Below are 144179 nucleotides of genomic sequence, written 5' to 3' on the forward strand. Positions count from 1 at the left end.
CAAAGCAGTACAAACGTGACTTCCCAAATCTACCTATATCTGCATAGGAGCATGTATCTAACTGTTATACTCGCTGGGCTGCTGTAAATATATTTATTTATTTATTTCAATAGCCTGAGAGCCCAGGGACTTTACAGACAGGTTCGACATACAATATCGGTTCAGTAAAAAAATTAAACAAACAAGGCATCTTGGTTACAAAGGTTAGTCCGGTGTAATCTTAGCAAAAGTAAGTAGTTAGTGATTTTAAAAGTAAAACAATTGATCGAAAAGTTAATAATGATGCGCGAAGGTGGTTCCATTCCGGTAACGTTCTAGAGATTAAAGAGTCGATGTAAGCTGAAGTTTCACACTGAGGTATGCCAACTCTAAGATTGCGATCGATGCGGGGAGAAATGAAAGAGGGGCTAATGAATAGTTTGTTTTTCAGAGAAGCGTTAGACTGATCAATTTTATGAAATAGGCATAAACGAGATAATTAACGGCGTGAGTATAGAAGAGGCAGAGACAGGATGGTTTTCATAGATGAAACACTTGAGGTGCGATTGTAGTTACAGGCTATGAAACGTGCGGCGCGATTTGCAGTGCTTTAATGTTTGCTACAAGCGTTGTGTGGCCGGTATCCCAAATTGCTTCGTCATATTCCAGCTTTGAACTAATCAATCTCGTACAGAAGAAGTTTTACTGACATCGGGGTTAAAGAAAAGTTTACCTTTATATATCTAAGCATCGAATTAGCCTACTGATTATATGATCCGAAGTAATTTTCCATGATAGGTTAATAATAATAATATACTTTATTTTCTGGTAGTGTCCAAAAACGGCCACGAAGCACGAAGACCTACTTATTGGTACACAATAAACAAAGTAATTCTCACATTAAAGATGCATCTGTCTGTTGAGGCACAGGTTGAGGCACAGGTTAATCAATACTTGCCACAAAATTAACAAACGCAATACGCACATATATCAAGACGCTTCAGATGACACAAAGAGCTAAAATCAAAAGAAAACACAATGCTAGAAACGTAAACAAAATTTCATTCTCTATAAATCCTTCACCATTTCTAAAAACGTATCTGCGTAGATGTCAAGATCAGGAAAAAAAAGCTCGTTATAAAGATGCTGGATCCTAGAAATTGGCGAGGCCTGGTATGGTGTATCTGGGAAAAATTGCAAAAGAAATCTACGAGTACGAAAAGGTACATGAAAGTTCACAGATGATAAGAGCGAAATACTATCAATTCTACCTCAGATGACTTTATGCAAAAACGACAAATCACGAATAGTACGCCGTTTACTTAGCTCTCGTTAATTAAGATATTTAAGTAGTGATTCGTAACTATAATAACAACGGCGATTAAAGTATCTATCGTACGCAATTTGAACCAGACGCTCCTGAACTCTATCAATTTCGTTGCACTGATTCACAGAAAAGGAGTTCCACACTACGGAACTGAATTCAAGTCTTGGTCGAACCAAGGAACGAAACAAATGAACCAAACATATGTAACTCGAAAACTCCCGCGTCATACGTAAAATCAGCCCCAGTACACGTAAGGAAATACCCATCATTGAAGTGGCGTGTTCTTTGAATGAAAGACGGCTATCAACGATAACGCCAAGGTCACGCCTGGTGGTCACACGCTGAATCATTGCCGCATTCGGTAGCGTATATTGAAAAACAATCGGGTCGCGCTTTCTGGACAAAGAAATAACTTTTGTTTTTTTGTATGTTAAGGAACAATAGATTAGATGAGCACCACCCTGACACACGGTCAATATCCTGTTTTAGTAATGAACAATCGTCTAAGCTACGCACCGAGAAATAAAGCTTGATGTCGTCTGCGAACAGTAGAATCTTAGCACTCTTGACAGCGGAAAAAATATCTTGGGTTGCCAAAGGCATGGTAGTGCTTTTTTGGACGAGGACAAAAGAAAGAACGACAAGACAGACACGGCGCTCGTGTCTGTCTTGTCGTTATTTCTTTTGTCCTCGTCCAAAAAAGCGCTACCATGACTTTGGCAACCCAAGACCAGTACCAACTAGCCCAACATACAGCTTTGACAAGAAACAATATCATTTATAAAAATTAAGAAAAGGAGAGGGCCCAAGTTTGAGCCCTGTGGAACGCCTGACGTTGAGATTAAATGATCCGATAAAATATTTGAAATCCGAACCGCGTTTGTACGCGAAGGAAGGTAAGATTCAAACCAAGCAAGATACAAAGGACATAAACCATACAACCGCAGTTTCGACAAGAGCAAAACATGATTCACCGTATCGAATGCCTTCAGCATATCAAAGTACAGAGTATCAACTTGTCCCTCGCCAAAAACGACTGGAGACGAGTAATTGAAGAATGTGCATAGGTTAGTCTCAACTGATCTCCCCTGAAGGAATCCATGCTGCGGAGGATTGATTTTTTGGCGGAAATAAAAAGAAAGTCGCCTTTGCAAAACAATTTCAAAAAACCTTCGAAAACCCACACAGTAGAGACACAGGCCTGTAGTTGTTCACGAGGCAAGCATCTCCCGCCTTGAATATTAGAACTATATAGCATCTTTCCATTGCTTAGGGAAAATACCAGGCTGAAACGATAAAGTTAATATTTGCCGTAAATTAGGAGTCAGAATGTCCCCGCAACCCTTGATAATAAAACAAGGGACTGAGTCAGCACCCAAGGACCGTTTAGGTATTGGGTGCTGACTTAAGGCCCCCAATCGCTCGCAAAACTTCGTCATCAGTTATAACGCAGAAAGGAAGGCTATTATGAGTGTCGATAGTCGAATCACCATGTTGTTCCGAAGATGAATGCAAGGAAAAACATGAACTAAAGTGACCTGCACAAATATCTGCAACCTTCTGACCAGCGACGAGACCAGAAGCCCAGTCTACACCTGGAATATTAAAATCACACAATATATGCACTCCAAACTTACTAAAGTAAATTTTTGCCTGGATTTCCTTAAAATGGTTAATAAAAGGGGTATGCTCGTACAGTGGGGGGAAATAATAATTTCCAATAAGCAAATTAAAACCATCCTTTGTATGCAGCTCCACCCAAGCGCATTCACCATATAGCTCCAGGTCGTACCTTCTGTGTGAGTTTATGCAACCGGCAATCGCAGCTAGCACTCCGCCTCCATAGTTCTGTCCGGTTTTCACGTAGTTTGTGTCACCCCGATGCACATTGTAGGTTGCCGGAAAGTATTCAGTATTGACCGGGCTATCATTTAGCCACGTCTCAGTTAAACATATAAATCAGGTGCACTGTGCAAAACAATAACCATGAATTCATCAGACTTCGTACGGAGTCCGTGCGTGTTCTGGTAATAGATGTTAATCATGTTAAGGATGTGAGTGACGCAAACCCCAAGTGATGCAAACACCAAGATAGTTGAATAAGGTTACAGATGTGAGCTAAGTTTTACAAATTGAGTATGGTGATATTGACGTGTTACGACGAGACATCTTTATAGTTTTACATCTGTTAGTACTCAGTCATTTGCCATAAGTTGCACCATACGGCGCATAAGTCTGCCTGAAGAAGTGCGGCATCGAATTCGGTCGAAATTTCACGATCAATTCCAAAGTCATCTGCGAATAAGCTAATATGGGATGATACACACATTCTTAAGCTAATAATATAAATAAGAAACAGAAGGGGTCCCAAAATGAACCCCTGGGGAACACCGGAAATTTCAGGACTGATGCAAGAAATTTCTTCAGTTATAGAAACAAACTCTGATCGATTACCTATAAAACATTTAATCCAGGACAAAAGCTTTAGAATCGCTAATTAGTTTATTAAACCTAAAAGACAATAGTTTTTGAAATACTTTGTCAAAGTCTTTGCCAAATTCGAGAAAGGTGCAATCAACCTGAGATCCGCTGTCAAGGATGGATCATTGGAATATCTCTCTCTTTTTATATATATATCGTTTCAGAATACAATAAAATTATATATTCTAGAATAAATTGTAGAACATATCGTTTTATTAGGCTTTTCTTAGTAGTGAGCAAAATGTCCCGACTGCATAACTTGCTTTGCTTTTTCTCATTTAATAAATCTGGTAGAAGAGGCTTTATGACCAGAGTTAGATGGGAACTTTAAGGTTACTACTCATGTCTAATCTGATTATGTTTTATTACTATTTATCTCACTAGTTTTCGTAGAGGACCACTTAACGCTTCTGAAAGCATACAATGGTGTGCTAGACATTATATCTGTAAATATTATTAGCCATGTTTAACGCTCATTAGCTTAACCCAGTAAAGGTTCACTAGACGAATACACGTTTATTAAAACAGGTTAAAACAAAACACTGCGAAAACATTAAGAGTACTTACGTGTAGGAATGCAAACGTTTTATAGTCCCACCGGTGAAATGTTTCGAGTAATGTTTCTACACGTATTAAAGTTGTTTCTGGCGGTATTGTATTCGGTGTGCTTGTTAGCGTATTTGTTAACCTGCTTCCTCGGCTGTGGCGTATTTGCGTGGGCGGCCACGTTTGCCTGCGGTAGCCGTCGTAGACGCCTGCCGATGTCATGACGTAGATTCTGCCGATGTCGTGACGTAGATGTAGACCAGTTCGCCTCACCGTCCATCGCACGAAGCACACAACGAGCACAAATGAAGTGCGAAGCTGAACTGACGCGCCGGAGGTAGTGCACCGCGTCTTCCTTTTTGCACACGGCGCTCCGAGTTTACATCACGCTCCCCCAACTGCGCAGGCGCGGCCCCCTCGCCAGCTTCACGGCTTCCGTGACGAAGCATCTGCGTTGTTGTGCTTTACTTTGTGTTTTATTTCTGAGGCGCGTCCGCTTTTACCTTGAGCGGCGCGTTCTTGAGGGCGTATTCTTATGGCCATCTTTCGGGCACAACGCCGACGCCGCCTTCTCCCGCAATGGAACAAATAAGGGGTTCTTTTTAATAATTGGATTGCCACTTTAAGACACCTACACTGCAGAGAACGATGCTTCTCGAGATGGTGACCATTACGAAAAGGCATTGGATTTTGGTTTGCAGTACGTAAAATCATTGGCAAATCAAAATGTTCTCATTAGTTTTAATAATTTTTCTTAACAATCAAGAGAAAACTCATTGTTCATTTTAAATACAAATCAATTTACCTCTGCGTACTTTCTTATTTTATTTGAAACATAATACTTGGTTCGACTGTAGATGTTTAAAACCATTTCGTAATCCCCATAAAACTCGCGTACCAAATATTGCACAAATTTATTACGGCGATAAATCGTTCAATTTGCTCTCTCCTGAAAGCAACCGAACTCGAAATGATTATGTAAACTGATAACAATCTAATTAATTAATCGCTCAAGCTTCCATCTTAACTAGCGGCAATTCACAGAGGCAATTGTAAAATACTCTGATTATAAACATAAGTGAATTCATTTCAAATTCTCAAAAACTTTATTTCCTCGCATTACTTGAGCAGCTCGCCGCCCCGTTGAATGAGGTCCTGTCCCATCTGGTCAATATCTTTGGAAATGGCAAACAAAAATTGATGGTATGACTCGGTGTCCTCCAGTGAGTAGCTACCAAGATGTTTTCTTATCAGGTCGCGGAGGAGCTCTTCAGCCTTTCTGGCAAGGAACTCTCGCGCTTTTGCCTTTAGAGCTGGTACGGCCCTTTTAGCGGAAATCTTGGCGCTCTCCTTAATTTTTTTCCACATCTTTCTGAAAAAGTACTCCTCTGCCTGGAAACAAAAACGTTCAAAGGGACGTTTAGTTTTCCACCAATTGGCCTTGCACACTAAGAAATCTGGAGAAATCTGCTTTCCCGCAAAGCACTTAAGAGAACTCGTGGCTGCAATCTACGGAGGGCAATCGACGAACAACGAGGCTAAAAATATACAGGGTGTCTAATTTTAATTCGAACAAACTTAAAAAAGTGGTGAAATGTAGACTCGGGTGTTCCGTATTCGTTGTGTATTTATGAGGCTCAGCGGAGATTAGATGAGAGTACAATCGTCTTGCTAATTTGGATAATTAAATCAAATTTGTTCATTACCTTTTTAATTATTGCTTTTACGACTGATGTTTAAATTGCTCTATTGAAGGCAATTAATATTAAAAGTGAAGCTAATTAAAAAAAAAGATTCGAAAAGGTATTATTTTTCTTCAAATATTAATCGGTTAATTTTCCCGGTATTTTGGCCCAATTTAAAAATTGCCCACAAAAAGAGGTTATCAAGCTCTTTCCACAATTTTGCCTGGAAGTGTGACGTAGTCGTTTTTGATCACTCCGTCGTTTGTGTTGTCGGCGCACTCGCAAAAACACGCTGACGGGATGGTGACAACATGGTTGAAACAACGACGTAGCTCTTCCAAGTGTCATAGTGGGCAGGCCTTGCGACGCTCTATTTGAGAGCAATTCTTAGATTGGGCGAAAAAACTCGATTGATCGATTAATATCTAAAAACCATAACCATTCCGCCAATGGTTCATTTTGTCTAGTCTTTAAGAGTAATTGCCGTCAATATTGCAATTCTAAATGACCCGTAAAAGGAACAGCTCGAAAATTGTTTAAAAATGTAATTAATTAATTAATTACCATGACAATTATCCCGACATTTAATGTTCGCCGAACCCGATAAATATAAGGTGAAGACAAAACTCGTCTATCACTTCCTCTTTTTAAACAATCTGCTCAAATTCAGGTCAAACAATGTATTTAGACCTAAAAACGCAGACAACTCATGACGTGTCACCATGTCTTGTGTCACAGCGCAAGCTGTTCGTTCATCTCTAAAACATTTGCAGCTTTACAACTCGGCTTGTTTCTTCCGTAAATTGCAGCCAATGGTTCACCTAGGTGCTTTGTGGGAACGCAGACACTCCAAATTGCATGGACTACGAAGATACTGATAAACCAAACAGTTCAAGAGGTCAACTTTTTTTTATTTATGAACCCCCTCTTTTGTTTTACCCTAATTTTTACCAAAATATATTTAAAAATATAGTAAGCGAAAAATGTACATTTTAATACGTTGTGAAATTACTAAGGAGGCTTGGCCACAGCGTCTAGTCGGTTGGGTATTTATTTTACGACTCACTTAATCTTTTTTTTTAGCGTCTACCATGTCTTTCTCTATAACAGGAACTCATGCGAAAGCAGTGCAGCGGTAACAATGTCAATGAATAGACTATCGTTCTCGGTTGTTCTAGAGGTTACCAGCATCAGTTGTATGCGCAAATAATTAACTACTTCGAGTGCCCTACGTACGTTTTTTTTTATTTCATTTCATTTGTTTATCCCTCAGTGTCCTAGGGCATTACAGAGAAGAGTGAGTTAATTGCAAAACCTCGACAAATCAAACGTGAAAAAAGTAAAAATTTACAACTAACAAACCCTACGGAATATCCTTTCAGAGAATAACAATTTCTGTTTTAAATCGGCAGTGTCGGTTATGGAAACAGTAGCGATAAAATTATCTGAGCAACCCTTTAGCGATTCAATGAGGTGAATGAACCTAAATTGTAAATATTGACTGGGCAGAGATGCTCTCATCATTGGTTTAAAAAACAAATATCACAACAAATAAAGATGAAAAATACGTTATTTCGTTAGTCACAGAAAATTTAGAAACGCAGGGCGTGACATGTCCCAGGCATTCTTTATAGCTCCATGACAAATGAGATTGCGAACTTAGCAAATAAGAAAACCAAACTAAAAATCAAGAATAATTTGGCGTCCAAATGATAAACCGCGCACTGCATTATTAGGTCGTCAGAGACAATGAGAGACACGTTAAGTATCTCGGTGTCTGCATAAAATTCGAAAGAAAATTTCTGGAACTTGACACAACAAAAAAACAAAGGCGAAAATTCGTTACAGTAGGGGAAATTATAAGTCTTCGGTGAAGAATTTTGTCACTTTCTGTCAACGGTAATAAATGAATTACGTAAAAAAACGTGCTTATTTCATCCAGGTTCTCTTCCCAGGAAGTGCAAAGAATGGAATCGTAGTCATACCTCATCTCCCGGAAACTCCTCTGCACTGGACTCATTCTTCAAGTTCTTTGCACATTCTCGCAGAATCTGGCCAACTTGGATGGCTTCCTCGCCTAGCTTCTTTGTATCTTTATGAACAAGTTCGTCTAAAAGGTCCGCGTTCTCAGACGATGCACTAAAACAAGCTGAAATAAATCAGATGTTTCATAATGAATGCCCACGTCAACTTCTTATACAAAAGCTGAAATGCAAGACATTTTTTTAAAGAAACTATTTTGGACTGCTTTTTGGGGAAGAAATTGTTTTCTTACCAACGTAGCCACGCATGGACTTTGCCAATTATTAGCATATAAAGCACAAAATATACTTAAATTACTCTTATAATGAAGCTTCATGCTCTGCTTAAGCCGTTATTCAGACAGACGATCGAAAATTTTTTGAATATTGACACGCTGCACATAAGCGGATAGGAGCTTAAAATATAAACATCGAAAACTCTTTCTGTGCAGAACAACTTACGAGTAAAACACCTTACGTCATCAAATTCTTGCAAGATAATACGTTGTGAAATATTCAGAACCATGTCTCGATATAATTTTAAATATACGATGGAAACTAGAAGAGACCCCATATCTATGTCGCAAGCCGTGAAAAACCCACAAACCTGGTTAAGTCAGGAACCGGTCGTCTGTGGGGGAGTACTTGTACGAGACGCAGGGTGAATCATCGCAGTTAAATGTCTGCTGGTTAACTTCGATAATTCGATTTCGTTGACGGGGAACTTTGCTAGTATTAAGAAGCCATACATTTGCACTAAACGTCAGTTATCGCTTTGTGCGTTGGGCTAGCAGTGCGTGCTGATCAGTTAGCTTAAAAGCCCAAACGTCATTTAATATTTGGTTTAGTCTGGGCTCACTAAGCATAATGTTGTGTTTGTTTGTACTTACGTCAACGGCATTTCTCTATGATTGATTACCTATTATTTTATGTTGTGCCATCCAAGTGAATGTAAAAGTTACAAGGCGTATCTACCACGAATGAGTAGCTTTTCATTATACTACGACCCTGGCAACCTCCCCTCCCCCTCCTCCTCTTCCTGGACATGAAACTGCGGCGGTTCTAACCTGGCTTTAACACCCTATTCAGCAGACTTTGCGTTGTGCAAGATTGTATTGCTATCCAATGCATAATAACTACGCGAAGGTTGTGATTAGGTGATATAAAACTCTAGTGCTTTGCTTTACAGACGTATCTGGACGTCTGTTTTCATCTATATGCTTCGGTCGTCAGAGCCACAATGACCGGCCCTTTTGCTCAAGAGTGCGCCGCTAAATATTTTTTCTTATTATTTATAAATACGTTTCTAGGACTTGTGCGCAGCTAAACCAGCAGTAAGTCAAAATTATTCAACTAAAGTTGAACTAAAGGCGCGCGTCTCATTCATACAGGAGCAGGGTGCGTTTGGACATTATAATAGGGCCCAATTAACGTTAACAGAATAGTGCCGCCTGGAAATATCTTGTCAGCGAAGTGCTCGACTCTTGCGCCGCTTGCTGGGGTTGAATCCTTACCAGCGCTTGTCCTTTTTACATTTATTTTGTTTGCATGACTGGAATGTTCCAGATGGCTCGAGGATCGTGTTCTTTGTTCGAGCTCGGAAATTTCTAAATGCCCACGTGCTTACAAAAGGGGCTTCGCACGGCTGCTTGAGTCAGACGTCCTTCCGTCGCCGTCAAAGTGTGTACAATCGTTGTTACTTTATGTTTCTCGGCACAAATTCGCCGCATTACACGTGCATTTAGCTTTTAATAAACAAGTTCGGTAGCCCACGCTTACTTTACGACGGAATGTCTAACGAGGTGCTCGTGACTGTTCTCTGATAATTGTTCACTTTCTCTGAAACAGTTATTTTGGTCGGAGGCTCATGTCGTGAGGGGGGGGGGGATATCCCGTAGAACAGGCTTACGGAAAATTAGATAGGACTTTTTACGTAGTAGTAAACCTTGGAAGCACAATAATTTCCTGTTCTTTTTACATCGATGCTGCTGATGGCTGGGGTTCCGTGGATTTTTCGTGCACGTCAATAGAAATCGCAGCGCCCTTTCTTTGTCGTCGTTCCAAGCGCTTGCTTGCCTTGTTCCTTCCGCTCTCCCGGGTTGGGGGTCCCGTCGAGCTGTCTATGGCTATGTTCAATAGATCTTTCAGATTATCGAAGCAGGAACCAACCCTGCCTGTGTAACGAGACTATAGAGAGGCGCTACGAATGGAGACTTGTTAGAGAGGGTTTCCCGTGAGTGAGTATGAGTGGACGGTGTTTCAATCCAGAGGCATCCACACTAGAAACTTCGGTTGATGTTAATCGCCATATATTATCGCGCCTAAAACAATGCTGAAATTGATCGCAAGCTATCAGATTATCTAAGCAGGAGCCAACACCGCCTGTGTTCACGAGAGCAGAGAGGTGCTAGAGATGAAGACTTCCCAGAGAGGGCTTTCCGTGAGCGTGAGTGAACTGTGTTTCACTCCAGACGCATCTAAGCTAAAAACTTCGTTTGATGTTAGTCGCCATGTGGTATTGCTCCTAAAACCATGCTGAAATCGATCGGGAGCCATATTTTTCGTGTACGTCAACAAAAACTCGCACCGCCCTCTCTTTGTCGCCGTTTTAAGCGCGTGCGTGCCTAGTTCCTTTCGCTCTCCCACGGTTGCAGTCCCGTCGCTCGTGTCTAGTTTCCTCCGTCTCCTCGGGGGAAACACCAGCAACACAAGTTGCCGTTCTCCATTTTCAGTTTCAGTTCTCTCGTCGTAATGGGAAGGCCGCGTGTAGTCCGGACTCCCGAAGAGCAACGCGCTTACGAAGAGCAATGGCGGGAACGGCAACGAAAATGTCAGCGGCGGGGGAGGGTGGCAAACACCACCGTCTATGTCATGTGTTAAACAGCTTCGCTTATCATCCAACTTCACGGAGTGGAATGGCCTGTAATTTTTTTTTTCGATATGATTTTACTTTATTTGCTTCATTAATGAGCTGCCGATTGGGAACTCCAACGTATGTTTCCCACCGCATGGGCGTCGACAGCTAGAAAGACGCCTGATTCACAGCTTTACAACAATTGAGCGTCCGCGAGCGTTACTAAATATACTTACTGGCAACGGCAATAAAACCAGCGCAGATGATGATCCCAGTGACCCGATGCATTCTGCCTGCAACGACACGGCGCAATATTTTCTGTTATATATCTGATAGCATTCAAAATGTGTCACAGGGATCAAAAGGGTTCGCATAAGTCAGTGGTTGAAATAAAAATAAAAACGCGGTGTGCATGATCTTAATTAAGGACTAAGAAGATGGGGCGATAGGTCAATTTCGAGGTAAGTAGCTACGCTGACATAATGCTTACAACGTGCTGCATAATAGCGTTTTTTTTAAGCACGTCATAATATTTTTAGAGTGCTTAATGTGGTTTTGACAAAATAAATAAATTAATGTATAATATATTCATTGACACTACCAAATTGCAATATTTCCCAGTTTCAGATTCGGGTATGGCATAGATAATAAGACACGAATGGATCTCACAAAATGAGTTGGCATTCGATCTTTTTATTCAGAAGATTGTTAAAGTAAGTTACCAATATATTTATTTGGGGGGGGGGGAAGGGGGGGACAGAAATATTTAGGCTTATGATAGAGAGCAGTATACCCTTTTAGAACGATGCTCTTCATAAATGTCGATAATGTTATACCCACCCTACCCTCTGTTTCTTACATTCACTTGTCCCATACAACCCCTTTTTGTCAAAAAAAAAATTAGCTTTCGTATTAACTTTTAAATATTTTGTTTTATTGTTAGTTGGATAATGTATTCCTAATTTTCTGCAGCAAGAAAGAAACAGTGAACGTGCTGGCGATATGGTGATAGTTAATTGTGATGTTTAAAACCCGAGACTGAGGCGAGGCAGAACATAGGAAACTTTGAAGTCGAAAAACAAGTCACAGGAGAAGACTCCTCAAACGCAGCTGAATTATTTATTTTCTCCTCGTTCCCTATACACCCTCGATAGACACCAACAACTACTCTCCCCGACATTAATGTTCACAGTGCACCGATTGAGCTCTTAGATACATATGACTCAGCCACCGAATATTTTGATTTTATCGAAAATTACTATGGTTATTTTTAAGAGTCCAATTGGTGCATTGGGAACAAAGTGCGTGTCCGGGAGAGGAGTTGTTAATGTCGATCGACGGTTTATAATGAGCGATAGAAAATAAACTATTTACCGTATTTACTCAAGTAATAGCCGCACTATTTATGAACAAGGCCCTTGCGTCTAGTTTCCCGCATAGCACATATACAGCCAATCATCGCATTCTGCATAAATGACATAGCGAATAACTAGATGAAGAATACGAGTCTCCATGCAAATGCAATCTTCATAGATGGTATCTTCGCGCGAAGACGTTATCTCTGTCCTGTAGACAGCTGAAATCATGCTGTCGATCGCGGTGATTGGCAATCCGCGTGCTCCACGGAAAAGCGAACCCTCAGGTTTTCTTCATAAATAATGCGGTTATTACTCAAGTAAATACGGAAGCTTCGTTTGGAGGCGTCTTCCTCCTTGGCCTTTTCTTCAACTTCAAAATTTCCTATATTTTTGGTCACCGCAGTTTCGGGTTTTAAACATCATGATTAACCGAAAAACTGGAAAACAGGAGAAATCATTAAATAAATTTTTATATTTTAAACTAGAAACATAAATGCGGTATACCTTCATATTGAGAGGATCTAACATAACTCAGGCAAGACCTTTTTAATATATTAAGATAAATAAAGATAAAATGTGGTATTCAATTACATTTAAAATAATAAAACGAAATGCAGAACGCCAAACACCAGCCTGAGCCTCATGAATCTTGCAGCGTCAGATAGCGTTGGCGTAAATATTTTCTGATGAACTTAGAAAGAAGGTACTATTGTACACAGCTTTATTATCTCCTCGCAAGTAATTTCATGTTATAAAAAAAAAATTTAAACCTAATTTCAGGCATTTTAGTCCGACTGATAACAAAACTAACTATAATAATGTTTATTTTTTCCATCAAGCACAAGTACATGATGGAAGGGGACGGAGGAAAAAAGCTGCATTTGTGCAGCTTGACGAGTCCTGAGCCCCCTCCCCAATTGGCAACAGCGGCAGGTCACAAAAGATATGCATCACTTTGTAAACAAAACGAAAAAAAACACACACACACACAAAAAAAAACGCAGGTTAGTAAATCAATGTACAACATTTCAATGTAACTGATAAATTAGCACTGCTAAACAAACGGTTTATGTGCAAATTTAAGGGTGCAAGATATTAAAGACAATCAAGATTCAAGATATATAGCACGAGTATGTAATACTACACTCATCCACTAAATTCATTCGAAACGAATATAAATGTAACATATAAATGAGGACATTCAGTGGAATATTCACTTTCTATGCAATTCACTCTACAAGAAAGAAAAATCCTCTGATATATTTTACTGTTGATGTTAAAGGATCAATATGATGAGTATTAAGGTAATTAAGTAGGGTCGGAAGAACGTTGGATAGCATTTCCTCACCATAGGTTGTTCTGCAACTGGGGACTTTCCAGTTGTCTAGGCTACGAGTGGGATATGTTGTCAATTTCAGCGATAAGGACGCTAGTTCACTAAGATTGATAGCATTATTTTTGATTTCAGACCTATAACTTAGACATAACCGATATTTATAGATATTGTAAATATGCATTAAATTTAACTTAGTGAACAGAGGTTTACAGGGGTAATCGTATGAAACATTACATATTATTCGCAGCATCTTTTTTTGTAGCATAAGTATCTTGTTCAAATTTGCCATTGTAGTATTTCCCCAGACGAGGTGACATAAGGGGTATACCTGTGTATACCCCTTATAAACGATAACTGTTCATGAGCACAGATAATAAACACATACATGAATGATTATATCAATTAATTTATATTTTTAAAGGCTTAGAAACTTTTTCTGTTCTTTCTCTTGGTTAGAAAATTAGTAGATGTAATATTCACATTCCTGCAAAACATCAGTGCGAGAGCAACCTCAAAATTGCTGTTAGCAGCAGGAATTATATTTTTTCATACATTACTAGTCTATAGAGCTCGTAAGACGTTCTAAATTAACTCACTTTCTTCACAAGACTGTCCCGGACATTCATTATGTTCAGAATGAAAAAAAAAAAGTCTTATAGTCAAAAAGTACGTACAAATGTCGAACCCAATAGAAAACTAGAATGAAACATCTTACCTTTCTTGCAGCGGTGGTAACTCTCAATTGATTTGTAATAAATCGGCCAGCATAGATTGGTGATTTTATGCATTGCGCGATTGAAAAAAACAAAGAAAACAGAACTTATAGGTTCATCTTATCCGTTGCGTTCACAGCACTTGCCGCTTCAATATATCAATAGATATTCGTTCGTGGAACATATGTGTGATACTTCAGAAAAGCAGCATCAGGAGAAGATAGCTCATCAGACGTTCACAATGCAATCGGATAACTGTGATTCAAAAGCAGTTTTTAATCACGTGGCTTGCACATGCATGATATGGGAGTCCGTCTGGCTGTACCTTTAACGTTACAGCGTAGAGTAAAAGCTTCTTTCTTAGGATTACTGTAAAAGTGGTGTCCAAAAAATACTTAAGAGCTAGATATTGTGAAAATAATTTGTGACACATCGTGCGCTCACACCAGACTTGTACCCGACGCTTGAAAAATTTATCAGATTACAATTACAAATTGTCGAGCTTCAAACGTAATAGATTATCGCTACAAATAACTTTCGCCGAAAAGTAAGGAATTATTTCACTCGTTACGTTATAAATTACTTTCACGTTACATTTCCCGAACAATTATCAAGAAAACAAAAGAAAATATTTTGATGTTTTCAAAAAGGTTCTGCAACCACTACATTCCATTTCTCATACACCTGCACCATGGTAGTCCTTGTAAAATTAAAATATTGTTTTTAAGAGAATGAATGTAGGTGCACTCCGTTCACGTGTGAGATGAAAAGGCAGCGAAAGCTGCAACCACACCCGCCCTCCCACTAGCTTGTGGCAACCGGAAATATTTCCTAGAATTCTGCAGAGAAAGCTAGCGGCGCACACGCTCAGTGGCAGCGTCTACCGCAGCTAGGAGTTGAAGAAGACAACAACTACTCGGCGTTGTCTTCTTGGCGTTTTGTGTTTCCCATATTTTTATAATTGCACGTTGTTCTACTTCTTCTAAGGAGCGGTTATACACAAAAAAAAACTATCTTCTTTTAAGTTTTTCTCTTCTTTACTGCGTTATCTATTTTGTTGAACATATGCTATCCTTATTCTGCTGACTAGTCTGCATGTATTTTTTTAGTTTCTGTATTATATTCATACCTTTTACTAGTTTCAAGTAATTAAAGTAATCCCTTACCAATAATTTGTAACGAAAGTACATTACAAATCGCTGCCGCAAAAAAAGTAACGTTACCCTTACAAAATTACTTGAAAAAGTAACGCATTACTTCCCAATCTGGATTTCACTGACAAATTGTTGTTTTTTTTTATTTTTCTAGCCGTAGCTACTGTCTTAATTAAAACACTTAAGAAAAAAAACTTAAATTAATCCACGCATGCATAAAACAAAAATACCTAGAAAATAGTTCCACGCCCTTCTAAATGTCGTCGCAGATGTTTTCTATAAAACAAACCTTTGGGTAGTTTTTAATAATCTAGGATGCAAACATTGAACTGTTTTCGAAAGACGCGTCGCTTTAGCCTGGCTGCTGCAATTTATGTAAAAGGTGTTGCTTAATTTTTACTTTGTCATTGTTTCTTTAGAAAGTAGCTTTGTGTATTTAACAGAACCAGTCTCGTAAACAGTTGCTCAGCTGTTAATTTCTTCCCCTCCCCCCGTGCCCCATAAAAAATAGAAGCTGCAGTTCTCAGTAGGTTTTTTTTTTTTTCCTGTGTGTGTTTGCGTGGTTTCCACTTGTTACATTATTTGACAATTTGTTCAAGAGTTCAAAGAATGGGTCATAAGCTTCACGTTCCGGCCTTCGTATCGACCAAAGCTTCTCCAAAACCAAAAGGTATTAAAAAACGTGGGCTGTTGTTGAAGCTCAAATTTTCAGCAATAGTGCATCTTTATAAAAACGGTTAAAAAGACACAGAAATGAAAACATTTTTTGAAGAGCCTGAATCGGACACATTTTTGTTTTTTAATCTTTCCACGAAAAACAAATGACTTCAATAATTACGTTGTTAGACGCAATTTAGGTGCCGGTAGCCCTGTTGTTACAGGGCTACCGGCCCGACCTTTTCTTTCCTCTCATACCGTTGGTGAGGTGATTGGCGTGTGAAATGTTGCAATAGTGTGCTTAAATGCAGCCTGTCTCATTGTTTTATTCGTGTCTCGGTCCGTGTTTTTTCGACGCGTAGTACCCTCTGCTGTGAAATGGTGGTTGTAAAATTGTATCTTCGTGACGTAATAGTTTTTAATTAAATATAGTTTTATGTTTGAGAGACAAATGTTCGTGATAGTGCCAATATTGTTTTCAAAAATAACCCGAGATTTTATTTCCGCTTCAGTTTGAAACGATACCAAACATGGCTGGCGGCGTCTGCGGAGTGATCAACGGGAACAGGTCGTCAAGCTCGTCTATCTATGAGTGCCAGTCGTTCTGCCTTCACCGGGGTGTTTAGAGGAAGATCTTCTCAACCGACCTAGTTCGCAGCAAACAACTGTCGCAAGTACGCGCCCTCCGAACCGGCGCTGTGCGGTTGCTTCGGTTCGTAGTGGGACTGCCCTGAGCTTAGCGTCCCACTTCAACTATGTTGGTCGATCTTAATTGATTTGTTCCTTTGCGCGTGTTGATACTGAATAAAGGTATTGGTATCCTTAAACGCGGCCCCGCTGCTCTGTAGATTCTGTGACCATTGTGACTGCAACCATGGTTTTAGTACTGAGAAGATACCTATACTCTGAGCCACAATTGGGTCGTGCAGTACAGGCGAAGGAAACGCCAGGCGAAGGGAGAAAACGCAAGCACTAGGAAGGCTGGGGAGGTGGAGAGAAAACTTCTCCCCTCTCTAATGTACCTACACTTCGTTTCAATTTAGCTGCGAGCGAAGCCAAAGCTAGAAGCGCGAGACCAGCGCGTTTGTGTGTTTCTCTCAAGCTTGCGCGCTCGAGCAAAGCCTGAACGCACGGACCTTCCGTGCTCGCGCTTCCAGCTTTGCCTTCGTTAGCACATAAGGTGAAACGAAGTATAGTGCTCTCCTTTCCTTCCCTCGACCTCATAGGCCCATAGCTCTCAAGTTTTAAGCAGCGCTCCAGGGGAGCAAGATAGAATATTTGGTTCGCGTTTTGAACATGCGTCAATAAGTTTCCCCACAACAGTTTTTAATACTCCGTTTCATTCTAAGTGTCAGCGTAGCAGACGCTACAACAGCGAGCAGCGAGCTTTCAGCGTCCCTGCCAAGCACGCGCGCTCGTGCAGTGCGAGCATTGTTCAAGAGGACGTGCTTTTGCGAGCAGCTTCGGCTTCGCTATCGCGTTAAGTGAAACATCCGCGCTCGCGGAAGCTATGAAAGAAAGCAAAGATGAAAGGAATGTTTAATGGGACGCTGCGGCCGCCAGCTGCATAATTATTTTTTTGGACGTTTTGTTACTGCGCGTCTACAGATGCTGATATGCGCTTGTATTCGAACGTGGCTCGTGCAAAATCGAACGTTACTGCGCCACACGGACGGTGCAGCCAGCATAACATGGTCGCGTCTTGCGTAAGTCTTCTGGACGCGCTCGCGCCCCCTGCCCCAGAGCGACAAGTCTATGCCCTCCTCTTCTGTCCTGCCTTCCTAGCTCTCGCCCTTTCTCTCTTCGCTTGTCGTTGTCTTCGCCTGCACTGCACACAACTAGTGACACGGAGTACACGGAGGTAATCATTTGCGACCGATTTGGCTGGGGGCAATCGGGCGTTCGGTTTGCAGAAAGTACATCTAACCTACCGATGCGAATATTTTTAGTTCGCGTTTTAATTGTGCGTCATGAGGTTTACCCACCTTGCTCGCGCATGCCATGCAAAAAAATAACATGAACAAAGAAGCTGAGATAACTATATATTGCTTTTGTTGATTATTTTTGTTCCTCTCGGTCGCTTTTACCCTACATCGTCGACAGACGCTGAGAAAAACTTGTATTGGACCGGGGCTCGTGCATGATGGAGCGCTAGAACGCAGCTTTCATGGTAGCGTCATGCAAGCATTACAGAAGCTTTTAGACGGAGGAGTAGTAGCAGACGAACGAAGGCGAGAACGGACATCGACGCGCAGCTTTCATGTCCGCGTCTGGGCATTGCAGACGACGATAGACGGTGTAAAATAGCTGACGGTGGAGGAGGCATCAGTGCGTCTTCTCGCACGACTAGCAGCCGGTGTCAAACTTCAAGACTAGACGCATCAGATGTCGGGACGATGGAGACAACAGGTTTCCCAGCATGTTCAGCCAAGCAGCCAAGCCAATCCAGTAGTAATGGGCGGGGCCACTGATCCGCGGGTGGCGCTAAGAAAGGGCCATGTCCTCCAACTAAATTGCATCTGAAATCATTTTCTTTTTGAAAAAATATAAAAAGGTACGTCTCCTCAATTGTGTCCTTTCAATTTTTTTTTTCATCTCTGTGTTTGTTTTTTTTGTTTTTTTTTAAGAGAGCGGTTTCAAACAGGTGGCCCGCGGGCATCATGCAGCCATCGACTCGCTGGGACGCGGCCCGCAGGCAATCGGCTACGAGTCCCGGTTCCCATGTCTAGAGCGTTAGAAATGGCATGCGCCATCGTGATCTCATCTCGCCGATTCATTTCGCTTGAAAAGTAGCTCTTCTCTTTTAACGTATTCACATAGTTTATACTTATCTGTGTTCAGTTGCCCTGTTTCTGTTTTATTTTTTGCTTCCCAGCTCTTTCTTATGTACAACAATTCCGCTACTGCTGCAAGCGCGAGCTATTCGTTAAACGTTGCATCTCGGCTGTACGAACTCTGTATCAGCAGCAGTAGCTGCCAAAGATCAAGCTACGAGCTCGGGATTCTAGCCTTCATAAACACATCACCATAAATACACAAGTATTTGTGCAGAGTGTTGAAATAAAATCATCAGGGGAAAACAAGAACTGTCAAATTAACTGATTTTTTTTTAGATACATGTTCAGCTTTGTTAATTCCTGAGTGAATTCAGCTACGCGAGAACTACAGAGTACTTGTTCTCTTGTTCCATTAAAAAAGCCAGGACGTTGTCGGGCGTTGTCACTTTAATTCTTTTTATCACATGAGGTCAGTCCCCAAAGAAATCATATAAAAAAAAGTCAAATCTAAAAATATCAGTGGCAAAATGGTGAGCTCACAAAGTGCGTAAAGCACGAGATCTCGTCTCCTTAAGGTCTTCTGACCCCCTCCCCCCCCCCCCCTCGCCCACCACCCGGTGTTGCGTTGGCCCTCGACTTTTCCGGTGTGTGCTGTGTGGCCCCCACACTTAAATGAGTTTAAGACCACTACTTTAAGACATTTTGAAACCTACGCAATTCTTTGCACTGATTTAGAAATGTAAGTTTTTATTCACGTTATTACGACTCACAACATTCACTATTCAGCTATACATGTGAGGAAAGCGGGCGATATACACGCTTTACCAGTTTTCTTTTTCGTTTTTCTGAAGTATTTGCTTACTTCTTGCACTGACTGAAATTGATTTTTTTAAGTAAAAAAGAAAACAGAATACACAAAGTAAAACGTATATATGGGTGATCATTTTTGTTTAAATAAAGACGGGAAGCTAGACTAACGTTTTTAGAGCAGGGGATTTATACGGCAATAGGGACATAGTGTAAAAAGCTAATCGTAACGATCAGTCGGCTAATTAACTAACTATGCGGACTAACGTTTAAATTATTGAAAATAAACTTTTGGTTCTAATTAGAAACTTGCTGAGTGTCATTGAAAACCACTAAAGCAGAACATATTAGAGAGACTTGAAGTTCGTCGGAAGCACGGGGGAGCGCTAAAGTCACCACTCTTGCGGTAGGAACAAGGCGACCGGTGTGATAAGGCGCCTGTGGGTTTTTCCTGTCTCTTATAATAGCCCCAGTTTTGTCCCAGTGGTTACTTTATCGCACTGCCGCCCCTCCCACGTGCTCAGTCTTTTTTGTGGTACCTGATTTAGTGGTTTTCGATGACGCTCAGCAACTTCTGAATTGAAACCATATGTCTATTTACACTAAGTAAAAAGTTAATTAACCCATGTTGGTTCATTTGTGGACTAATCATGACAGTTGTCCACTTATATTTTGTCCTCCTGGCCGTATAACTCGCGTGCACAAACAGCATTGGTGGTGCGGTCACGCGTTTTTTTAAACATATAGTGAGTTTTAGTAAACCGTGTTTCTCGCTCCGTTAAGCCCCTCCGCTACCCGGAACTCTACAGCCAAGGCCATCGGCGCGCAGGCGCAGTGGCGATTCCGCGCTCCGCTCTCCAGAGCGGCTGCACGAAAACGATCTACTAAAACTCCCTATTATGTTAGGCTAAAAAGTATCACGCTGTATATATACAGTTAATTTTCTCATAGTAAGGAAAGGCAGTGAATGCGCAGGAAGTCTGGTGGTAGTTAGTTGTATTGTGAAAAACCCGGCACTTTGGGAAGGGACAAAAAGTACTTACGAGTTGAAGAGCCACGGGAGGGTGACGTGTCAAAAGTTGCAGACATTGCCTCCTGTCATTTTCTTCCATTCGAAAGTTTCTTTATTCTAATCGGTTTCGATTTGTTATAATTGTAACACTAACAGTGAAGGTGTGTCCCTTCGGATAGCTTTTCAGGATTATTGTCTTTATTCGTTTTGGTGCCTTAGTCAACATACCAATTTTCATAGAAAATAAATCTTTTTTTTTTTTTTTCTATCCGAATCAGAAGATGACGACAATTCAACTTTTAGGATTTGTAACAGGTAAAAAGCGCAACAGGACAACGGACAAATAGAAAGACACAGTCTTCCTTTCTGTCCGTTCTGTTGCGCTTTTTAATCATTATGAATCACCAACTCGCCCAAGACTCCATCATCGTTTAGGATTAGACGTTCGTGTTATAATAACGTTTAACTTTTTTTTTTAATTTCATAGACGCAACGCTAATATCATAATATTTTTTATTGTATTTATGCCTCAAATGATGGGCGTCAATCCTCTTCAAGTTCCAGGTTCTTATTCATATCCTTCCTGCAAAGAAGCAATAATTCAGTGTAAATCATGCCTCATTTTGTAGTAAACATAGTACCCTATATATACTAACACTGTCAAACATCGAAGAAGTTCACATAAGCACCTATCATTATGGCGAATGGGGCTATACAAAAAACTCAAAGCCGATAATTTTAAAAAATGAAGCGACTCAAGAACTGTTTTAAATATTTATTTTCGTACACAACCATTCTTAAAATGGTTTTCACAACTCAGCCAAATCTGGTCTAAAACGAAGAAGTAATACTCCTAACAAACCTAATAGAGGGAAATGAAGGTGAAACTCAAGCCTTTGAGGACTAATGATCACGGCCCTGCCATTAAACAAAAAATTTAGAGACCTCTACTTCTTCATGAAAATTTAATTTCTGCTGTTTGGAAGGCCAATTGTATGCTAAGAACCTGCGCTTTTAATCACCTGCAAACTTTACTTGAGTATCCAACAGCTAACCTTATTTATCCCCTCTGCGGTTTGGTTTATGATTGCAGTGTATGCTCTCAGTTGGCTCTCAGCACAAAAATGTGCGCTATTTAAATGCTCCAATGTTTGCAAATCACAAGAAGAGCTGCCGTGAACCGAGTTAATATAACCTAAAAAACTGCAATGCGCCCCTTGCAAAGGAACTGATTATTACCTGGCCCAAATGGAGAGAACCTTTGAGAAAATAAACTAAAACATTCACTCCTTATGCACCGCGTACAAACCGAAAATGTACCTTGGAGATGTTGGCAAGAATATGACACTAACAATGACATCTCAAACGCTTAATTTGAATAGCTTTTTTTTTCTTTTTCTTTCAAGGCTGGGGTTTTCGTTTTGCCCCCCCAAATTGCGCCGAAAATTTGAATTACCTCCCTCCTATGCTCGGCTTCCTTCATGCCAATTCTTTTGGCAGGGACCTCGTTCTCTTGGGAATCATCACCATTGTACTCGTCCACTTCTGTGTCTTTTTTTCGGTAGTCGTCGTCCAAAACCTGTTCCTCAAAGTCGTGCTTCGGTAACCCAAAGACTGGTGGTGGGATGATTGGAATCGCTGTTGTTAGAAACAAAATTAACGATTAATGTGTATGTTACTAAACATTAAATAGCTAAGTAATTTAGCTGTCTGAGCAAGAATCTTTCGAAAGGTCCACGTTACTTACGGGAGTTGTATTTGTCATCATCGTTTCTAGATATAAAAATATCGCAGTGTATTATTGAAGCAAATAAACAAAACAAAAACGGATTTATGACAGTAAGCCGATACTTACATAGAGCGGCAACCTGCAGAGCAAAAGAAAATAATATATATAATTTCGCAATATATGCATGCAACGTAATTATTTTGGAGTTTTTTTAAGACTCGTTTAACATCTAAAAAAATGCACTTAAACTACTCACAGACCACACCGACGCAGAAGATAAAACACGCAGCAATGATAACGGGTTTCATTTTGTCTGCAAAGAAAGAAAAAGAAGAAACACTCACAAATCTTAAATACATTTTCTACGTTTCTAATACTTGATCCTAGACAGTTGTTATGGCACAATTTGACGTCCCACCAACAAAATCTGGCATCGTTCTAATCAATTGTCACTGTTCACAAATTGCTTCTATATTTGGCATCACAAATAGTGTATAGAGTCGATCACTGTAAAACTAACAATTCCTAGTATGCAGGTGTCTTTTGGCATTTGGTTGAGAACTTGGAACATTCTGCAATCTTGTTTGCATAAGTCGTTAAATTTTAGTGCTAGTCAAAAAATAGGTTAGCCAACTTTGCATTTTTTCCGACGCTTGCTCTTACAATTTTTTTTTTATCAAAAGGGAGGCCTTTCAAGATTATTCAACAATACTAGCAACTGCTACACACGGCGATAATAGTAGCGCTACATTACTTTTATCGTTCTTGAAACTTTAAAAATGTTTCTCAGACTTGCAGAGGCGGAATGTTTTTATTGTGTTATTTATTTAAGGATTACCTATTTATGACGGATTTGCCACGTTACATCAATGAGTTTCAAGCGAACTAAAAAGTGAGTAGTAGCTCCAGCATTGTTTTTCTTGACAAAGCGATACTACACTCTAAGAAACCCCTGCGCGTTCGCTTACCCGCAAAACACTCGGACAGCCAATCTCTGCGATCTACGAAATCAGGTCAGCGAATTATAAAGTGGAACTTTTGTTTAGACCTCAAAATAAACTCTGCGCTGTGGCATTGTGCAATGCAAGCATGACGCGTTGCATTGCGTATTAGCACAGCGCAGACTTCAATTTTAGGTCCTAAACGAATGTTTCGCCTCATCATTCGCTGAGCTGATTTCCTAAATCGCAGAGACTAGCTCTTTGCGTGCTTTGCGGATAAGTAGATGCGCAGGCATTTCTTAGAGTGTTCCGTTATCAAGCATAACCACGTAAACATGCATAATTAAATCATTTTCCACGCACTTCACGCTCTTGTAATATTTTGCTATTTGAACATAATAAACATGTTCCACTCTTTTTTTAACTTTTGGGAACAACTCGATTACTCGCATGAGTATTGGTTAAAAAAAACTAGCTTTTAGCACTTTTATTTAGAAAGCATGCATTCTAAATAAAGTTGACAAGTCAACAAATACAACATTGACAATCATAACACAAGGTAACATGACAAATATTATATACTATTGTCACTCACGGCTGAAGAGGCTTAGATTGTGGCGGGTCCTGAGCAGCATATTATCGCTCCTCGGCCAATCAGATTACAGCCTTAGCCGACAATTACTCCGAAGAGTCAATCAGGAACCAGAAAAGGGGAACACAATAGGCTAAGCCCTGCGATCCTTAAGTTCTCAGTGGCTATGAGCAACAAAAGAAGTAACGGGACTTGCATAATTTATTTTCATAAACAAACTCGCTACTTTTGAAATCAAATGAACAGACCTGATTCCAAACGTTGATTTGGAAGTCCTCTCGTTGACAATCAATAAAACTCTGCTTCGGTCGAAGCTTATACGAAGCTATCCTTTTATATACCTGTTTTGTCAATCGCAGGGTTTATCCTCAGATAAGATTCAGCAGACCTTTAGGCGCAGACCAAATACCGCCAGGTCAAACTACTATTATCTTTGCGTGATTTTTTCCGGTCAGACCTCAAATGACTGCCAAAGTCATTGATACGTATGTCGAAGATATGTTTTCCGATTATAAGGAAAGGTCAGTAATTCTAGAAATTGCCATGCATCTGGTGATTTGTCATCATTCATATCGAATATATTTAACTGCGCCATATTGTTTGCCTGATTTGCGAACGGCAACAAATAATTGACAAGCAGTGTATACTATGAGTCTATAAACTCATTATATAGAGGCCGAACAAGCATGTGGTACTTGGCGCACGATCGTCTTGCCCGCCATGAAAACATAATTTTCGTGGTGTTACACAAGCACCAATGTCTCCTCTATACCTTTTTTTCAATTGTGTGGTTTTTATCAGAGAACGAAGTTAAATGCGAGAATAAGTTATAATGAACCAAAAAACAATTGTAAACTTAATATTATGTAACGTTTTATATTTTTATTATTACGGAGAAACATAATATAAATACAATGTTTCAGATCGTTTTAATGTTTTCTGTTTTCTCGCAAAAAAACAATTTCTAACAGAAATTATGAGACCATTTTTATTATTGGAAACCAGTACCTCTACATGGGACATGGCACGTTGTGGTCAGGAGGTCTAATTACAAGACTCGCGTTTGTCTTCAACGAAAAAATATAATTCTAAGGCTGTGTACTACGTTTGTTCTATAAAATATCGGCTCCTGCCTATCAAGCGTTGCATCGGTAGCAAATAATGCACATTTATATGGCCGTGATTCTAAACAATTGCTTCTAAGCATGTTTCCGGTGCAGTCAATCTTCTCAGGCGTATAATAAGAAAGGTGACGAAAAAATGAAAGCCGTTTACAACTCCCTGTAACGCCGGATTAGAGCGCAGCTCTTGAGGAGGAGGATGCAAGGGTACTGAGGGATATGTCACGTGACCTCGGCGGGGGAGGGGTCACGTGACATCAGGGGGTCACGTGACCTAAGGGGGGTTACGTGACCTCAGGGGGGTCACGTGACCTCAGCGGAGGGTCACGCGACCTCAGGGGGGCAACCCTCATGACCCTCGTGAGGGTGACCCTCGTGACCATCGTGAGGGTAACCCTCGTGAAGGTAACTCTCATAACCCTAGTAACCCTTGTGACAGTAACCCTCGTGACCCTCGTGAGGGTAACTCTCATAACCCTCGTGACCCTCGTGAGGGTAACCCTCGTAACCCTCATGAGAGTAGCCCTCGTTACCCTCGTGTGGGTTACGAGGGTTACTCTCACGTGAGGGTAACTCTCATAGCCCTAGTAACCCTTGGGAGGGTAACCCTCGTGACCCTCGTGAGGGTAACTCATAACCCTCGTGACCCTCGTGAGGGTAACTCTCATAACCCTCGTGACCCTCGTGAGGGTAACCCTCGTGACCCTCGTGAGGGTAACCCTCGTGACCCTCGTGAGGGTAACCCTCGTAATTCTCGTGATAATAACCCTCGTAACCCTCGTGAGGGTTACGAGGGTTACGAGGGTTGCTACCCTCACGAGGATCACGAGGGTTACCCTCGTAACCCTCGCGAGAGTAACCCTTATAACCCTCGCGAGAGTAACCCTCGTAACCCTCGTGAGAGTAACTCTCGTAACCCTCGTAACCCTCACGAGGGTTACGAGGGTTACGCGCAATTACGCCGACGGCGACGCCGACGCCGCTCAAGCCGGAAACAGGCGCCTAAGAGCTGCGCTCTAAAAGGATTAATACTTTTAGAATTGTTCAACAAAAAGTAGGAGTTAAGTTGGGCAATTTTATTACGACCAATGAGGAAATTAAGTAATCTTTGCTCGCGTGGTACGTTCCTGGACATTCACCTCGGTCCGATACAGATATTGCAGTCAGACATTTTCAAGCACATCGAGATACTCATGTGCGACTGTTTCCCGATAGCCATTATTCCTCCCCAAAAAGCATATTGATAAAGTACTGATTCACGAGGGTGGACTGCACTCTACTTTTATATTTTATATCATGCATTCACAGAAGATAAGATTTGTTAGTAGCTGATGTTGAACTCCCGAGACCGGAAAAACCCGTATAGCACCGAAGGACAATTGAAAATTGGCTTCAGGACTTCCCCTGGGGCTAGACCGCGCGAAGGACAAGTAATCCCTTTCCTCTGTATTATAAAAAGAGGCAGCGGGGTCAGTCTCAAAGCAAACCTCCAGTGCATCTGTAAGTGGTAAGTTTTCCTAGGACATCATATTTGTACGAGGCAATTTTTATATGCGTTTTTTAATGATTTTTTTTCTAAAATATGTGTATGTGAAGTTCAGTAACCAATTAACTTCGCTTAAAGGGGCCCACCAACAATTTTTGACCGGTTTGAAGTTCGCGCTGAAACGGAGCTCCATGAAAGCAGGAACACCGAGGAAAAAAAATATTACAGAAATTTGCAATATTTGGCGAGTTATTAGCAAATTAAATATTGCAGAAAACAAACTTTAAATAAGCAAAACATTGCGCTTCATGACCTCAAATGAAACAGTTTAGTGATTGGAGCAAAGCGGTTGGCCAATTGGACGCGAGTTTGGTTGATAGCCCGTCGGCCCTGGTCGGCTCGTCGGCCATTAGGCCTAGCTGCAACCATCGTAGCTCTGGGATCGGGTTGCCATCATCGATGAATTTACCAGGCTTATTATCGGATTTTGAGTGCGGATCTGGGCGTCGCGCCGTACGAGGACACTCCACGCAAGCGCCGCGACGCGTGGGCCTCTGTCCGCTTCGACAGCCGCGGGCCTCTGTCCGCGGGCCTCTGTCCGCTTCGACAGCCGTGGAAGACTCGTCTCCCGCAACTCCGCCACCGGAGCCACCTCGGCGAGTAGGAGGTACAAACTGATGAGCGTTCCCGTCGGGCACGATATAAGCTTGGTCCCGTCGCCGCACTTCACTCGAACAGTGAAAAGTCTGTCACAGCACTAAACGAAAATAAGGGTTTCCCTGGCTCTTCTTACTGCTTTTAGTTGACCGGGACCGAGGGCGCACAAGTGAAAATACGATGCGCGTTGTCTGCTCGGATCACTTGTCGTCTGCTCGCGATGGTGCGTCGCGGACGCCGCTGGGAGGCGGGCATGAGCGACAAGGCGTTGTTTTCGCCCTTTTTGAACTTTACTTTGCAACTTTATAAGCTCCATAAAAATGACTTGTTAGAGAAATAATGACGGTTAACGTGTGATATACTTTATTTCGCTTCAAAATTCGTGGGACGGCTCTCGCCAGTCACGAAACCCAGAGAATGTGACGTATAGTGAAAGGGAGCGCCGTTATGCGCGCGCATTCGGCACCTCGCGGCGCCACCGTCGGAGGAGGTGTTTCCGAGTTGTCAAATTAAAATATGACGCGCTAATATTTTCAAACTCTTTCATTGTCCACTGGGTTTCCGGGACCACTAGCCTGTAAAAACCGCAAAAAAAAGTCGAAGCTCAAATACTGTTGGAGGGCCCCTTTAAGCGACTGACGTTGTTTAATTATTAATTTGTTATATTTATGTTAGGAAAGGCAATTTCGTAATTTAAAATATTTATTTCTTATATGATTTAAAATATTGCATGACGGAACGCATATAAGCAAGGTTTAAAATATTATAATTCAAGATCTTAAGCCTAATATTTTAGGAGGTATAAAGTGCGTGCGGGCATTGAAGTTTAATTATACGACTTTATTATTTACAACTAAGGAAAAAGTATTTTCATAAATACAAAACGTTAAAATAGTAAAGCTTGAATTCATTGATTAAATTTATTTCAAAATATTTAAAAACACCTTCTAGAGAGGGAGGCATAAAACTCTTGGATTTGGATACCTTGAGAAACCTGATCATCATGTAAAAATTCAAGAACTCTATTGAAGCTTTCCCTCAAATTTACGTTTACCCTCAACGGGGCATTGAAGGTCATTGTAAGGCTACAAAGAAGGTACTTTTTCAGCATAAATTATTTCTGCAGTTTTTTAAGCGGCGGCTTCTTATACGATGTTGCAATATTTTGATCTTTTTCTTTAGAAAACCATGAAGCGAGTGCTTATTGTCATCCTGATCGTGGGCGCCGCGGCATGCTCAGGTAAGTCAGAGCCATTCGCAAAACATAAGTTTATGTATTTTCTTATCTTTACTAGTTTATATTTATTTAGAAAATACACGACAGCTCTAAGCTACACTCTAAAAAAGCCCGTGCGTCTACTTTCCCGCACAACGCTCGGAGAGCCAATCACCACAATTTACGGAGGCAGCTCAGCGAATGCCGATGGGGAAACATGTTTAGACCAAAAAACGCAGTCCGAGTTGTGACATCAAGCAATGCAGGCGTTACGTTTAGCATTGCTTAATGTCACAACTCAGACTGCGTTTTTGGTCTAAACATATGCTTCCGCAACGTCATTCGCTGAGCTGCCTCCCTAAGCTGCGGTGATTGGCTGTACAAGTATTATGCGTGAAAGTAGACGCTAGGGCTTTTTTTCGAGTGTACAATAAAAATGCAACCTCAAATCGCTAATCGTCTACTGCATCAGAATACGTACGCTAAATTCTACCATCTAAATTCTCCTGAGATCAGTCTTGTTTTATTTTATGTGCGATATATTCACCGAGATTATTAAATGTGGTACAGCGGTAAAATTAGTCGTTTGAGAAAGTGGACCTTTTAGATTTAAAGTTCAGTTTATATCACCGTGACATCCTGTTGCAGCCACTTAAAATCCTGATGAACTTCATTTAGGAACGGCTACGCCAATAGTTTCTGGTCTGATATCTTCGATGCGGCCTGAAATAAACAAAAAATCTGCTTTAACTATCTCTTCCGGTTTACAGGATATAATCAAATGGGTCACTTTCCCTCATTCTCAAAAAGTTATTTCTTACAAACTGCTAGATTATCTTGGTATTAAAAAATCAGTTATGCTTAAATAAAACGTTTTCTCAAGTATTAAACAGGGAGGAAGCAACCCTGCCAGCAAACTGTACAGAAGTCTCTTTAAGGTGTGAGAGATGAGAATTTTAAAGCAGCACACTAATTGAGTGCAGTGTTTATCCACTAGAAGGTATTATTAGGAGAGGGCCAATGCATGCCGTACTTATATAGATTGTTAAATTTACAGCACTCTCCAAGGACAAAAATGGCGACCAGAAGTCAGACATCAATGGTAACAAGCAATTCATGAAAACTGACGAAGACGCCCAGATCTTAGGAGAGACCCTGATCAACGTTGCTGAAGCCATCAAAGAGGAGGCTCGCCACCCGACCTTGCGCGATGATCAGGCGAGGACCAGCTATACATCTTCCATTATATATAAAAAGAAATATATATATATATGTAAAATGTGGCGCAGGATGACGAAAAGTATATACGGCAGAAAACGCACTTGAGACGGTTATTGGGCTTTTAAAACATATTATTCATAAAGTTTGTTGACGTTTCGGCCTGAGACAAACCTTTTTCGAGTCTGGTTTTATTTGACGAAATATTGACAAACCTTGGTTACATCACGTGGCCCATGACGTGAAGGGATTATGGTAATTCTAAATAACCTGGCTCCTTCAAGAGCCCCACGATCGACTCGACACCGTTATCGCCACAAAAACCGATTATTTGGGGCCTAGCCCGAAGGATAAGCCCCCAGCGTATGCCTGTGCAGAAAAAGAAAAGAAAAAAAAACTGTCCAACATTAAAAAATCTGACTGAACGAAAATGGAGAGGCAGGCACAAAACTGCAGGCGCCAATTGCGCGAAAAAAATCGAAGCAAAAAAAAATAACAGCATTTGGGAAAACACGTTATCATCTGCCTTTTCTGTTACAAATATTATTAGAACGACCTCTATATAAAATAAATCGTGGATGGCTTATAGCCTGTGGAATGTGTACACTCAAGCTAATACAGAAGAATCGTGTATGTTCACCGCGTGAATGGAAGACATAATGCAGGGATGTTTATTGATCCCGGCTTTGAACTTGTGAATAAGGTACGATTCTTTTTGTTCGTGATCTCGGTTGATTTTGAACCGAGACTCTAAATATATAACTTGGAGCTTATCGAATGAATGTTTCGGATCGCTAACATGTTTTGAAACGGGGACTGTGGGGTTTGATTTTGCATGAAATCTGTGATTATTAAACCGCAAATGGAAAGGTGTCTCTGTCTGGCCCACGTACTGCGTGCCGCAAGTGCTGCACTGTAAAAGGTATACAACGTTACTGGTGTCGCAATTCAAGTTTTTATGAATTTTGTAGGTGAAGTTGCAGTTTGTACTTTTTATGGAGTTTCTCGGTGTTACGTGTGGGCAGACCCCACATCCCGACTTTCCGCATGGCCGACTCCCAGTGCTCTCAGTGGCAGTTATCTTGGACCAAACTAAGGAATCCTTAATGTTGCGCGAGCGTCTATACACCACACGGGAGACGGTGGTAGTAACTTTTGCGAGGCGTTCATTTTGTTGTAAAATATTGAAATGTTTCCTTCATATGCACGCTTAAAAAAAAGCTAGCAGTATTTACTAGGTAAGAGCTAGTAACCGCGTGTCACATATGTTACTAGATATCTATTAACCTCAGGTAGTAACGGAGAAGCTAGTAGCGGTTACTAGGTCAAGAAGCTGGTAACTAGCTGTTACTAGCCTCAAAGTAGAACCCCTCTACATTATTACCTCTAGCTAGTAACTCGGCTACCTCTCCACAAAAGGCCGGAAAAGAAACTAGTCACGTGATTTTCGGGGGAAAAAAAGATGTGTGGTTATGCCACTTACCACCAGTTGGCACGCGCAACAAAAATTAAAACTGGAGATGAGTAATCCAGGTGGCGCTAGTCATCGTCTAATTAAACGTACACAAAAAAGAAGCCGGTTATAGTTTATTTCAAGTCTTCCTAATATGCAAGTAGATGCATATCTTGCACAGCCACATTTTCAGCACTCAATTGACAGAATGCATTCAACACAGATCACACAGATATGACGAACAGAGGTGACATGCTTACTCTAATCGCTAACTTCCGTGACTGCCCATGAATATTTTATACTGACCATTTGAGTGCGCACACTTGTCGTCGTGTATTAGCACGTCAGTGAGTAATGTTGCAAATATAGTGCTCTTTTCGCATCAATATCCTTCCTCAAGAAAGTTTTTAAATGATTCAAGGCTTATATCTCTTAGTAGACAACAAAGTTAAACACGAAAATTGTATGCGACAGTCGATAAAACAACTTCTCACACCGGTCCTCAGCATCCATATCTTCGCTTCTCCGCATAGCAGCCGGCGAGCGAAAGACAAGCGACGGCGTCCCGCTGCGGAGTCACTATGTCAGTTGCGCGGAGAAGCAAACTGCATGAGAGTGACGGGAAAACGCGACCAAGGCGATGAGCAACGTTTCCTAGAAATAAAAAAAAAAAAAAACGAGCGACGCGACGGGCGACAGTGAGAAATCTCCGTAAAATGTTGTCAAGCGTCTATTATGAAAAAAAACATGTTTTAAAAAAATACAAGAATAAAATTTAAAAAATAAAACAGAATGGGCCTATCTTGTCTTCGGAAACGTTTTTAGCACGTGCTGTGTGGCTATACTCATCCCACTTAAAACGAAAATTTAAATAAAACGCTCACCACAGAATGCAAACGAGAGGAAAAGTAAGTAAGCCGCGTGCCCATCGCATCAACAGCGGCTGTTGCGCTCGCTGCAGCGCTGGCTTCCACGACGTGCTGGAACTCTGGAATGGAAGCTGCAATTGTTATAAAGTCAGCTCCAACCCCTTAAAGGGGTAGTGAAACAAAATTTTAGCGCCGATCTTGTTGCATAAATATGGGCTAGGGACAGGCACCACCTCGGAAATATAAATATTGCGCTGTAAAACACAGGAGAACTAATTTTAAACATAATTAAACGATTTCAAATTCTCATCTGGTGGATGGGGGGAAGTTCTCGTGACATCACTTGTGCCAAAATAGCAGCGCCGTTCTGCGGCAATACGGCGTGCCGGCAGAATTCGCCTAGGCCTGAACGCGTTCGCAAAGCCTTGGCGGAGAAAGCCAAAGCGTAGTTGGCCACAGTGATCTCGTTCTCGTTGCGGCTCTTTGCACGACACGGCCCGAGCATGCTTCTGGCACGGCCGGTATTAGTTGCTGCGAGTCGCGAGCTGCGAGCTGACGTTAAAAAGGATATGTTTGAACTACGAGGGTGTCAGCAAGAGCCACGCAAATGCCAAATACCTGTTCACACTCGGAGCGGACACGCGCGTTTGATCGAAGTGCTGGATTCGCTCTGTTAGACCGCGTTTCGGTAAGCGCTTCTGGACCGATCTTTTACGATTGCAACTCGATACTGACATGACACTCGGCAAAGAAAGGTTAGACCGACATCGCGTAGCTCCCACTAACTGCTATAGCTCGACACTGACGTAGCGTCGAGTCAGAATAAAAATGGCATACTAATAACAGAGTGTACATACCGAGTTGCCAAGGTAATCCGTATGGCGTTTATTTGAGCTCTATATCGCACAAAACAAGGAGATAGAATCAATGAGAGCCCCTTTTCGACGACAGCGTTCGTCACCGCTGTCTCGGAAAACAAGGAGATCGAGATGACAAGGGGAAAATATTGACCTCTGAAATTTAGTTCAGGGATCAAACTACTCATCCGGTAAGGGTCCAAAAAGGCCGCGCGGGCATATTCCATTCAGCAGACCAGCCGGTCATGGACAGACGGTCTTGGCCAAGGACCGCCGGAGCAACGGTGCGCCGAGTCGATGTTGCTGCTAGGCCTACTATATTCTGCCGAGCTCGCTCGGTCGGCAGAATCGTGACTGTTGTAGCTCTTCTCGTGTGTTTGTGGATCCTGCGTTCTTGATCGTCGTGGTCTGTTTTAAGTACTCCTTCCTTTTTTCTTGCTGGTTGAAGTCGGGACGCACGAGAAGAGCACGAAGAAAAATAAATGTCCGTTGGTGGCCGATACCAAGTAACTGAGCGACGCTGTCGGCCTTGTTGATTTGATCGTAAAAAGTGCGTAAGACAGCTTCGGAGCTGTCGTAGGATTCTGTCGTAACCTGCGCAAAGGTTACGACAATTTCGTTTCGAGAGCACGGGTTTTCTCTCAAATTTGTCGTACGCACTTTTTTCGTCGTGAATTCGCTTTGAGAATCCGGCCTCAGAGCTGGTTTTGTCAGTGCTGCCGTGGTTGCCGACTTGCCGCGGTCCCGTGGTGCAGCGTGCGTGCAGCCCTTGCACATCTCAAACGGCCACGTTGTCACAGGTCGTAAATCGTCGACGCGCCACCAAGTGGCAACGCTCGTAACCACAACATTCACGCCGTAGCATTTCCCGACCGACACAAGTGACGTCACGAATGCGCCCAATATCCCAAGACGCATCGCGCTCTCCGATGGCCGATTTTTGAGCGCGCGCCCAATCGGGCCCATCAGGGTGAAAAATATAGCCATCCGTTCAAAATACAAACGCGCGATTATGATTTATGAATATCATTGATCATATTGAACCTATTTCTGACCATAATAGGTGTATTTCAAGTTTCGCTTCAGTATCCCTTTAAACATGCCCCCCCCCCCCCCCCCCCCCCCCCATAAAATATTTGACGCTACGATTGCGTGTGGATACCTCCCCCTGCGATCCGAAACAGTTAGTGCGTCGCTAACGCTTGCCATCGGGTATGAAGCAGACGCCGCCATCTTGTCCGCGCGCTTGGGGTAGTAAATAGCTAGTAAAAAGGTAGTAACAGTGAGAAAAAGGAAGTAACTCCTCCATTTGCTAACTTTTTGCTGCCTGTCGCGCGTTTGAGGTAGTAAATCGTTAGTGAAAGCTAGTAACAGTCACAAAGAGGTAGTAACTGCTGCTGTTACTAGCTTTACTTTTTAACAGTGTGGCGGTGACATTCAGAGACTTATTGCTGAAGGTCAGCACGAGGCTGGCCTGTCGGCTTGTTTCCGCCTGGGGACCGCTGTCACCCAATAAGAGGTCGCGATCGAGGGCGCGCGCCTTACTAATTGCTTCCTTTATGATTTTTTTCTGGGTACGTTTTTTTTTTTTAAACCTTGCGTAGTTGATTAGCGTTGGAGTCAAAATCATCGTTATTAGAACATACATTTTTAAACCTGTGGGCGTGGCTGTACGGAATACTGGTTCGGCAAGGTCGAGGATGACAACCGTCAAAGTGCAAATATTTCTGGCTGTCCGTGGTCTTTCGATGCAGTTGAGTGACGAGAGTTGTGCCCTGAATTATTACTTTAACTTCTAAGAAATTAATGTCAGTTTTCGAGTAACTGTGTGAAGCGAAAAGAAAGGGTGCGCGGAGTTTAAATCTGCGATAAACTTGAGAAGCTCGTTTTCTGCGTGTGATCAGATGAAAAGTACGTCATCAATATACTGTCTGTAGAACATCGGTTGGAGCAGGCGCGATGCAAGAAAAGTTGATTCTAGGTCACCCATAAATACATTTGCAAAGTTCGGGGCAAAGTACCGCAATGGGCATTAAAATAGCCCCGAACTTTGCAAATATATTTATGGGTGGCCTAGAATCAACCTTTCTCGCATCCTGCCCGCTCCAACCGATGTTCTACAGAAGGGATATTGATGACGTGTTTTTTGTCTGGTTACAAGCAGAAAATGAGCCCCTCAAGTTTGTCGCAGATTTTTACTTCGCGCACCCTTTTATTCGCTTCACACACAGTTCCACGAAAATTGACGTTAATTTCTTAGACGTTAGAGTAATAATTAAGGACACAACTCTGGTCACTCAACTGTATAGAAAGCCCACGGACAGCCAGAAATATTTGCACTTTGACAGTTGTCATCCTCCACGTTGCCGAACCAGTATTCCGTACAGCCAGGCTCACAGCTTTAAACGTGTATGTTCTAATAACATGATTTTGACTCCGACGCTAATCAACTCCGTGAGGTTTAAAAAAAAAAAACGAAGTACCCAGAAAAAATCATAAATGACGCAAATAGTAAGGCGCGCGCCCTCGATCGCGACCTCATATTAGGTGACAGCGTTCCCCAGGCGGAAACAAGCCGACAGGCCAGCCTCGTGCTGACTCTTCAGCTATAAGTCTCAGGTCACCGCCATTGTAAGGAAACATTTTAATATTTTACAACAAAGTGAACGCCTCGCAAGAATTATTACCACCGTCTCCCGTGTGGTGTATAGACGCCCGCGCAACATTAAAGATTCCTTAGTTAGGTCCAAGATAACTGCCACCGAGAGCACTGGGAGTCGGCCATGCGGACAGTCGGGATGTGGGGTCTGCCCACACGTAACACCCGAGAAACTCCATAGAAAGTACAAACTCCAGCTTCATCTACAAAATTTATTTCAACTTGAATTGCGACACCAATAATGTTGTATACCTTTTACAGTGTAGCACTTGCGGCGCGCAGTACGTGGGCCAGACAGAGACACCTTTCCGATTGCGGTTTAACTATCACAGATCGCATGCAAAATCAAACCCCACATTCCCAGTTTCAAAACATGTTAAAGACCCAAAACACTCATTCGATAAGCTCCAGGTTACATATTTAGAGTCTGGTTTCAAAAGCAATCGAGATCGCGAACAAACAGAATCGTGCCTTATTCACGAAAGCCGTGATCAATAAATATCCCTGCATTAAGTCTTCCATTCACGCGGTGAACATATACGATCTTCCTGTATTAGCGTGAGCGTATACATTCCACAGGGTATAGGCCATCCACGATTCATTTTTTATAGAGGTCGGTCTAATAATATTTCTTTTTAACGGAAAAGACCGCTGATGACGTCCTGTCCCAAATGCTGATATTTTTTTTTTTTACCTTGATTTTTTTCGCACAATTGGCGCTTGTATTTTTGTGGTTTCCTCTCCGTTTTCGTTCAGTGAGATTTTCTAGTTTTGTACAGTTTCTTTTCTTTTTTTTTCTTTCTGGACAGGTTTACGCTGGGGCTTATCCTTCGGGCTAGGCCCCAAATAATCGGCTTTTGTGGCGATAACTGTGTCGAGTGAGCGCACATAAGGCTCCCTACATGGGGCTCTTCAAGGAGCCAGGTGTTTAGAATGAGCATAATCCGTTGACGTCATGGGCCACGTGATACAACCAAGGTGTGTCAATATTTCGTCAAATGCAACCAGTCTCGAAAAAGGTCTGTCTCAGGCCGAAACGTCGACGAACTTTACGAATAATATATCTTAAAAACTCCAACAATCGTCTAAAGTGCGTTTTCTGCCCGTATATATGTATATATATATATATATATATATATATAAATAAATTCAAAAGAGTCAGTCAAAACCTGTAGAGGTGTTTCCCTTGCACTGCCTTTTTACGTTATTTCAACTAATTTTTCCTGAAGTAGCTTCGAAGCCATTATTCAGGCTAATCTTCAAGGTCTTGAACTAAAACAATCAAGTAGTTCAGTACTCTAAATTTTGCTCAGATAATTTTGACTTTAAAAAAGCTTCTTACCCCCTTGATAATTTAACCTTTAGTATATATCCTTTACAAGTGTCGGGAGCATATACTGTTTTGTCTGTCAGAAACGTTTACAATACATTTCACGTAAAATTGTACTCAAGCAAACAAAATTGCGTCTGAACAGATTTAACTTATTTTCTATAATGTGCAACTAATGCAAATAATTAAAGAAAACCTTAAAACAACCTTTCACAAATAATTCGATTGATTGAGGCACAGTTGTAGCCCGGCCTGTGTAAATATCAAACAAATATATTTTCGTGCATTTCAGTTCTCCGAATGATTAAACTGCTGGATATAATGGGGCACCACAATACATATAAATATTGCTATAACTGTGCTATGCTGACGTGCATTTTTTATCTTCTTTCAAACAGTCTGTCGAGTACTTCTTCAAGAAACTTTTTCGCAAGAAGATTGTTAGGCAGATCGGCAAGGCCGGCGCGGAAATCGGCAAGAAATTTTTGGGGCAGAAAGCCCAAGAAGCCATCCAGCAGAAGATGAGGGAGCGTGGATACTACACTCTAGATGAGGGCGGAAACCACAGCAACTACCTTTTTGCAATCTCGGAAGAAGTCGAAAGGCTCGGCAAAGACTTAATCGCCAAACGTCCCGATCTCTACGATAACCCTGTTCAAAAGAAGCAAACGCCAGTTTATGAAAAAGAACAACCGTTTGTAAAGGACTACCGCAGAGGCTAGTATTCTATTCTCGCACCTCCAGAGATACTGATAATAAATTACTATGAAACCTGTGATGCTGACCTTGTTTTACTTTTTTTTATTTGTCTCGTACGAACAATATGTGACTCTATTACTGAGCGCCTGTTCATTTAATGATTGTATATCAGGTCTACGATTTAGCAAGCCGGTCTTCTGAAGGTGAATATAATTATTTTTTGCCACGCGCCAAGGCAAGACTGACTGTGATTGACTTGGGGGAGCTTCAAAAGCATCCGACGACGGTGCGCAAACTTCGTTTGCCTGCGGACGCATCCATGTGGACATCAATCAAATTTGTGAACAAGGTGGAAAAGTGTAAAAAGCGTGACTCCCTTGAACTTAAAAAAAAGAGGACGTGAGTGATTTTCCGCGAAACCAAAAATGCCGAATGGGATTTGTACCGACTCAAAAAGGCATCTGCCTCTCACACGGCGATTGGGAAACGGAAAAGCGTGTCTTCAACTTACTGCATAAACGGTAATTTAGTGCCTATATGGTGTCTCGCAAGTTAAGGAACACAAATATGTAACTTTGCAAACTACCTGGGCTAACGACAGCTTTTTCCGTAAGGGCCTTTGCGGGAACACAGGTGAAGGGGAGGGTTGTTGTGTAATATTATCGGCGTTTATATTTGCGTATTTTATTAACGCAGATACATTACGTTCGATGAAGTGTTGTTTGATGTCATAACAGTGGCTGTTTTCTCATTGTGCCAGTTCAGCTATTACTGTACTATGTAAGCATATAAACAAAGTAAAATATATTCAACCTATTTTATATAGTTCAAGGGTGTGCAAAAATAGTCCGCGCGTTTATAGGTGGAAACCATAATTTCCACACCACCACAAATATATTTTTACACTTCCACGTATCGCAAAAGATAGACACTAAGCCGCCCTATGAATGATTTCCTTGTGCACATTTTTCAATTGCGCTTCTCGCATGTCACACCGTGCTCCAGCGGTTGTTAGCATCAGAATATTATCCCGCCAAAGCTTGCAGCATGATGTCTGGCTCACCTTGCTCTTAGATTGCATGTGGCATTATTGTTAAAATTAAAGGTTTATTTTAGCCCTTCGTAACGTTCCTAACACATTTAAGGAGTTACTACGAACATATATAACAGAGAAAAAATCATGGTAAGGTATCTTCTGAAAACATCTGTTATTGTTGAGGCAGCCAGTAGCATTGTGGTGAAGCCGGCATATTTCAACCAAGAATTGATAGACAATCCTAAACGTAGCTCATTTAACTGGTTGCCTCCGAAATACATGACTAACATTACACCGAAAACGTGTATCCAGCATTTCTATCAGGCACGTAGCCAGGATTTTGATTCGAGGGGGGGGGGGGGGGGGGGGGGGGGGGTTGCCTGAACACGACAAAGTGCTCTATGAGGGGGAGGGGGAGAGCAGGCCCCAGCGAAAGGAAGGACTTCGGGGGGCCCAAGCCCCATGTCCCCCCCCCCCCCCTCCCCTCCCCTGGCTACGTGTCTGATATCTATACCTTACGGGCTGTCAAAAAAAAAGAAGTTAAGGCGATATATATATATATTTTTAAAGTCGACTTCAAAAATCTAAATTTGTAACAAATTTGGATCTAGATATGATCTATTTCATAAACAAAACCAAGACAATAATTCCACCTCCAAATAGCTGACCATCATAGATTTTCACTGACGCTCATTTTATGTCATTATCTTCGACGGTTCGCTTACTGAAGCAAATCAAACTGGAGACAAAGTTGCTCACCTTAGCGAGTTCACTATATTATACGAAAATACCGGTAAAACAAAAAAAAAAATCATAATTCTATCGATCAAAATGGCCAGTAACGTTCCCTGCGATGTGAAAATATCTTAGTCGCCCAGGTGCCGCCAATAAAACAACGTCGAAATATTAGAAAAAATCAAATTCAATTTGACACGCATCACCTTCTGGTACGTCGGATTTCATTTCTCCGTTAAACTGATTTGTTTTAATTTTTTTTAAACAGTGATTTTTTTTGTTTCAACTATAAAGATATAACGTACATTTTTTTAAGTATCTGAATAATTACCTTCCCATAATAATTACATTCCAAAAGAAATGGGAAGGTTGTCTCAATTTTAATTAAACCATCGAGAGTAAATTATAGTGTCCATATTCATCGCTCATTCGGTTGACCTCGAATATACTATAGTCAATGACAACTTAAGAAATGCTGTGTATGGCGACTCCTTACCCTCTTATTATGGCCTCGCAACCAATCACATTCCGGCATCAGCTGAAGAGAGCGCCAAAGACCAAGCACGAACCGAGAAGCATTGTCATAATAGGGCACGCCCTAAGTTTCCTAACGTGAGAATGACTGTATTGCCCGCGTATTTTAAAGAAAGAAGTCAGAAGAATATTCCCCCTAGCAGGTCTTCAACCACAATGTAAAGAAAACGCCTTTTCCAGCGATGATGAGCTTTTGCAAACGCTGTATCAATTTTCTTTGGTGCATCAACGCGTAATAAATCAGGATGTTTATTAATACTATTTTCTTTCTTTAGTTGCACTTATGCGTGTCGGTACTACTATTTGGAGCTTATGGCTCGTTGCTATTGTTTTTTTTTCTTATTTGGATACACAATGGTCAAATGTGTATTGTATGTCTGTAAAAATAATTTTATTTGACAATACACAGTATAAAACATTTGTACTAAATAAGTCACACGTCTAGTTTTATGTTTTGTTCATCACTGTGCACTCTGACTAATGCAACTGAACCAAAAATTGTTCTGTCTACAGCCATCAAAAAGTCCACCTCATATTCTTCGAAATTTTATTCCTCGAGTAGCCTCCTACCCTGTTGAATGAGGTCCTGCCCCATCTGGTCAATATCGTTGGATATGACGGCCACAAACTTATCGTACGACTCATTGTCCTCCAATGAGTAGCTGCCACGCTGCTTGTTGATTAGACCGCCTATTAGATTTTCGGCCTTCTTTCCAAGATACTCAATTGCTGATGTCTTAAACTTTTCTAAAGCTTCCTTGGCAGCATCCTTGATGCTGTTCTTGATCTTTTTTTTAGCCTCGGTGGCTGCGTTCATGATACCTTCCGTGATCTTTTCCTTTGCGTCCATCGCTGCCTTCTTGAAACCGTTCAATATCGTTTCTTTGGCGTCCATGGCTGCGTCCTTTGCGCTATTCTTAATATTTTCTTTAGCATCCCAGACTGCGTCCTTGACACTGCTTTTGATACTTTCCCAGAGTTTTCTAAAAAAGTATTCCTCCGCCTGAAAATAAAAACATTAAAACAAAGTTTAGTTACATCACCAACTGGCACTGATAATTTTTTGTAGCGTTACAACGACACCAAGCGGGGAAAACTGGTAACATCTAAGATCGCTGTATATAAGTGCTCTTCCTCTCCTGTATCCTCCGCCACTCATCTGTTACCTTCTTGATTGAAATAAGCACCGCGTCGCCGCAGCATAACGTCAATTTGCGCAACGCAGTCTACTCAAAAAGAGGTGGTTCTTCTCTCAAGTAACTTTAGATTTTTACGGAATCGCTATGCAACTGCGATACAGTCGAGCCGAGATTATGCATCATTGCCAAAAAAAAATGATCCGTCAGTACGATTTTCCTATCGTTGCTTCAATCACAAGATATTAATATTTTTTTGCAAAGAAAGCACGAAGACAACACTAAGAGTGGCGAGCAATGTTAGCTTCGGGGAAGATCGTAGCAAACTAAAATAAAAGAAAAATAAAGGCACCCCGAAGGCTACGTTTTCTGAATAGATTCGTTATCCCGCCAGCCTACTCAAAGCACCTAATACTTTCATTTGTTGAAGAAGGGAGTAATGTTGAAGCGTAGGGAGGCACGCTCAACTTCAGAATACGTACATGAGTTGGGGCGCACGCAAATAGGCAAATTGAAATTCTGGTGCTCGCGAAAGGACTCAATCACATAGCGGCTCCTAAATAAAAAATTAAGCATTCTTGTCCCGCCGCTTAGGTTTATTCAATTCTTCTACCGTCGTGACTGTGGACTCTGGTTCCAGATTGTTGTACACGTCCCTCTAGAACAACCATTAGTTATACGAGGTGTTTCAATTAATGACGTATAGCAAACATGCTTAAAAGAAAGTAAAGGTCGGTATGAATTAGTTATTAGTTCCCCATTTATTAGCAATCGCTTTTTAATTGCTTAGAAAAAAGCTGCGGCCCCAAAAAAGAAAGATTGCGAGAAACTTTTTTTAAATGAGCACGTTAAGTGACTGCCACTCTTCAAACGACTACGAAATAAAATTGCTCTAAGTAAAACTACCAATAAAATTACACGTTTTTTTATTTTTTTAAAGCCATTGACATTTTAGCAAAATGAAATAAAGAAATTGCCTGAACATTTTTTTTCCCATAATTCATTCATCAATTGCCGTGAAGAAATAAATGTAATTCGTGTCATACCTCATCTCCTGGAAACTCCTCCATAATGGGCTCGTTTTTCAAGTTCTTCGCGCATTTTCGTAGAATCTCGCCTAACAGGATGGCTTCTTCGCCTAGCTTTTTTGTATCCTTGTGAGCAAGGGCGTCCAGAAGATCACCATCTTCACGCGCCACACTGAGACAAGCTGAAATAAATTCAATGTTTATTCTTAGATACCACAGTCAATTCCACCCCATTGAGCAACGATTAGCAACGACGAAAACGGAGGTTTAAAATAAAAATCCTGGTCGGATATTTGCGGATGAAACCCTATCTTTTCCAATGTATAGCTAAGTATAGACCTTGTCCATCAACCGCATGTAACGCACAAAATGAAACTATTGCAGTGACTAATTAAGTCCGTGTTTCTCAAGAAGCATATCGGGTTCCTTGTACGGCTGCACTCGACAAGATTAAGCATTGATAAAAAAAATTGGTAATACACATAAAGACAATCCGCTATAAGGTCGCCAGGAACATGTCCCGAACCACTCTCAAGTCTAAACAGTATGAAAGCGCCGAAAACAACAAGGAGCAAGAAGAAGTAAGACAACGCAATGTGTCTTGTGCGGTCTGGCTCTTTGGTTTTTGTTGTTTCTGTTATTTAATGTTGTTTTTTTAGCTCTAAACCTACTAGCCCAATTAACTACCTTGCTGCGATCTCCAGTATACGGTAGGACCTGTTATCACATTTACAGATTAAAGCGACTAAAAAAACTACCAGGTATCATATCACTACAAAGCCAATGAGGTTGCAGACTTAGATTATAGGAAGGTCCAACAACCAATCATGTTGTTAAGTTGTCAGTCTCTTATGTTATCGGGGACTAATAACTTTTGTCCCCCAAAAAATGTATGCATGCGAAACCTACTAAACGTTACGGCAGTCCCTATCCAAGAGGGTTTTTCCTTTCTTTTTGTCAAGTTCTAAAAGTTTCAGGATTCCAAAATAGGGTAAGGTTATTAGCATAGATGAAAAAGCCCGTTCCAAATAAACGTGCCTCGTTGCTGTGCTCGTCATATGCTTGTGGTTAGTGTCACGTACTAGTTTATTTCACTTAAATAGCCGAACACAAAATTGCTTCGTTTATACTCACAGGAGTTTACTTTAGGTGCGAATTGTTCCCTCATATATCGATGTTTATGTTGCTCCTAAATGAGGACCAGAACGTCGATCTTTCTCAAAACTAATCACTTGTCTCCAAGACATTCACACAAAATGATGTATACAGTTCGCCGTCATTGAGCAGCTTATCTATCTTACCTACTATGGTGCCTGACTGGTTAAGAATCAAATGGCGTGACAAGCGCTGGGCATATTATTTAAGTAAGAACTTATCGATAGGTACGCGGTAGAATGAATTACGAAGCAAAAAGCGCGAACATAATAAAAAGAAAATCATGAGCCATTCCGCTATGTGAAGGTTCACTACCAGCGAATCTGTTTAGCACATGACAGACGTGACACAGAATTTTGAACAAAAGTACGAAAAGATTATTTGTCTTGATCGTTGGCCATCGGGAAGAGCCGGAGGAAACTACACACGCGCGACGGGACCACAACCCGGCGCAAAGTAGACATGCGCGACGGGACAGCCACCCGGAAAGAGCAGAAGGAAAAGAAATTAGGCACGCAAGCGCTTGGAGCGACGTCGAAGAAAGGGCGGTGCGAGCGTAGACATGGCCGACGCGGGTCGCACAGCCGCAAATCTTTGAGCAACCTTTATCATCTACCTGAGAATCTACTTGTCTTTAAAATGGTCCCTATAGGAAACTAATCTACTCAAAATGCATATCCAAGTGATGAGAAGTGTAAGCTTTTGGATAGCATGAAGCAATTTTGCATCGAATTCTGAACCCCAGTTTTTATTGACCAAACAAAAAATTCACGGGACCCCGGCCATAAAGAGCTTCACTGCAAAACACGCCCTGCGTTTCTGAAGCCTGTCGGTGATAATACAAACCTCCCTCCCCTTTGCTCTAAATTATGCAGGCTTATTGAAACCTCACTTTCAACGGCTTATCAAGCCAGGATCCGCCCCTGCGAAATCCTTGGGGAGTTTTATTATAACGTTACAACCTACTCGGTAACACAACATGATAACAATGCAATGCATGCGCAAACGCGTCGGTGAAGTATTGGGTATCATTATCAGAGTTATCGTACCGACTTATTAAAATTCTCTATTGCCATTCCTCAGTGTCATTCCACTGCGCTAGCTAGTATTGCAGTTCATTGTAAAACTGTCTACGTGAAGGTTAAATTACGATTGCATTGTACCGCTCTTTATAAACATTCACGTTTTGTGAATGTTTTTATTCATCTATGGTCACTGACGCAAGTTACATTCACACCCCTTGCTTTTTGATTCGTTCGATTTTTTGTGCTCGAGTCATCAGAGTGCGGTGATAAGCCATTCGGCCAAAGGAGCAGAGCCTGATTATTGCTTCATATCTTAAAATTGACGCTTTTGTGCATTTATGTTTACTGAACCCGCAGAAACTTAAAATATGTGTCTTAATATTACACTAAAGGTCTGACCCTGACCGAATTAAGAGTAGAGCGTGTTGTGGAGCCGATTATAGCGCCTTCTCAGTCTCAAAGAGGCAGTCGCATTCTCATCTTGGTATAGCGAGATTCATCGCTGACTAGGCTCCAAGAGAGCTCAGTACGTTCTGTGATCTACGCTTACTGCACGTCAGAAAATCTAACGCCATACTGGTGTCCAATTTGTGAGAAGTATTCAATTTCACTGCTATGGGGTTTTCTGCTGAAGCTATTTCTGCTATGACTTTTTCACCTATTTGGAGAAAAAACGCGCAGAAGACGGACAAGAGAAAAGAATCACACCGGCACGTGTTAGAAAAACACGTTGAACGTTCAACTTCTTGATTGCTTGTTTTAGTTTTCAACACTTTCACGTTCCTCGTTTCAACCAAAGAGCTATAAATGAGCACATGAGTCTTGATTCACAGCTCCGTGTAACTAGACTACGTGAAGACGACCAGATGTACTTACTAGAGGCGGCAATAAAACCGGCGAAGAGGATGGCGCAAGTGATCCGGTACATGGTGCCTGCAGAAAAACTATCATATTTTCAGTGATTTATTCGCTAATTCTTAATTTTGTGAGTAACAGTGAGGTTCAAGAATAATTACATAACTAAGTACTTGAAAATAAACATTAAAAAGCTGAGCACACGCTGTAAGGCATAGGGTTGGAACAGTACACAAATTTCTTGGTGAGTCACCACATGTATCTCACTCCTTTCTTTGCGCTCGAAACCCACGGCAGGCTGGCTTTTAGTGTAAGGGGCCGTAGTTTCTTTTTGTTGCATAAACTTGTTTCGACAGCACGAATTATTTTCATTTATCTTTCTTACTCACACTTCCCGTTTCGTTTTCTTTTGTTTTTCTTCATTTAAAGTAAATTCCAGTTCAACATTTTTTCACGTAATAAGCACGGAGCCAAGAAAGAACCAGGCACGTTGAGTGGAAAATCGAAACTGTTTTCGAAACCTAAAGTTCAAACAATTTTACACACAATTGATTCTTAAAATTATATTTATTTTAATAAACTTCAAACTGTAATAAACAAACTTATTTGGTCAGTAAAATAAGAGTTTGTTTCAGCAGCGAAATATTTGACTTTAGTTTTATTTGTATTGTGGTATCGATCAGTTGTTCTGCAATTAAAAGCAGAAAGTCGTCAAACGAAGCGCCAAATAAACTTTTCTCTTATTATTTCTAGGAAAATGCACGGTGATATGCTGTCACATTCCTATAACGGAATTAAAGGGTTATCTAGTTTTCAATATTTCAAGCAAATAAAAAAAGTCAGTATGACATCACAATTGCCTAATAGCAACAAGTCCCGGGAGGCACCTCATTTTGATCATTCTAAGCAAATGAACGACTGGCGGTATGCCAATCATTTTTAGAGGTAACGATGTTTACAAGTGTCCTAGATCTTAATAATTTAAACAAAAAAGAGCAGAACGTGGCGTCACATTTGAACGCAACGAAGTGGAGAACACTCAGCACATAGTGAACTTCACCAAATATGCAGCAATGTTAGGAGACATCTCTCCAAGCGTTTTGAAATAAAACTTAAAAAAAAAACCATCATAGGCGGCAGTTTTCTTACCTACTCTCCCTTACCCTCGCTTAAAGAAAAACCTCATAACCCTACTCTGCAAGTATTTCGCATAAACTATCTCACAAAACTTGGGCCTACCTACGTATACTGGCAAAGTATAAGCATTTAAGTGTTACCGTGTTTCGACCCACTTTTAGCGTCCTTCTTCCTCCAATGACTACTTACAGATCATAATATTGACAGACGGGGAAAGAACCCACACGAAAATAACCCCAAAAGGACCGGTCAGAGCAGACGCCAGAGTTTTTAAAACTTAATAGAGTCACTAAGAAGTTGAGAACATTAGGACGTCGCACGTTTTCGGTGTCATATCGTTGCTCCGCAGCCTATAAGGTTGCGGCATCAGGCAATAAAAACGTCGAAGGAGAAATGACGAGGCAAGAAGCTAAATCACGACAAATCACTTCCTTCGTTTTTTATGCGGTCAGTGACTGTGGTGCATCGCCACTCCCAAAATGAACTATATTAATCCAGCTCGCGGCAAGAATGTCCCACCCACTCGATCTGAAAAGAAACCTCCAAGGAATTCGTTCTTTTAGTATGGAAAGTACAAAGCGTTCCCGAGAAAAGATAAACGTGTTTTTTGGACCACTTAAATAAACTACGCATTGCAGAAAGCTCTAACCTGCGTAAGAATGTGAGGCTAGCGGTTGGAATAGAACGCGAAAGTTTGAGAACGTGCGTTTTACCTGGATATGAAGATAATTGAGAAATACACAATTTCCTCATCAGTTGACGTCCACCTAAACTTAATATCGTGGACGTCGGCTCATAAAGATGGACGTCGGCTTATAAAAAACAATTTACCCTCTGAACTTTGTTTTGAACCAGGAAACGTTATGTTCTCAAATTGTCGCACTCTATCCCAACCACTAGCGTCGCATTCTTACAAAGTTAGAGCTTTCTGTGATGCATAGCTTATATACACCGGCCGAAAACCACGGTTCTCTTTTCTCTATAACGCTCTGTATTTGCAAAAGTTAAACTGAATAAAAACCGTAGCGTGCCCCTTTTTTACCTTTCTTGAACACCAGTTATGCAGGAGTAATTCAGGCTCAAGACGCCCCGCATGGGTCGGGGATTTTATGGACCATCTAATCAAGGAAAGATCGATAACTTAAATCATGTGCTCCTCTTATCAATTATCACTTCGCAGGTTTGAAGTATGTTCCGCTTTCGAAAGCGACATTTCTCGATATAACGATAATGTACTCTTGGAAATACTGATGTCTACTCGCAGTTTCATTATTGTGATAACTGTTTCTTCGAGCCGTTAATTATCAGGACAAGGTAGCTCATTTCACTGTAAGAGTTGGTTTTGATATCTCTGGGTCACAAGTAGCCCTTTATCACGTGGCACTTCAATTCACGGTATCACTATCCGTCTCACTGACTCTTAAATGGCGTGACCTTTAGCGCTCAGAAAACAAAAATGGTCAAGATTAGTGTAACATTATTGCACAAAAAATAATGCTGAAACATTATTAGTGACTCAATGGTCTAACACTGACAGACTTGTAATTTCTTGAGCAATGTTTAGTCTGATAGGATATCCACCGATATACCTTATGGAATATACTAACAGCAAAGTAGAAATGTAATACAGTGAGCACGTCCTCAATAAAAGGAATTAACTCATCACTTCGATCTCTGTGTGGTCGAGATATACAGAATCAATGTTATTTTTCTTTAACTTATGCCTACTGTTATATTTCCTGGAATTCTCAATGACTACAGCAGGTTTTCTGCAAAGACCTTAAAAACGTTGTTAAAACTGCAATGTTTGAAAGAAGAAAAAAAACTATTTTCGAAAAAAACTGCCAGACACCAAGACGTGAGGGATTGCGAAAAACCTAATAATTAACAAAATAATTGAGCTTATTTAATATTTAACTTTTTTATTATCGAAAATAAGCCTTTTTTATTATCGAAAATAAACCTTTAAATCAGTTCATATTAGGACGACTTGACGAACGTAGCAAGCACGGGAGTGCTCTAGAGTTATCACTAGTGCAGCAGACGCAAGGCAGGCGACGCGAAATCGGGAATGATGAGATCATCATCCTCGTTTCTGCATCACCCGCCTTGCAACTACTGCACAAATTTTAGTGTCATATTTCTCTCTTTTATTATTTAGAATCTCATGAGGGATAGTAAAATCAGTCAGTGGAAAAGACGTGAAATTGTGCTCAGATTCACATCGAAATTTGTAAGATCAAAGTGTCTCATGTACCGTTTCATTTCCTTTTTTTTCCCTACTACACTGGAAGGAGCGTGTGTAAACTTCACTTTCACGCTTCTAGCAGGCAAAAAGATTTCCCAGTACAAGGACTTAGTCGACTTTTATAAAAGACACTAATAATAGAGAAGCTTCTTCCGTACCGGCTGAAGACCTTCCTCCACTACCGTGTTTAACACCCTTCTCCTTCCACCTGATGCTTCTAGAAAAGAGAGAAACCCCAGCCATCCCAGGTAGCACAGAGTTCTGGACCAAAATTTGGCTTTTGTTTGGGAGTTTAGGGCCTCAAAAAGCCCGATGAAGCCGAACTAGTGCCAAACCTGATCTTCATTGGCAAGAGTCTGGGTATTTTGACCCAAATTCGCCTAACAAGTGCCAAACTTAGGCTTCACTGCCCGGTAGTTCGGCTGTCATCTGGCATCTTTGGGCCTAAATCGCCCAACAAATGCCAGAGTTAGGCTTACTGACCAGTAGTTCGGCTGATATTTGGCATTTTGGGGCCAAAATCGCTTAACAAATGCGAAAGTTAAGCTTCACTTTTTGATAGTTCGCCTGTCATCTGGCACTGACATCTTTAGACCCAAGTCACCAAACAAGTGCCATAGTTAGGCTTCGCTTCCTGATAGTTCGGCTGTCATCTGGCAGCTACGGGACAAAGTCGCCAAACAAGTGCCAGAACAAGGCTTACTGCATTGCAGTTCGGCTGATGAGGTACTGGATGTACGCGGGTGGTCTGCAACCTAATTAAATAGACATCAGGTTTTCTTCTGCGCGCAACTTTTGATATTATTTTGGGTGCCTCTTGCTTTATTCGGGCCAAAAGTGGGCTGAATGTTTTGCCGCGGCTGGACCAGGCTTCGCAAACGCAGATTTCGCCGGATTGTTGTATTCGCGCGTAGGTACACACGCCAATATCGGGACGCGGAGTGAGACTGGTTCGACGTTGCAGAAACTGCTTGCATCGAGCAAGCGCTGCGCGAAACTGATCTCCGCACGTCTCCTCAACAGATATCATTATTAGGCGGGGCATTGCAAAAGAGAGCGTGGCTCTGTGCGTGTCTTGCGTTGTGATTGAGCACTGTCAAATCCTAGTGGTTACTAAAAACGATAGTCACAGTGGCTCTGTGCAGTTTTGCGTCCGCTTCACACTAGGGGGAACTAAGATAGAATCCTGGCGGCGAGGATTTGTTTAAAGTTAATTTGAAGGATTTGTCATCATCAATCCAGACACTTCTTTCACTCACAGACTTTCACCGCCCCCCCCCCCCCCCCCCCCCAGCCTCCCGCTAAACAAAGGTGACATTCCAAGCATCGAGTACGAGGCATGGAATGTCTTCACTGGGAGTCAAAAAATTATGCAGAAGAAGCTTAGCTGCATTGTTCGCACCCCTTCGACCTCGCCTTTTGCTAAGGCTTCTCACTTGCTTTTGTGTCTTCGTGTGTCTGTCAGCAAGCGCGATGGCCGCATTAAGTAAATCAGAAGTGTGGAGCAAACGCGTGACGTCACTCAGTAGACGCGTAGTGCAAAAACTCTGGACGAAAATATGTCACGTGACTCTCTCTGTTGCGCTGACGGGATCTCTGTTGCTGCTGTTTGCACCGCTTGCCAAGTTATAGAAATAGGCGGCCCACGTAGGTCCGGTTTCCAAAATGCGCAAATCAGAATTGTGTTGCTTTCGTGCGTTGCAGACGCGGCCGTGCTTTTTGAGTGTAAACGGCCGAAATACGTCCACGCCAATTTTTCGGTAAGGGCCGTTTTGTTCGCAGGACTCTGTGAAATTCTTGAGCTGTATTTGTTGAGCGCGTTTCGACAAAAACCGCTCCTCGCCGACGACGAGACGTCAGTTGAATTTGCACAACCCTCTTTCTCGACTGTGAGTTTGGGCTGCCCGAGTCAGTTTATGCATCTATCAAGGATTGCATGCTATTATTTTATTAGTAAGTACCCTGCAAGCATAATTCTGAGAGTAGTTCTGGTTTTCTCTCAATAACCGCTGATTTTTTTGTGTTTCAATTTATAAGCTTTGCTTGGCATAAAATCAGTGTAAATTATATTTTATAATTTTCTTTTCATTTCACGGAGAGATGTAGCCTTTGTAAATATGTCGAGAATAAGCTGTGTGTAATGATAGGGATTTAATAAACTTCTCGCAGCGTTTGAAAATATTTTGTTCGTCTTTGTATGTTATTGACATGCGACAGGTGATATGCAACGTCCTATACAACGCACACTCGCACGACGTCCGGCCAATACGAAGCAGACGCATCGTAGCGTATCCGCACATTATTGCGCGAACACTAGACCGGGGCAAATCGACTGTACAGCAATACCTTCCGGAGATATAACGGTGATGCAAAGCTACCCATTTGCGCCATATTGCAACTGACCTTCAGTTGGTACTGGCACTGCACTGCCAAGTATCACCGTGCTGCTCGGGAACGAAGATGATAAGATCTAACCGTCGTGTTTCCATCTCTAATTTAAATTAAAATGTTTCTGAAGCGCCTAAAAGAGCACCTTTGTGGCACACCAGCGAAATTCCAAACTTCAGCAGGCCTCTGGGTTTTCTTTGGCACTTCTTTGGCACTCCAGTGGCTATACAAAGAAGAGCAAAACTTTGCCATGCCTCGAATCCCCAAATTAGGATTTACTTTGGCAGTTATGGCTGAAGTCTGGCACTTACTTTGGCAAAACAGTGGCAGACCGGAAAAAAGCCAAACTTTGGCATGCGCTAGGATCGCCTAACTAAGGCTATAGCTAGGAAACGTACTTTCGCAGTGATGAACGCCATGGAGCGAAGCCTAACTGGACCCTTACGTTTGCCAGACATTTGCCCAAGTTGGGCATTTCTTTGGCGTGATACCTGGAATTAAATTGCATGCATTCAGTTACTTCTATTTCTTAGCGAGCACATATCTGTCAATTGCAATCAGTTGCGTTTCTCGGGGTTTATTTTATGTATTAAATAAATGGAAATGGAAATTTATGTCACTTAATTGGGACAGCAGTAGCATTGGCAAAGTATCTATCATTCTTTATACCCAAAACAACGGCTAAAATTGTCTACAAGAGCAGCGTCGATCCCCGAAAATAGCTGATGTATCTCGCAAAAATTCGGTGTCTCAGAGAGGTCTTGCTGTTGATAAGCTTAGATATCTCCTTCTAAGCATTCCTGACAGCTAAATAACGTATAATAACGTATATAACGTATACTGTGATATAGTATCAACATTACAAGGGTCGTAGTTTCGTCCCTACGTCTCTTGTTCGCCGTAATAAAACCAGAAAAAACCCGAGTATTTTGCGTCTCAGTCAACAGATATTGTCAATATTCCTTATCTTCACGTGGGCACGAGATAAAAAGCTCTACGAGAGGGAAATAAGAACGCGTGAAAATGCCATGCGAAAACCCAGATGTGGGGTGTGCCTTGTTCAGTAGGGCACTATAAAAGCATCTACAGACACGTCCATCTATTCCTTTTTCCTGGAAAGCTCCAGTGGTGAGTACTTATTCCCTTCCAACTACACTCTGTGCTTTCACATGTCTTATTTTCTTTATGAAAATTAAAGAATGATAATTCCAGCATCAGTTTTAAACCATACATTGTCGTTATGTGTCCGTGCTTGCACTTCGTCTGACGGGCAGGTCGTGTTCAGTTCTTCGCAAGAAACTGACAATGGAATGGTTGATAGCTGAAGTGCTAAAAGATTAGACAACTTGTCAGCCCGGTGTCTCCAGAACGCCTACTTTGCAGATAACCAATACTGCCATTGTTGGGTGCCTGCTTATCGGCCTACTTTACTCTAAATAACAGATAGCCGCTCAACTTTCCGCAAGTCAAAGATATAGTCAATTGTGGGGATCGACCTCCGCAATAAACCCAATGACGCAGCTATATATATATTTTATTTAAATTTTTCTACTACGCTGATATACGGAACCCGTTCAGCTAAGCAGTGCTGTTGATCAGCCATTTTGTTTTAATTTATTCCCATGTTTGTTCGTTCTAACGACAATCCAAAATCTCATCTACTAGGAATGGCTACATCACTGTCTTAAAGAAGCAAGCTAATACTGACGACCTTCTCCGATCTGCTGCCTGTTGTTATATACATATATATATATATATATATATATATATATATATATATATATATATATATATATATATATATATATATATACATATATATTCCTTTTTTTTCTTCTTCTTTTTGGCGAAACGGCATTTTAATTTTTTGCTGGTAGGGTGACAGACAACTTAAGATGTGCAAAGCGAGGCTCATTGTGTTCACGATTCTTACTTTCTGCGCCGTTGAAAGTTGGGCGAGTTGGTTATGCATAGTTATGAAGCGCTCGGTCTGTGTGTTCCTCGTTCTCTGTCCTTCGTACTTTTGGCGCTGTTTCCCTCTTCATAACCATTCTTACTTCGTGATTTATTCAACGGCGTATTTATCGGTGAATTTAGCAATCTCAATGGCTCTAAATCGATAAGCATGTGCTTGAGATGCGCTCGGCTTGTGTTTCTTAAGGTATATGTGACTAAAGCTATAATACGACGGGTTATCTTAACAACCTCGCACTTTTAAGTGGTGAAATTTGTGGTTTTCGCGATATTTTCGTTTTCCTGTTCAAAAATCGGGGCGCCAGCAAGGCCAGAATGATCAGTAAACCTTTTGCATTTTTGCAGTTTTCAGATAAAATGAGGCTGCTCTTAGCGCTTGTTTTCGCGGCCTTGGTGACCGTGACATGTGAGTAACCTACGTATTCATCTATTTAGTCATTCAAGCAGTTTAATTAGCGCATTTCACGTTAGAATAGAACTTTTTTGCCTAAATATTCGGCGCGGCAGCTTTTTTACTCAGTGATTGCTGATACGTGGAGCTTACGATTTCTCAGAGACAAGCTTGAGTTTCAGGAGTATATATCCGAATAAAGATATTAGTTGAGAAACTATTTCTATTAAATTTTTTTACATTTACTTTTAGAACAATCACAAAGAACCTGAATATTTTGCATAACTTTTTCAAGCGACACATATTTGTTTGTAAGAGTCAAGGCTAGAGCCCGCACGAATGCATACTGAGTCTATCTTATTCATTCTTGCTTGCCTTTTTTCGCATGACCTACAGATGCGGCCAGCAGGTGAGTAGCTTATTTATTTCCATTGAGGTCCTTGACGGAAGTTTTACAACGGCAATTTTTGATTATTAAGATATGCTCTTCTTTCAGACAATCTGTAAAAACTGATGAACCAACGGAAGTTGCAGAGGAAGGTACAGTTTCATGATAATTACTAGTTTTGCGTATTGTTTTGGGGATATTAAAATATAAATTCGCAATATTTAAGAATAACGAAATGTTACCTCTAAAAGTTGTGCTTCATGTAGTCTCGCAAACACTAGAGAGACGTCATAAGAGCCTTTTACACCCTCAACATTCTTTTATTACTTTTAAAACGCACCACATAAATATAGACAATAGCGTAGCCCAGATAAACTCATGCTTTGTCCTAGGCTTCTATTTTTACGCCGACCACTCCTTAGCTTATCTCACGTTTTTTTTTTTTTTCATTAATTTCTGCACTTTGTGCACCTTAGTTAACTTTTTAATGGCAAGTTATAAGGAATCAACATGCAGTTGGCACAGGCTTACAGGCTGCATAAAAATTAAATACCTACACCTAATATCTTTATAGCACAAAGGTAACCAATAAATGGATAACCACTGAAACAATTGGGGATATAGTTTAATATTTTCTAATCTATGTCGTCTTAACAAAAAGATAATTTTTCATGTTTTCCTTTTAGTCGTCATTTTAGTATAGCAACTCTAACACCCAAAGAGACATACCGTAAATGTCCACACTTGTTATGTAAACTCCCTCAGATTTGTGCGCTTTTTACAGGGCTGAAACATATTTTCGGTCAGCTACTGCAAAGAATTGTCCTTTTTTTGTAGCTGAAGAGTACCGCTGGAGGAAGAAGGTAGGCAAAGCGCTCGAGAAAGTGGGCAAATGGCTGCAAGGAAAATACATGGCGGAGACAGTGGAGGAACAGGAAGAGATGGAGCTGATCAACGCTGAACTCGATCAACTCGCCGCTGATGTGACGGAAAACCTTGACGAACAGGAGGAAGAGGTCGAAAAAGTCGAGGATGAAGTGGTTCCTTATGGTCTGAGGAAGAAGTTCAAGAAGTGGAGGAAGAAGCTTGCCAACCTCGGCAAGAAGATTGGCACGGCAGTAGTGATCAACAAGGCTGCTGGGGCCATTGCAGCCGCAAGCGGATAAACGCACGATGGGAAGGCACTGCGCTTGCATCTAAAAGCAAATAAATTATACCAAACTGCAAAAATGTTTATACCGTGTGTGCACCAAACGCGCGAACTCGCAGGCGCTTGCTGCTCTTAATTGGCACTAAGAAAGTGATCGCTGAATTAACCTCGTCATTAGAGTAATCTACAGCAGGGCAGCGCTCGTCAAAGCTAAACCGATTAAAAAGTTAGACCAGATACTCCTGAAATAACACGATTTAATACTCTCTTAATTTTAAACGAAAAATCTATAAGTGAAAGTTATTGTCATCTGACACTATGCTTACTCTAACCAGTGGCAGAATTTTTCGGACAAAAACCTCATGCAAACCTCTTCTCCTTATATGGCCAAAACTACCCGCAGTATTTTTAGATAAAGAAGTAAATGCGATGTTCCGTTGTGGGGTGAGAAATTTCAAGGAAAAAAAAGTATGTCTAAGCGGCTGAAAGATAAAAACGTCAATAAAAAATAGGTTATCTGGATATCGTTTTGGCAAAAAACGCGCCGCTGTACGTCTTTACGGTTTATAATATTAAGTAAAGTTTTACGTCAAGTTAATTAACGAAGTTTTGTGTTTAAACATAATTTAGTCTACCCCATTTTACAACGTTCAGGAGGGTCTTCCGAAATTGCACTCTGGTGTTGGTAGCGTAAAATATTATTCGGTATTTTATAGATTAAGAGCACGAGAGCAGACTACACATCTTGTCATATAAAAAAATATGTTAAAAAGCAGAAAATCTTTGAGTTACCAATGGCCTGCGTTCGACTACCAGCGTTATGCATAATTCTAGCAGTCGAAAATCTCACAATGAAACAAATAACGAGGATGAAAGCGAGTTGGTAAACATTCATGATCTTGAACACAAGAGGATAGGAATAAAAAGTATGTTGTCCACATTTCGTTCCTAGTCTCCGGTGTTAAAGAAGCCTTCGCTCTCCTAAAACGAAGATCGATCAGTTTAAAGACAAGCTACCTCCTATAAAAAAACAATCTTGGCCTTCACCAATAAGAAGGTCCCTGACTGAATGACATTCTTTATGATACTTAAGTTACCCTGCTAATGAAATATAAAAACCCATGATTTATATCTTTGAATTCCAATACAATAACACATATTTAAATTTTTTTGAGCTATCAATACGACAAAAAGGTCGTGAACCAAATTCTTTAATTATTCTTCTGCGCTCAGAAGAAAAGAGCATTTAAAAACATCAAAAATATATGGTTCACTCTGAGAGGCTTTCTTTTATGAAGGCTAAAATACGAGGGGTATTTCCAAGCCCTCGCACGCTGATGGTGCCTGTACAGTATAACAATGCAATTACCCCAATCACATTCTAAGTTGTGAGACATATCTTATCTTCGGACAGTATATGTGCGATTTACCCTTGACTAGTCGTTGTTCTAAAAAAATATTGTCTGAAACAAATGAATATTGTCAAATCTTGTGTAGTGACTAGCGTTCTTGCGATATGCCTGATATTTTGCGAGCAAAAACACCTTCAGAAATTAATATTTCTTTTCTTTTTAAAGCTGAAACCTGGAATGGAAAGAATCATCGCAAGACCGATATACTAAAACTCTTTAAATGGTGTTCGGTGTGTGAAAAATAACCGTAGATTGCCCGATCGGCATACAGGTTGTGTTTTGTATTTTGAATGGCGCTAACCCTCATCCGTATAGTAAGAAACATTCACTCAGAAACATAGAGTAAGAAAAATGAATGGGAAGTGTTTCCCGACCTTCTCATTCAATCCTGACATGATACTTTCATAACTTTACTAGATTTTCTGAACATAAAGAAAACAGTCCAAGGAAGACAATTTTGTATAACTCAAGAAGTCTCTATTGGGGTGACCCTGACAGGAAACGTATTAACACGGAAGGTGCCTTCATGGGAACAAAATAGTTGCCAACCAATAGCTCACTGCGATTAAATGAAATCGACACTACACATTGGAGGCCTGTAAATAAGTTTTTTTTTTTAATAATTTCCTTTCATAAAAATTTAATTGTGCGCAAAACCACTTAAAGGTATCTCTTAGGCACTTGATATGCTGTTGAAGTTCGCCCATTAGCTTATTATTACTCACCTTTAGATTTCCAATTTTTCTCGCTACCGTCAAGCTAGGTTCGTAGCTCAGCTTTTTACATAACTATTTAAAAAATCTTGTGCGGCAGAACTCAGCATAAATCAGTATTACCTATAGCCACGGAATACATACATGTGTATCGTCCCGTAGGAATTTCAGATTGCGTGATGCATAATATAGACAGGAGCAAATTAAGTTCTTGTAAACAGATCGACACTCTAATAACTGCGGTTGCAATGCCTTAACGTAATTTTTTTTAATACAGGCTGTCTTTAAAGAGCGAGTCTACAAGCGTTTTTGACGTAATATCAATTTGAGCAAACTGTTTATTCTTATAAACTGTCAGCCGTTTCAAAACCTGGGCAATTCAGGTTGCATTTTTGTAATATTTGAAAACGATATTTTTGTTTCCAATATTTTTAGATATCTTGTGTTGGATTAATTTAATGTGCCTATCACATCGTCCCAAAAGTTTAGGTACGTCTTCAGATCCGGTCTGTTGTCGCAAATATTGTTTCTCGCCCATTATTTTTATTAGAAATGCCCCGGCGCCTTTCCACAAACATTTGTTTGGTTAATGAGCACTTATCATGCCCAGAAATATTCGATATTTGTTCATAAGCTTATGATATCGGTCCATGATGCTTTAATATCGGTCCATGACGTTGTGATATCGGTTCATGGCGTTTTGGTATCACTCATGCCATTTTGATATCAGTTTATGACGTTCTCATATTGGTTCATGGCGTATCGATACCAGTTTATGACGTTTTCATATCGGTAAATGACGTTTTGATTACGATACATGACTTTTCAATATCAGTTCATGATGTTTTGATATTTGTCCATAACGTTTTGGTGTCCTCAATTCACCCAGAATTGTGTATTGTGTCATCGCCTTCTGGATAACAAAGCCGCAGTGCTGAGTTTTTGACAATGTCTAAACAAGACCAACAACGGTACAGATCGGACACGACTTAATGATCACCTAGGACTCGTGTTCGCTACGGCTTTTTGACCTAAGAGGTGCTGGTTGGATTGCGAAGATCCTAAAGGCCTTGCTACACTGAGGCAACAGTTTGACAACTCTGTCCGGCAACACGAGGAAATTGTGTTGCCGGCGACCCTGTCATATCGCGGCAACAACAACAGTCGGGCAACATGTTGCTGCCGCCCGATAACCGTGTTGGCCGATTCGTTTTCCGACCACCCTGTCACACCGCGCTGCCGGCGAGGAAAACACAGGGAACACTCCGCCATTTTGTTTATTTATTTTCGTTCGTGTGCAGCGCGAAGTAGCTGGAAATGCGACTCTACAAAGTGCTAGTGCGTTCGAAGGGACGGAAATTACCGCGGGACGACATCCACCAGTGATTGGGATTTGAAAACTTGACACGGGGAGTATTGTTCACCCTTCATTTTATCAAAATGTACTTGATTATCTGACAAAGCAGATAGCCTAACCGAGGAAAAAGACTTCGCTGCTATATCTTCAGGATTTACGCCACCGTATGAAGTGCTTCTGTCTGGTTCTTTTTTTTTTTTCATGCAATTCTTATTTCTAAATGTAAAATTGAGTTAGCACCCGCAGTACACCAGATAGTATTTTGTAGCCTGGTGTTGAGCTAAACTGACAGTGTTTGAAAACTGCCCCACCGACAGGATCTGCCTTCACAACAATCGGTGGAATAAATATTTTACAACGTTGTCTCTTTGCCTACAGTCCGCTTTGTGATCGCTTCATTCCACAAAACGTCCTGGGTATTTTTTAACCAAATCAGTTGACTGGTAGAAGCGGTTTTCGAGTTTCAAGCATTAACAATCATGATGAAAGTGGTCGTTTTGATGCTTCAAATTTGTAATTTTTGCTTTCGCTCAGCCAGCGATCAGGGCAACACACGTTTTCCAACACAAGTTGCTGCTATTTTTTTGTCGAAAGCTGTCTTACCGAGGCACAACTTTCAGTTGTCGTTCATGTTGTGCTGCTGTTCTCGCCATGTGACAGGTTTGTCGGGCGACACGGGGAGCGAGAAATCAGTTTCCCGACTGTTGGACTCCTTGTTGCGTTGAGTTTTCAATCGTGATGCCTCAGTGTGACAGGGCCTTAAATAAGTCAATTATACAATCCGTGTTTCCCTGCCATAATTTCTTTTTAGTAGTTACCTTTCTCCGGTTTTATTCGTTCTGATAATACTTGAGTAAAATGGCATAAATTGTTTTATGACGTTTTAGGATTGTAGTTGAGTATGCGAAGGTTAAACTTAAGTGAATTAATCAGACGCAGGTCGAACGGCACAAGTCGGGGTGCGTATTTTTCGCGTATTTTAACTTCTAATTCAAGAAAGCATGGGCCGACGCTTTACTGCAGAACACAGAGGTTGCCTACCACTGCGAACACTGTAAGGATGTATAATAAATGACGAAGTACAAAATACAATCAGACCTGAATATTTAAATTTATGCAGGAACAATAAGCAAAATAAAACGTCATGCTCATTCTCCCGCGCAAATTAAGTTTTTCAGGTCGATTCTTTCTTAACTCCGTCATTTGCTGGAATTTCTCACCGATGTTCGCAGTGATTGGCTTCCTTCCGTTTGATTCTGTTCTCACATTATCTGCTGACTTTAGCCGTCTCACCCTGTCAAAAACGTTGGAGCATAAAACGAATCTCTCGCGATTGAATGAACATTGCCAACAAAAGTGTCTCTGCAAATTCAAACTCAAAACTGGCTTTAATTCAAGCATTTAATTTTACGCCATGAAGGTATTGATTTTACCTCCTGCATTGTAAATTTATGTATCCATTTTTTTTTTTTTTTTGCATTTAAGCATCTTATCTTCAGTTTGTGTCAACCAATATACTTTAAAACTTTGTATGAAACGGGACAACCCCTTCTTGGCCTCTTATTGCCAAAATTATGAACTGTAGATGCCGATCACACATAAAATAAAGAAATTAAATACGATTTTGCGACTTAATCGTATATTATGTATTAAAGGGTGGGAGGCTGTTCATAGTGGCACAGCACAATAGATTAGGCACTCGTCAAGCCGCGTGCTCGCCTGACTTCATTGCCTAATATAAAATGTCAACCACACGCTATCTTCAGAAAAGTGATGCAGTCAAGTAGCAGTTTTTTCTTTAAAGCGGCCTTAAGTAACCATTGACAGAACCACTAATAATAAATTATATCTAACTATCGCTCACCAACACACTAGTATCACGAATATGAAAATTCGGTATCGTGTCATATTTTTCACGTCTAAAATAAATTATAAAGGAGTCATCAGAAGTTTTAACCGTTTATACATCGCGCTGATTGCCAGCTGACACTTGGAATTATTTTTTTAGAGCGCAGCCCTTAGGCGCTTGTTTCCGGATTGAGCGGCATCACCGTCGGCGTAACCGCGCGGTGCAGTATGGGTAAATTTCCTCGGTAAATTTAGCGGAAAATTTTCCCTGCTTAATCTAGCGGAAAATTTTCCACGATATATGTAGCGGAAAAATTTCCCCCCTAAAGTTAGCGGAAAAGTTTCCCCGCTAAATCTAGCGGAAAAGCTTTTCTGCTAAATTTAGCGGAATTCCAAGCTAAATCTAGCGGAAAATGTCCCTCCTAAATTTAGCAGAAAAAAATTTTCCCGCTAAATCTAGCGAAAATATATCCCCGCTAAATCTAACAGAAAAATTTCCTCGCTATATATGGCGGAAAATTTTCCTCGCTAAATTTAGCGGAACATTTTCCCGGCTAAATCTAGCGGAAAAATTTCCCCGCTAAATTTAGCGGAAAAAACTTCCCCGCTAAATCTAGCGTAAAAATATCCCCGCTAAATTTAGCGGAAAATTGCTCCCTAAATGGAAGGCGAGCAGGAGAGGAGGAGGAACACAGCCTCCTCTCCATACCTTCCCCTCCTCCTCCTCAACAGCTGCGCTCTAATTCGGCGTTACAGGGAGTTGCAAACGGCTTTCATTTTTTTTTAACTTCGCACGCTTACTTTTTAAATGTTGATAAAAGACAAGACATGACCCAAATAAACAAACCAATTTTTCCGCATTTTTGTTTTATTTAGATGGAAACATACACTCTTTAAATTTCCACAGATGTGTGTTTTACTTTCATCCTCACTGTTCAAAATATTCGCCCCATTTTATGGCACATGTTGCCACTTTAATATTGCCTATAATGTATCCCGTTATCTAGAAACTGAACCATCTGTAAAAACAAAAACATATAAATTCGTAAAATGAAGGAACGTCTGTAGCTCACATTCCGGACAGCTATTCGTAGGAAATGTGAAAGTTGTCCGCACTAATTAACAAAGCACTATGCCTTTCCGCTTTATATAAGTCCAAAGCTACGAGTCACCCGTACCACCTGCACCTCCGTACATCAGGTGACTCCCCTAGCGGAGGGGCAGGTTGCACGGATGGCTCGTAGCTTTGTCCTGATATAAGGCGGAAAGCTATAGTACTTCGTCATTTAATGCGGACATCTTTCATGTTCAAGTAAGCCGAAGGTGCATGAAGCTTTGGGGTACAGATTGGTACGAAGAGTTCATAGCTTCATCAATTAATATATGAACTTGTATAATTGTTCATCCTTACACAAAACATAAAAGACTTAATGTTTTGCAAAAAGGAAAAGAGCACACAAATTGTACTACACATTGCCACAATTTGGTTTGTGTGAGGAACGCTGTTTTTATAGCTGACAGCGGAACAAACGAACCAATTTAAAAGTTTAGCCACAAACCTTTATTGGAAGAAGGCATGCCTTTAAGTTTGGAGAAAATTTACGTTATACTCGTCCTTGTGGTGGCCATCTAGATGCCACTTTATATTTGTGCTTATAGTTGTCCTTCAACTGGATAATATTGGGTATCTATCCTTATGGTGAATATAAGGGCAGTTTGAAATATAGAGCAGAAGATTCGAAATCATTACACAATGAAAACAAATTGTACATAAAACACGCCTGCCGTAAATTGAACCAAAGTAATAATTTCCATTGATATGAATAACTAATAAGTGCTTGAGAGATAAAACTACCAAATTAAAATTCACTACCCATTCAGTGATATTAAGCGCATTCAATTCAGATTCCTTTCCTTCAGTGTATACACTTTGCTCGCGATAATTCAAGCTTGGATATTTTATACTACTGGTTCATTCAAACAAATTTCAAAACTTGGGTTGTCCCGCTACGCAATCAATGTATTCATAAGTCGCTTAATTCAAAAAGCGTTTTCGTGTAATTCATACCTTCTGTTTTCGCAGCCCCGTTGAGCCCCCTTCTGGTGTACTGCGGAGAAGCAACAGCCATGGACCTCGCTTTCGCGGGTGTTTCTTTTCCGCGTGTGCTGGTGCTAGGTAAGAAACGCGCTAAGCGGAGATAAAGCAGAGCAGAGCCTTGTATGAAGAGAGTTTGGTTAACGGGAAGAGCGGGTAGAGCCAGGCCGTGCACCAGGCGCAGCTAGAGGACTTAACAGATCACCTGTCTTGGCAAACCAAAGGCCGAAAATGATTCCTTAGCCATGGTAGGGGGCAATAGTCTAGTATCCTTTCATGGTTGAAAATATGATGCAGGTGATGTTTCGATTATGACCATGCAAAAAAGGTGTAAGAAACGAATGTGCCAATTGAACTCTGTTTTGCTCAGACGGAGTGTGACAGCTTGGACGGCAGATTTCGGCGCTCGGCGCCTGGCGTACGGATTACGTCAATCATTCTGCTAGTCGGGCGTGTTTTTTTTTTTTTAATCTTAAATATTTATATATATCTTAAACCATAATTTTTCATGACCGCAATCGAAACACTATTTGAACCCTATTTCCAGCCACCGAGAGTTACTTCGACGCGCTTATTAATTTCGTTTCTCGCGACCTCCGCCAGGGTATTATTATTCGTCATCAGATTGGTCACATTCAAATTTTTTGAAACACTCCGAAACACGCCCAGCCCAATTTCGGCGAACGGTGCCTCCACATTTGCCTCCTAAACCTTTGGCACTTTACATGGCAACTTGCGTGGACGCCGTGACGTGGTGGCATGGCATAGGTTTACGTCACAGTGTTCGCGCAAGTTGTCATAGAAACTGCAGAGTGAGGTAGGTTTTCATTACTCATGTGTCCCCGTTTAATAGTCCATAAAAAAACTTATTTGCTGAATGAAAACCTTAATTTTATTTTTGACGTGTGATGTGCGGTTAAACAGTCCCTAATAAACAATATTTTTGAGGGATTAATAAACTTAATTTTGTTATAAATTTAACCGATGTTTCTGGAGTGGCATACCTGCTTATGATTACTAGGCTCGTGTAAAGTAAATCATTAAATCATATTTCGATCAACTTCTGATATACAAACTTTTTGATAACTCATACAAAATTTGTGGCTTCCTGGAGTTTGAATTGATGAAACCCTACTGTACGTCATATTCAAACAAATGGTTTAGCTTTTAGTGCTTACTAAAATCTGAACCTTTGTCAAATGGCGGTGCCGCTACACACAGGCGTTAGTTAATGTATCTTCGAAATAAGTTCGGCTTCTGCCGCCCGTATCCACGAGATGCCGGGTTCGTCATAATCGTGCTGTCCGAAGTGGCTCAAGCAGCTCGTCGATAGTTTCTCTGCGTCGCCCTCCAATACGCTATACTCCGTCTAGTTGCTTTGCTCGAACTATTAAACTCGTAACGTCAGGGCAAGAGTACAAAAGCGCGGTCTTAAATCTCCGAAAGGTATATTAAATTGGCAAAACAAAACATAGTAAATTGTTTTCCCAAAAGCAAGAAATTGGATGTTTAATAACCAATTTCTCTATTTAAAAACAAGGTTGTGTTTGTTCGTGCTTTGTTGCGGATTACTTTAAAGTAAAAAAGCACTATTTGCCTGCCTCCTATGACAGACCGTTGAGCGCGCTCTTTCTGCACCAAGTTTTTCTCGGAGCGAGAGCAGCTTCTCAGCGCTTCGTGACCTTTAATCTCAGAACAAGATGGCTGCGTTGAAAAAACGTTGACGAGACGAATGGTGCAGTCAAAGTGCTGCCCCTTTTGAGAGGAATAACGCTGAACCCAGCATGAAAAGGCAATTTGATTCAAAAGCAAGAAAACAAGTACGTAGCATTCTGGAAAATATTTATTCGTGCATCTCGCCTGAAAAAAACATTTTTAAAGAGGGCTGAATTTGGTGCGCCGGTCTGACAAGTTTGACAGTTTCCTACGTTAACAAGCAAGTTCAAGAACGTTGTCTTTCATTTAAATATGAGCAGGACGCTTGCCGAATAAATATGTCCGTCAAAGTAACTTGCTGCCAATGTGCTCCAAGTGAGCCTCTAAAAACATTCTAAAGTATTAAAATATTTGAAGAAACTTATAATGCCACCATCTTCTTTACTCAACACTCTGCCGTTCCGCATAGGCCTTAATTAATTTACCTTCGAAACAATTTCGCCTTCTGCTACCCGTATTCACGAGATGCCCAGTTAGTCATAACAGTACAGTAGGGAGGGGCTCATGCGCCTCATCAAGTGCTTTGTTGTGTAGCACTTTTGTATGTAATGCTTCTTTAGTTGATGCACTCGGAGTAAAGTAAAGGAGCGCAAACTCAACATGCCCAATACCTGCAAGAAAGAAATGGACATACATTTTGAGGTGAACAAGTCATGCACCAGATAACTTGCTTTATCTGTGTTCAACGGTTCTAGAAATCTGTCAATGCCCTGGCACCAGCAGAGTTGAATCGTTCATTATGAAAAGAAAACCTACCAAACTATAAAATGTTCCGCAGGAATAGGTTACAATATCCGCGACAATCTGTTCTTTTGATTTGGGATTTTAAAGAAATTAGCTGAATTCAGCGGAATTTAGAAATTGTTTGTACTCTGCTAGAACTCCTGTTCTGCGTTTCATGGTTGCTGGGGTTGACTTCTTTGTATTACCGAATGGTTAGAAAAATGAAAGGAAGCTGTATCGTTAAAGTAAAAAATAAATACCCCCAAAAAGTGCTATTTTCATATGCACCTATGGAGTCTTTTTTTCGATAGGAGTGACTTGCCTTGGTGAGCAATGACTTATTGCCCCTAGGATTAAAACAGTGGTTAACTAACGTCCACTCTTATGCAGTTTTTGGTACAGGCTTAAGAGCAAAAAAACTTATTGTTAAAAATTATCAATCCTTCCAACGTGCAAATTTTCCAGTTCAAGGATCCTAGCTCCGATTTCCCACACTAGTATTAAATTAGAACCAAGAGAGAACAGTCGTTTCCTTGAGAGGTGCTAACCTGATAAGCATCTGTGGAGTCAGGTTTTGACTAGCAATGACTTATTGCTTTCAAAACTAAAAAGCTGGTTCCGTAAAAAAAAAAAAAAAAAAAAAAAAAAAGAAATGCTTACGCTCATGCACACAGTTTGTACAGCTAGAAGAGACAAAACACCTTGTTACAAATTAGAAATATTTCATATGTGCAAATTTTACTGTTCAAGGCTGCTAGGAGCAATTTATGCTCTAGTGCTCAACCAAAACAAAAAGAGAACAGCTGTTCCTTTATAGTAAAAACATTATTTCAAAGTGGTTTTTTCCTTTACCTTGAAAGGACTATAATGCATAAAATTCAGTATTTAGGAAGAAGTCGTTATTATTTTGTTAATTTCACTTTAAACTGAATGTGTGTATAAGTCCTATCTCGTCAAATCACGTGACATCAATTTTCCCGCCAAATCTAGCGGGAAAATATTGGTGCACAGGTCACGTGACGTCAATTTCTCCGCTCAATGTAGCAGGGAACAGGCCTTTGTCTGCATACTATAAAGTCAGGTCAGGTGGCATCGATTTTCCCGCCAAATTTAGCAGGGGTAATGAGTTTGCGCATAACGTAGGTGACATCAATGGTTTCGCTAAATTAAGAGGGGAAACTGAATTGGTGCATATTTCACGTGACGTCTATTTTTCCACCAAATTTAGAAGGGAATAGGCATTTGTCTGCAGGTCCCATAAAGTCAGGTCGCGTGACATCACTTTTCCCGCCAAAATTTAGCAGAGGAACTGAATTTGCGTATAACCCAGGTGACATCAATTGTTTCGCTAAACTAAGAGGGGAAACTGAATCGGTGCATAGGTCACGTGACGTCAAATGTTTCGCTAAATTTAGCAGGTAACAGACATTTCTCCGCAGGTCAAATGAAGTCAGTTCACGTGGCATAAAGTTTACCGCCACATTTAGCAGGGGAACTGAATTTGAGCATAACTCAGGTGACATCAATCGTTTCGCTTAGTTTAGCGGGGAAACTGAAGGGGTGCATGGGTCACGTGACGTCAATTTGTCCGCTAAATTTTTCGGGAGCTTTTTCTTCAGCGTCAGTTTGGGCAGATATAATCTTCAATTGTTTTATAGAGAACCATGGATAAACAAGAGCACGCTTCCCCAAAATTGAATCTGGATCTCGAGGCCAGTAACTTGTATGGAGTCTGTGTTTCAGTTTGCTTACTCAGTAAAACACAACCTTAGAGCTCAAACATTAAAATACGTAAGTAGTCGATACGGCTTAGGAAAAAAATCAGGTCCGTAAATACGCAATGCAATAGATTCGCTTCGATCACTTTATCTGCCTCAATTGTGAAGGTTAAATGACGTACATTGACGCACGTTCAATATCAGAATGTCGATACGCCAGGATCTGTGTTTTCCCGCACTGAAACCTGACAAATGCCCTATCGTTTTTTGTCTGAGTCAAGAGGCATTGCCCACATGTGTTATCATCACGTGTAGACATAATGCACAAGATAAATTCTGCCACGGAAAAACTAGAAGCCTAGTGAAGGTTTTATCCTGCGTTACGGCGGTAAATAGAGCCCTATAAAAACGTCAAGAGAAGATCTCATTCATTCATTCTTCCAGGAACGTTTGACTGGTGAGTTGTCATTTCTCGCATCCTAGACGTTTGTTTGTTTCCGATACAGTACGTCATGCTCCTGTCAGTATCATTTTGTTTTCACGGTATAATCGCGCTAGTCAAGTTTCGGGTTACCAGTTCTGGTAACGTGCAGGCACGTTCAGTTTTTCGAACTATGCATCTGACGATTAATAATATTTGGCTTACTCATACACACTGTAACTCGTCTCCTTTGCGACCCCCGAGTCTCCAATAGCCCCTGGTGAATTTTTACTCCGTACTTCGTTGTTCAGAGTTCTTATATAATAACGTCGCATTTTCATTGCTTTCATTACATTTTCATTGCACAAGATTGGTTATAGCGAGCATTCTGTAATTATGAATACTTAAAATAGCATTCAAAATAGCAGTGTGCGAAGAAAAACATTCCTCGTTGCTAAGAGAAAGAGTGTGGTTCTTTGTAAACAAATTCCTTGTTGTTGCTTCTTTTATGTTTTTTTAAGGTTAACAAGATGTACGGCTATTGCGCGGCTCTACGCTTCTAATGCTGTCAGTAAATATAATCGGCGACACATCCAGTGCTTCAATCTCTAGGCTCCTGATTATGCTGCCCTCGGTTTACCAGCGTGCAATGCATCCTCACACCCCAACTTTATTTTTGCCCAAACGCGTGTGTTCGACAAAACAGGGACTGTCAGTAAAACCTTGCTTGGGATTCTTCTTTTCAGTTTTCAAGTGAAATGAAGCTGCTTTTACCTTTTCTTCTTGCTGGTTTGTTGACTGTGACATGTGAGTAAACTGGGTTCACTGGCCACTTTGCAATTATAGCCTAATACTATCGCATCAAATGAGGTTCTTAAATTTCAAAGCTAAGCATTTTTTTAATGTATGGAAATGTGTCGTTCATTTTGTTTGTGAAGGACCACATGGAGAAATTCATAATACTTAGTGGAGACAACATAAGATTGTGAAATTAAAGCAGTAAATAAAAGGTCTTGAAATCACTCCTTGCTCCACAATAAGTTCTCTTAATGTTAACAGGTCCGAATGTTAGATCTAGTTCCCTCAACAGGGGGGTTAACTTTATTTTCAGGTGTTAATCAGGCTTAGTTTCTCAAGAACTTGATGAATATGATGAATTAAAAAAGCATACAATTTAAACCTTTGTTTTCCGTCTTTTTGTTTCATCTTCTGCAGGCGGCGCCAGCATGTGAGTAAAACATTTTAAAATTATTTCACCTCCTAGAATGGTACTGTTCAAACAAATCTATATTTATGAAGCATGTTCTTCTTTCAGAGAGCCGGTAGAAACAACGAAGCCCGAGGAAGTTGCTGAAGAAGGTGGATACCAATTACCATTCTACTTTTTTGTTGTTGTTGTTGTTGTTTTGTTTTTACGCCGTAATTAGTGATATCCGACATTTTCAATAACAAAAAAACAGTTACCAAGACAATCCAATAATATCCAAAATATTAGTGTAAATTCGTTGGCGTCTTAATGGCCATTATATATAATTATCTAAAATCATTTTCCAGACTGAAAGAAACTTTTCCATGCAGTAGCATAAGCCTTTTGTCTTCGAAATATACACAGTTTATACCTACTTTTAAACACTATTATCACTCGGACTATTTTTTAGTAAAAAAACTCAGCTTCATTTGCGGACAATCTACATGTTGTTGCGACTATCACATCGTAATGTTGTATTTTATTATTATTCTCGAGTGTTTCTTTCGTGGCATTCCTGTTTACTATGCATGACCTCTAGTTAAGGTGTTGTCTAGCCTATGTAATCACCTCCGGCCTAACTTTTTCAGTTTCGAATATTCCGTCGGATGTTATGAAAACAGGCATTCTCGCTTTTTAAATGCTGTCAACGATTTCAGAGCTATTTTATATTGCAAGCTCCCTTTTCAGGCATACTACACTCAACCAGTGTCCCGTTCCTTATTTTGTTTTTGTTGTTTTCTCATTCATTCTAGCTGAGGAGTACCGCTGGAGACGAAAAGTAGGAGAAACCCTCGAAAGGGTTGGCAAATGGCTTCAGGGCAAATACTCGGCAGCAACAGAAGAGGAAGAACTGGAGATGGCGCTGTTGATTGCCGAACTCGAGCAGCCTGACGTCAGTGGGAAGGACATCCTCAGCGAACATGACGAAGAAGTTAACGAAGTTGACGAAGTTGACGAAGTTCAAGATGAAGTGGTTCCTTACGGTCTGAGGAAGAAGTTCAGTAAGTGGAGGAAGAAGATCGTCGACGCCGGCAAGAAAGTTGCCACGGCCGTTGTGATCAACAAGGCTGCTGGTGCCGTTGTTGCGGCAACTGGATAAACTCAAGAAACAAATGAATTTCGCTTTTATCATGAACTAGAAAATAAATTATGTTCAAACTGAAATGGCTTTCCACGTGCAAGAGTTTGTTAGAACACAAGTTCTTAGGTTCCTGTTTGTTTTAGTAGCCAACTGGAGTGGGGGTACTTGCTTTTTCTCATGTTCAGATAAAAAAAATAGGTTGCTGATGAACAGTTTATAAGGTGTGTGTGTGTATTTGGGAAATATGAATAAATAAACATAAGCAGGTATGCATAATGTAAGCTCTAGTTGTATAGTAGGCACTTTGTAAAGTTGGCTGAAGTGATCGACAGCCAAAACAGTGAAATCGCCGTTCGCTGCGCTGCGCTGTCTCCAGTACTGAAGCCCCTCTATCTTGGGACAATGGCATCATTCATTGTTGTGGAAGTGCTCATCCAATACTAAAGCCCCTTCATGTTTCCAAAGCAGCGCAAGGTACATCGATGTACGAGGCACGTGCAAAGAGGTGCCCTTGGGAAGATCATGGCGTCATAGCGCAGCGATCAGCTAGATTTCAGACGCTATGTTCTTCCAAGAAGTATCGCGCGGCGCTTAATTGTCTCGAGAATTTCCACAACAATGAAAAGCGCCACTTTTCACAGGGTAGAGGGGAGATTGGTAGGTCGTTCCCCCTATATACCTCGAGGGTACTTCAGCAGCTTGGTGATGTTTGCAATATATATATATATATATATATATAAAGTAATGAAGTCGCACTTCGAAACGTTGTTGGAGTTTTAAAGCATTAAGTGAGTCGACGTCTTGGCCTGGGACTTCAAGACTGTTTGCCAAAATCGGTTACAGAGTTGTTTTCGGTTTCTACACCTCGGTCGGCGTCACGTGTCAGATTGCGTGTAAAACTGCCGAAGTAAAAAACGCTGCTGACGGTTGTAGCTACACAAAGTCACCCTGCGCCCCTTCTAAAGAAGCTACAACCGTCATCCCACTGTCCTTGAAACTTGGCCCCGACCGACAAGCTTCTTCACCCGGATACAAACTGCCCTACGCTTCCCTCTCACGAAAGCTCCAACCGTCACCCGCCGAAATTTGGACCCGACGGCAGCATTGTATAAGCGTTTGCCCATCTGGAACTCCTCCTACGGTTCTTTGGAAACTCCAACCGTCATCCCCCCTTTTTAGAAACTTGGACTCGACCGTAGCATTCTATAAATACCACCTGCGTTCATGTGTAAAAGTACTTCCTGACGAAGGCCGGACTCCGACCGAAACGTCGAAGAATAAATCGTCCGTTGTTGCTGTTTTCACCAAGGTTTTTTTCCTTTCCATATATATATATATATATATATATATTGATACATAGACGGTGACGAAGACAAACGACAGGCCATCGGCAGTGGCTCGTGCACACAGGCGCTGCAGCGGGCAGCTTTGAATAAAAACTATCGTTCGGAGGGCACCCCGTTCCCATCGCTCCTTCCAGCACCGTAACATACTTGGTGGAGGTGCGGGGGTCCCTCGTCCAAGCCATCTACAGCTCTGCCATCACGCATCTTCGAAGTCATCGGGTGCTTACACCGCCTTCCATGGCAGAAGGTGAGCAAGCGGCGGCTCCGGCCATCCGTACTGGCTCCATACCCTACCGTCAGCGTGATCCCCCCACCTTCGCTGGCTTCGGAAGCGACGACGTCGACGAATGGCTTTGCACATTCGAACGAGTCAGTGTGCATAACGCTTGGGACAACACACATAAACTTGCCAATGTCGTGTTCTACCTCCGCGACACGGCGAAAGTGTGGTTTGACAATCATGAAGAACAGATAGTGTCATGGGATGCCTTTAAGACCCGGCTATCGGACGTCTTCGGCTGTCCCGTGAGCCGCAAGGAGAACGCCACCCAGCGACTCGCAACGAGAGACCAATCTTCAGGTGAGCCCATCACCACCTACGTCGAGGACATTCTGGCGCTTTGCAAACGTGTGAACCCCACCATGTCTGAGATGGAAAAGGTCGAAAACATCATGAAAGGAATTGCCGAAGACGCCTTCGCAGTGTTGGTCTCACGAAATCCAACAACCGTGGCCCAACTTCAGGAAGAGTGCCAACGCTGGGAAGGCCACAGAAGCAGGCGCATTGCCTCACCCTCTACCGTCTCTCGGCTTCAGAACTGCGTCGCGTCGTCCGGACCACCCTTGACAGGCGACATCAAAAACATTATTCGGCAGATCATCAAAGAAGAGCTCGCCGTTCTCTTTACACCCTCTCGCCGTGACCTCCAAAGCGAACCCGTTGACCTGTCGCCCGAAGGCATACGAACCCTAATTCGGAACGAGTTGGCACAGTCAGCACCATCATCACAAGAAACTATCTGCGCAGCCTCACCAGCGCATGCCTGCGGCACACCAAATTGTTTTCAAGCCGACTACAACCCCAGATTCGTCCAAAGCTCCGAGAGGCCATGGCTCCGCCAGTTCTCCTCCCCTCCGGCCACCAGACGACCCATGTTTTTCTACTGTGGCATACCGGGTAACATAGCAAGATTCTGTCGCCTTCGCATCGCGGATGCTTCTCGGGCATACAATCCTCGAGCCTTCCCACAGTACAGAGATTATCATAACGACAGTTATCATCAAGACGCAGAATAACACTTACTTAGTAACCCACGGCGTTCAGTTTCCCCTTCATATCGCGCCCGTGCAAACCGAAGCCCCTCACCTGCAGGATACCGGCGACGTTCTCCGATGCGGGTTGACCAAACGCTGCCCAAATCAGTTCACGATGGAGAAAACTAAAGGAAGCAGCTAAAGGGGGTACGGCTGCTCCTTCACTTCCTCGACGTCCCCCACCGACTACGTCCTCTTCAAACCTATTAGACATAATCATTAAGAAGGTAAGCTTCACAGCACTTGTCGACACAGGAGCGTCCATTTCTATAATTTCTGACCGTGTCCGGAAACGATTGCGACTTGTTTGTACACCCTGGGAACACGGTAGTCTTCGTAGCGCAAACACAACACTGATTTATCCCCTCGGCTTAGTTTCTGTCGAGATTATCATTCAAAATGAACCTCATCGTCACATTTTCGCAGTTCTACCGAGTTGCTCACACGACATTATTTTAGGCTGGGACTTTTTAGTCACTCGACGTGCGCTTATTGACTGTGAGACGAAATCGCTATACCTTAGCAAAGTTACCCCTGGCGTTGAACCTCTTTCATACAACCGTGTTTCTTTCCGTGCAACAAGTAACACTCGAATTTCACCCTTCACTGCAGCGCTTATTCAGTTAACTGCAGACCTTCCAGACTCCGATTATTTACTTGAACCGAACTTAGAAGTTTTCTTTCAGAAAGGTCTCGCGCTGCCCTTTGCTCTCACGCGATCGCGTTCTTGTATATGTACTGTTCTCGTAGCAAACACGACAAACATCTACCAAATCCTTCCAGCTGGTTCATGCATTGCTACAACGACGCTTCACGACGTCATATACATCAATGCTGTTAGCGATACCTGCTTGACGTTCAACGCACCTTTGATTTCCGACTCCGTGGATGCCCACAAATTGCTTCGCCGGACCATTAACGCCAATTTGCCTGAGTCACAACGTGACGCCTTGCATAAGCTACTGTGCTCTTTTCTTGATATCTTTGACTTTCAACCTACTGCCCTGACACAAACGTCAATTGTTCAACATACCATTGCAACGGGAGACCACCAGCCTTTACGCAGTCGTCCATATCGTGTTTCTGCCAAAGAACGCGAAGTTATACAAAATCATGTGAGTGACATGTTGCGCAAAAATATCATTCAGGATTCATCCAGTCCCTGGTCATCTCCGGTGGTACTGGTTAAAAAGAAGGATAACACCTGGAGATTCTGTGTTGATTACAGGCGCCTCAACAAAATAACCAAGAAAGACGTTTACCCTCTTCCACGCACAGATGACGCCCTTGATAGCCTACACGATGCCAACTACTTTTCTTCGATAGATATGCGTTCAGGGTATTGGCAAATCAGCGTAGACGAAAAAGATCGCGAAAAGACAGCTTTCGTTACTCCTGATGCCCTTTACGAGTTCCGTGTTATGCCCTTCGGATTGTGTAACGCTCCTGCTACCTTCGAGCGAATCATAGATTCTTTGCTCCGAGGCTTGCGTTGGACAACTTGTTTATGCTATTTAAATGACGTTATAATATTCTCGTCCAATTTTGACACACACTTGTCTCGCCTCACGGCTGTGCTGAAAATATTTCGCGACGCTGGCCTTCACCTGAACTCTAAGAAGTGCGTATTTGGAAACACTGAAATTAAGATCCTCGGCCACTTGGTCAGCCCCCAGGGCATATCCCCTGATCCCGAGAAATTAACTGCAGTTTCCCAGTTCCCCCCCCCCCCCCCCCCCCCCCAAACGAATCAAAAGGCTTTGCGCTCTTTTCTCGGGCTGTGCTCCTATTTCCGACGGTTCATTCGTGGCTTCGCTGAAATATCGGCCCCCCTGCACCACCTTTTGAAAAAGAACGTCCCTTTTATTTGGTCTCAACGCGAACAACGTGCATTTCATGCTCTCAAAACCGCGCTTACAACACAACCCGTTTTGGCCCATTTCAACCCCTCTCTTGAAGTGGAAATACACACTGATGCTAGTGGATACGGTCTTGGTGCTGTCCTCATTCGAAAACATGAAGGCAAAGAACATGTCGTTGCTTATGCGAGCCGTGCTTTATCTAAACCTGAAATGAATTATGCAATAACAGAAAAAGAATCTCGCGATTATTTGGGCAATTGCCAAGTTCAGACCATACGTATTTGGACGCCCCTTTAAGGTCGTTACAGATCACCATGCCTTATGCTGGTTATCCAACCTCAAAGATCCCTCGGGAAGGCTCGGCAGATGGGCCCTTAAACTTCAAGAATACGATGTATCTATATTTTATAAATCTGGTAGAAAACATGAATCATCTGATTGCTTGTCCATAAATCCGACAGCTTCAGACCCATCACTCCCTTCTACGCCCATCAATGTAATCGCTTTGACCTCAAGCTTAGACTTTGCTGTAGAACAGCAAAAATACAAATCCCTCCGCCAAGTATTTCAGTGTTTACAGAAGTGTTCTCAGACACGTAAGGAAAAACGCCTTACCAATATCTACACATCGGAACAAGGAATATTATACCGCCGGAACTATGACCCGCAAGGTGCGCCACTCCTGTATGTTGTTCCTAAGCATCTCCGTGGCGACATATTGCGTACTCTCCATGATGACCCCACAGCTGGACACATGGGGTTCTTCAAGACATACATGCGTGTCCGACACACTTTCTACTGGCAGGGCATGTACCGTGATATCTTCAAATACGTTGCATCATGTCTACAATGTCAACGCCGGAAACGACCCACCTCCGCGCCCGCCGGACGCCTACATCCTCTTCACCCGCCCCAATATCCATTTGAACGCGTGGGGATTGATCTTTTAGGTCCACTTCCTGTTACGCAATCAGGCAACCGGTGGATTATTGTCGCAATTAACCACTTGTCGCGTTATGCCGAGACGTCAGCATTGCCTACCTCCAATGCTGAAGATGTCGCCGCTTTCCTTCTGAAACAAGTTTTTCTGCGGCACGGACATCCTCGGCATCTCATCAGCGACCGAGGCACAGTCTTCCTCTCCGAAGTTCTTCAACAGTTGTTAGGCCTCTGTGGAACTGTACATAAACCTACTACAGCTTACCATCCCCAGACGAACGGTCTAGTGGAATGCTTCAATCGCACAATAGCAGACATGATCTCCATGTACGTTCAGTCCGATCATCAGAACTGGGACAGTGTACTTCCCTTTGTCACCTACGCCTACAACACTGCTCTCCAAGACACACACGGCTACACTCCATTTTTTCTTCTACACAATCGATCCCCAACCACACTTCTCGACGCGTTACTTCCTTACAACCACAATGAACAGCTAGAGGACACTGTCGCCCGCCTTGTCTGCCGTGCCGAAGAGGCGCGACAGCTCGCCCGCCTACGCACAATAGCTTCACAGCAGCGCCAATGTCAACGTTACAACGAGACACATCGACCTGCGTCTTACACCGCCGGTGACCTTGTGTGGCTCTGGACGCCACGTCGGCAACAGGGCAAGGCCACCAAGTTCCTCCACCGGTACGCCGGCCCATACCGCATCACTGCCAAGCTGTTGGACCTCACCTACCAGGTACCCTACCCAACACCTGACCGACGGACACCTCCGAAGGACACCGTTCACATCACCCGCATCAAACCCTACCATCATCCCAATCAAACCCTTGCCCTAGAACACCCCTCTTCTCCACCAAACTTCCCCCTCCACTATGCGGTCGAGACGACCACCAACAACGGCGGGGGTAATGATACATAGACGGCGACGAAGACAACGACAGGCCATCGGCAGTGGCTCGTGCACACAGGCGCTGCAGCGGGCAGTTTTGAATTAAAACTATCGTTCGGAGGGCACCCCGTTCCCATCGCTCCTTCCAGCACCTTAACAATATATATATATATATATATATATATATATATATATATATATATATATATATATATAATATATATATATATATATATATATATATATGTAAATACATTGTTATGGACGTTTATTATTGCTACCAGCTCAGCGCCTGAATATCTTAATAACCAGCAATAACGGTATAACAGTAAATAAGGAAAAGATACCGCTGCTTTTAACGTGAAAGTAAGCGACCCCACGTGCAAGTAATACTGGGCCGGCGATGCCCTGAGGCAGAAGAGCGTCTTCTCTAAGTGCACTATTGAAACACATGCTGTTTGCCAATTTTTTCACACTACTAAGAAGGCACCTGTCGGCCCGGCAATCTTGTTCCCGCTTTGATGATGATGATCATGTGGCTTTTTCCTTTGAAACGGGCGAGCTGGAAGGATGTCCGTGCCCTTGACAAAATAATAAAAAAAATATACTTCTGTCTGTTGCTTATTTTACGTCACCAGTGTTCAAGCCTCAATCTCGTTCTCTGCACACACTGTAGGAGCGACACGGCGACTCTCATACTTGCAGTTGATGGAGTGGCACTGTCTGAGTTGCAGTTACCACGGGCTTGACTAGCTCCATCTCCGTCCAAGTTGCCGGCGCCTCTCCTCGTCGTTATGAACATCAGTGTCCGCTAGTATTCTCTTAGAATTGAGACTGTGCTGATTCTTTGGAAGTCACAGCAGCGGCTTACAGAAGAGTATCAGGTGCTCCACTGCTTCAGTTTGTACACCGTGCATGTTTACACGGCTAGAATGCCATGTTGTGTCCCATTGTCGGCCCGGTAACCGATCGTTTGCGCAAATTTTTTTTGCCTCGACTGTATCTACGGATTGTTTTTTTTCCTCAGTCAATTGCCATAAAGTAGTCGGCACTGGAAGGTCCGTGCCAACGTCTCTATCGTTTAAGCGAAAATTCAAAGTAACGAAACTAAAGTTATTGACGTTTCCAGAGTACTGACATTTCAAATTTTCCATTAAATGACAAAGCGGTCCGGTGCAACAAAAGCAAATTGTGGGGAGAAACACCTGCATTCCAGAAGGCAATTAAAGTAATAAGGAAACGACATTTGAGCTTACAAAAAATCCTGGACGGATAGGCGAGACGCCGCAAGATCCAAAATTATCACTTATACAGCGATATCTCTAACGGATCGCTGCATTTTTAGAAAAAAAGTGCGCGATTGAACACAGAAGACGAGGCCGAAGAAACAAGTGACGTCGCGATTCTCATTCCCTCTCCTCCTCGCCACTTCCCTTTGAGCTGGAGAGTCGAAGCGAGAAGAAGAGACGTGAGGCCGCTTCCCATCATTCTCAAATTTTCCAGGACAGTGACGTTCAAGTCCTCGCTTGATCGCGGTCTTCTTTTCCAAAAGTACGGCCATTCGTTTGAGATATCGATGTATGAGTGATGTTATGGAGTTCGTAGCGTCCCGTTCAACGCTTCTGTCGCTTTATTTTGCGAAATCCAAATTTCGGTTCAGTATCCCTTTAAGCCAATGTCAATATTGTGAATTAAATTAGAGGCCACGCAGTACATATAATACACGCATAAAATGGATTTACACGTTTTAATAATTATAAAAATCAAATACCGCATTCAAATACTTGCAAATATTTTTAGCCAAAAGCAGAGATCTCTGAAACATATTTCTAAGAGTCTCACGCTTGACATATGCTCATCCAGTTGCACGCAGATGCCGAGAGAGTGTTCAAACTTTCCCTCAAAATCGTAGTGCGTATCGGCAGTAATGAGCTACATGGCGGCTGTACGGTTTTATGTTCAAACGTTGACGCAGCATCGTATAGCATTGTTTTCTCACGTGCAGCTCTCGGCTTGTTTTGCGCGTGAAATGTGTTGGTGTCATCACAGCAGAGCGCTGAGCAAGACTATTTCGCGTAAAAATTCACCCGTGTTCACTAAGTGCCTTGTACCGAACCTAAACGACCAGTGGTGCCTGGCGAAATGGCGTGCTAAATAGAGCTTGTGCAGTAGAGCTTCTTCCACAGTACCTCTATTAACTAAAAAAAGTTAGGAGTTATCAATATACCTTCAATTACCTTTTTTAGAAGCTGGGAGGAGCCTTTATTGGCACGTTGTTCTTGCAAAAGGAGTATGCCTATCACCTTGCCACTGGTCAAAATTTACTAGCCATCTTATCTAGAGCTCCCAAGAAAGAATCCCCGTCTTGTAAATGAATTATATTAAATAAGCAGAAACATTTCATGCACAACTTGTCATAATAGAGGCCGTTGGCCGCAGGGCACGTTCAACATTGTTTGCTAATTGAAGAGCGATCTTGATTTGGTTGATTTAGCTGATTTACACACATAGACGTGCATTCTACCAAATCAAGATATTTATTTTTTGGCAAATGTAAAAGTTAGCTAGTGGTCCAAAGAAACTCAAATATTGCGTGAACGCAGCATTCTGTGCCAACTACGTCTTTAAAAAAAAGCTCTGTTGGAGTGGGCTTTTATAAGGGCCTAAATATGGACAACCAATTGGTCTCAAGCTGCTTTATTTGCTGCATTAAGGTACAATATTGGCAAGCCAAATAACAATACAAAGCGCCACATCTACTGTACATTTATGCTGTTGAGCTGTGGCGTTGGGAGGGCAGGGGGATGTTACTGCAAGAACTCTCTAGGCACAGAAAACTTGACTTTTTTGCCACAAATTTAGCTGAAGGTATGAATGTTAAAGTCGCAAAACCTTCGCTATGTTGTAAATCACATTTTATTTCTTGATAAGTCACTTTGACAGGTTGAAATCACATCTTTACTGCTTAGTGTTATTCTCTTAGTGTAAGAATAAAGAAATCACGCGCAATTAATGCACCGCGATCTTGCTTTTCTTTCTTTGAACGCGTTAGAATTAGAACGCTCTTTTTGACGAAAATCCGAGGGTGCCATTCGTTTGTCAGCTAGAGGGAGAGAGGAGAGGGAGGGGATGAGGGTGGCGCGTACGACGCTCGTTTTGGTCCGAAGCACTGACATCACACGGGTCAACCCCTCAACTCCTTCTACGTCTCTCCCTGTAGCTCACAAACGAAAGTCACCACCGGGCTTTCGTCAAAACGAGCCCTTTGGTTTTTGTTGAAGGCACGCGCACAGCTGGCGCAGAGCCAGAAAGGAGGAGGCGCCGCGCAACACCACCTAGATATCAAAACCTTACTACGAATGAGATCGTGTCACCAGAGAAGGGCAACGCTGGATACAGATTGAAAGCGAGTGCCGCTTCAGCGCTCGGCATTGACTCAAGTTTAAACTTTGAGCCGACGTTGTTGTAATCTCGTGTCCACTCTGGTCCCAAAGTTGGCCTTCTCTTATGACGCCATATCATTAAGGACTACGGCTTTGTTATCCTGAAGGTGTTGCGCCGCGGCGTGGTGGAATGCGGGCGCAGTGGCGTCAATAGGGTCAGCGGCAACAGGGGCGGTACACCGCTGGGCCCCGCCGCCCCCCCTCGCTTTAACATGCCACTGTGCGCGCAAACACAGTCGCCGCTTTGCAATCACCAGTTTTTCTTCGCCTTGGGTTTCTGTAGTAGCGGTGCGTGAGCTGTGATGTGTATAAGTATAGTCGGTTACAGGTTAAGAAGGTAGCGGCAAATGCCCCTCAAAGGGAATCATATGTCCCTCCGCCACCTCCGCATCCGATAGCATGCCATCGTTTCCGTGACGTCGCGGTCAACGCGCGAGGAGAGTCTTGCCTTTCTGTACATATTTGCTTTATCTTTCGACTTTGACTTAGCATTGTGGAAGCCACGAGAGGGAGATTAGAGTTTTCTCCCTCCGATGGAAACAAATACGACTTTCGGGGATTAGTTTCCCCCTCCGATGCATGCAAAGGCTGCACTCAGGGGCTCGGTTCCCCCTCCAATGAATACAAAGGTCGTTTTCTTAAAAAGTGGGATCGGAGACAAGTTGGAATCCATTGAAGCGCAACAAGGAGCGTTTCCAGTGAACTCTTCTTTCGACTGCGGAGAGATTTGAAACGGGCGCATCACGCTTGTGGGAGGAGCTTCTCCTACCTCCTTGGACTTCCAACCGACTATAGTTAAAACGATGGATGCGGTTCCCTCTACGAGTAATATGGACGCAGTTCCTTCCACGAGTGGTATAGATCTGGTTCTTTCCACCAGTAATGTGGATGACCGTGAAAGAGTAAGAAAATTACAGGAAGATTCACTGATGGATTCTTATTGAATCCCTTAGCATGACCCTTGGGAGACGCTACACACGTTCACTTTTGGGAAATGCTAACACTGACGCCGTAACGAGGCCTAAAAAAGACAGCACAAAATAGAGGAAGCAAAAGAGAAAGCCAAAAGAAAAAGATACATTGGTGGATTCTTAAGGAATGCGTTAGCATGACCCATTTAAACGCCACACACGCCCTCCTATGGGAAACGCTAACGAGCGTTCTCATGCTAACGCATTAAAAACTAGCTTGCTACAATTGCACACTGTCCGTGTCTCTTGTGTTAGCAAATTGTCGTGTGTATATTCGCGCTCTATTCCGCAAGAACAGTTGGTTTGGTCGCAACAGTCTAAACTTTTTATTTTATTGTTAATATGCATATTGGACTTGTTCTTGTGTTTTGCAGCGTTTTTGGAGTTCAATTTACTTTAATTACTAACTACATTATGCAAAACTCTTCGGATATATTTTTGTTTTATTTTGGTTTCGAAATGGACTATTCAAAAGGCTCTAAATAAGTGTGCGACGCAGACGCAACTTGTCATGCTTTTCGTAGCTTCCTGCTCATTATAACAATTAGATTTCTTAGGCACGCCCCCAAAAAAGTATTGTTAAAAAAAAGTGCCAGGTGTAATCAGATGACCATTGGCAACATTAGTGGGAATTTGAATTTAAAGTCTATCGAGGATCGAAATGAATTTTTAAGGCAAAATCGAGGCTGGAGTTGGTGCAAACACTTCCTTTCATCAACGTAACAAATCGCTTTGTTCTGAACTGATTTAATAAAAAAAAAACATAGCATCCGAAGTTACTCTTAATTTCACTTAAATTAAAATATTAGTTCAGGTTTTTTTATTGTCTCGTTGTTTGTGAATGCAGCGACATTCCCTCTCATTTTATTTTCTACAGATTTGGCTTTCACGAGGAATGTAAACGTAAGAACGTTTATCGCTAATCCTATTTTTCGTCAAAGTTTCTAAAGGTCAATAAAATGAAAATTGTACTAGGATAAACAAGCAAAGTTTTACTAGAATGAGATGCTCAAATTTCGTCACGATGCGTAAAAATATTTACTACGCATTTGATCAATAACGTTGGGTGACCTTCCAAAACATTAATGCTATTACATATTTATTGCAAACGTAAAATTCTTCTTACAACTGAGATCGTATTTGTACAGTATGTAAAGCGACACCCTAAGAAGTGTCTGCGTGTGAATACCCCGTATTGCAGCCGATGACGAAGTAAGGTGTATATCGTGGTCCAAACGTCGTGCGATTCGAGTGGCAAATATCTAAGGAGTTGTTTATTGCTAGAGGGGCAAAGATATTGTTAACCGTATTTTCCTCTCGGCCTTTTTGTTGGAAGATCAAGATCAATATTAGAGGCTGCGAGATTCCAACTTTTCTTTTTTTATAGATTTCACGCACCAATTGTTTTCCACCAGCCTGTAGCTGTAGTTTTTAGGATACCCCTAAAAAAGTACAAAATTCATGCAATTTTATAATACACTAATATTTTATTTGTGTGTTAATTTCAAATAAATATCTAAAAAATTGCGACGCAGTCCTCGAGGAACTTTTTGGTGTCGGGATCCCACATCGTCTCCTGCACAACGACGCCCCCGTTCAGCTGAACACCCTTGGCGATGAGGTCCTTGCCAAGTTCGTCGATGTCTTCGGAGAGTGCGAGCACCAGGCCGCTGTAAGACTCGTCGTCTCCAAGGGCGTACCTTCCAGTGCGCTCTCGGATCTTCTGCCTGATTATTTCGCCTGCCTTCTGACCCACGAATCGCTTTCCAATCTCCAGACCTGCTTTGCCGACTTGTCTGAACACTTTCCTAGCACCTCGAAAAATCTTCTTGAAGAAATACTCCGCCGCCTGAAACAAAATTAAACGAAGATTTTTTTAGTTCGCAGCGCCGCAAAAATTAGAAATGTAGTCGATACAAGCGTGAAAACAATTCACGTGCTTTTTACTGAACAATCGCCTCGTTAACCAACCCCCCCCCCCCCCCCCAACAAATATTCCTGCCTTTATATTATTATTTTTTTATGTCAGGTGCACAGTTACTTCTTATAATCACGAAACATAATGCATGCTGTTTGCTTGCATGCATGCTTGCTTCCTTTTCTTTGCGACAGTAGATTATACTATTTTCCTGAATTATAACTCTTACGAACTGTAAAGTCAAATTTTTAAAGTTGTAATTTGCATGTCTATCCTTAGCCACCAGTGAGCTCATTTGCTCCTGACCTGCATATTTTGTTCTTAGAACACATCAGTACTTTTGTTTTTCCAAAAAAAGGTTAAAGGGTGCAACCTATGAAGCGAGGTTTCTAGCAGAGAAATTACTAAAATAAACGTATTTTACGTTTATCTTATTTAACCAGTAATGCCCACAACAAATACGCACTCAAATGCACATGAGCAACCGCTTTCAAGTGCCTCTTTATGGGGCAATTGAAAACGCTCATTTAGAGCCAGTTTCAGTTCTCACCTCGTCCGCAGGAACGTCCGCTTTATGAGCAGTTTCCTTCCAGCCCTGCGCAACCTTGCACAATATCTTGCCTACCAGTTGGGCCTCTTCTCCAACCCTTTTGGATTCTTCGTCTAGGACTACGTCAATCGCGATAGCATCTTCCGCCTTCCTTGTCGATGGAGCTGCCAATACCATTCACTAAATTAGTGAGGGAATATGCTTAGGCACATTCACTTAGCCTCATAATTGAGTCATCACTGTGACCCAACCTCTCGAGCAACGCTGATGTGTAAATTACCTACTACATTAAAACAGCATATGTCCGATATTTCAACCAATGTTTCTAGTATGCAACTGTAGGTCCGGTGACGTGCTAGCAATAAAGTGATTACAAAATATATAATAGAATTATTAGCTCTCTTGATAAAGCAGCTTGGCAAATAAATGACTCCGAGTGCACGCGACGTTACAACTGCAATATAAATATCTGGGCTTAAACTTTAATAATTCTGGAGTGCCTAGTTTTTGGGCCGCAAAGCACTTGGAACGGAAGCAATTTACTCTACCAAAAGGTTTGCGCGAAAGAGGCTTCAGATTTCTTAGAGTGTGCTATTAAGCTTAATTTTAACGATTTTGATTTATTGAAACTTTGATACACGTGCAAACCTTCTGAGGAAAAACGAGGCTAGTGCAACCTTTGATTTCGCATTATACGAATGGCCAGATTCACGCCTAAATAATCATACCTGCATAAAAAGCAATAATAACCTACGCCATTGGCACATTGATTTTAGAAATATAGTCCACTAAACGTTTCACACTTACCAGCAAATGCCGTGCAGCATGCAAAAAAGATGCCGAACAGGACTGAGTTCATATTGTTTCTAAAGTGAGCAAAAAATTGCAAGGTTCATGTACAACAATAGGAGCGTTTTACTGGATGTTTTATATATGTCTCAGCTGCGTGTACTCATAAAAAATGATAAATTTTCTAAATGTTTGATTTTTGACAACAAAATTGATCTTGCCATCTTTAAAAGTATATTGAAAAATATAAAAAAGGAGAAGATTCAACGTACCCTTGGAGGATGTCAAGCGTGTTGTAACTGATGAGTACTGCTTCGTTTATCCTTGTCTAGGCTCCACGTCTCTTTTTATATGGTCACTGTTTTAAGGTTCTGAGTTTATGATAAGCAATTTGTGCTGTGGATGTCCCCTACTTCAAATGGGTTTTTTTCGCATTCAGCCTTTCGCCCCTCGCTACGCGCATGTTCTATCATACTTTTCTGTTAGTACAACACGGGGGTTTTCCCCTGAAGAGTTTTGTTGTATGCGCTTTATTTGTGTTGGAAGTGATAGCGATAGGACGCATTCTCGTAGAGTTGCTTATCACTTTTGCGCTATCACGAAACGATGGGACTTCCTTGAGAGTAAAGTACTTCTTAGTCACATCACGTGAATAGATACCACAATGACAACTGACAAATTGAGTTGAATTAATTATAATGTTCATTCATTTTTAATTCTTCATCAAAGTAGCGTTCGAAAATACCACTTTTTTACTACATTGAAACAGTTATTAAGCACCAATGAAAAGCATGAAACATATTCGATCAAAAATACTTCTGTAAAATGTCAGTAAAATACATTATAGAAGCTAAATACATAAATAAATAAATAACATATTTCTACTATTCTTTAAAAACAGCTAATTTTCTAGTTTTTTATTAAGCATTATCCTGGTCCAGGTAGCGTCTTGAATATTGCCTTACTTCCACAGCTATAGGTCTGGTTTCTAAAGTGACGTACGCAGTAAACTTCAAAACATCGATAATGGTTTATGACAGTTGTTTCATTCCAAATGCACCTTTTCAAAGCGCGATATTTTTTTTTCACAATAGGTTAATGTTTGTGATACACTTATAGATCGTGCGAGAGAGGTGTTACACGTTTCGGCGGAATCGAAATGATGTTCAGGAAACATTACACCTTCTACAGGGGAGAACGTGCTTTCGCCTGACAACACCTTTTTTCAGGTTTTCCGAGACAGACTCCACTGAAACAATAGACCAGACTTGTACCGTACGCATTACAAGTAATCAAATTACTTGTAATCGACTACTTTTCGGAGTAATTTTGTAATCAGTTGATTACTTTTATTAGGCAGTAATCACAAGAGTAATCTGATTACTTTTTGAAGTAATAAAATTACTTGTAACCGTTACAATTTGTCCACGGGGACCCGTTTTTTTTGTTTTTTTTTTAGCTGGGACTGGGAGTGGGAAGCCCCAGGGAAGCCACAGTGCGTGACAAAGGCTATTCAGGGCGAAGTTTGAGAAAGCAGAGTGTAGCTTTGTGAGTCCTTCGTTCAAACTAGCCCCCTCACGCACACACACACACAGAAATAAAAAATAAAAAAATCCTGCTTATGGTACCTACTCGCAGCCCGTAGGAGAACCAGAACCGAAGAATGCCTAAAGCGGATGCAAGATATAACAAAGGCAGTTGAAATATTTTCCCATTTCCCCTACGTGGTCTTTGTGACAAGCAATGTTTCGAGTTGAGAAGTGGTCGGGGCGATCTCTTCCGCTAATGGATACTACACATGATCCGTTTCAAATCCTGAAGCTGCTGCTCTTTTGTGTAACATGCGAGCTCATCCACATGTGAATAATAAAATGAGCGACGCAAACTTTGAGCGACAACCCTTGCTCAAGCTTAACAAGATCTAGAACCCCCTCCGCTCCCCCCCCCCCCCCCCCACACACACACTGGCGAACGCCCAAATCAATAAACGTCTTCAAACGAATTCTATATGCTTGTGTCCATATTGTGAAGGTGCAACGATCACCAAGAGGGAGCCAGTTTTTCTTCTTCAATACTTGTGCAAATGTGAAATATAGGTTGGAAGTAGTTCATTGTTATGAGCGCTGAAGATGTGTCTTCACACAATAAAGTAATCGGAAAAGTAACGATTACTTTTTTAAGTAATGTCCAATTACTTTTGCAGTCGAGTAATCAAGTAATCTAATCGAATACTTTTTAGCCAAGAGTAATAGTAATTGTAATCGCATACTTTTTTTAGTAACGTGTACAAGACAGCAATAGACCGGAGTCACAGTTGGCTCTGCGTATAAGAAAGGTTTGGGAAGGTTTGGGAGGGGGGGGGGGGCTAAAAAAAATAAGAGAAGGTGGAGGATTTCCGATTTTTCGTAGTTTCGGTTTTTAACTCTAAAGAGGGGAGACATCCTATCGCTATTACTATCAACAAGAAGCCATGGTGGTCGAATGGACGAACTGATCTGCTTCGTTTTTTTTCAGTCGAGGTAAGTTCTTGGGTGTTTTTCAAGTTTTCGAGCAAATATACGGCTGGGAAATGCTAATAGGTTCAATATGAGAAGTTCAGATCAATAGACTTTTGTAAAAAGAGCTCTCTGGCCGCCGTTTTGTGGCTCGGGCGACCCCTACCAGCCCGAAATTTCTCCTACCCACCTGAGCTGTAGGAACGAGTCAGCGCGACTCCCCAAGTGCGCTGTGCATTCGGAATTCGACGCATTTTCTTGGAAGTTTTTACCTTATTTGCCTGTTCAGGATGCTCACCCTTTTTGTGTTATCTTCCACTACGAACACCAGGGAATACCAAGGCTCGTAGCCTGCTCGTCCTTCGCAGGAAACGAACGAAGGGAGCGAAAGCCATGCAGCTTGCGACGCAGGCAGTTTGACGTTCTTGGAGGATTATTTCCGTTGAGATAATCTCCAAAAAGCCTTCCCGGCTATGTTAAGGGTCTTCGCGAAACATATTTGATAGGGTCGGTTTCGGGGTGTGGGGACGAAATAGACAGGTTCGTTCATTTCCTTTGAAGCTGTGCAAAAAAGCAACTCTCTTCCTCATGTGTCCCAAAACACTCCGGATTCCGTTTGATCGTCGTGAAGTGACTATCGTCGCTACTGTATATTAGGTATGCTGTGTTTTTTTAGAGCTTTCTCAAATCCTGTTCAGATAACGCGGCACCGTGGGCTACGTCCCATATATGTTGTTCGATTGATGAGGCTCGTTAATTTTCATGTTGTGAGCGGGGAATATCAATACAGTTCGGATATCCTGTGTGGTCAAAGGTTTTCGACGGTTGAGACCTTTGTAGATTGGCACGGCTGAGTGTGTGGTCCCGTAAAAAGATCAGCATAATATAAAACAAACATTCCAATGGCATTTGTTCTGTGGCTTTGATTTCTTGTTCAAAACAGCTTCGATTTCTTGTTTATGTCCCGCCCCCTTCCAAAAAAATAAATAGTACAATGCACTTTTAAAAACCTCGAGAAATCATATTCGCCCTTGAACACAAAAAAAAAAATAAAACGCGGCAATTAAGCCTCCACCAACGTCCGGAAGTGCGCCTACGCAGGTTGCCAGAGCCCAAAACCCACAACCCAGCGCAGTCGGGCAACACTGTCGTACCCTCTCAAAACCAGGGACGCGCGCTCTAAATCGCTTCGTTTGAGACTGCCGCTGGAAGGGTCTAGATACGTCAGTTTTATAATCGCAGAAGTACTAGATTTCCTGATTATAACATATTTCTTTTAGAGGTGTGCAAAAATCAGAGCTGCCAAATCGCACAACGGAATTTAAAAATGAGTAAAGCTATACGCACTATGTAGTGCGACTCGACCGGAAATGGCTACACGCACTACGCCAAATACATGGATATATAGATATGTACAGCCACAACGCCCAAAAATATGCAGTAAAAGCATTTTCCCCCTACCCAAGCATTTCTTTTCTTATTTGTTTTTTTTTATTTTTTATTTATTTATTTATTTGGGTGGGGGGGGGGGGGAAATGGAGGTGACATCGAGGGTATCGGGCCTTGAATTTAGTAGCTGTCATTAAAAAATCGAATTGGCCATGAAGTAGCATGATCATACACCAAATAACAAAAGAATTTTTTTTTTGTTAATGCGATTGATATGTGCTGCGATTGACTCGCGACACAACTGATCGTTACACGACTGATTCTTATACAAACGTTATACGAATGACCTTTATTAAACTGAAAATTCGAGCAAATTTATTTTTGATAAAAAAAATACTTTTCGAATTTAATATTTTGAACACCACAGAAACCTATGTCTATTTTGTCACCCCACGTTATTTCTCACGGAGATGTTATGAAAAATATCACATAAAGGACCGATTACGCCACTGACACACAAAACCATATTCATTTACTTCGTTTATTCATTAGCTAATCAAAGTTTAGGTTTTGGCCCAGGGTAAATGACTTTAGATTTAAGACTTTCCTCAAAATATATTAAACCCTCTGCATACTTACAAATCGAATATGGTTCGCAAAAGTTTTTAAATAGGTATACCCTCCTTTATACCACTGACATTCATGTCGGTCACACTTGTTTCTTTTTAAAATTCGGTAAAATATAAATATTTTAGCAACACTAGACGCTGAGATCATATCATACATTGTAGCTAACGTAGGTGTAAGATTTTTTAAGTCAGGTTTATAAGAGTTCACTTCGCTATAACAAAAGTTGACGCCTTTGAGACTTGTCTTGTAGTTTGCAGGTACAAAACAAATGCTGAAATTACACATAGGACGTACTGTAAACTAAATTTTTGATCTAGAAGTGTCTTAACGTTAAGATTTTGATAATATTTAATTTTAGGGCACCCTGATGCTATTCTGTAAAAACTATAGTTCAGGAATGGTGAGAGGAAGGTGTTTGAACGTTACTTGACAGTCGCATTAGTGTTGAATTTTCGGGACAATGACTCAAATACTTTCTGACGCTACCCCCGATTCCCACATTTTGCCCGTCCTTCCGTTTGTCAATTTTCCGCTAAATTTAGGGGGTAAATTGGCGTCACGTGATCTCAACTAACGTCACGTGGCCTATTTACCTTAGGAATATTGACAGCACGTGAACCTATTGGGGAGGAGGAGCGACCGTGACGCCCCAAGTGGTTAACTTTAGAACTACACGGATGGGGACAACAAATACAATGATTCAGCGCTGGGCCGACATAACCGAACGCGGCGTCAGCATTCGGCTGGAGTTCGTGTTCTCCGGTGAGGGGGACTAGGGGCTTTTTTGTTTTCGCTCCGGCCTGCATGAACAATGCACCACGCAAGGTCCCAGCTCCACACAAAAGCCGAAGTGGGGCAAGCTCGCATTCTCTGAGGATAGATCCGGCACTAACGTCGCTTCGCCGATTGTTAGTATTTTTTACATTAAACTGTGCCCTGCGCTTTATTGTGGAAGATGACATGGACATGCCCATAAGGCCTGTTGGCATGTGCGCAGGCCGTGTGTTGAGTAAACCCCGAGGGTGGGGACAACAAAGGGGTTAGAGCGCCCCCTATAGTTCGATCTCCGTCAACTCAGTTTCCCCGCAAAATTTAACGGGCAAATTTAAGTCTTGGGACCAAACATCAAATCAGCTTCCCGGCCAAATTTAGCAAGAAATCGACGTCCCGTGACATATACACCAATTCAGTTACCTACTAAATTTAGCGGGAAAATTCACATCTGATGACCTAGACACAGATCCAGTTACCCCGCTACATTTAGCGAGGAAAATCGACGTCACGTGACGTGACGTCACATGATCTATACAACCATTCACCGTATTTACTCGAGCAGTAGCCGCACTGTTTATGAGGAAAAGCTGAGGGTTCGCTTTTCCGCGGAGCATGCGGCTTGCCAATTACCGCGATCAGCAGCACGATTCCAGCGGTTTACAGAGCAGAGATAACGTCTTCGCGCGAAGATACCACCTGTGAAGATTAAATTTGTATGGTAAATCGTGTTATCAATCTAGTAATTCGCCATGTTATTTTGCGCAACGCGATGATTGGCTGTGTATGTGATGTGCGGTAAAGCGGCCGCAACGGTCTTGTTCATAAATAGTGTGGCGATTAGTCGAGTAAATAGGGCAGTTCCTCGCTTAATTTAGTGGCAAAATATGTGTCAAGTGACACGCCAATGACCCCACCAATTCTCTATATTATATTTCATGCACTATAGGACTTTGAACACAAAGGTCTGTCGATATTTTCTAAATGCCTGCATTGCATTTGTGACGTTCCAGTACCTGTTCTTGTTATTTATGACTGCTTCCTGTTCGTACTACAGAGCGAAGACGCACTCACTCCATGTAGCCTGCCTTCTGTTGTGTTCCATGGAAAAGACAGAACTTTACGAACACCTATATATCCATGTAGAGTGGACGAAACTCTTTGGAGCGGACAACACCCCTGAAGCCTTAGAAGCTCTGATGGCAGCGTTCTTCTTGTTCACTATCAAGTATCCCAAAGGTGCCTCAATGCAGCATCTGTCATTAAAAGGTCATTACGAAACTGAAGCCGCCTGCCATCATGTTCATAAACTAGTACAGGGATTGTGTATCAAAAACATTCTAGCCAGTTTAGCAGTTTTCCCCACTAACTTTAGCTGTGTTGAAAGTTCTCTAATAGGTAACGTGTTTTTCCCCTTCTTTTTCTAGAGGCGGCTGATTTTCTTCTTTTTTTTTCTTTGAGGGGGGGGGGATTTTTAGTCTTAATTTTTGGCTTAGGTCCTATGTAAGGTAGAGCGATAGGGTAAAGTCCTCTTCTTACTCGTAGCAAAGTTAAAAAAGAAACCCTGTTACCACTGATTCCAGAGTCGTTTCCATACTTGCCGGCGCAATCTACATGCTTTGCAGAAAGTTTCTTCCTGAAATAGAGGCATCTAACTCGTCTGATGGTATACGTAACTTTCAGTAACCAGGTCACACAAATCTGTTTTTTTTAGCTTTTTCTTTTTCTGAAGTGGCTGTAGCACTCGAACATGACTACTGGAAGTTACAAGTTCTCTCGGCTACCCAGATACCGCTGCTGCAGAACAGAACTATGTGCGAAACATGCGGATAACGTCGGACGGTATACCAGCACCCCTAGAATCGACAGCAACAGATCACTCGGATGTACATTGCTCACACGAAATCGCGATGAAGCAGAGGAGATCTTTCTGTGAACAAAAGGGAACGTCTCCGTCGAAAAAAAAAAAGAAACAGGATGGGTTATTGATGACATGGGCTACCAAAAGCGTCGCTTGGCTGGGCCTTCAAAGGTTAGCCAAACGCTCACTGTAATGCCCTTTGTTTTACATAGTTCTGCTTTCATCAACGTAAATAAGAACAATGTCTGACTCAACTTTTATGGTGTTATATTAAAATTTTATGACCCAAGCTTCTATTGTGCTTTTTGTACACACCGTCGAAATTGGCCACTGATAATAAGTTGCCGAGATCACAGCTCGCGACGTAACAGCGAGGCAAATGCTGGTCGTGATGGCACGAACGGAAACCATAAGAGGCCGCCACCGTTTCATTTAGGTGCTAATATCTGTCGAAAAAATAGTTTTATTTTTATTTTATTAACTTACCGTATTTTAACTAATAAATCAATCAATTGCATTACAGTGTCATTCGTGCTTCTAGATATAGCGGTATTTTATTGTTGATTTTTTGAAATGTGATCATAAAAATGTATTTTCAGTGAGAAACCAAAGCTTGACTGTGGTGTTTGTGTACGAAATATTGCTGCGTGTTTGTTTAATATGAGTATTTTTTTTCGTGCACCTTTCCTTTGCAGCGCAACACATGTAGTACTGTAAAAAACGTTTTTGGATCAAAGAACCATGGGTGTTCTTCCGAATATCCGGCCACCCTTGACTGACAGGCATGTACCTCGAAAAAAATGTATCTTTTGTTTCGAAGGAAAGCGGAAGTATATGCATGATGCTTTCGATGTTGTTACTTTTTTTATATAGCCATAGATTCCTTTGTTGACTCAAACTTTCTTTAGAAAGCAAACATAAACAGCCTTCCAGATAATTGAGCCGCACATGTCTCTGAATATTACTTCTATCTGTAGAGGGCATTGCAACAATAAAAAAACGGACCTTTACAAATGTATGTAATGCGATATTAGAGCGCAGCTTTTCATGTATTTTGATTTCCCGATATACAGGGCTAAACAATTTGAGAAAGATATATAAATGTACAAATATCGATCCTCCTCACATACTGGTTCTGCGCCCTCCTCCTCTTCCGTGCCCTCTTCCTTTTCGTACCCTCGTTCTCCGTATCCTCCCCTCCTCCTCTTGGGCACCCTCCCCTCCTCCTCCTCCGTGCACTCCCCTCCTCTTCCTTCCTACCCTCATCTTTTCCTCCGTTTCCTCTCCTCCTCCTCCTCCCACACAGCTTCCCCGCTAAATTTAGGCGCAGAATTGACGCCACATGACATCGACACCAATTCAATTTTCCCGCTGAAGTGAGCGGGGAAAACGACAGCAAGTGGCTTCGTGTCACGTCAGCCTTGAACAAGTTCAATTTCTCCTCTAGATTTAGCGGAAAAATTTACGTCACGTGACCTCGACACCAATTTGTTTCCCCGCTAAATTTAGCGGGGAAATTGAATTGGTGTATAGGTCTTTGACTTCCCATAATGCAACACTGCGCATTCAGTTTCCCCTCTACATTTAGCGGTAAAACTGTCGTCACATGACCTCACTACCAATTCAGTTTCTCCGCTAAATTTAGCGGGTAAACTCTGACATCCCATAATGCAACAGGCGTGGTTACTCCGACTGCGACACCGCGACAGTTACGCCGACGCCGCTCAGGGCGGAAACGGGTGACTGCGAGCTGTGCTCTAAAACTTGATATATGTTATGTGTAGCTCAAGCCCTCTCCAATGCTATATATATTTGCTTTCTAAAAAAGTTAATACGACAAAGAAATGTAGGATCCTCTTAAGAAGAGAGACAACATTGTTTTATTAGCTGTGACGCTTCGGGCACACAAATTATAAAGATGCAAGAATTTAAAAACACATATATCAAAGGTACAATGCAGTAACTTCAAATTTGCTCACAAAAAGGTGCTTTGCTGCAAAACAGCCATCCAAATATGGGAGTTATAGACATTGGATAAAGGGCCGGTTACACCTATATATGTGTTTTGAAGTTTGCCGTGTATCTTTTTCGGATTCAGTATGTTGCCGAAACGTATTATCCCGGAAATCTACTAACTGACATATCAGTATCGAAATTGTATTCCATATACTGGCATTCCGAAAATAAATAGCCGTTTATTAAATGCTTCCATTTTGAAGAGAACCAATATTTATTGTTTTTTTATATTTACAGGTCTCTTAATAAATGTTTGTTTTCTTGTGTGTGCCTGGCTGCTTTTCGAGTCTCGTTGTTCTATACCCAATGTTTGTTTATTGTAGAGTGCGCGTCCTCAAATTTTGTGGGCCTTTCCACTACCCCAGCGTTGAAAAAGAGGGTGGCTTTTGCAAGGTGCAGTCGATGAAAGTTTCCAAAACGTAGGGCATGACGAGTTTCGAGCATTTTTTTTTATCGTTCTAAATGTAATTAGATTGCGGCCTGATCCCTAGCAGCACACTTCCTCGGGTCATACTTAAACCCGTTTGGCGCAAGCCTGGAACAAGGTTGAGCCAAGTTGGCTCCAGCTCGCGCCAGTCTGCCCCAAGCCTGGGCCGAGAAAGTGGGCTACTTGGAATACGATAATAATCGCCGAAGATTAAATTCTAAATCAAGTGACGTCAACATATTAAGCTACGCTCCGCGTTTCTTAGGATTTTAATGACTATATAGTTTAAGAATAGTTCAACACTAGTAATAGACGCCAAGCTTTTATTTTCTTTCACGCGTATTTTACTTATAGTAACATTTTATGTGCCCTTTATGCTACCACTCAATACTTGTCGTAATAGACTCGAAGATTGTTTTAGAGGGCAGCACTTAGGCGTCCGTTTCCGGCTTGAGCGGCGTCGGCGTAACATTGAGGTCACGTAAGCCCCCCCCCCCCCCCCCCCCCCGAGGTCACGTGACATCTTCCTCAAATCACGTGACCCCCCTTCCCTGAGGTAACGTGACCTCAGGGAGTCACCTTTCCCCCAGTACCCTTCCATCCTATCCCTCAGTGCCCTGCCATCGTCCTCCACAAGAGCTGCGCTCTAATCCGGTGTTGCAGGGAGTTGTAAACGGCTTTCATTTTTTTATTTCATTTTTCATATTGAGTCCCGCCTTCAGAGGAGGAAGTCGATTCTTCTGGTTTCTACCCTAAAAGCATGGTACTTACTTTGAGTAGAAGAAGTTGTTTGTACTTATGAACGCTCTTATAAACACAAAAATGCGTCACTTAAAATGCCCGTTGCCCATAAAGCTTCCTCGTAATTCATTAATATAAATTAGCCTCCTTAAGTACAATTATTTTTCACTTTAATCATTGTGACGAGTCTTATAGAACTTAACCATTACAATAAAACACATTTCTCAACTCCCAGATGGATGTTAATTAAGTGTGCAAAAAATCACCGTAATTCAACGACGCGTAGAGAGCGGCAGTGGCTTCTATCATCTTCCATCACCACTGCAACTTACAACCAATATACAGTAGCGCTTAGCAAGCCAACTAGCTCAACGCATCAAAAATTTCGATTTGTTCAACGGTATTTTCCTCTCCTACGGCGACCTTAAAAAAATAAGAAATGGCAAACCACATTGCAAGCCTCCGGACATATCGAGGTAACGAACACCATTATGATGTTGGGAGTAATTATTTTATGACAGTTCAAAAATTATTAAGTGATTGAAAACTAATATTGAAGCTTTTTAGGTATGAAATTGTTTTTTCAGGAACGAAAAGAAATGAAATTGCTCTGAGTATTGTGTCGTCCGTCTCCCTTTTTTTCCCCTTCTTCTGGTTTACTATGGCGATCTTAAACCGACTCGCTGTGCTCTCGCTTTAGCTTCAAAGAAATTTCTGTTTATTTCGTATCTTTGATTATCTGGTTAACAGCAGAGACAAAGTCGATGTCCGACTGAGTCAGTTTGGTGGCTGGAAGAAGGCTATCTCCCGCCAGCCTTTGGGCAACGTCTTCAAGGACATCGCCAGCAGATCCCACTATGTCCCCCAATTTTTCAAAAGCCACGTGTCCTTTTCTAGAGAACCCTCTGGCGGAAAACGCAGAGATGGTCTTTGCTGTTAGCTTCGCCACTCGTGCTTGAAGAGTGTTGTTTCCTAGAGTGGATATATTGAGCACCCACTGAACAGCCTTAGCCTTCTTGAATGTACCTATTCCGAATCTAGGTCCCTGAAAATAGAAACATGTCGTTACTATTAACAACCCTGGATCTGTTAGTTTAGCGTCGCATGAGACTACAAAAAACAATATCTTATCAGAGACGAAAGGTGGACAAGAAAGAAACAAACACACATGGTAAAAGCACACAGACTGGGAAAAAGGACGGACGGACCAACAAAGAGGTCTTAATTTGAGACCTTTGTGTCTATCCGCGATTTCTTTTTCACCGTCTCGGGGTGTTCTTACTATGTTCAACTAACACCAGCTCGTTGGCGCCCTAACCTTCTGTTCAAACACACACGTCTGTGTTTTTCTCTTTCTTTTCGTCTTTCGTCTCAGGTTTAAATTATGTGTAACTTTAACCACCTCGCCTCCTTATTAAGTTTGTCTACACTCTATCATAATGTTTTGTTAATAACTATGTAGTTTAATACCCCTAATGAAAAAAATTAATTAATCAATGTGTCTAATAAACATATGAGAGTGTCTAAGATCACATTAGAACTTACATATGTTTTATATACTCTACCCCATCCATATCTTATACAAGTTCTGATATGTTTGGTGAAAAAACCGTGTATAAACACTTTGTTTTTCAATAGGGTATTTCTCTTAAAGGGCACCGCGCTGCTTCTCCGAAGCTCCCGCCATGACTCCGCCCGTCGCTGAACCATGGACTACCGTGCGTTATTCTACAAAACCAACGAAAAGTCACCTCACCATCGTCATAAAGCTGACCGACGGGGTTTCCCTATCGGAACTCCAGTCTACCCACCTCACCGATGCCGTAACCGCCGCCGCCCACCTTACGCCATCGGAAGCGAAAGAGACGTATTTCAAAATCCGTGACGTGCAAAACGTCCTCATCGCCGACACCTACCGACCCTCGGCCCAGGAAAAGCTCCTGCAGACCACGAAACTCACCATTGCAAATCGCGACTACGCCGTTACCAGCTACCCCTCGGCCCCCACCAACTCCTGCAAGGGCGTCATCCACGGCCTCGCGTCTCTCACCGCCCCCGACGAGCTCATCGCCAACATCGAATCCAATGTCCCAGTACTCACCGCTCGCATGATGGGCAAGACCGAAACGGTACTCATCACCTTCGAAGGCACATACGTGCCCTATACTATATACTACCGCCGCCTCCGATTCCGGTGCCACCCACACAAGCCAAAATCTCAACAATGCCAAAACTGCCTCCAACTCGGCCACCGCGCGGAAGTCTGCCCCAAGAAAGGCAAGCTTACAGTATGCGACATCTGTTACCAGGAAAACATGACCTCGGACACCCTTCACAACTGCGTTCCTTACTGCGTCATTTGTAAAGAAGAGCACGCCTCCAAGGACCCGAACTGCCCCGCCAAAAAGCAAGCCGATGCGCAAGCCACTCTCACTGCCTACAAACGGCGAGTACAGCAGCGTCCCAAGGCAACAACCATCCCCAACACACTGCGCACCCCTCCTCCACCACCAAGACCGAAGGGTGGGAAAGCCTTGACCACTCCCAACCCGCCCCACCAACCAGCACCTCCTTCCGACAAGGTGCCCACTACCAACTCCAGACAGGAGAATTATCGCCTACCGCCCATCCCACGAGGCTCAACTCAGCAACATCGCAAGACCCGGAGTCTCAGCCGCAACAACAAGGTGAGAGAGCCACTCCGTTCCACATTACACCCGACACACGCATCCCGACCCAAATCCATACCCCAAGCCATTACTGCATCCGACACGTACAAACAAGCGCTTCTCGCTGCCAAGCGCACACCAACCACCCCAAACACAGTACAAGCGATAAACGTAGCACCAGAAAATCAACACATGGACACTTTACCTCCCCCCTCTCAACCCGTCACTCCCCAGGTCTCCATCGAACTCAAGCAAATCATGCTCGTTCTGAAAAACATTCAGGAGCGCCTGGCCGCTTTCGAGCAGGATGTAGCAGAACTGAAAGCACAGGACCCTCAGCACCCAAAACGAAAAGCAGACGACCCCTACAACCCTGAAAGCAAAATCCCCCGTCAAAATATCGACACCTCATCAACTGATGACGAAACCAATATCTAAACAATCTATACACATCCTACAATGGAACTGCCGCAGCCTACAACGTAAACGAGCCAGTCTCACCCAATACCTCAACACGCTAGATCGCAAACCTGACGTCATCCTTCTTCAGGACACGCAGGGCACTCACAACCTTCCACAATACACACCCTACACCCAACCCAGCATCACTCAAACCGACCGCAGGCAAAACACATATACCCCCACACTCGTCACGACATACATCTCTAAGGAACACCCGTCAATACAACTCAACACAACAGACATCAACACCGCTCACCAAGAGCACGTCATCATCACCCTTCAACCCCGCAACTGCCCCAATCCCATCACAATCGTCAACGCGTACTGGCGACCGGGCCGCAAGGTCGCAAATCCCACTCCCTGGCTCACGAAACTCGTGGCAAACAACTCAGACCACGACATCCTCTTAGTCGGAGACTTCAACAGCCCCAATGTGTCCTGGGGTTACCCAAACACTCAACACAATGGGCGCCTCCTCGCACAAGCAACCGCCCAAGCGTCGATGACACTGGCCAACGACACTACACAACCCACCCGCACCGGTAACAGTGTAGAGCGCGATACCAATCCCGACCTGGCCTTCCATCACGGCCCATCCGTTGCTGAATGGTCCGCATCTGACGAACAGCTAGGCAGCGATCATCGCCTCATCCACCTCACACTGATCACCAACGTCAAACAGAAAGTACGTCGCAATACTGCTCGCATCACAAACTGGGATCACTTTCGCTACCATACCTCCAACAACCCCCCACCGACGGACGCTGATCCCAGAGCCTGGGCCAACCATCTCCTCCAGGCACAGAACAAATGCACCAAAGAAGCCCAAACCACAACCGCTACCCCGTACATTGACAACCATCTTCTCAACCTATGGAAAACTAGGCGCAAATTGGTGAAAAAATGGAAGAAAACCAAGCACTCCAAACACCTAAAACACAAAATTCACAACATCACCAAAGAAGCCGAAACCTACGCAGAGCAACTCACCACCGAAAACTGGCTCCAACTTTGCGACTCCCTCAACGGCCAACTCGGCACCAAAAAAACGTGGCGCATCCTACGCACACTCCTCACACCCTCTCAACCTCGCGACCCCCTCACACGCATTATGCTCGCCAGCAAAATTACCTCGCACGACCTCGAGCAGCAACTCCGCGACACCTTCTTTCCACCACCAACCGACACATCACACACACCAGAACCTCCAACTCCTCCCCTCGACCCATGCGACATGGACGCCCCCTTCCCACTCAACGAACTAAAGCGGGCACTTGACTCTCTCAAACGAAACACATCACCTGGCGAAGATCAAATCACATATCAACTTCTCCGCAATCTCGACGACACACAACTCCAACAACTCCTAAACTACTTCAATAGTGTTTGGCAAACTGGCGACATACCAGCAGAATGGAAACACGCCATCATCACCATGATCCCCAAACCAAACAAAACCTCCGAAGTCAAGAACCTACGACCCATTTCTCTCACCTCGTGCACCGGCAAACTTCTTGAGAAGCTTGTTCTCACACGCCTCGAATGGCATCTCGAGCACGTGAAAGCCCTACCCTTTACACTCATTGGCTACCGCAAGAATATCTCCACACAAGACTGTCTCCTTCGGCTATACAATGACCTCCTCCAAGACAAAAGTACTACACAACTCCGCTCACTCCTAAGCCTGGACATCTACAAAGCCTTTGATAACGTCTCACATGACTCCATACTCAGTACCCTCAGAGAAACGCAGTGCGGCCCTCGAATGTATAACTACATCCGCAACTTTCTATCGAACCGCACGGCCGCCTTTAAAATTCCTGGACACATCTCCACACCTTTTCCGTTACACCAAGGAGTACCACAAGGCTCCATCCTCTCTCCCACCCTTTTCAATCTTGCCATGAGCAGACTTCCCGCACAACTCGACACCATCCCCCACCTCAAATTCTCCATTTACGCCGATGACGTTACCTTATGGACCAACACTGGCTCCCCCGGCCAGCAGGAAGAGACACTGCAACACGCTTGCGACACTGTCGCACGCTATGCCATTAGTATAGGTCTGGCCTGTTCTCCATCCAAATCGGAACTCCTCGTCATCTCCAACCGCAAAAACAATCCCGACAGGCAGCTGATCACCGTACACCTCGACGGCACTCCCACACCCCAACGCCCGCACATCAAGGTCTTAGGCCTCACCATCCAAAACAACGGTGCAAGCGATATCACCGTCTCCACCCTCTCCAAACAAATAAATCAAATCACACACTACCTCGGCCGCGTTTCCCGGCGCCACAGAGGCCTCAAAGAGAGCGACATGAGACGAGCCATCGAAGCTCTCATCTACTCTCTCGTACTCTACCATATCCCCTACACCCCACTCACTGCCCGTCAACTCAAACACCTCCAGACACAGCTCCGCAAACCCACCCGCCTTGCTCTCGGCGTGCCACAGTACGCTCCCCTAGAGCACTTACAACAGATGGACCCCTTCAACACACTCGAGGAGCGAGTCGACTTCCACCGACTGGGTCAACAGCAACGCCTAACCACGTCTCTGCAGGGTCGCTACATTCTCAATTCTCTCGGTTACGACACCCTGCACCTCCCTCCCATCGAAACAACCACACCTCCCTGGGATACCATACCCCAAATCACCGCACTCCCCATACCCAAACATATGAATCCCGACAGCAACCCGGAACGCCGCAAGCACAGAGCCAAACTCATATCCCAAAAACTCGCCACACTTCAGGCACAGCAGCACCTCATCTACTATACAGACGCCAGCTACGACCGTGGCACCAAACTCGGCCGCACCGCAATTCACTGTCCCCAGACCAGCACAACGCTTAGGCAAACATACACCGAAGCGCCTTCGGCAGACCTCCTGGAGACTCAGGCGCTGTGCTCCGCCATTCTCCATGCCATCGCCAACCCCCACGAGGGACACACCTCCATCACTGTCCTGACAGATTCCCAAAAAGCAGTTCGCACATTTCAGTACAACCAACTCCCCAACTACATGTCGCGTGAGCTTCGAGCCGCCCTCAACACCACCCCCACCCTTCGCTTCTACATCTACTGGATCCCTGGCCACGCTTTAATCCCAGGAAATGAACGAGCACATTCACTTTCCCGAGTCACTTCCACTCCGGGACCTGCGATTGACTGGCCTACGTCCTATGACCCCCAACTCCAGCGCAATGAATACCATCAACAGCGCTCTGACACACTCCGACAACTCCGCGAATCCAGACTCGCCCTCGTACCACCGCCTCCCACACTCTCTCGACAACAGGCCAGCACTATACGCCGAGCACAGACCCACACGCTATCCTCCCCACACTATACTCATCTCTTCCAAGGCGCTCAGGGCACAGCTAAGTGTCCCTTCTGCACTGGCTACCCAAACAACACGCACACCTACTGGCAATGCCTCCACGCACAACCATCCATCCGCTCTACACTTTCCAAGCTTCCTCCCGGGCTTCGGCCCACGACATGGAAAGAGCGGCTCTCTCCCACAAATCATCAAAGCGTGCCCGCCACCTTCGACGCCCTTCTTCACCACATCACAACCATCGAAGAGAAGCTGAGGGCATCGAAAGACGCCACCAATCCCCCATGATCCACCTATCCTCACCCTTCTGAATGGCGTCCTCCTGGACACCACTTTGACACCCTGAACTGAGGGTCAATAAAGATGTTTTCTCTCTCTCTCTCTTAAAATATATTTAAAACGTAACAAAAACGCTTCATTAGACAGACACGTTTCCGGAAAAGTTTTTAAAACTATTCGACAAATATAACGCAATCTGTAACTGTTACGGATGTAATGGTATCTATAATTGACTTCTTTTAGGCACCTATTCTTGTCCACAATGAGAGATTTATTGAAGATAAAAGTCGCCTTAGATATTCGCTTAAACTGCATCTCTATATATATTTGGGAAACCATTTTGATATTAAGGCTTAGTTTACTTCGTTTGCGTTCGCAGCTATCCAAATTTGAAATTTTCAGCAGCTACAGCATTATATACACATTTTATAACAGAAAATTTTAATATGTTTTCAAGCGAACACCCAACACAGAAAAACTCGAAAGGGTGCGAAATTTTTTTAGGTCTTTGACATGCCAATTCGCTCTCACTCCCTCTTTTCCTACCCCAAAACAAAAAGGCGACTTATAGTGAACTGGTTTATCCCACCTTAAAAGACGTTATCGCAGGATGTTTACCTTCAGTTATCTGTACTACATATGTGCGACTCATTATCATAACAGGTATATTTTCTTTCCATGAAAAAACATTACAAAAGGGCAAGGGGTTGCTCCAAGCCGATAGCAAGAGCTTCAAATCCTTCTCCTCCGTGCACGAAAGAAGCAACCAACGTTTCACAAATTGACTTATATTATGTTGAATAACAACTTCGTTTTTTTTGTTTTTTTTTTAGCGATTTTTTTTTACGTTTACTTAATTTCTGTAAATTTGTATGAAAGGATGACGGCACGACTTACCAGAATGCCGTATCGCTGGAAAAGCCATCGTCCAGCAACCTTGATGGCTCCACCGACTTTCGAAACGAGTCTGCCCATGTGCTTCAGCGTCGTGCCCGTTTCCGAGAACGCGTCGTCCACGCGGTCGTGGACGCTTCCGCCCTTCTTGGCAACGTCGCTCTTGCTGATCATCACTTCGCCGATGACTCTGGAGACCAGGCTTGCCACCACGTCGCTCATGGTCCGCTCGAAACCTTTTGGCTTCAAAGCTAGAATGATCCAGCTCATTTTTTTAGTTTCGACCTTCAAAAAATTTATGGGTGAAGGTAAAGGCCCGTTCACACTCTTGCGACTGCTTGCGACCTCTTAAACCTGGGTTCCTTAAAACTTCTTAAACCAGAGAACACACTGGCGCCATCTATTGGGAGGCAGTGTAAACTCGGCGGTCCGGCATATTTTTTTTTATTTCTCGCGCAATATCCTTTCTTTTTTGGCTCGAAAAACTTTTGTCAATGTTATAAACGAGCCTTTCTATGGGTATTACGCACATTTGACCTCGGAAATCCCGCAAAACCTTCGCTTTTGTGAAATGCAGTTCTAGGGTCACCGCATAGATGGCGCCACAATGTCAGTGTGTTCCCTCATTCTAGAAACATTTAAGAAGTTGTAAGAGACCTCGTCCCTCTCAGTCGTACTCGGTCGCAAGAGTGTGAACGGGCCTTAATGGTACAAGTGCTTTCAGCTTTGTCACTGACAACTAGTTAAACGCTAAACTATTGTGAATGATGCTTCGCTTCGTAATGGTTATATGGTTAGTACTAGCAGCTCTTGGAATATGAATAAAACACAAATAGAAGAAATATGCGATACGTTTGGTTTGCTTCTTTCTGTTTTGTTAGAGTACTATATATACCACAGACTCTTCTGTGCCCGCCATGAAATAACACACAGAGGCAGTTAATTTAAAGCATTAACGCCTTGTCAGTCATAACGTCTTGAATACGAAACGCTTCAACACGCATCAAATAAATTGCTCCTAATATTAATTTGGAAAATCTGCGTAGACATAATAACTGTATTAATCAATTAATTTTTTAGATGTTCAAACACTTGCATTAACCTGTTGATGGTCACAATTACCATCTCGTTTAGACATGAACATAGTTACAGTTGCGCCCACAGGGACAGGGGTACGTTTAGACATCCGCGGTGTTCGACGAGATGAATGAATGAATTACGTTTACTTGTGAAAATATCTGCGGTTGTGAAGTTAAAGGTAGCCTAAGTCGCTCGACAAAGCGTCACCTTCCTTTCCGGCACTACAGCAGTTTCCGTATACAAGATTAAATATAGGTAAACTTAAATGCAGTACGTCCATGTAGACAGCTAAAAGAAGACGACGTCAGAAGAAATCGGACATAAATCAAACACAAAGCAGGATCATAAAAGTAATATAGAGACAACACGTCAAAAAGACTGCGAGATACCAAATATGTAGTATACAGAGACAGTCAATGACGGCGAACAGAACAAGACTCTCATCAAACGTCGAACCTCCGAATAGAAATTGATCTCAAAAATGCGATGTGTGCGGGGCCATTGAGCAAGCAAACCGATCTGCTGATTTTTATTGCGCATGTATCGTTTCTTTTCTTTTTTTCTTTTTTTTTATGCGATAGTTTGTTTTGTTTTTTTCTTCTATAGCTATTTACTTTTTGCTGTTCGATGCGAGAACGTGACTGTTAATGACAAAAACCTTTAAGGCTAAATTTTAAGAGATAGGCGCATATGTGACGTATGCCACGGTGATAACGCGAAGCTAGAACACGTGGTTTTGAAGCGCATGGGACTTCGCCCTGCCCTCCCTAAAGGGGTAACGGATGTGGCGGGAGCGCTGGGTTCTGCTGCCAGGGATGAAAGAACAGAGGAACAAAAAATTATATTCACACAAAAATAGGTTAGAAAATATGTGGAGGTCTAGAAAACCGTTATAATGCACGGAATTGATGGGGGAAAGGCTGTAACTCTACACATAATTTATAGCAAAGTGTAAAGGGAAGGGGTGTAAAGGTTTCTAGACTAGGTGGTGCAAGCTACCGCCTGGCACAAAGGGTGCAGCCAATACCATCCACTCATTTATTCATCCGATGATAAAATATATACGCTTGCAGGAAGTGTTGTGGTAGTTTTCACAATTCCTCATATAAAAAAGGTCGTCTTCACAACGCCTCGCAAGATAACAGTGTTTGGCTAGGGACAGAGAAGCAAAGGGGGCTCGTTTTGCTACAACGAAAGGCTGAGGGAGGGAACGAGTTTCGTTTCCTTCCTTAGCCAAGTGCGCAAAGTGTGTCCCTTGCAGACGTGCTTTATCAAACAATATATTTTGCCAACTCCGCTCACAAGTCTTTCACATTAAGGACGCACTAAACAACTTAAAACACGGAGTATAGGAGCATTGCCAGTGTGTTGTGCGATCAATTAGCGTTTACTGACATCGCGTTTTGGTGTTTGTCTTCTTTCATGACTTAACATCTTAAACTAACCATATTTGGAGTGGCAAAATCGGGGCACACGCTCGGTATATATCTAGGTACGTTGCCTTGACTCATTTAGACCTGCGCAGGTCTAAATAAGTCAACGTTTATTACATTTATGGGACAATACTCTTTCACATTGTAATTACATGGTCGAATTATAAGAGTATAAAGATTTTCATGTTACTTACTTTGGATGGTAGTATTGCTTGGTTCACTGTAAATGTAAAACATATTTTATAGCACTTTTCTGTTTTTTAAATATAAAAGCGCAAATCATACATGCAAGGAAAGTTGAAAATTTCTTTACTCACGCAGCATCTGTAGTTACTTCTGTGTGAAACAGCGTAGGAAAATAAAAAGATGTGTAAAAGGCTTTCCAATCTCGTTGAAGGCATAACATAATTCCATATTTTTAAAGATTGTCACTAAATCACTTCGTGAACGGCATTATAAATGATCAAAATTCTCAATTGTGATCACTACTCTAGCCAAAAAAGATAAGTTAGCATTTTTAGCATTTTCGGACTAAATGCATTCGATTTGCTCTTTAAAGATCTGTGACCCCTTTCTTGTCACTAGCTGATCTTTGAACCTTTACATTTATTATAAACATGAGGTAAATGAAACGCCTGTCTACTTACCAGCACAGACTGCTACTGAAAACACTAATAATACAATTAGCTTGTACATCTTGTTCCTGCAAAACAATATAAAATTAAAAAATTAGAATGTTTTATACACCGTTAAGACTGCTTTAAAAATTACGGCTCTTAAACATTACTACGTTTTCATCATGATTGCCTGTACAACACGACCCGATCTTTCTTAAGAGTTTTTACACAGTTAGCCGGAATTATTTAATCCGCAGTCTAGAACGTAAAACGTAAATCAATTAAGTCTATCAGTTAATAAATAATATTTCCTGCATAAGTGTATACAGCTTGTGCGTAGAGTATTTCAGACAATATATATATATATATATATATATATATATATATATATGAACGAATATGTGCAGATGAATGAACCATACTTAACCCGATGAATCAAAGAATCAAAGTTTTCAGGAACCCGCCGAAAGCCAAAAATTGGCGGAGCCAGGATCTGAACTCTGGGCCTCCCAATGTCCGGTCGGGTGTGCCAACCTCTACACCACTCCACCTTGGCTTTCTGGCGTTTCCTACCTGTCTTATTAATGCACAAGAAACAAAATGTATCCAATCGGAGGTGTTCTGGAAACACACGCCGCCGCGTGGAACGCGGTACGACGCTTAGTGTCACGTGGTACGTGCTCGTTTGTGCTCCAGAAATCCTCCCACTGTTTGTCTCGCCCCGTGTACATGTAGTATTCTTTGTTTATGAGCTTTAGAGACACGGTATCATCATAATCTGCGAGAATCAAGAGCCACATTATTGAGTATACAACACGGGCACTTCACACCATCGTACGTGGTCTCCGAGGAGGATATGAACGAATATGTGCAGATGAATGAACCATACTTAATCCAATGAATCAAAGTTTTCAGAAACCCGCCGAAAGCCAAAAATTGGTGGAGCCAGGATTTGAACTATATATATATATATATATATATAGACATATCTTCACTTGAAAAAATAGCCTATTCATTCGTGTCCTATTTGATCATCATTCAAGAAATATTTTCACAGTCATATAAAATGCCTGGCCAACGTTTACCTTTTTCCCTCTTAAAATCTCACGGGAAGGTTTCCTGTAGCTGCCTGTTCTGTAGAAAAGTGCTAAATGCAAAGTATGTTATTCAGATTTACATCCAGCAGATCAACTAGATTAACGAATACGACACCGTTCAAATTTTAAAACGTTAATTTCTAAAATAAACGAGACGATTGATGCTGTGCTATATCTTTAGTACGTACATTTCTCCTGATTAACTCCGCTTTTAGAAAAATTTCAAATGAACAGATTGGCCACTTCACCAATACCAAAGAGGATCATTCGCTCACCTGTGAATTAGACGCCTACCACAAGCAATTGTCGTAACAAAGTGAGAGCCTGTCCCAAGTATTTTTCATCCAGGTGTTGCGGTTCACAAGATCACAATTTTTTATCTTGATTTCACGCGACGTAGACTAGGACTGTGTGTATAGATGATAACCATTTCTACGTCATATGCAATATCATTTAACAAGGTTATCACCTGAGAACACCACTGCACTGTGAAATATAAAAAATGTAGCCAATCACGCTGATGTTTATGAACTCATGAAACGAAAAAGTATCATCACGTGCGGCACTCTTACATCTTGATCTTGTCTTAATGTAGGTATTCCTTCATCTACTTTATAACAAGCGGGAATGTTACAAGATTGTGGAAAATTTTAAACTTAATTATTTATAACAGTACAGAACAGAAAAAATACTATTTTACAGCATAAGCGCTTTTGTGACGCGTCACAAACGGAAATGAGCGTAGATTGCTTTCAAATATTTATATCGTTGTGTTTTGACATTAAATGTTGCAGCGACGAAATGGGGTAAAGAGGCGGCTGTCAAAGAAATCTTAGCCTTGGAGTTGTCAAGACTTGAAAAATCGTCAAAAGATAAAGGCACATCGAGCATTTCATAAACTGTAGAAATGGTTGTAAAAAAATGAATTTGCTTACTGTTTATTCAAACGTGAAAGGCGGAACAGAAGTATTTGAGTAGTAACTTCTCCTACAACGTCAAAATTAATTGGAGTAGCACATGCTTCAAAGTTTCACACAGACTGCAAATGTTTTAGTCGGGAAACTGCAAATCGAGTACTAGAGGCGCCTAGCGTGTTTGAAAAACGATTGAATAAACATCGCCTTTGTTATGAGGTTATAAGCTTCAGGTGCGAACCAAAATCTTGTTCCGATTTTTGATTTATCGTAGCGTAATTATGTTCTTAAAAGAAATGCTGTCTAGCAAAACTACGAAGTGCATATATTTGGTCGTTTGCGCCGCTAAATTAAGTCGGGACACGTTTCATGCCGAACGACATTAACCAATATTTTTTAATGTTCTTTTTTTATCTAGAACGCAAACTAAAGGACTTGGAAATAAAAGGTATCCCTTTCAGCCCTAACGAAAATATTCGTGATATGGTGAAACAAGTGTCTGAAGCACTGTCAGGTCCTCTAGAGCTGCCAGACGTCGACACTTGTCACAGGGTGCGTACTAAAAAACCCCGGCCAGCAGCATATCGTAGTGCAGTTCACCACACGCCAAAAAGAGGCGCAGTGTTCTATGCTGCTAAAAAGAAACGATTAACTTCCACGATGATCGATATTCTCGGTCAACCGTCTCCAATATTTGCAAATGAACATCTCACTCAGTATGTTATACAGGATGCTCTTGAGTGAAGCGATCAAGGCAAAAAAGAACAAGAACTGCAAATTTTTATGGAGAAAGAATGGAAAGGTGTACGCTAGAAAAGCAGAAAACTATAGGATTATAGATATGAAAACTGTATCAGACATTGCACGAATTACTTAGGACGCCATGGCAGACGTAGATTTCAACTTTCCTGAACCAGAAGTACCCTGTGGCTATTACAACACAGACACCTTTAACAAACTTCATATTGTTGATAAAATTGGCATTTCCACTTTTCATATGAATACAATAAGTTTGCAAAATAAAAAAGACGATATCGAGAAAATTTTGACGCCCCTAAAATTTAGATCGATGTACTAATGTATCCAGAAACATGGAACTCAGCCAAATCATTACCAGTGCAATTCACCAGCTATAGATGCCTTCATATCGATCGAGATAACAAACCCGGCGGTGGTGCTGCTATCTGTCACAAGACAGCGCTACAAATGACCGAAATTGATAAATGCTCTGTATCTACTGCTGACATTGAGTGTCTTGCTGCGCAACACCGTGACAAATGCTTCGTAATGGTATGTCCCCCCCCCTCCCCCACCGGAAAATTTCCGAAATTCTGTTCCAATCTTGAAAGCATGCTCACATTAATTCTGCATCAAAACACCAAAAAATAATAATGGAACACATCAATATTGATTTACTCTCCGACACTAGCAATCAACTTCAACTTAACAATATAGTGGAGTCCTATGGGTGCAAGAACTTGGTAAGTGTTCCAAAAAGAGTAGCGTTACAGAGCAGCACGCTTATTGATGTTTGCAGTACAAATATTAACCAATCGCACGCTGTGACTTTAGTATTCTTTGCCGATATCAGCGATCATTTCCCCTTATTTTGGTTTCTATAAAGTTTTGGAAGTGGTCCTAATTTACCTCAACCAGGAACTAATTTTTTTCAGAAGATCAATCAACATAGCATAGAGAGCATTTCACAAAATGGTCTCTGATACTAACTGGGACAGTGTGATGACTAGTCGCGACGTTGATAAATCCTATTTCGCTTTCTTGACAGTTCTTAAGAAGTGCTATGACGCAGTTTTTGCTCTACAACAATTTAGAACACGGCGATAGAAGCGTAGAAAACCATGGAAATCGAAATAATTGTTGCAACGCGTCAACAAGAAGAACAGACTGTTCGAAAAGGTCCAAAAATCTAGGGATACCTGCGTACTACTAGAATATAAGCAATTTAGAAATGCACAGAACCGTGACATAACAAAAACTAAATCGTATTATCACGTTTACAAGTTTAATAACATTCAATATGATCCTAAACGTACCTGTTGTGCTTTAAACTCTATCATCAAGTCCAATTCAAACCATACGCCCCCTAATAAACTGCAGATTGGGTCAGGTGTTTTCAGTGGACGTGACATGGCAAATGCGCAAAAATGATGATTTTATAAACGTTGGTGCATACAATCTCCCGAATACCACGTCATCGAGCAATTTTACACGAGCCCACCTAGAACATACTATTATGCTGAATCCTGTCACTTCTTTTGAGGTTAAGGCTGTCATAAATCACTGAAACATAAAAGCGCTTGCGGGGATGATATCATAAAAGCCGAACCGATCAAATACGTATCTAACAATATAACTGAGCCCTTGCAACATATCATGAATCTTATAATTGAAACAGGTAGTTTCCCACACGCCTTAAAAACTGCGAGAGTACCTGTCATTCATAAACATTGCGATAAAAAGGATATTAGCAATTACCGTCCAATCTCCGTACTATCAAAGGTTTTTGAAAAATTATTAAACAGTCGAATTCAAGTGCTCCTAATAAAATTCTCAGTTCTATCTACAGCTCACTACGGATTTCAAAAGGGTAAATCAACAGAAGATGCCTTGTTACATGTAAAAGATAAAATTTTAAATAACGTTGAAAATAAACTTCTTACTGTTGGCATATACGTAGATTTTCAAAAAACATTTGACAGTATCAATCATGACATCCTACTACAAACATTTCCCGGCTATGGCATTGGGGGTAAAGCATTGGATTTAATAACGAGTTTGCTACAAAATCACGAGCAGTTCGTACAAATCAATGACATCCATTCTGATCGTAAGACCGTTAAATATCGGGTTCCTCAGGGATCAGTATTAGGACCTCTACTTTTTATAATCTATTTCAGTCGTGGCCAAGCTGACCCGGCCTAAGAGCAGCAAACAAAGCCACGAAAGTTTCAAGAGCCGCGGGTAGGGGGGGGGGGGGGGGGGGGCAAACTTTTGTTCAGAGCAATATACGAAACTCGAACTACTTTCGAACGATACGAGTCAAAAGCAGTCCAATTGTTCGTAAGGTAGCAGTAGACTACCAAACCGTAACCTCTCTTTCCATTAAAAAAGCGTTCCATTTTTCTGGGGGAAGTGCTAGAGCGGCCAGGAGGGAGGCGGGGAAGTGGGATAGGGGGGGGGGGGAGGGGAGGGGGTGGTAGCGGAGGGAGCCGCGAGCCTCACTTTAACAGGCGAAGAGCCGCAGCTTGGCCACCCGTGATCTATTTAGACGACATTGCAAACATCGCAGTTTCTCCAAACTTAGTCATGTATGCTGATGATACTAGTCTTTTTTTCTGGTACCTCCGTAGATGAAATAGAACAAGAAGCTGATAACTACCTACGAGATTTAAACAGGTGGCTCGACATAAATATAATAAAATTAAATGCTACAAAAACAAAGTATATGTTATTTGCGCCAAAAAAAACAAAATCAACAAACTGCCATGTTTGACAATAAATGACTGTATTATAGACCGTATAACTGACTGAAAATTCCTAGGGGTATGGTTTAGTGACAAACCGTCCTGGACAACACACACTGAGCATATAAAAAGTAACATCTCTAGAAAAATAGGAATAATTTATAAGACAAAAGACTTCTTACCGACATGGTTGATGGTACAAATATACTCATACTCTTTTATCAAAAACTTCACTACTTTTACTAGTTTGGGGCACCACGGTTAAAACCAACTATAAGGGACTTATAAGTTAAAAAAACGTATGTTAAGAATAATGGTCAAATCGAATCACGGTAGTGAAGCCGAAAGCCTATTTGACACATTAAATATCCTTCCACTAACTAAGCTTTACCATTATAAGCTTGGGCAGCTTATTCATAGAAATGGAGTAAGCGGCTTTGACCTCATTCCTGCAAATTTGCCTGAATATAATTTAAAGACAATGGGGACATAAAAACTACTATCTATTAGGACTAACTACGGAAAAGAAAAGATCAATTTTCAGGTTCCCCAGCTCCTAAATGCAGTCGGCAATAATTTCATAATTAGTGCAAACCAAACTACATTTAAAAAAGATCTACGCTCCCTTTTGATTGCCAATGAGTGTATAAATCTATAGATATGTTGCAATACATTTTTAAATATTTTAAGCAGCATTTTTGTGCATCCACTTTTATTACGAATATTGTATACCTTGTAATCACGTTTATGTTTAGATTTTATTGTGTCGACAATGCCAGATTACTATTTTTATATGTGCCTGGAATTTATGAATGTGTAATCTAGCTTCTTCACTTTTATGATTTTTACCGAAAGCGCTTTTTTCATTTTTATCATTTTGTTTTTGCTTGATGTCTTATATTATTTTTTAATCTTTGTTTTTGGGACAATGTTAACATAACAACATCAATGTGTGCTAGCATTCTTTATTTGCAATTTTATAATGTATCCACTATCTCTTGTTTGTATGTGTGTGTGTATATATTATATCTTGTATAAGTAGTTTTTCTCTTGTCGAAGTTTAACCCTTAGTGCTGTTGCTGTTGGACTTTGCCTCCCCCCCCCCCCCGTTGGACCTTCGTGCCCAGTCAGGCGACACGATCGCCTTTTGCGCCAATGGGGATACTGTCCATTCGTCACATGCGCACTCGTCACAGGACGATTGGTCACAGGACGATTCGTCGCACAGGAAAATTCGTCATAGGACGACTCGTCACGCGGCCAACCGGTCCTACAATAGTTCGTCCCTCCAAAAATGTATTGGGTTCAATTTGGTTCGGCCTGACAAAGTGAGTCACCTCTTATCTTAGCATGTCTTTCGCTTCTCAAGGTCAAAAAATTTGTAACAGACGTTTTAGCTTCTGCGTTCGTCCCGAACGGTGAATGGGGAGGCCATATAAAAGCGACTATTTTTGAACTCGGACTACATTCAAAAGGATGGAGGTGATCGCTACAGAGAGAGGTGGAGCCATGCAGCTGCACGAGGGGTATACTGGCACATATGCAGCAGAAAGAATTCCGATACGTATTGGTTTTCTCGAAAAGGTGCAAGCAAGGCAAAGTAAAAACTGATTTGGCTGCCAGTCGGATTATTGCTCGTTCAAGCCAGCAACTTAGACCTGCTGAAGACTCGTAATATGATGAAAGGAAAAGCGGATGAGTATTGTCACAGTGGGAAGTCGTGAAACTCCTCATCAGGGAATGTGGGCAGTTGTTGAAATTTACAATTTACTATCGTCCCCTGCCCAATCGATGTGACCAGTTGCCAGTATGACGAGTCATCCTCTGACGAATGTTCCTATGTGACGAATCGTCCTGTGACCAATCGTCCTGCGACGAGTGCGCATGTGACGAATCGTCCTCGTCCCGCGCCAATGCACCATTTCAAAGAGTATGTACCCCTTGAAAGAAAAATAAGCTAATTGATTGATTGATTGATTGATTAATTAATTAATTAATTAATTAATTAAATAATTAATTGGTTGATTGATTGATTGATTGATTGATTGATTGATTGATTGATTGATTTAAGAGTCCTTCTACTGACACGCTCAAAGGAACGGCAGTGTTGTGCTTCAGGATTATTTGGTGAATCTGGGGTTCCCCTCTCTCTTTTGTTCTCTCCGCTTTTAAATGTTCGAAGTTGAAATGGGTTATGTGCCATCCCGTGTTGGCAACCTGCGGGTTTACATTCGGTTTGTTTGCGATTCTGGAAGGTTCAACCAACGAATTTCATTCTGTTCGTTGGATGAAGGACACTTCCAGCTGTAGAGTTTGACTGACGTGTTCAGTGATAAGCGTTGCTATACTGCCATACTGTTTGGTTGTTTGTGCAAGTTGCGCCATCTGCCTTCGTCGCAATAGACGCATACTCAGGTTAGAATCAAAACAAGGCTGTTTAAACGGTGTTTTACACTTTACCAATACAGTTGCTTGGCTGTAAACGTAACTTCCATAAATCGTTTCGTTTCAAGAAAGTAACTCAATAGGGAACTCGTTACCGAAAAAGTAACTTTAAAAGCAGACATAGCTACGTATATGTCTGCTTTTAAAGCACACGGTCCTAAGCAAACGCAATGTGTGAACAAGACTTAAAGAGGTACTCCGGCGTTGTTTTTTATTTTTTATGATGTCGAATTTGCGTAAAAATTAGTTAAGCACTCCAACGAACATCACTGAAACAGTACCTCAAATATTAGGCAAAAATGATGTTTTTTCGCGAGGTTCTTGAATATACAATTTTCGTTCTCATCATGTTTTCGAACCGAAAGTCTTTACTGGCAACGATAAAAAAATGACGCCCGTGACAGGCAGGGGTTCACTCTTTAAGCTGTAGAATTTCTCCCCAGCCAATTCCAAGCACTTTCATGGTGTCAAGTGAATACTTCGGAAGGTCTCTCCAGCACTTCGCGCAGCAGCACGACACAAATTTTCTTTCAGATGCCATCTTTTGATTGCCGGCACGACTGGCAAGTCAGCCTGCCCGAGGTCACGGCACTGAAAAGCGCCGGTATATTTGAAACGATGCTTCGGAATCATTTTAATGCGAAAGCATTAACTGGGTCCCACGGAGCGAGTCGACGTCATCACCCGCGCCAAATGGCAGATAAATTCCCCAAGTCGCGATCTGAGACATCCCAGCTTTGAAACCAACCAAAAAGCCACGCAAAACGACAATGATCTGAATCCGACGCGCGTCAGTTTAAACTAGCGCCATCCCTTGGCGCTGCGTGTTCACGCACGAGCAGAAACCGCCGAGGCGCCCACCGATCCTCTCGGAGCCTCGGCCGCAGCACCCACAGGATCAGAAGCGGCCGTGGCGCGAAGAACGATATTCCTGCTTTCGCATTCACAACTCATAAGAAGTACTTAGGTGTGCCTCGAGCCTTTTCATTTGCCGATTTCACAATAACCAGAATTTGGAGATACTAAATAGCATACAGGAAAAGGGTAAAGGCCGGAGATTCAGAAAATATAATCAGTTGCGGTAACTCTAAGAAGTGACGGAGTGCGTTTTAAAGATGCTAGCACAGATATAGAACCCGTTTTCGCTTCGAGGACCGTGGTAAAAAAGTCCGGGTCCTCGCGGATTTTCCTCGTTTAATACAGAATTAAGATATACGTCGGTACGTTTTATATTAGATATATGTTATCCTATCAAGACGTACACGTTTCAAATGGCAAAAGCATCGCTTCTTCCTCCGACAACCAAATCTCGTAAGAGCTAATTCGCGCGGCCTAGGAACAACGTCCAAAATTTGCTGTTTTCTTGAGGTGAAAACGGGCATGGATTACCCGTCTAAAAATTGTATGGCGAATTGCTGGGCAATTGTGTTACACATGGAGCGTTCTAGCATCACGTGACATAATGTCACGTGACGACCATTTTTCCGCTAAATTTATTGGAGAAACTAAACCGTCGTATAGGTCATATGACATCAGATCACGTAACGTTAATTTCCTAGCTAAATTTAGCGGGCAAACTGAATGCATGTGTAGGTCACGGGACGTTCATTTTTCCGCTAAATTTACGGGGAAATTGACGTCACGTTATCTGATTTCAAGTGGTCTATCCACCAATTCAACTTCCCCGCTAAATGTAGCGGGGAAACTGAATTGCTTCGTAGGTATCTGACATCCTATAATGAAGCACTGAGCGCTTTGTATTATGACACGAAATGCGGCTTCCCGAGATGCGGCCTCACAAAATCCGGAGCAACTAGCCGAAGAACGTTTCACGTTAAAACCTAAGAAATAATTAGATATGCAGAAACAAAACACGGACAGCTCTATCCTTCTATGTTTAATTCTTCCTTGGGTGTTTTACACCGTATCAACGTAATCAACTTTAAAAAAAATTATTACACGTATATTTTGAGAAAATAGAGCGCTCATCAATGATTTAAGGGCTACAGTCCTGACAGCTTCAGAAATGGGGAGTCTATCGAGTTCCAATCATCTAACTGACACTAACGAGTTTTAGGGAACCGTTTTTGCACATCACATACGCTACGATGGGCCCTCTGATACGCACTGCGCATGCGCTAACACGGAAGACTCTCTTATGCGCAGTTTGCACCGAAGCGCCAATCATACCGTATCGAATGTGAAAAATCGGCCCCCTAAAACTCGATTATTATTTTTTTTTTGTAGCCTATTTAACTGAGGTATCGGTCAGCACTTAAAACAAAAAAAAAAAAAAAAACTCAAGAACGAATTCCGAGGCAGCAAAGCGGGATTAGAATGAGCCCCGTGTTTCTTGAGCTGTTACAAACACCGACTGCTTACGAAACGCAGAAAGCAATATTACTTACTCGGTTTCTGTTTCGCAATTCAATCTTCGGTCATTCTTATCTGATTATGTAGCAATCTCACTAGATACCTAGCGCTAATAAGATACCTCTCCATGCCTTGCGTTTTTGAAGGTTAAACGTATTTCTAGCTGTTCTTGCGCGGGAGTGTCCGTATGTTGTCGTCGATACATGAAGCGTGGGAATATTTTAATGCGTCAAATTTTCATTGCCCGTTTTTTATTCGCGACTTAAATGCTCTTCTACAAATGTGGCAAGTATGTATAGTTAAGGCACCTCGAGTTTGAGCACATAAAGCCGTCAAGTCTAACGCTGTCGTCTTCTACTCCAAATCACCCCAAGTCCGACCATCAGCCGATGCTACAATCCGAGGGTAGTCCATCAAGTGCCTCCAAAAGTGCGTCGTCACGACGTTCGTTGTCTTGCCTTGGATCATTTGCAATAGAAGCGCGTAAACCTAAAGTCCCTTGATACTTCTTTTACAAGTAACGACAACCAATACAAATGACAAAGCACATTCCGCTGGAAGCAAATGGCGGCACTCAGTTCAAACCTCTGCTGTGCGCCGCCATTCGCTTCCTAAAACCTGCATCCTCACGCAGTCGGCGCAATAAATTATGCCGCTACTGGTGGGAAGCTCATATCTAGGGTCTTTAGCTAAACCCAGCACGCACTTGCACATCAAGTGTGCCGTAACTTTGTTTTCTTGTTGTTTTTTTTTTACATGCGTGTTGTTTTAGCTGTTGATGGCGAACTCAGAAAGACGACCAGCGTCGTGACGATGCACTTTTTGGCCCTACTTGCTAGACTTTATTGGATCATAGCGATGACCTTGAGTGAACTGGAGTAAAGTGTGTGCCATGATATGAGGCTTGAGTTTGATAGAAAATTGATAATGTGGTACGAAGGGGTGCCTATTGGTTTCTTGGAGACACGTTACTGAAAAAAAGTAACCGATTACAATTAGAATTACTTTACTGTAAAAAGTAACCGATCACGATTACAATTACAGCCTCAAGAAAGTAATCGAAAAATTACTCTAAAGCAATCGATTACTTCCCACGTTACTTTTTCTTCAACTTTTTTATTGCGGTAACATAATCCTTGGGGTCTCGCGCTAAGTTGTTCTGAAAAAAAAGAAAGCTAGCCTCAACCGTTTTTGTTTAAAGTGACGCCAACACACTCAATCCCTCTCGTGAAAAAAATCAATAAACAAAAAGAGCGCTGTTTAAATACATTATTCACAAGAGGCTGGATAAGGGCGTTTTTCATACCCGGATGTAGTCTCCGGCCTACCAAAAAACAAAATACCCAGGAAACGAAGCATAGTTAAGAGCCCTACTAATCCTCGAGATCCCGTGCTTAGTGGTTTCGAGAAAAAAATGTTGACCGTTGCCGAGAGCTTAGTCACTCCAACACATCTAACTTCCTCTCCCCCCCCCCCCCCCCCCCCAGAAAAAAAATCCCATTGAGAAAAATTGTAATGGGTAATTTTGTAATCGATTACAGGAAAAAAGTAATTCAATTACAAGGATTGTTACTCCTTAAAGGAAGTAATTGAAGCGTTACAAAATTAAAGTTAATTGTAATCGCTTACAAGTAATCGATTACTCGTAAATCATTACGTACAAGTCTGGTTTCTTGGAAACGCGCCTCCTTGAAATTTCTTATCGGCACAAATTTGGAAGGCAGAAATGGCATATCCTGTTTGAGAACATGGCGTTATCTTGACCTTTAGAAAAGCGGCAGTGCCGCTATCGTCAGAAGCAGATGTTCGGAGTTTTTTGACATCACGTGAACGCCTCTGGAGGCTGTGGGGGAAATACGCACACTTGCATGCACCACCCAAAAGCTTGCGCACAATTCACCCTTGCGCTAAGCCTCCTGCACGGAACAGGGAATACGCACAGCTGTCCGCAGTAGATGGGCGATTCACACAGTTGCGTTATGTCCTATCGAATGCGAGGGTTGCTATGGCAACAGTTGCGTCGGCTCCAACAAAACGGGTTTTTACCCCGTTTTGTTGGATCCGACGCAGCTCGTCCATAGCAACCCTCGCACTCGGTCAGACTCAACGCAAGTCTCTGAATCAGTCTTAACGTGACTTAAGACTTCAACCGTGGAGTTGTTGAATAATTGACGAAAAGAGTGCACAAAAAATAAACACAAAAAATAATGAAACATTCCACTCTGTGAAGATCGATGACCAGCGAAGCTGTTTAACACACGACCCAGACATGACACAGGTACGAACTTTTGCCGCCACCGAGGAGCCATGGGAAACTAGACGCTCGCGACGGGACCGCTCCCCGGCGGAAAGTAGACACGCGCGATGGGACAGATACCCTGGCAGAGCGGCAGCGAACTAGGCACGCAAGCGCTTCGAACGACGACAGAGAGAGGGCGCGCAAGTTTTTGTTGAAGCACATGAAAAATCCATGGAACCCTTGCCAAAAACAGCTTAGCTGCAAAAGACAAGTACGACAGACAAGCTCTCGTCTGTTGCACATGTGCTAATTTGTCCTTGCTTTTGTGCGCTTTGTTTCATAAGTGTCGTCATGTTGTCGTCGATACATGAACCGTAGAAATATTTTAATATTCCTTTTTTTCTGCTTTCTCTGTTTTACGTCCAACTGAATTGCTCGTCTACAACGGTGGCAAATATGTATAGTTAAGGCACGCCGAGTTTGAGCACATAGGGCCGTCGAGTCTGAAGCAGTCGCCCCTCACAGTACTACAATTCACCTCAAGTTCGTCCATCCTCCGACGATACAATCCAAGGAAAGCTGATCAAGCGGCTCCAAAACTGCGCCGTCACGACGTACGTCGTTTTTGTGTTTTCGTCATATAACCGAATAAAATTAAAGTTCCTTGATACTTTTTTTGCAAGTAACGACAACCAATACAAAGAACATAAGACATTCCGCTGGAACAAAAGGACCACATTCATTTCAAACCTCTGCTGTGTGCCGCCATTCGCTTCCCGCTTCCTAAAACCTGTAACGACACGCAGTCCGCGCTTCAAAGATTGTCGCTACTTGTAGAAAACTCTTATCTAGGGACCTTGGGTAAACCAAGTACGCACGGAAAATGTGCCGTGGTCCTGCTTCTTTTTCTTTTATGTGCGTTTTGCTTTAATCGGCGATGGCGAACTCAACAAGACGACCAGCGTCGTGATAATGCACTTTTTGGCCCTACTTGCTTGACTTTATTAGACCATAGCGACGACCTTGAGTGAATCTGAGTAGAGTGTGTGTCATGATAGGGGGGGGGGGGGAGGGGGGGGAAACCTGAGTCTGATAGAAAATAGATAATATGGTACGAGGTGGCGCGTATTGGTTTCTTGGAAACGCTTCCCCTCGAAAGCTCTTATCGGCACAAATTTGGAAGGCAGAAATGGCGTATCCTGTTTGAGAACATGGCGTTATCTCGACCTTTAGAAAAGCGGCAGTGCCGCTATCGGCAGAAGCAGGTGTTCGGAGGTTCGGACATCACGTGAACGCCTCTGGAGTCTGAGGGGGAAATACGCACACTTGCGTGCACTACCCAAAAGATTGCGCACGATTCACCCTTGCGCTGAGCCTCCTGCACGAAACAGGGAATAGCCACGGCTGTGCGCAGTAGAGGGGCAATTCCGACACTTGCGTTGAGTCTGACCGAATGGGAGGGTTGCTATGGCAACAGCCGTGTCGGCTCCAACATGCGTAGGCTCAAGCAAAACCGTCTTTTACCCCGTTTAGTTGGAGCCGACGCAGCGGTTGCCATAGCAATCCCCGCACTCAGTCTGACTCGACGCAAGTCATGTCGTATTACACCTGAGACTGCGGTGGAAGAAATCGGAAGAACTTTCAGTAGAAGGAACAGACACAGAGAACGTCTCAAAATTTGAGACGTTCTCTGTGTCTGTTCCTTCTACTGAAAGTTCTTCCCATTTCTTCCACCGCAGTCTCAGGTGTAATACGACATGATTAGCTACCACCAGCTCGCCTGCACTCTCACCGTCTTTTCGACGCAAGTGTTTGAATCAGTCTTAACGTGACTTAAGATTTCGACCGGGGTGCTGATGATTAATTGTCGAAAAGAGTGCACCAAAATAAAACACAAATTGACAGGTACGACAGACGAGCTTTCGCCTGTCGTACGTGTGCTTTTTTTGTCCTTGCTTTTGTGCGCTCTGTTTTATAAGGAATCAGTGCCAACCGGCCCAGTTTTCAAGAATATTCCGCCGTTGATACTTTGTCTTCTACTTGTTTTTATTTAGCGCGACCGCATGGCGGACTGAGTATATGTTAGCCCTTAAGTTATTATCCTCTGAGTCTCATTTCCGTCTTTATTTTTCTGGCATTTACTATTTCTTGAAATTTAATTAATTTTTTTTATTTTTTTTATTTGTTAATATACACGAGCACGTGAAAATACTCTAGGTTGCCTACATACGCCCAGTATATATTAAGCACTATCTGGTCATCCCCTAACTCAAGGTATCCGTCATGGTAAGATTTAGTCGCAAAAAAGCGAGTGTAAACAGCCAATTAATTGAAGATGCGAAATAAAAGAATTACGTGTTTTCTATATTGTGCAGAATAGCGAAAAAGTGATGCAAAAAGCTTTTTTATATATAAGATCAATTTATGAATGACAAACTAAATATCGGAAAACAATAAATATCGAAGAAAGAAAAAAATGTCTTCAGATGTTTCATTAATTACCGTTTTTTTTCTCACACCATCTCATGCGCGACTTCGAAAGAGCGCCTCCTTAACGTTTGTCTGCGTTTTAAAATTTGAGTCGGGTTAAAAACAAACCTTCGGAAGACACGCGTTGTCTCTAGAAACTTTTTTTTTAGCTTGCATATTTATTTATTCATTTAAAATACTGAGTAGCTTTTGGTTCCACAGGAGGGGAAAAATACAGCACACGCCAAACAAGAAATTCAATTATGCTCTCACCGCGTGACGCGAGAGCAGGTGGGTTGTAGCTACCCACCCATGCTCAAGATATACATTTCCACGTGCAAAACTAAGTTAAATATTTATTTCAGCTGTGCTCTAAATTATTCAGGATTGCAAGAATTGACAACTTGCTCTGCCAGAGAGTCCTACTCATTAATAGGTCGGGAATTTAAAAAAAATATATTTAAAGACATCAGTTTTGGAATAGTAGGGCAAACTCGCTTTTGTATTGCTCGTCCCTCTGGAGCGCCATGTTGGAGGTAAAATGTACTGCTCACAATTCATCTTCTTCAAGCTACTGGCCACAGCGTTTAATTATTCTATTTTACACACTTTCCTTCCTTCCTCTAGACAGTCAAGTCTCCTTTTATTTATAACTGAAGTAACCGATTCAGTACGCCTATAATAAAAAAAACAAAAAAAAACGTAGTGCCAAGTTTTGTATTTGTTCAATTTGCGCGAAGTCCTTCTTTCTATATCGCTCCCATACGCGGACCCCGCATATTCCGAAATTGGACGTACAAAAAAATTATATGCAGCTAATTGAACCTCTCTATCTGCATCTCTAAGATGCCTTCTTAGAAAGCCTAACTTCTGATAAACCTTGGCGCATATCTAATTTACAGAACTATTCCAGCGTAAGGTATTAGCTAAACTAATCCGTAAATAATTAATTCGTCTACTCTATTAAGTTCAAGGCCGCCTATACAGTAGCGGAAGTCTAAGACTTTTCTCTTATTCGTAATACTGCAAGACAGGTTTATCAAACTTAATTACCGTACCCAATTTCTTACTCCATGAGATGATTTCTACCAGGGACTGCGTTCAGAATTTCTAGGTTCTGAACTGTAGCCGCTTTGTCGGCTACATTTCAGAACCAGGCTTACGTAAGACCGATATATGCCGGTCTTACGTAAGCCAACAGATGGTAGAGCGCAGGCTGAAAGACATCCTCCCTCCACAGCACTCGGAATTCATAAAGTGACAATTACACTCTCAGAAAACAAGGGTGTATCTTTACACCCCTTGTCCCATATACGACACCCCAACACTTCAGTTCGACTAAAAAGCGCGCTGACATCGAACAGACGGCCCAACCTTCAGGAGAAGCTTGAGAACGGTGATATATATCTCACTAAACAGCTGAAGTACGCATCAACGACTACAGAATAAAAACACTGAAGTTTTGCAGTAGGGCCAGAGAATACGCTTACTTTTCTGTAGTCAATAACACGTTCATTTCCTATTTTATTCAGTTGTATCACTCGGCTATCAAGCTGCTGGTGGAAGTTAGTACCGTCGGTTTGACGTCAGCGCGGTGTACGTCGAATTAAAGTTTCGGGATGTAAGAATACACCCTTGTTTTCTGAGATTGTACAACACCTCTGAGTAGTATTATAGGATAGGAAAACACTTTATACAACTGATAAATCTATGCTAGTTAAGAAAAAAACAAGAAAACCTTTTTTGTTACATTTTAGTAAAAAAACATTGAAAGCTTTGCTTGGGCAGTCCATCATCAAAAATGCTCAACATGGTTTTATCGAAAATCGTGTTGGAACTTGTACTGTGGCCTTCTAACTCGTGGCCCTTAGCATGCCCTTTCCAAAGCTCTCTAGCGCATCGTTCTGACGCCAAGAAAGCCCAACTCTCGCAATTCCACTACCAATAATACAAGATAGCCTGCTCTCATTGACTCGTTATTGCTGCTGCTTGGTGATTCTCCATTCGCAAACCTCAGAAAGTGGGGTTCAAACGCCTCCTAAACACTTTAGATAACTAAACCAGAGACAGGAAAGAAAGAGCAAGGCACGTAAAAGGAAAGACAGCACGAACAGTTCATCTTTTGAGTGTCTTTTCGCTCCTTTCGGTTCAGTTAAGTCAAGTAGTCACCAATTTCCCCGCGCGCTCACTCTTCTTTCATCTACTCTAGGAACGCCTCATCGATTGTTTAAGGCACATCCCCTTCCAGTTAAACGCATCAGCGCAAACTAGCACCGACATGTCCTAGCGTACCACCGGAGTTCATATACGAGTGTATCCTTCTCAACAGCGCCGGTAGTAAAGCGAAAACAAGCACGCGTCGTGACTTCGCTGACAGGAATTTGAGTGCTGAGGGAGCGTCTTCCATTAGTGTGTCGAGCGTCGAGCTGCTCGGAAACGAGCAACGCGCAACTGCCTCCCCAGCCTCTAGTTTTCTTCGAGTTTCCGCTCCCTTCTATTTGCGACTTGACAGGAAGCAGGCAGGTGTAGGGACCTCCTAATCATGATGGAGTATCCCAGATTATGTTAAACAAGAGAGGCGTCCTGGTCATACGAGCGTGAAATTCGTTTCAGTTATGCATGTTAGCCGACGTGACGGGTGCTGTATAATCCGTTTCGTCTTGCGATAGACCGCATGCAGACAGTATAGGGGCGATTAGCACCTAGAATGATAGAAGCTTTCGCACTAGAATTTTTACGTCATCACAGCGCGATCGAGCGAAAACACCGATCGGACACGAGCGGCGCGTGGGCGTTCGGGCTCACGCACCGCTCGCTCGGCATTGGGCTCGGGTTCAATTGCTGAGGTGGCGTCATCTTATTCGGGGGACTTTCCATGCACGAGCAGGAGGACGTTCGTTGATCTCGATGATTGGGGACATTCAGCAAACCGTTACCGTGTTGCGCACTATACTGCAGCCTCCAAAGCGTGCTTTTAAACGCGCGCCCACGGGGTCACAGTATCACTCTGGGCGCGCGTTTAAAAGCGTTCTTCAAAGGCTCCAGTAGTGCCGTACGCTTAACGCGGTAACGCTTCGCTAAAAGTCTCTATTTACTTGGTGTGCAGGTATTACGGGGCGCTGTGACGAAATCGCGTGACCTCGCGCCCCACACACTGAAAAAACACATCTGGTGTGTCTATACTTTCCCTCAAAAAGACCCTTTTCAAAAATTCGTCGAGCAACAATGACGGTCGCCATTGCTTGGACTCGAAGCGCGTGATCGGAGCCGAGAGCTCGCCGAACGATGACGCGGCGCTCGTGTCCAACACATGCTCAGAGTGTGGGATTGAGCAATGGCGGACAGGTACGTCGGCGCGGACTTTCGAAAAGGAGTCTATTGCTGCAATTTACAGAAGGGGCTAGGCGAATGACGGCGCTAAACATATATGTTTAGGCCTAAAAAGCAACTTTCAGCCTTTCCACTCTGGTGAAGAAGCAAGACCAGCGGGGCTGTACAATGGAAAGTAATGGCCGGCTGCAAATCGACAAGCCAAAGTGGAAAGGCTGCCGCCATCTATGAGCGACGGCGGCAACCAGATAGGTTGCTTGCCGCCGTCGCTCATAGATGGCGGTAGGTGTCCAGAGTTTGGTGTCTTCATTTCTTTGCGAGGAACACGATCTTAGAGAAACTGGCCCTTAACAGCTCCACTGTAAATACGACTCTCTGCGTAGTGATACTGAGCATGACGTAGGCATGCAAAAACGCTAAGCGCAACATCGCAAACACTTGTTTTTAGGCCCAAGCATATTTTCAGCCACGTCATTGGCCTATCTTCATGTACAGATCGCAGCGATTGGCTCTCCGAAGTGCGCTGCGGAGAAGTAGACACCCCAGATTTCTTAAAATGAAGCTGGCTGCGCCACTTTGGAATGTCGCGTGCCACTCACGCTCCATTGGTTAGTTTCGACTGCGATCGTAACGTCCGCTGTACTGACGTTAACGAACTGTATGCTTAGTTACCGCTACAGCTGACAGTGCGGTGGCAGCAGAAAGCTGGGGCGGGCCATGAAAGGTAGGCAGTTGTTTGGGCAGGTGAGCGCGTAGCACCAACCGCAGTCGGTTTGGGGGGTGAACTTATAGAGGATGACTTCGTTCACTTAAATAAATGTTTTTTTTTTCTTTTTTATTCCGAGAATATAGCAAAGCAAAAGTCTGTGAAGTTGCATCGACCCAAAGTTGAGGCCCCAAGCGTTCCAGCGCTTGAACCACTGCTCCGAATAAGAAGGCATACTTCGCATGTTATCCCGGACAGCTTAGGAATCGCCGGACTTGGCGATTCTTAAAGTGTTTTTATTATTATTATTATTATTATCGCTCCGCAGCGAATAATAGTGTGGAATTAGTCAATACGCACGCCGAGAAATAGAGCAGGGAGCAAAACATACGAAGAAAAACGCGTCCTGCGTTTGTTACGCTGCCAGTGACTAAGGCTCTGAATCATAAGCTGTTTTTTGTTGTTGTTGTATATGTTCGTTCGCGTAAAGATGGGCATATATATAACATGTTAAAACGACAAAATGTGCAAACAAAATTAAGACTGTACTGATCACAGGCTACAAAACAAACCAAAGTGGGAGGGATTCAAGAACCCTGATTACGGGATGATGCTCAGAAACGAAACCAGTAGCGACGTTCGCTTGGGTTCTCTTCTATTTTTTTTTTTTTTTTTGTCACATAAAAGACATTGTGCGGTCAGAAGAGAGCTAGCTAACTTAAGTAAACCTTACCGATGTTTGTTTGGCGCGCGAGCCACGGGAAACGGAGATGCTGACCCGAACTACGTCCGTGAAGCTTAAGTCCGGGACCTTTATAGACGCATTCCGGAAATACGAGTTTATCTAGATTTTCCCCGTGGCCGACAAAGACCGCTCAACTCCGCGCTGGGATTTGGGGGGTCCCTCGAGATGGTACCCGATGAATGAGGTGCTCTTATGGCGCGACGAGGCGATGCCTCATGTGTCGGCGGGAAGCTGTTAGGTGCTTCCTCGCTTCTTTGTGCTCTGGTGCGCCTTGTTAATATCTAGCTCGAAAAGGGGATAGCCGACCTCCTTGACGGTTTGCGCGAGGAAAGCTGCTGTAACGACCTCGACCACCGGCTGTTGTGATACCATAGCCACATAAGTAATACATACCATGTTCCGATGATTTTTTTTTTGTTATAAAATAAACGAACATAAAGGCGGGCCATCGTAAGATTATTTTTCCAGGGGCGTGCTAATGTACAGTTTATTTAGGGGCTATATTTGTTACGTTATATTGCAATTGTTAGTACCCTTGAAACATGCGCCATCAAAGACCAGGTATGATTCGCTAAAAAATCCTATCATGGTCGAAAAACATAAGTGCTTCTTTAGTAGCAATTAACATCTTGGTCAAGGCAGGGACATAGAAATGTTAAGTTAGGCATTCGGCATCCATTCCCACATACAGTGCACCGACAGTTTCAGAAACGCGGGATCATGGCACCTTATGTTCCCGCTCCTTATTTCATGATTTGTTCTTCAACGTTCTAAAGGATCCATGAATGATGCTGAACCATTCGAATCAGGTGGTGACTTGCGTCACCTACCTAGTGTTTCACTATATTGCAATTAAACGCAAACGTGCAAGCGAGCTGGACAAAAGTGATGAAAATAATCCCTGGAGAAGGGGAACAAGAGGGACAAAGGGTAAACGCAAATCTCCCAACACAGCGCTCCACTGGAAATAGAGAGGTCCCGGGTTTCATACCCGAACCAGGCGAATTTTTTCGGTCGCGCCTCAGTTACCTTTCTGTGTTTGGAGATTCGTGTTTGTCCTTTGCCCCTCTTGTTCCCACTCTCCAGGGATTATTTTCGTCATTGCCAGTGTTTTTGTTTTCTGAACTAGTTCTTAGTATCGGCGAACAGCGCCATCTGATGAGCTGCGGATCGTTAATAAGATGCTCGGGCTTCCTTCACCCTGCGTTCCTTAAGCTGTCAGAGACTAAAATATAGGTCTGAAAAAGAAAACATTTAGCAACCCAAAGTCTCCCAAAACATCAAATATGTTTTTTTTTTTTTTTAATTATTTGCTTGGGGTGATTCAGTTGTTAACTTGAACAGGTCTTCATAGATCTATGTTGTCAAAACGGAGGAAGAGACTTGTGTTGTAGTTGTAGTAAAGTCGAAAGTTGGGCTAGATGGTTTTGGTTATACATAATGACAAATACACAGCGCAAAAGGACAAAAAGGGAAGAGACACACCGGATAGAACAGCGCTCTGTTCTATCCGGTGTGTCTCTTCCCTTTTTGTCCTTTTGCGCTGTGCATTTGTCATTGTGTTGTAGTTTTATTTCAAAAGGGGTGTCCATGTTTTCCATCACTTTGTTTCTTTAGAAATTCATTGCAACGTGTGGAAAATGCATGTTACTTCTTTACTCTGTATTTCTCTCCCCTATCTTCGCAACCCGGGTATAGGCTGGTATATAGATTATCTGTTATTACTTAAGGCCCGTTCACACTCTTGCAACCGAGTACGACGTAGAGAGACGAGACTTAGCAAAACCTCTTAAAATATTTTAGGACGAGAGAACACACTGGCACGCTGGCGCCATCAATATGCGGTCACCCTGGAACTGCTTTTCACAAGAGCGAAGGTTATGCTGGATTTCCGAGATCAAATGTGCGTAATACCTATACGAAAGGCTTGGCTACAACGTTGGCAAAAGTTTTTCGAACCAAGAACGAAAGGATAATGCGTGAGAGAAATAGAAAATATGTCGGACTACCAAGTTTACACTCCTACGCCATAGATGGCGCGAGTGTGTCCTCTCGTTGTAAGAGGTTTCAAGGAACCCAGTTTTAAGAGGTCGCAAGAGTGTGAACGGGCCTTTAGAGTGCTCTAGCGGCCGCAGATAAAAGCGGGCGGTGTTGGAACAACATGTTTCGAGTTTACATTAGAGCAACATCTTCAAACTTGCCTTCCCAATCCGCAAGGGTCATTCACCCTCTGGACAAGAAACAAGTGGTACCCGCTCTGCTGTACGTGTTTATTCATACACCGAGAGCAACAGACGAGAATATTACACGCAAAAAAAAAAAACTGCATCCGAGAGTACCACTCTCACTTTGTTCCTTCGCTGTATCTGCGTGAAGGAACGCGGAATCGCAAGAAGCAAGTCCAGGCATTGGCACGTTCGAGAGGTATCAAAAATGCAGCGGCACTCACACTCGGCCACGGTTCCTTCCAGCGTGTCTCGTCCAAGTCACGTCGTATGGCGCAGAACATTCAGTATTGTTGCGGCGGGGAGACCATGAGGTAAACCCTGCCTGCTGCAGACTCTTGCAGAATGAATCGGTCCGAGGTTTTTATGGTCGGGACTGTTGCTATACTCGCCAGGATATCTTCTCCTCCACGAGACTGGGACGTAAATGCAACGGCGCTTGTGTAATCAAATTTTATTCTTCAACCTGTTTTTTGTAGGTTTGAAAGTTTGCCAAAAAGGGTACGGCTTTCTTGGACGTTACATAAACATGAATAAGGGGCAAACGAAACGTGTACCGGTTTCTGTTTACGTTATTTGTATTTGTCGTTTGAACTTAACAGTAAACTTGGTAATGTAGGAAAATAAAAATATTATTTATTTATTTATTCGTTTGTTTATTTTTTATTTATTTATTGTACCTTGGGGACCCTCAAGGTGCCTTGAGGGCCCTCATTGGGCCCTCAAGGCACACTAAATCCAAGCCCTGACAGGGTCCTCAAGGTATAGAAAAATCCACAGAGCGTTCGTTTTGTGCTATCAGGAGATAATATACTTTTTGGTTAAGTTGTTCAAAGCACCAGGAAGAGGGCTATCCGGCCAACGCAGGTCCACGCACTACACGCACTTGGACACCTGTGCAAAGTACCGTTTGTTTAAGAGCTTTGCTTTAAATTGGTGACAACTGATAAAGGTACAATCATGTGAAGCGCGTGTAACCACATTCGCAGCCTGCTCCTTGGTGCCTCGCTCATTTTTCAAAAAGTTTATCGGCGCAGTTGAGTCTTGCCCCAGAACGAAAAAAAACGTTCGCTCAATTTTATCACAATGCGTTTATACCATAAAACCAGAGCTGCCAGCACTGCAGATACCTAAAACTGAGTGCATGTGTATTTGTCAATATTTTTATTTAGAAGATAAAAGCATTGTCCTTCTAATATATATATATATATATATATATATATATATATATATATATATATATATATATATATATTATATATATTATATATATATATTTATTTATTACTTTCTTTTTTGTTTGTTACTAAGATGTGCGGCCGGCAGCAAGTGACAATGACGCGTCCGCTCAATGAGGTAGAAAGATTTTATGGAAGGCGGGACGTGCGCGCGGAGCGTGGTGATAGTCAGGCACCCCACTACCCCTGCATCGTTGTCTTCGTCGCAATTTCCCCTCCTTTAACGGGGACGACTGGGCCGATGAATGAAGGAATCACGAGACTAAACTGAAAACTCCCCCACATACATAGAAAAAAAGTGGAAGACAGATAGACAGACAAATAACTGCTGCGGGCCGCGTAGAGAGTAAATATTCTTGAACCTGCGGCCTCTCTCCACTGCGTTGCCGACCTCTGTGCCAGCCACAGCCCCAAGACGTCACCAATCTGGGAAATTCATCCGACCGCCTTCGACACAAAGCGGGCTGGGGACAGGACTTGGGAACCATAAGCTCGCGTCTGTCTCTCCATTTCGTCTATAGTTCATCTTGTTCACGGTGCTCTTTATAAAAACCCTCGTAGCTCATATTCGTTGAATACCTGGCTCACAGTCACTTCGGCATTTGCGGCGGTTCGTGGGGCGGGGTTGTGCGGCGGGGATTTGATCTGGAGGTCGATCGACTGCGGCGGAGGATCGCTGCAACCAAGATCCGGAGCGATGATGACGAATAGCGAAAGATAATCACTCTCAGAAAATATGGGTACATTCTTACACCCCTTGTCCCATATACGACACCCCAAAACTTCAGATCGACGTACAGCGCGCTGACGTCGAACCGACGGTACCAACTTTCACGAGCGGCTTGACAGCCCGAGTAGTACAGCTTATTAAAATAGCTAATATTCGTGTTACTGACTAGAAAAAAAGTAATCGGTATTTTCTTGGTATTACTGTGAAACCTCAGTATTTCTTCTCTGTAGTCTTTGATACGTACTTTAGCTGTTTAATGAGGTATATCTCACAGTTCACAAGCCCCTTGTAAAAGCTGAGGCCGCCTGTTCGACATCAATGCATTGCACGTCGAACTGAAGTTTTGAGGTGTCGTAAATGGGACAAGGGGTGTAAGAATATACCCTTTTTTTCTGATGGTGTGTTCCCCGCACCTCCACCAAATGTTACAAAGATGTGCGGCCGGCAGCAGATGAAAATGACGTCTTCACTCAATACGATAGAAAGGTTTTATGGAAGCCGGGCCGTGCGCGCGGGATGGTTAAGCACGCCACTGCATGCCCCCGCGTCGTCTTCTTCTTCGCCACAATATATACATTTTTGCTTTATAGCACAACTGCTTAGGCTACAATTAAAGCTACAATAAGGCACACCTTCTACCGATTATACATTTTACCCTAAGCGCACCATAGAAAGAAAATGTTTTAACAGGGCGTGAATTGATGTTTAGTTTGCTATCTTAGCCTAATAGGTTTATCTCATACTGTTTTATTTCTATTATTCCTGCTTTATTTTAACACCAGCACTTCTCTCTACAACACAGTAGCAAGATTAAGCGGTATATTTTCGAACAAATGGCATACACTTTCATAAGACAGTGATAAGGACTGATGTTATGACAGTATATCAGGACGTATCTCAAAGCAGATCTCGCGTCAGTAGGGCCGGGGCTTCACTAAAATTTCATAGCGTTGTTGTTTTTCAGGCTCGGTATACAGACTTCTTGCTACGCCTTGCTTTATCTTCAGGAGTTAATATTGTCGCCTTTTTAACGCAGTACAATTTTATGACTATGACATTGCAAGTTTCCGCGACACGTTACGCGATTTAAGCCTTGACCACTTCCGCTATATGTTGGTGAAAACCTCCCGCCTTAGATAGAATGAGAATTCTTCAAATGCTTCTCCAATGTCTCGCTGGTAGTGGAAAAAGAACAGCAAAGAAAAATTCCATGAACGTTTTGTTGATATTGGTGTATGGAATGTCACGTCGGATTGCCGCCACGCGTGTGAATATTATTGGCGCGCGATGGGTAGAGAGGAGGTAGAAAAATAACAGAAGGAAAGATGTCAAGCCCAGTAATTATAACAAATTTTGTGGACGGTTTTTTTTTTTCTAAAAACTCTGGGCGGAACAATGGATTTATTTTTTATTGGACGGCCATGGACCGATTTGACTACGACTGAGTGAACGGTTCTCTTTACTGTCTGGCCTTGAGTGACTTCCTTAAGGTTGAGTAAATTGTTGCCAGCTCTGAACTGACTAACCCACAAAAAAAAAAATCACCATTTTAAGATCCACTGCTTCTACCCAGTATGGGCTAAGGGGATTTATGTGTGGTCCCCTTTTGTAAAATGAAAATACGGCAGTACGTGAAAAAGAAAACACCAGTATCTGGTATAGTACATTTAAACGCATCAATAAATATAATTTTATCGTGGCTTTCCTTGGACCAACCTCAATCCAAATGCAATCTTGAAATTAAGGAGTATACTGTGCCTCGTAACACTAAAAACAATACTAATCTTCCGAAATATATCCGGCTTCTCTGTACTGGCTTTAGTGTTTAGACATGGGTTGCCGAATGGGCTTGAGGATCCATTAAATAAAAATTAGTCTCCGGCTGGTCTCTGTTAACCGGAATTTATTCGGCTAAGCCTTCGCGTTGCCAATATTGAACGTCTGGCAATGTAAATATCAGGTGTTTTTTATGTTTAGAATAATGTTGTTTTGAATGCGCCTAAGCCTGAGCACGTGAGCATTTTGTGGATTGGACTCGTTATTTTCCAGGATTAGTTATTATAATGTCACCGACAGCTTAAGAAAAACAGGGCGCGGCGAGTCCCCGGTATGCTATTATTACTCCGTAGCTAACCACACCGCAGAATTAACTGAGTAGAACTTCAACATATTGATTTACTAACCAACAAACAAGGTCTCAAGGAGCCACGCCCTGTTTCTTCTTACGCTGTCAGCGACTCGCAAGTTCGTCTGCTTCTTGCTGTGATGTCAGAACGTCGCCGAGCTCCGATTGGCTTTGATTGAAAGGATAGACCTCAGTACTAGATGCCTTAAGGTCTACCCACTATTTTTTTTTCAGTCAGCCCATAAGAGTTTGGCGTTCTGACATCATCGCAAACCCTGTGCAGGAAGCAGACGACACTTGCGCTCCGAATAGAAAGCAGATCGTCATCCTGGATAGAACAGTGGTTCTAATTCGTCTTTTTGGCCCCTAGATTTACACTCCCGGACTTGGGTCCCTATACTTCGTTTCTTCTCAAGTCCAGACGCTGCCGACGCTACGAGCTGAAGGGACTAACCAGGCAGCGTCAACAACCGTTCGTCGTGTTTATGTGCGTGTTCTATCATCGCTAAAACAATCATAAACAAACAAAAAAAGACCTAGTAATTTGAGCTTTTGATGCTGCTTGTTTGGATCCATTACCTTGTAGCGTCGGCGGCGTCTGGACTTAATCTGAAGCCAAGTATAGACCGGTATAAGTACAGATAAAGGTGATTTGCTCTTCCCGGGGAACTTTGCAAGAAACAAACAAAAACTGTATACTTCTTCCTGTCTTCTTCAGGTGGCTTGCAGAAACGGTAAGGGCAGTAGAAACATGTGTACAACGATAAGTGACTTTGACGTTCAAGATTGCACGTTGCTGTAGGTTGCGTGGTAACCGACGACGAATCCTGAATGCAATTAAAACAATCGCCGCTTCTTATACCCCAACATCCGAGACTCTTCCTAGGAAACAACATTCTCTAAGAATCCAGCCTTTGTTTCTCCTCTTTTAACGAAGTGAAAGAAATGCTGCTAAAGCTTAGAAATGACGGCGATATCAAAGAGAGTTGCGCGGTAAATAAGTAAAAACAAACTTACAAACGTTGTGTCGTTTCCAAGTAATTTACGGTTTCGGGTTTGCCCAGAAGAATGTCCGTAGCGAGTATTCAGTGATAAATTCATTACGAATGTCATGACATAGAACGCGTTGCCACATTCCAATGTGTTTCTTATGCAAGGGTAACGAGTGACTTAGTTCCGCGCCATTAGCGAGAAAGTAATTATTCGGTTCGTTTAACAGTGCCGATTGCGCTTTGACATAATAAAATGTAATCTTTTCTTTTTTTGCAAGCAATACAACTTAGATGACAAATACGGCCGGTGACAGGCTAGAACTGCTTTGGAGATTTTCCTTTGTATTCATATCGTAGCAAATCGTTTTGTTTGTTTCTTTGTTTTTTTCACCAGCTTTCACACCCGAAGTAAAGAACAAATATTTCTTACAAAGACCGTGTTTGGTTCGAACTGACACGGTATTCTGAGCTGCCCGAATACACCGGGTTGCCTTTAGCGCTTATACTCTTTCAGAATGCGACAAGCACACCTAGATTCAGATTTGTTGGAAATATTTGCATAATAAATTTTAAGAGATTAATCAACTATTTCTCATTTCCGCCTCATGAAAGGACCGTTATCTAAACTTCTGCGTAGAACAGAATTGCTCATAGACCCTTTCCGAAATTCAGTCTGGCCCCTTTGATCACTATCATCATCTGTGGAACGGCATCTACGCCATACCAATGGCGGCCTTCTAGTGACTGATGAAGGAAGACGTTGAAAATGCTCTTAAGCGGATCTTGCGAGGCCTGTACGTTCGGGGGGTCAGTACGACGCGACGTAGGAATGAAACACAAGAGCTGCGCAAGCGTTTATTTCTAATAACTCAGATTCAGTCAATCTGTGGGCGGCATACAATTGGCTGTAAAGCACCTTGGTGTATAGAATTTTCTCGAGGCATCTGAGTAGGTTGGAGCTTTGTTCTAAATGCAGGTTCTTGGTAACCATCGAACTGAAAGTGATCGAGAAAGAACTCAAACTGAACAATTCCTCACGTGCCGTTGACCTGCGGAAGTGACTGTGCCGATACAAGTTCATTTCCGTCATTGATATGGCGAAACCTAAACTGCTTTACAAACCACCAGATGGCACTTAATTTCGGAAAGGGTCTATTGCACGTTGATTTGCTTAATGAAAAGCGGCACACTTTTAATTGTATTTTATTCAATGTACTCAACAAATTAAGTATTTTTATCAGTATTTCATACAGTGGGACTCCGATGTAGGTTAATTTCTTTTTGTACTATTTTTTTTTTATAAATGCCGCTCTGTATGTGTGTGTGTGTGTTTTATTGCATGAATTTTTACATCTTTTTTTTCACGAAATAAAAAGTGAAGCAGCATTTTTTCAACACTGCGTCATAAAAACACGAGTGCGACAAAAAATAATTAAGATGAAGGCCACATTGAAAGCTTTTTTTGCGTTTTGGCATCTCAATCTTTGTTTTACGTCCTCGGCTTTTCATGATGGCAAGCGTTCACCAGCCTGAGTGTGTCTTCACCATTATTTCTCTATTATGCTCTGCGCCTTGACTCGCCGAAAACAAATGCTTTCACACCAATTGGTACAGCAAAGTCGCTTCAAGTTATTAGCCTGAATTTTTCTCGGGGTGTGGCCGTTACGCATAAACTCAAAGCGACGGGTCCAACGCTGTCGTAAGACCCAAGCCGCCGGGCACACTGCACTGTTCTGTTTCAAATAACCGATCAGGAGATCCTCATATTTGCGGCAATGTGTCGCCATCTATCGTCGACGTAAGAAACTGGCGGCGGAGCGTTCGAAACAACAAAGCACTATCGCGATGCGCCTTTTTTTTTTCTTTTTTTCACTTAGGGTGGAAATAGATTTTTGAAATTGGCGCCACTGTCGCACCTCGTGCTTCTTTTTTTCTTATGTTGCAATGAGGGAGAAGAAAAAGTTATCTCAATACTTGGATGCAATCACGGTGAAATTTCGAAATTTCTCAGATGCAGAACGAGTAGAGTTCTGTGAGTTCGTTCTTTTAGTTGCTTTGGGGTCATTTTTACGTCATCAACATTGAACAGTAAAAAATATATAAACCAAATAAAAATTTGTGGAGGGGCGTAACCTTGATTATAGAGCTATTCAGAGGGTTAAATATTTAAATAGAAGACTTCTGGAGAAAGTATTATTACAGGCAACACTTTTGTCTTCTAAAGGTTCACTCTTCTTTCAGCCGCAGGTGGAAGTCTGCAGAATTCCCTGTCTGTTTATTTGTTTCAAACACAAATATTTGTGAAATTGCCTTGCACATTCCTATTTTAAATTTAAACGTATGTTTTCTTGGGAGTAAATTTTAATTTTTTTATCGCTCAGGTCATTTGGAAAACTTGTAATCGGTTGCTCAGCACGCGAGAAGTTTTATGCCGAAAGGAAGTTCGTCAACTTTTTCTTCGCAACAGATCCAATTAAAGTCCGTTTTAAGGTACCCTTGGTCAGTCTTGGGTAGTAACGCGTTACTAGTAACGCGTTACTGTAACTTCGTTACTTTTTCAGTAACTTGTAACTGTAACGAATTACTTTTTAAGAATGTAACTTGTAACTGTAGTTCTATTACTTTTTTCTGAGGTAACGATGAAAGTAACGAAGTTACTTTTGTCGTTACTTTTCAGTTCTTTGTGAATAATATATCATTAAACGAGTATAATCTAGCTATTCCTTGCACTTTCCAAAGTGTCTGTTTCGTCATTTTGAGTGTCAGTTGGCCTTGCACAAACTTAGAATACGTTCTTTCTCGCGAGTCACTATCCGAATATAGCCACGTGTAGATTTCATGAAGAAAAAAAAAAGAATGTAGTTATCTTTACGCGCTTGCTTGTACTTTGTGACTGAACACTTACATCTTAGTATATTGAAGCACTACCTCTGTTGCGGTTTTTTTCTTTTCTGCGCACGCATTTTAATCGGATGAATCAACCGTGAAACAACAATACACGCGGAGGGAACTTCGTATGTTTCGTATTTTGATTAGCGCCACTACTCCGCACTGTGCATGTTTCGTATTTTGATTTGCGCCACTACTCCGGCGTAATTTCAACGGTGGAGGCAAAATTTACTGTTGTTTGCGCAGGGCTTGTTTCTGGTTTGCCGGGTACGAACTGAAATATATCAAAGGAGTTCACGAACACAGCGCAACCGTCAAGGAGCGAGCAATGTGCTAGTGCTACAAGGATAGGGATGTTGATGAGAACAGAACAAAGAACAAGCATGGCCGGCGTACAGAGTATTTTTCTGTGGTGAAGTTGGTGGCTAACTATTTGACCGCAGTATGCGAACTTTGCAACAAGGAGTACTCCGACAACAAGTCTTCGTGTTCAACTCTGAGAAAACACATCCAGTTCAATTTTCGTCTTTATTCTTGTCATAATATTGACTAATTTTCCAGCTAAATTATTAAGTTTGAATTTACCGCTATGGTGAAAGCCCGATTGATTCGTGTCTATATTTTTTTTCTTTCAAACATTAGTTTTTCCTTAATTTTTGTGTTATAGAAAAGTAACTGAAAAGTAACGTCGTTACTTTTTGAAAGTAACTGTAACTGTAACGAGTTACTTTTTTGTTGCGGTAACTGTAACGGTAACTTCGTTACTTTTTTGTGAAAGTAACTGTAACTGTAACGAATTACTTTTTAAAAGTAACTTACCCATGACTGCCCTTGGTACGACGGAATGTATCTTAAACACTCTGATTTGAGTGAGACAATTGTCGTTTTGGTCAAACAGTGCTTACAAATTCCTGTTCCCGATATGTTTAATTTGTTTACTCCACGGAATTACTCTCATAAACGGGCCTCCATATAATTGACATGTGATTACGTTCTGTAGTGCAAACCTTAGATTAACTAACTCTGAAATGTTAACGATAAAACAGACCGGATAAAAAGAAATCTTATCGGCTTCCGAGATTCTTAATTATCGTTCTGTAAGCAGACGACAAATTATATTAGCTCATTCACTCCTAAATGCGATAGTAATAAAAGAGAAATATATATGAGCAAACATCCTGAATTGTGAGTTCAATCATTGTCGTATTTTTAAGATAAAACAGAAAAGTAATGTGGTAAACTGGGCGACTTGGTAATCGTTAAACATAATTGAACTCAGCGCACGAAATGATTGAATTTTCATTATGTTTAAGAGAACTACTTCAGCATTCATAGCAGTTTGGTGCCACCATATATTGCCACGCGCGTCGGCGAGCGAACGCCTGCGTGGCCGAGTGGTTACCGCACTTGACTCTCGTGCGGTAGCCCAGGGTTCGATTCCTGGGATTCTCGTGCGGTAGCACAGGGTTCGATTCCTTTTATTTATTCTGTCAATTTAGATTTCTGGTAATTTCGAGAACCGTGTTGCTTGTACTAGGTCAGAATGATCTACGCGCCGAATCTTCTAGGCCGATTGTTCCAGAAGTCCACGGGTGTACAAAAGGGGCCCCGCGTGGCCAGCCGGAGTCAGTTTCGCCCCAGCGTTCGACTTTGCTGTCACGCCGACTTCGACGCCCGCGACGCTCTGCTTTCTTGCATTCCCTTTTTGTTATTTTTGGGCACAAGTTCGCCCCATTAAACATTCAGTTTATTCAGTTACTCACCGCGTCATCACGTGTCATTTGTGACAATATAAGGCGTTAAAAATCATTTAGTGAATTATGGTTATTAAAATGTATTATCGAGAAATTATTTGTTTTTAAACCGCACATTCCCTTAATTTTCTATGTTATGTTCCACACATGTCGGTCACATCAAACCTTTTTTTTATCAATATACATCATCCACTTAACTAAAGTTCAGTCAGCTGAAATTAAATAAATGTATTGAATGCCATTCATTTTAAGCACCTGAAGCTGGGTGGAGCTGGAAAAATCTGATGAAAAATGCAAAAATAGCCATAAAATGTGTGTATTGTTTGTCCCCGTCTAGCTCGCTACTTTTTGCATTAAGCTTTCATTAAGCATAGGTCTCTCTGTTGCCAAATTAAAGAAAAACCGCGATTTAAAAAGAAAGCAGCCCCTTATTGTACTCGAGCGTTCCAACGACAAACGAGTTTTGAAATCAAATTCTTGAATCTGCGATGTATACAATTCTGATCTACAGCATTGGCAACTCTTTTAATGACAAAGTCGTCTGCTTCTTGCGTAGGAGTTGCGGGGACGTCAAGAAGACGCCAAGCTCTGATTGGCTTTGGTTGAAGGATAGTTGGTAGACCTCAAAGCAAGATGCCTTGAGGTCTACCCGCTATCCTTCATTCAGAACCAATCAGACCTCGGCGTTATGACGTCAACACGACCCCTGTGAAAGAACCAGACGAACTTGCGCTCCGGATGAACTTTGAACTTTAATAGCCAAGTTTCAGAATGATCACATAGGTCAAAAACTTAGGCTTGAAAACGAAACGTTTCCTATATTTTTATAACGCTAAACAAAAAAAAAAAGAATCTTCCGATGTAGCAAACACTTACCGAGGCAGCGAACTAAATCATAGCTTTCTTTTTTCTCTCTGAAGCATGGTGTCATCACTGATGTCCAGGTTTCTCGCGGCTCTTTCGGTAATGGGCTCAAACAGCTCACGACTCGTAGCCATACGACGACGACTTCAAGTAAACCGTAACCGGGGAGCCCCCGATTGCTTTCCATTTTTCTTTGTTAACGCTCCATTCCAGCGAATGAGGCGGCTGACAGCTTCCGTTTTGGCGGAAGTCCGCGGTAAACACACGTACCTATTTCCGCCAGCTCCGGCCACATCGCGATGAAAAGAGCCATGTTGTGAATTGTGTTGTAACCTCAATCTTCACGGATTCTTTGTTCGGACACACCCATTAGGTGTAGGGTTAAGTGTTTGTAGCCCAAACGATTCGAAGGACCACTGGTTATACAAAGGAATCGTACTATTTGACTGTGTTCTTCTTAATATGTGTCAATACAAAAAGACGTGGCAATTTGTAGGCTATAAACACTATATGATGTAAGATCCGGATAAGGGGTTTAAATTTAATCTTGATACTCGCAGTATGGCGTTCACAACAAATTCTGCGGTGTTAAATAAATTGTCACTTCTGGTCGCGATATAAGCAATTCTACCCTATTTTCGGTCATGGTCGAATTAAATACATTATAAAGCGGTAGGTTACGATGTGAAGTTGGATTATCTCTCTCACCCTCTTGAGATGACGTCATAATTCAGCTTTCAGTAATCGGTACTACAAACCAATATTTTAGCATACTGAGCTTTATAGGAGACTAAATGCCTGAGTAAAACGCAGCACCTCCCGCGAAATCAAAAAGTATGCAGGATGTCATTTGATTAGGCAATATAGACCGGGCTAAAACACGCGTAAATGCCGACGAAATGGTGAAAACAGCTTTAAGGGAAACAAGAAAAGGGCGCCACATAGCGGCAGTCAGATATGAAAGTAAACCCTAAATAATTTCAGCACTATAATTCATAAATAATCGTATATAAAACTCTAGCATGCTCCGTCCATTGGCAGTGTTTTCTCTGTACATTGCTTTCGAAAGCTAAAACATTGTTTATATGCACGTTTTACTGAATATTACTTCACAGTATCTGTGTTACATAAGAGCTCTTTCATTGCCGACTGAGCAGCTAAATCCGAGGCATTCGCTTGATAAAACCTGCGACCCGACAGCTCTCTGTCGGAATATTATTCAAAAGAAACTAATGCTCGCTTTGGAAATAAAACGGAATTAAAATTTTTGCGAACCATTCACTTTGCGCTTTTGTTTCTGGGCACCGTGTCAAAATCAGGATTATCGTTCGCTCTTCGTTGGATGCTCTTAGAGAGATTTGCGCACCAACTACCCTGCATACCAAATTCATCATATTTTCTCCTGGTACTATTCATATGTTTTTATGTGTCCTTAAACCATATATCTTTATTTCATAAGGCGCAGTGTGGAAATCACATCCAGCTTGACAGAAGCAAATTCGCGTATTCTTTTTGTTTTAGGTTTCTTAAAAACTGAACGGCTCTTTACTTATATTGCTTTGTCCGCCACAAAATTTCACCTTACATCGCCACATTAGTTATTTCACATAATATTTTGGTAGATATTTTTCTGTTAATGAGACATCAAAGCAATTATTAAAGTTTATAATTTCAATAAAATGTTTCTTTGGGGGATTTTTCCAGACCTCTAATTTATGTCCAATTAAAATCGCCTAAGCCAAACAAAATAATACCGTTGGGGTAAAAGCTCAGCATTTTAAGACAGCCATTGCACACGTGTTTGAGTTGACGCTTAGCAATACTGGCATAGGTGAAACTGTTTGTAGTTCATGTTACAGCCATATAAGAACATTTTACGCCAGGCTTCTTTTGAGCGTTATTATTCTGTCTAATTGATTGCTTCAGCTATTATTTTCTTTACTCCATTATTTTTCAACGCTTCAATCAATGGCCGACTAGTTTGCATATTTTATTTAATATAATTCCAATTTATTTATATACGACAACGCACCAGAGCCGCCTTATGGCAAAAAAAAAGTAATTTCAAAATGTTCTGTCATTGGGCAGAACCACCACCAACTGCCCTCGTTATCTGTACTCTGTAGAACACTAGCGTATCTAGTATGAACAGTTAGTTGTCAAAGCCTAGAGATGACATAGAAACTATCTCGCAGAGCGTAAACTTCAGATTCAGACACTCTGCAAACGAAACGCTTTCTCCAATTCACAAAACCTCATCAAGGATAACATTAACTTCTTTCTGAGTTTTCCACGCTCCAATTTCAGATATTTTATTGAGAATGACCTAAGAAGATCCAAACTAATAGCGTGTTCACAAAAGAAACCACTACCGACATAATGAAGGGATTTCGCACGATTCCTTTTTTAAAAGACCAGTCGTGAGCTCCCCGAAATGAGTTTGTGGTGTATATTATATCTTAAACTAAACCCACCAAATCCTTCCGAGATGAACCTACAACCCGAGAACAAAAGTCGCTGGTCTTCTCTAGCCTAGACGCACTGAATTGCAAATGTGATTCGCGACAAGACTGAATGTGATGTTACGGGCAGTTTTTTTTTTTTTTTCCTTAAAGTTTAAGCAGATACGAAGTCAATGACAGTGTGTAAGACGTAGTTCGCAAGAATACGAAGGCTTTGATCCAGGTAATTACTCTCTTGTTTGTTTGTTTTTTACTTCACAGATCAAGGTATTGAAATTTATTTCTAGCACAAGATAGTCATTTTTGAAATACTATTTACTCGTTCAGAACACATCCCTGACTGCTGCGTTTGTATCTGTACACTGTCTAGTTTTTATCACTTCAAACCGTAGCGTCGAAACGACATTTTTATCGGTTCGTTTCGGGTTCGGGTTCGCGGCTTTCGATTCAGTTCCTGTCCAGTTTCGGGGAGCGAAAATAACGGCTCCGACCGGTTCAAACCGGTTCGAACCGGTTCGAACCGGTTAGAACTGCTAGATTCAAAATATATTTTCCGCGTTCTTTTGGCAATAAGCACTATTTAAACCGTGAAACGAGTAACTACATAGCTTTCTATAATTCGTACAATCCCCTATTATTTTAAGGCATCAAATATAAGAAATTGCTTTGTTGAATTTGAACTAAACAGTAGAAACAAAAACCTAGACTGACATACAAAACGTCGTATTTATACGACTCACCACATATCTGTTTACCTCGGTCGCATATATATTACCCGAATCGAAAGGTTTTCAGTCTGGTAGGTCGCCTAAAATATCCATGCGTCCCAGTATTAAAAGTTGAAACCTAGTTGGGCTCTTAAACCTAGGAATTAATGACAATCATAAAATCATGGAATGTACCAAATATGCCGTGAAATCTCGTTTACGAAATACGTTTCACAAGATATATGATGACGACGCAGCAGAGCCAAAAGCAATGATATTTTCAAAATGTCTCGAAATTTTTTGGATCAGTCATTTCAGTCTACCTTTCATAGAAGCACTGAGCGGTATTCACAACGCTTGGTTTACCGACCAACATTGCTTACACTCAGCACCGTGATATATTTTTTGAGAAGTAATATATGTTTCACGAACAAATATTTATTTAGATCGGCTTCATAATTAGAAATGTGTCTGTCCCAAACTATTTATAGACGTGCATATCAAAGATAAAAACGCTGAAAAAGATTTTATTTATTTATTTATTTATTGAAATACCTTAAAGGGTCCTTTTGGGAAAGACATTACATAAGGGGGGGGGGGGGATAAGTACATCATATATGAAACACACAAAAAATAATAAAATAAAAACATGCACAGCAGTGCAAACATGTAAAACATCGTAAATCAAGCAACAAAAAATAAACGCTTCCACAGTATCGCAAACATACAAGAAATCGTGTCATACAATACCTAAATGGCTGCTGATAAGAAAATGAAAGCTATCAGGGTTAATCTTGGTGACGATGCGCTCTGTTAGGTCATTCCACCACACTGCTGTTTTGGGAAAGAAGGAATACAAAAAAGGAGGAAGTGCGGCAGGTGAAACGGTCAATCTTAGATGAGTGATTAAGACGAGGTGTAACGAAATGGGACTGTGTTATGGTGCCTTGACTGAGAGATGGTGCATAGTAAATGCGATGAAAAAGGCATAAGCAAGAAAGCTTGTGTCTTAAGGCCAGTTCTGGAAGGTCGGCTTTTTGTTTTAATAAGGTGACGCTCGATTGTCGAGAATAATGAGGAAAAATAAAGCGCGCGACACGGTTTTGAAAGGCTTCTATTTCAGTGATCAAATATGCTTGGTGAGGATCCCAGATGATCGATGCGTACTCAAGTTTCGGCCGAATCAATGAAATGTGTGCAGTTTTCTTTAGGTGAGGAGAAGCACAACGAAGTGTTTGTTTTAGGTATCCAAAGAACGATTGCACGATGATAACAGTGACCGAATATGCACCTTCCAGGAGAGATGCGAGTCTACGTGAACACCTAAGTATTTATAAGAGGAAACAGACTCAACAACGTTAGAATCAATAAAATAGTTATGAGAAAAAAAAAGTCTCTTTCCTAACAAATGAGATGAGTTTGCATTAAAAAGGGTTAAGCTTCATGAGCCAAGTCGAGCACCACAATGATAGGTGAGTGAGGTCATGTTGTAGTTTCATGCTATATTCTTCGTTAGAAATTCGTCTATATACAACGCAGTCGTCTGCAAAAATACGGATGCGGGAGAAAATACATGAAGGTAAGTCATTAATATATATTAAGAAAAGCAAGGGTCCAAGGATGGAGCCTTGAGGAACACCCGAAGACACAGGAATAGAGGTTGAACTATGAGAGTTCACGACCGTGTACTGACTTCGGTCAGAAAGCTAGTCTTTGATCCACAGGATGACGTTACTATCTTATTTTAGATGGGTAAGTTTTTGCAACAGCCGTTTATGTGGGACCCGGTCGAACGCTTTGGCGAAATAAAGAAGAAAAACACCAATTTGGGAACTGAAGTCAATAGGAAGATGGATATCATGAATGAATCCTGCGAGCTGAGTCTCGCAGGATCATATTTGGGTTTTTTTCGGGGTTGCATTTACTTATGATCTATACCTTTAAGGTGATCGACTCTTCGTTTATGTTGTAAAATATTCAGTCAGTATTTAAATATATTTTTACGATCACCAATAAACTTAACTCTATAAAGTTCACATAAACACTTGGGACCGACACGGGAGGACGATACTCCAAAATACGACAGCTGTTGAATCTGTGGAAACATTATTTTTTGTTCCCTGTTCGGCAGAGTGAAACACCGCGTCGCGGGGTGTGCTAATTACGACTGTGTGTTCACATAATAGATCTGAAGGCAAATACACGAAATCTGCAAAAAGAGATATCATAAATGGTATTCTTCCAAACAATCAAATACACAATTCTTTATTTCAACAATATATACACAAACATGTCTGCCATGATATTCGTAATTACAGATAAATAGCTCGAAGGACAGACAATATGTTTCTAATATAAATCCCATTTGGACATCGGCATGAAAGAGCTCAGAACTTCGCAAAATACTGTCTCGGGAGACTAATGTTATATTCGGTTTTGCGTGCACTTGTTTTTGGCCCTCACTTTACAACTCCCTGCTTTATCAGTCGTGCGTGCGCTAACATTTTATTAGGCAGCAGCATATCACCCCAAGAACGTTATGTATACTGCACAACTTTACAATTTGGACGTCCACTTTTTCTGTTGTTGAGGACATCGCACTTCACAAGAAAGCTGAACTGTTTAACATGGTTTGCGCGTGACGTAATCTTTACAAAATTATATCGCAAAAGACTAGGACATGATGGAACAGGGGGACAAGACATTCCCAATGTTCCCTTTTGTCCTAGTCTTTTGCGCTTTATTCTTGTAACGAATAACCAACTGGCCCAGCAGTTAATTTGAATTTCAATGACGTCCTCACACTATATGCTGGCGGCCATTGTCATTTGTTCTTACTGAAAAAAAAAAAAAGGAACGACGTTTACAACTTCCTCTAACGCCGATTTCGAGCGCAACTCTTGAGGAGGAGGAGAGGATGATACTGAGGGGAGGGTACGTCCCTCCTCCTCATCCGTACCCTCTCATCCTCCCCTCCTCCTCCTTTCACGCCGAAACATCACAAGACGCCGAAACGTCATTTGATTGCATAGATATTCCCAGCTGGCAATTTTTATTTCACGAGCCTTTATTCTGCAATATTTAAAAAAAAAATGCTCTGAACCGTTCTGAACCGGTTACCATTATATATTTTTTTCTAGTCCAGTTCCGGTTCGGTTCCAAGATGGCGGCGAAGATTTTGGTTCGGCTCAGTTTCTGTTCGAATATAAATAATGGTTTGGTTGCAGTTTTCGGTTCGGTTCCTGTTCCAGTTCGGCACTCTCCCTCAAACTTCACAACAGAAACATCTCTTCACGATTTATACGTTATGTTATTGACACATGTACATGACTGCTTGTTGAACCATGTTTTGAGGTGATCAGTTGTTATACTGGCTCAAAAAAGGTGAGTGGGAACCTCAGAATTCCCAACATCGATCCTCTATTTACCGCTTAGGAGTTCGTGTATTTGCGAGAAAGCTATGAGGAAAATGAAGATATGTAGGTTACGCACATAGGGCAGCGTTCATCATCAAGAAAGTTACCCTGGCATTCACTTAAACTGCACACCAACCCTTTCCTTTCGTTTGTGAATTCTTTTATTTTTGGCAAGAAGGAAGGTACGGCCGCCATTTCCCTTTGACCACAATAAGAGAAATCTACGTTCCCACCTTTATTAAAGCCGCGTGGGAAAACAATGGATTGACTTTTTTTCCTCTGCGGCAGAAATTACATTGCACGAGCCCAGTGGGTATCCCAGTCCTGTAACATAAAAAATCGCTAAGTAAATAAAACTTGGTCTCAACAGTTCTGAAGGCCTGCCGTAGATGCTGACGCAATTCGTGCGCGACCTCTGACATTTAGGTGTTATTTTTATTCGAATTATGCCCAGTAAAAGCAATTTTCGCCAAAGCTTCAATTGGTTTTTGAAGATTTTAGTACACTGCCTAATTCTTGAAAGTAACCTTAAATAGAAATAATTCTTTTCTTCAAAACGTAAACTCTAAATAAATTCAAATATTTCCTGCTGTCCCTATAATAGTACCTAGAAAGTATGTTATGAAGATGATTCCCTTTCAAATAACTACGAAACCACCGATGTTTATGTTTATCTTTATACCAAAGTGCTCTCAAACGCTGAAACAAATCCCGGCTAGAAAAATGTCACGCTCAAATTAATCGGACAACAATTGTATTGGTGTAGTCACGCTGAGGTACAATA

General features: G+C 42.0%; 7 protein-coding genes and 1 long non-coding RNA gene across 8 annotated transcripts; 3 read left to right on the top strand and 5 right to left on the bottom strand.

Moving 5' to 3' along the window:
- Nucleotides 1-5420: 5420 nt before the first annotated feature.
- LOC8050971 lies at nucleotides 5421-14335 on the bottom strand. Its single transcript, XM_029989011.3, has 4 exons — nucleotides 14303-14335; nucleotides 11130-11186; nucleotides 8004-8167; nucleotides 5421-5725 (listed from the first exon to the last, which is right to left on the bottom strand). The coding sequence occupies exons 2-4, from the start codon at nucleotides 11179-11181 to the stop codon at nucleotides 5453-5455; spliced, it is 489 nt and encodes a 162-aa protein (XP_029844871.2). The 5' UTR covers nucleotides 11182-11186; nucleotides 14303-14335; the 3' UTR covers nucleotides 5421-5452.
- A 7817-nt stretch (nucleotides 14336-22152) lies between these two features.
- On the bottom strand, nucleotides 22153-22575 carry LOC115327997. Its single transcript, XR_005718073.1, has 3 exons — nucleotides 22563-22575; nucleotides 22455-22480; nucleotides 22153-22345 (listed from the first exon to the last, which is right to left on the bottom strand). It is a non-coding gene; the product is annotated as an uncharacterized LOC115327997 (long non-coding RNA).
- A 5840-nt stretch (nucleotides 22576-28415) lies between these two features.
- On the top strand, nucleotides 28416-37613 carry LOC8026272. The gene is made up of 3 exons (XM_029989027.2): nucleotides 28416-28473; nucleotides 29507-29667; nucleotides 37234-37613. The coding sequence occupies exons 1-3, from the start codon at nucleotides 28422-28424 to the stop codon at nucleotides 37555-37557; spliced, it is 537 nt and encodes a 178-aa protein (XP_029844887.2). The 5' UTR covers nucleotides 28416-28421; the 3' UTR covers nucleotides 37558-37613.
- A 2759-nt stretch (nucleotides 37614-40372) lies between these two features.
- Nucleotides 40373-47291, bottom strand: LOC115327959. Its single transcript, XM_029989029.3, has 4 exons — nucleotides 47218-47291; nucleotides 45060-45116; nucleotides 42022-42185; nucleotides 40373-40842 (listed from the first exon to the last, which is right to left on the bottom strand). Exons 2-4 carry the CDS (start codon nucleotides 45109-45111, stop codon nucleotides 40387-40389), a joined length of 672 nt encoding a protein of 223 aa, XP_029844889.2. The 5' UTR covers nucleotides 45112-45116; nucleotides 47218-47291; the 3' UTR covers nucleotides 40373-40386.
- A 5851-nt stretch (nucleotides 47292-53142) lies between these two features.
- LOC8050975 lies at nucleotides 53143-54794 on the top strand. The gene is made up of 4 exons (XM_040222548.2): nucleotides 53143-53191; nucleotides 53573-53585; nucleotides 53673-53716; nucleotides 54402-54794. The coding sequence occupies exons 1-4, from the start codon at nucleotides 53143-53145 to the stop codon at nucleotides 54728-54730; spliced, it is 435 nt and encodes a 144-aa protein (XP_040078482.1). The 3' UTR covers nucleotides 54731-54794.
- Nucleotides 54795-67427: 12633 nt separating this feature from the next.
- Nucleotides 67428-69130, top strand: LOC115317561. The gene is made up of 4 exons (XM_029977222.2): nucleotides 67428-67524; nucleotides 67933-67945; nucleotides 68033-68076; nucleotides 68719-69130. Exons 1-4 carry the CDS (start codon nucleotides 67476-67478, stop codon nucleotides 69063-69065), a joined length of 453 nt encoding a protein of 150 aa, XP_029833082.2. The 5' UTR covers nucleotides 67428-67475; the 3' UTR covers nucleotides 69066-69130.
- Nucleotides 69131-81290: 12160 nt separating this feature from the next.
- LOC8051840 lies at nucleotides 81291-83159 on the bottom strand. The gene is made up of 3 exons (XM_029986262.2): nucleotides 83099-83159; nucleotides 82292-82455; nucleotides 81291-81672 (listed from the first exon to the last, which is right to left on the bottom strand). The coding sequence occupies exons 1-3, from the start codon at nucleotides 83148-83150 to the stop codon at nucleotides 81340-81342; spliced, it is 549 nt and encodes a 182-aa protein (XP_029842122.2). The 5' UTR covers nucleotides 83151-83159; the 3' UTR covers nucleotides 81291-81339.
- Nucleotides 83160-94105: 10946 nt separating this feature from the next.
- LOC115325526 lies at nucleotides 94106-105600 on the bottom strand. The gene is made up of 6 exons (XM_029986270.3): nucleotides 105563-105600; nucleotides 104221-104276; nucleotides 103891-103909; nucleotides 103768-103793; nucleotides 101064-101311; nucleotides 94106-94455 (listed from the first exon to the last, which is right to left on the bottom strand). The coding sequence occupies exons 2-6, from the start codon at nucleotides 104267-104269 to the stop codon at nucleotides 94129-94131; spliced, it is 669 nt and encodes a 222-aa protein (XP_029842130.2). The 5' UTR covers nucleotides 104270-104276; nucleotides 105563-105600; the 3' UTR covers nucleotides 94106-94128.
- Between the last annotated feature and the right edge of the window lie 38579 nt (nucleotides 105601-144179).

Source organism: Ixodes scapularis, unplaced genomic scaffold (genome assembly GCF_016920785.2).
Source record: "Ixodes scapularis isolate PalLabHiFi unplaced genomic scaffold, ASM1692078v2 PGA_scaffold5__190_contigs__length_132052651, whole genome shotgun sequence".
Taxonomy (NCBI): Eukaryota; Metazoa; Arthropoda; class Arachnida; order Ixodida; family Ixodidae; genus Ixodes; species Ixodes scapularis.

Bases quoted from the DNA above. Each gene is read 5' to 3' on its own strand.
- LOC8050975 (XM_040222548.2), top strand. From the start codon at position 53,143: ATGAGGCTGCTCTTAGCGCTTGTTTTCGCGGCCTTGGTGACCGTGACA. The intron at 53,717-54,401 runs GTACAGTTTCAT...CTTTTTTTGTAG, and splicing joins AACGGAAGTTGCAGAGGAAG to CTGAAGAGTACCGCTGGAGG.
- LOC115317561 (XM_029977222.2), top strand. From the start codon at position 67,476: ATGAAGCTGCTTTTACCTTTTCTTCTTGCTGGTTTGTTGACTGTGACA. The intron at 68,077-68,718 runs GTGGATACCAAT...CATTCATTCTAG, and splicing joins CGAGGAAGTTGCTGAAGAAG to CTGAGGAGTACCGCTGGAGA.
- LOC8050971 (XM_029989011.3), bottom strand. From the start codon at position 11,181: ATGCATCGGGTCACTGGGATCATCATCTGCGCTGGTTTTATTGCCGTT. The intron at 8,168-11,129 runs GTAAGTATATTT...GATTTATTTCAG, and splicing joins TGGTTTTATTGCCGTTGCCA to CTTGTTTTAGTGCATCGTCT. The intron at 5,726-8,003 runs GTATGACTACGA...TTTTGTTTCCAG, and splicing joins AGGAGTTTCCGGGAGATGAG to GCAGAGGAGTACTTTTTCAG.
- LOC115327959 (XM_029989029.3), bottom strand. From the start codon at position 45,111: ATGTACCGGATCACTTGCGCCATCCTCTTCGCCGGTTTTATTGCCGCC. The intron at 42,186-45,059 runs GTAAGTACATCT...AATTTATTTCAG, and splicing joins CGGTTTTATTGCCGCCTCTA to CTTGTCTCAGTGTGGCGCGT. The intron at 40,843-42,021 runs GTATGACACGAA...TTTTATTTTCAG, and splicing joins AGGAGTTTCCAGGAGATGAG to GCGGAGGAATACTTTTTTAG.
- LOC115325526 (XM_029986270.3), bottom strand. From the start codon at position 104,269: ATGTACAAGCTAATTGTATTATTAGTGTTTTCAGTAGCAGTCTGTGCT. The intron at 101,312-103,767 runs GTAAGTAACATG...GGATCATTCTAG, and splicing joins AAGCAATACTACCATCCAAA to CTTTGAAGCCAAAAGGTTTC. The intron at 94,456-101,063 runs GTAAGTCGTGCC...TTCTATTTTCAG, and splicing joins TCCAGCGATACGGCATTCTG to GGACCTAGATTCGGAATAGG.
- LOC8026272 (XM_029989027.2), top strand. From the start codon at position 28,422: ATGAAGCGAGTGCTTATTGTCATCCTGATCGTGGGCGCCGCGGCATGC. The intron at 28,474-29,506 runs GTAAGTCAGAGC...TTAAATTTACAG, and splicing joins GGGCGCCGCGGCATGCTCAG to CACTCTCCAAGGACAAAAAT. The intron at 29,668-37,233 runs GCGAGGACCAGC...TCTTTCAAACAG, and splicing joins CGACCTTGCGCGATGATCAG to TCTGTCGAGTACTTCTTCAA.
- LOC8051840 (XM_029986262.2), bottom strand. From the start codon at position 83,150: ATGAACTCAGTCCTGTTCGGCATCTTTTTTGCATGCTGCACGGCATTT. The intron at 82,456-83,098 runs GTAAGTGTGAAA...TGGTATTGGCAG, and splicing joins ATGCTGCACGGCATTTGCTG to CTCCATCGACAAGGAAGGCG. The intron at 81,673-82,291 runs GTGAGAACTGAA...ATTTTGTTTCAG, and splicing joins CGGACGTTCCTGCGGACGAG to GCGGCGGAGTATTTCTTCAA.